We start from the raw sequence: 144,179 nt of genomic DNA, 5'->3' as shown, positions 1-144,179 counted from the left end.
ACAATCAAAACTCATAACCACTCATTAGATCAACTAGCCACAGAGCTCTTTCACCCCGACCAGAACCATAATCACCTTCTAAGCAGATTTTCAATAGCATCCTCCCGAATATACCGTAATCAAGCCTGACAGTACCCATTCTAGGTCCAATAACCTTATATTATTAAACACAACTATCCCACAGACACACCACATCAATATAACTCAAGCCACAATTGCGCAATCCGGGTACCCAAATATGGGAGATATCTCAAGGAAGAGAATCGTATTGCAAGTTAAAAAAGCACCACCACCACCTCAATGTTACAACCAACTCCTCACATTTCTTGAAGAGGATAACCGTAGGTGCATATGCACAATTGTAGAGGAAGGAAATTAATAAATCAGATAAATTATCATGGAAATAGAATTCCCACACACGGCACGGACAACTCATGTGCCAATAATATAAATCGCCTAGCATGGTCACAGGCCTCCAGTCCCAGCATATCATACATGAGAAATTAAACAAGTACACATGTATATGATAATGAAATAAGATTCTAATGCTATTGGACTGGTATAAATAACACGCCATAGCGTAAGCATATGCAAAGTCTTCTATCACACTTCAAATCGATAAGTTAACGCGGAAATAGTAACTACCCCATTTATTCAGGGGAATTAGCCTCTTTGTAACCTCAAATGTAGCCCAGATAGTTCTCAACAAAGGTACGAACACGAGAAACGTTATAACTTTATGCTTAACAGTCAACTCTAGGCATATCATAGCCTAAGTATTCTTTTTGAGTATGAATACTTGCCCTGATGCCCGCACATTGGCTCAAACCTCACATATATGCACACTTATAGCGCGTAGCTATCACAAATAATTAACGCAACTAGTACCTCCACTGAGTTAAAATAAAATACTCACCTCAAACAGGCCACAACCCGAAACAATATACTTCTGAGAACTCCCAGTCTCCAAATTCATCCAACACATGAATCACCGTAACTTATCCCAACTCCAGCACTAGAATGACTAACACATCTTCTATTGACGAGCTTCCCATAAAGAATACTTTCATAATTCTTCTGTGCCGCATAGCAATAATTTGAATATCAACAGTCTACCAACTAGGTGAGTACTGCAATACCAATGAACATCCGTAAGTCAAAACACAACGCACCTTCTGAAATGCGCACCCTTCTCAAGAATTATCGAGCAGTTATAACATTCATCGAAATATCTGAAACTAACCATGTTGTCCAACATTCGCTACCTTCTCTTCAAGACTAAACTGTCACCTTGTACATGTAAATCCTAATCCCCCATAACACACCACATCTATTATGCCATCATGTGACAAGCACAAGAATCCCATTATCAACTCTAAGTCACCAGCAAATTACATACCCGGTTAGTTAGAAACCTTCCTCTTGCTTCCTTCCAGGAGGGAATCACAATACACAACACGCTTCCCATACCAGTAGAAAATATTTGGTTCAAATCATGGTAGAAACTATCATGAACACTTTGAAATCCATTTTCACATAACCAAGCTATCACAACTAAATTCCTCTAACTCCACCAAGCCACACAGGTTTCCAAATCCGAGAGTATTTCCACAAAACACCCGTAAAGCCCCACCTCATCATAAGAACCAAAAGAACCGAGCATACCATTACCATACTAATCCAGCATGTTACCCATTTTTCCTATTTTCTCCGAGTTTCTTCCGAATTACCCTCAAGTTGACATTTTTCCTTGTCAGAACACTTTTATCCTTATCCAAAGCTCACTACAAGACATCCTAACATAGAACCTTATCTCCCTAAGGCCCATAAGCCATTGTATTCTTCTTAAGCACCTCCATAAATACCAAAAATGTAACACTCACTCTTAAAATACCTTATGCGAATTTAAAATTGTTCCTCTTTCCTTTCTTATACTGAAATGTAGAATCCATAGTCATACAAAATTACCGCAAGTCCCGACACCTTCAAATGCAAATCTCAGATTTTTACACAAGTCCGGAAACATTATTAATTGCGATATATACTTCTCAAACCCATTAGAATTTCCTCGAGAGTCACCTACGTTGTCAAATCTAAATTGCACCGTCCAAACGGGTCGAAAGGCACAAGCCCTAATAGCACAACAACCCCCAAAGAAGTAACCTTGCCTTAACACCACCAATCAAATTCATACTTCGTGCGCACTACGATCTTAAAATAACAATTTAATCATATCATGATTTCCATATTTCTATAAAGTTCCATATAACCCGTATTCATGAATTTTCTTGCTCGAGTCATCCTCGATCTCCATCTCTATAAGTCATAACTGATCCACAAGTATGTCTCTGATCAAAACTAAAATTTAACACATAACCATGAAATCAAATTGTCAATGGTAGGCTCCCCCACTTAGCTTTAAGCTGCAATTATATAAAATTAGAACCCGCCAAGATTTCTCCTTCTCAATTATCAAGATCTCGCATCGTTAACCCGCCAGACTTCTCGAAGTCTTTTGTTAAGTTTTTCATGAACATTCTGAATCACCAGCCACAGTCACACACTACACCTCTTACCGGGTAGCAAGTAATATTCCTCGCAGAAGCTTTATCAACACCACGCCACCGCTAACTGCTCACAAGAGATAATCCACCTATGGAATTCCTTACCGACATCTTCCAACGACGTTGCACTGGGTGCAACGACCACGTAATCAGTAAATTCTCCTGAGTTCATGCTTGTCCACCATTTGTATAAGTCTGCACTTTCCCTATTGACATCAACTAAAAGTTCAACAATACCTTCCGAACTCATGTCATATTGCGCCTGAAACGATAATCAGATCTTCACATCCCTCTTCATTTCAAATAAACTCCTTTCTGCCATATTCAATCTTTCTTCGTACAGTAACCATCACTCCAAATAAAGTCCGTAGGCCAATTCACATTCTATCGCGATTCCAAACCGTTTTACACTTTCTCAAGGCGCGCGACTACCCTACCACATAATCCATATGCTAATCTGCCAGTCTTACTTCGGTTAAACCATCTCCTTTAAGCAACTTCTGAACCTCTACTTCTCCTACTTGACCTGCTAGTACTTCAACCACCGCGAAACACTTTCCGTCATGTCTTCCCTCATACTTTACTGCCTGACTGTTGCATCAAACCAAAATGCATCTCTGCCGCACTTGAACCAATAAAATGTTACCGACTCTAAGCCTCTTTGAAGATCATCTTTCTTGAGCCATCAACATTAGAAATGCCCATTCGCAACCACAATTACAACACAATCACTTACTCTTCTTGAGTCCAAACTCATTGACAAGACATGAGAATTTAATTTGCCCCACAATTTAACAATGTGAAAGATCCTTCAATACACTCACAACTCGAGATTGTATGTCATATCAAAACGAAAATAAAGCACCCAATGGCCTTCCTTTACATTTCAAGGAAACACTTCTCGTCACATTCAAATCATCTTAACACATCCCGCAGTTACATCATACTCATCACAAAGCCATTCCACCGCTCATCGAGCCACAAATTCCACCCGTAGGGACATTACCGGACATATGAGTCCAAATGTACATGTTACAACTGAAGCTACCAAGCCTAAGCTACGATCTAAACCTGGCCTCAAGTCTTCCAGACTGGCCCATCACCAGAACACGGAATACACATCTCAAACATCGTTCATGGAATCACAAGCCGGCGATGCACAACTGATACCGAGCGCTCATGTGCGAATACGAATGCATGGAATGAATTCAAATAGTTATGTTTCAAGCTGAATCAATTCTGCACGATAGAATACAAGAAAATAAAATTTTCCTAAGGGTTCGGCAGCCTCTCGAAGATAAGTACAGATGTCTCTGTACCGTTCCTCAAGACTCTACTAAAACTGCTCATGACTCGTGAGACCTATGTCACCTAAAGCTCTGATACCAACTTGTCACGACCCAAAAACTCACATGTCGTGATGGCGCCTATCTCAATACTAGGCAAGACGACAATCTCAATAAACTCCCATATCTTTTATGTTTAAAAACAAAATGATTAAATTCAGTGGAAGAAAATTCACAAATACATATATAAATACTCCCAAACCCCAGTGTCACTGAGTACATAAGCATCTAATATGAATACAAGTCTGGAAAATACAGTCTATAATAATCTAAGACCAAATACAGCAAACAAGAGATAGGGAAGGAGAGACAAGGTCTGCGAAACACGGGAGCTACCACTGAATCTCTGAAAAATCAATTGTGAGAGAGAATCAACACCCGCTATGTCTGGAAATACCTGGATCTGCACACGAAGTGCAGGGTGTAGTATGAGTACAACCAACTCAGCAAGAAACAATAATAACTAAGGAACTGAAGATAATGACGAGCTATATAGTTATAGTTCATTTTCTGTAATTCCAGCAGTTTATGTCAAATCAGTTTTTTATACAGTTCAAGTTCATGTAATCCGGATATAAAATCTTTCAGAGAATTTCACAACAATGACAGATAGCAACTAAGTGCAACAACAAATGAAAAGCAAGTACAGCCTCCCAGGGCAATAGTTACTCAACTCGTCACAACAGCTCAACCACTCGGCTCTCGGCCCTCAACACTCACACTCAATGGGTATTCGTGCTCACTGGGAGTGTACAGACTCTGAAGGGTCTCCTACATCCCAAGCGCTATAATCTGTATGGACAACTCACGTTCTGCACGGACAACTCACGTGCCATAGTATAAATATCTGGATCCGCACGGACAACTCACGTGCTGTACGGACAACTCACGTGCTATAGTATAATATAAGGATCCGCACGGACAACTCACGTGCTATAGTATAATATGTCACAATCAGCCCAAACAACAATGATATGATGCATCAAAAATGAACAATAGAGACTGGGATAAAATAAACAAGTAAACTATGACTGAGTACAAAACAATAATTAAGTAGATAGTTCAACATGTACACGACCTCTATGGGTCCCAACAGTACCAACACATAGCCTAAACATGGTTTCTAACATGACTTATAGTCAAATTTCCACAACACATAGAGAGCACATAGTTATCAACAAGTTATTCAACTTTACAGTTTCCACGGGACGGACCCAGTCACAATCCCCTCGGTGCACCCCCACACGCCCGTCACCTAGCATGTGCGTCACCTCCAAAATAGTCACATGACATAAAATCTGGGGTTTCATATCCGCATGACTAGATTTATAACTGTTACTTATCTCAAGCCGTGAAATTCTTTATTCCGCTAGGTCTTTGCCTCGTGAATTGGCCTCCAAACGCCTCGAATCAAGCCACAAATAATTCGGTTTAGTCAATAAAATTTATTAGAATTAATTCCATAATAAAATACTAATTTCCCATAAAAATCCAAAATTTAGCTCAAAAATCGCCCGTGGGGCCCACATCTCGGAACCCGACAAAAGTTACAAAATCCGGAAGCCCATTCAACCACGAGTCTAACCATACCAATTTTACCAAAATCCGACCTCAAGTCGACCTTTAAATCTTCAAATCGTATTTTCAAATCCCTAAGTTCAAACCCCCGATTTACACCTCAAAAATATGTAATCTAGTCGGATTATTCGATGATAATTTAATATTATGGAGTATAAATGATCACAATAGACTTAACTCAAGTTTTCTCGTGAAAACATTGCTCAAAAATTGCCCAACTTGAGCTTGAAATGCCCAAAAATGGCAAAAGCTCGTAACCCCTTTGTTTTTGTACTACCTAGGGATTTTCACACCTGCGGTGATTTCTTCGCACTTGTGGTCTTCGCACCTGCGGCAAAACTCTTGCGCATGCGATGATTTCTTCGCGCCTGCAGTCTTCGCACCCGCGGCAAAATTTTTGCACCCGCGGTGCCTGGCCAGCCCATGCATTTCCGCTTTTGCGACTAATGCCTCGCATTCGCGAGCTCGTACCTGCGGCCCTTTTTCGCGCAGGTGCGATCACACCAGATGCCCAGCTACTTCAGCTCCTCCTCCAAATCCAAATTTGATCCGTTAAGCATCCGAAACTCACCCGAGGCCCCACGGGATCTCAACCAAATATACCAACAAGTTCTAAAATATTATACGAATTTAGTCGAGCCTTTAAATCACATCCAACAACACTAAAAATACGAATCACACATAGATTCAAGCCTAATGAACTTTAAAACTTCCAATTTCTATAAACGGCGCCGGACCCTATCAAATCACGTCCGATTGACCTCAAATTTTGCACACAAGTTACAATTGACGTAACGGAGGTATTCCAATTTTCATAATCGAATTCCGACCCCGATATCAAAAAGTCAACCCCTCGGTCAATCTTCCCGAAAATTTAACTTTCGCCATTTCAAGCCTAATTTCACTACGGACCTCCAAAAACATTTTCGGACACTCTCCTATGTCAAAAATCACCATACGGAGCTATTGGAATCATCAGAATTTAAATCCGAGGTTGTTTACACATAAGTCCACATCCGGTCAACTTTTCTAACTTAAATTCCAACATGAAATTCATTCTTCCAAACTAACTCTAAAATACCTTAAAACCAAAAATGACAATTCACGCAAGTCATAATACTTTGTAGGAAGTTATTCAAGATTTCAAATAGTTGAAAGGAGCATAAATGCTCAAAATAACCGATCGGGTCATTACACAAATCATCTTCCGTATTAGGGAGTTATTGATGAGGCTGTTCTGCCCTGCAGCTACACGCGGGATTCTTGCGAGCGACTTCTCAGTCGTTCCTACGATCCTCACATTGCTTTTTTGGAGCAGGCGGGTTTGTAGAAAAAACAAGAACCCTAGCTAAATTAGTTGTATTCTGATAGGGGGTGAGGCGTCGGAGCGGAAAAAGAAGAAGAAGGAGAAGAAGGAAGAAGTTCATACTCATCTGTTTCAAAACGTGGGTGTGAAAATTTGTATACATGAGCACATACTTCTTGATTTGAGGTGTTTCTGGTACCCCAACCCCCCAAAAAAGGTAAAATTTTATATCATTGAGCTACAAGGAAACCAATTGAGTAACTTAAAATATCCTCGTGTTGATTTCGTGTTGCTGAACTTCTCTGTGCTAAAACCTGCAAGCTTGGGAACTGCCGAGACAACAGTAAGTAACTCAACTTCTTCTCTGTATTTATAGTTTGTTGCAAAAACTAAGACATGTGCTTATTCCTTTCAGTTGAATAGGTTCATTCAGGAACATGCACATGCACCTGATGTGCCTATTATTTTGGTTGGGAGTGATTATGGTAAGCTCAATTTCTGATTATTTATACATTTTCCAAAGAGTCTTATGCTCCGGGTAATACCCATTTTGTATGTCTTGATTGAATAGTTTTATTTACTATGCAGAAGGAAGGGATTTACCTGATTTAGCTCAACGGAATGCACTTGTTAAAATATCTGACTTTGTTTATACTGGCATGGGAGTGGAGCTAACCCACAGCATTAAAGCCCTTGCATATATTGAAGTAAGCCGTGGGAATATATCAAAGCTCCTTGACAAGATGATTTACTTGTCATCTAGATAGAGATAGAACTTCTTAAGTTCTGGTATTGTGACTTACATATATAGAATTTGACTATCACTAGTAACATTTGCTCCTATTACTCAAGTCAGAATATTTGTAAGGCTATAATTCTTTTGAAACTTGTGGTTATAAACATGGCAGAGTATTTGTATGGTTATAAAAACTTATCAATAAGGGTAGAATTTAAAATTTAAACTTAATTGTTTCCAAATTTAGAAATGGTTAAGTTCACATAAACCGGAACGGATGGATTAATATAAAAAAATAAGTACAAATTTCTGCTTTACCGCCACGTGTCACAGTCTTATGATTTTAACATATCACGCTGACATTGATGATTTTGAGTTAATTATTAATCAAATCCCATTTCGATGTCACAACCATTTTAAGCCATAAGTATTCTTCATTAAATTAATTTCCTCGAACCTTCCTTACTAATTTTATTACCCCATTAAATTATCTTAATTGAATTAATCTCCCTTATCCCTAATCGGACAGTCAAAACCTTCCACCCAACAAAAATAATTTTAAAAAAATATTTTTTTTAAATAAGTCACTTATTATACAACTCAATACCATTGCAATTTCAACGACTCCATATAGTGGTCATTACTCGTTAACCCATTCCACATTTTTCTTCTTTCTTCTTCTTCAATTCAAAGCTCTTTTTTCTAAATTTTCACTAATACTTTTCAACTAATTCTCTTCTACTTTTTTTGGAGCTAGCACTTATTCTCCTCCATAGCCTTTTTCCTTTGAATTTCCCAAAAGAGTAATAGAAAAAAATATGAAACTCGGCTCATGGTGTAGAAACGTTAGGAGAAAAAATGATTGAGAGAATTTTTCTGTGTATCTCCATTGATTGATGGCGGTGTATTTATACAAATATAGTGTAAAAGGATAAGAATAATCCTATGTACAGGTGTCTAAGAAGTATTTGAGCTGTGCTATCAGAAAAATAATTCTATACACCTAATGTACTAATTTTGTACAATAAAAATTAGCCGTTGTGTCTTTATTAGCAGCACAATAGTTGTCTAACATTTTGATCGGACGGACCGTAATACCTCCATCAAATAGTGAACCAAATATACGTGCCCATAATATAAATCGCCTGGCATGGTCACAGGCCTCCAGTCCCAGCATATCATACAGGAGCAATCAATTAAGCACAAATGTATATGATATATGAAATAAGATTCACATGCTCCTGGACTGATATAATTAACAAGCCATAGAGTAGGCATGTGCAAAGTCTGCTATCACAACTCAAATCGGCAAGTTAACGCATAAATAGTAACTACCAAGTTTTTCTCAGGGAATCTGCCTCTTTATAACCTCAAGTACAGTCCAGATAGTTCTCCATAAAGGTACGAATACGAGAATCTTTATAACTTTATGCTTAACAGCCAACTCTAGGCATATCATAGCCTAAGCATTCTTCCGAGTATGAATACTTGCCCTAATGCTCGCACATGGGCCCAAACCTCACATATATACGCACTCGTAGTGCGTAGCTGTCACAAATAATTAACGCAACAAGTGCCTCCACTGAGTTTAAATAAAATACTCACCTCAAAAGAGGCCATAACCCAGAAACAATATGCTTTTGACAACTCCTAGTCTCCAAATTCATAGAACACATGAATCACGGTAACTAGTTCCAACTCCAACACTCGAATGACTAACACATCTTTTATGCACAATCATCTCGCGATAAATTCTTCCAAAACTTTTCTATGCCACATAGAAATAATTAGAATATCAACAGTCTATCAACCAGGTGCGTACCGCAATATCGATGAACATCCGTAAGTCAAAATACTATACGCCTTCTGAAATGCGTACCTTTTTCAGGGATTACCGAGCAGTTACAACATTCATCTAAATATATAATACTGACCATTCTGTCCAAACTTCGTGACCTTCCCTTCAAGACCGAACTGCCACCTTGTACATGTAAATCTTAATCCCGTACAACACACCACATCTAATCATGCCATCATGTAAAAAGCACGAGAATCTCATTATCAACTCATAGTCACCAACAGTTTACATATCCGGTTAGTTAGAAACCTTCATCTTGCTTCCTTCCAAGAGAAAATTATAATACACATGTTCCCCATACCGGTAAAAACAAATATCTCGTTCAAACCATAGTAGAAACTATCAAGAATACTTTGAAATCCATTTGCACATAATCAAGCTATTAGAGCTGAATCTCTCTAACTCTACCAAGCCACGCATGTCACCAAACCCAAAAATATTGCCACCAAAACATTTATAAAGTCTCACCACATCATAACCCCCCCCTCCCCCATAAATACCATAACCGAAACACCCACTCTGAAAATACCTTATTTGAGTCTAAAGTCGTTTCCTTCACCTTCCTGAAACCTAAATATAAAAGTCTCGACACCATCCAACTTAAATCTTTGATTCTAGCCATATACAAATCCGCCAAAAATTCTCAGTTGCTATTAATCATGAATCCATTAAAACATTCTCGAGAGTCATCCACTCTGCTCAAATCTCAATTGCACCGCCCAAACGAGCCGAACTGCCCATGCTCATTTAGTACAACAACACCCAAAGAAGTAACCATGGCTTAACACAAACGAGCAAATTCATACATCGTTACACATTACATCCGTCACGAATAACAACTCAACTAATTCTGTGATTTTCATATGCTCATAAAGTGCAATATAACCCATAACCAGGAATTTCCTTACTCAACTCATCCTCCATCTCAACCTCTGCAAGTGATAACTAACCCACAAGTATGCCTCAGACCAAAACCAATATAACACATAATCGTGCAATCAAATCGGTGATAGCAGACTCTCCTACTTGGCTCAAATCCATAAAACAAAACATTCCATAACTCATAATATCCATACTTTATTACTGCCATAATACCGTAGTTAGTTCAACGAAAAATCTTCTTAAGCTCAATCCACACCAACCATGAAATGCCTCAATCATCCGCTAAGCTCGCATTTATTCTCTTGACAGTCAAGTCAACTTTCTCAACAAGATTCAAATTCGGATCTCAACACATACACCCCGCTGGTAGAAAAGAAACTCTCCGCTCAACTTTATAAGGAGCACACCTCTGTAGATTACTCCGCATGAGATAACCCGCATACTTTGCCTAAAATTGGAATTGGTAACTTGATATACCCTTTCGCAACCACAATCACTACGCGATCACTTAATCTCCCTAAGTCTGAACTCATCAACAAGACATGAAAATCTATTTCGCTCCACCATTAAACAACATGAAAGATCCTTCAACACATTCATACTCAAGACAATACGTCAAATGAAGATAGACTCCAAGCACCTAATGGCCCTCTTTTTTTACATCTCAAGTAAACTATTCTCGTCACAATCAAACCGGTCATCGAGCCACAAATTCCAAACATAGGGACACTACCAGACATATGAGTCCAAATGTACAAGTTCACACAACTAAAGCTACCGAGCCTAAGTTGCGGTCTAAACCTGGCCTCAAGTCCTCCAGACAGACCCATCACCAAAACACAAGATACACATCTCGAACGTCATTCATGGAATCATCAGACGTCGATGCACATCTGATATAGAGCGCTCACATACGCACACGAATGCGTGGAAGGAATTCAACGAGTTATGTTTCAAGATGAATCAATTTTGCACGATAAGGAAAGAAAGATGGAAAATTATTCTAAATTCCCTGTAGCCTCTCGAAGATAAGTATGGACGTCATCATACCAATCTCAAGACTCTACTAGACACTTGCTCAGGACTTGTAGAACCTATGAACCTAGAGCTCTGATACCAACTTGTCACGACCCAAAATCCAACAAGTCGTGATGGCATCGAACCCAACCCGTTAGGTAAGCCAATTTATAAATATATGATTCAAATAATATTTAAGTGACTCTATTAAACTCCGCAAGGACTGATAGTATAAATCATGAGCTTCTAAGATTAGAAATTACAAAGCTGGTATGAAATAAATACATCATCTGTTCGAAATGTACATAAACAGATTTTCTTTATAAATCTAAGGCTACCATGAACAAGAGGCAGCTACACCCGGATCACAGGTACGTCTCCAAATCCATCTCCCATCGATCACAGCAACATCAACATCCAATATCTGCACGCAAGGTGCAGAAGTGTAGTATGAGTACAACCGACCCCATGTACTCAATAAGTAACAAACCTAACATTAGGTTGAAAGTAGTGAAGAGCTGGAACAAAGGTCAGAGTCCAACTCCAATAACCAGCAATAGTTCATAACAATATAATTTAAAGCAGCACAAGTAATAACTCAACAATAGCATGCTCAGCTCTTATACAATTCTGGAAAATAAACATTTTCTTTTCGAGTATAACCGTAAAACTCAAATCTTTTGCCGAAAGTCACCAAAAATATGAGTAAGTCTGAAATTTGTGATTTCTTTTCTCCAAAACTTTAACAACCGATAAGAAATTTCATTATTAGATGGCATGAGGAAAAATACTTCTAATGCTTGCATATCGAGTATGCATATCTAATACAATGTAACATAGTGATGAATTCATGTACTCACACTCTCAGAGTACTCAATCACACATAATTATATATGGCCAATCCAGCCCATGGAAGATCCATCCCCAAATATCAATGATTCAGACAAGATTCATGTCCAGGGAAGATCCATCCCTCAATATAAATAATTCGGGCAAGATCCATGCCCATGGAAAATCTATCACTCAATATAAATATTTCGGGCAAGATCCATCCCTCAATATAAATGCTTCGGGCAAGATCCATGCCTAGGGAAGATCCATCCCTCAATATATATATATATATATATATGGACAGATCCATGCCCGAGGAAGATCCATCCCAGATATATATATCAACTACGCTCATTATGGGGGTGCAGACTCTGGAGGGGCTCCTTCAACCCAAGCGCTATAATAAGCAAGATTCAGGCATAAGTAAATAAAACTTGTTGCGGCGTGCACCCCGATCCCATAATAATAACCTCACAATCAGGCTCTCGGCCTCACTCAGTAATCACTCTTTCCAGTCTCTCGGGTTCACAATGTCATTAAACTAGCCCAAAAATGATGATATGATGTATCAATAAATAATAACAGAGACTGAGATATGATATGAAATGAAGAAATATGACTGAGTATGAAATTTCAATTTAAACAAATAATTCAACATCAATATGACCTCTGTGGGTCTTAATAATAGTGGTATATAGCCTCAGCATGATTTTTAACATGATTCCCAGCTCAATTTCTTTAACACATAAAACTGTATGGATAATGCCAAGATTATTTGACTACACAACTCCACGGAAACAATTATGTCACAATTTCTACGGTGCACGCCCACATGCCCGTCACCTAGCATGTGCGTCACCTCCAAACAATTCACATAACACGTACAATCAGGGTTCATACCCTCAGCTCCAAGATTAGAGATGTTACTTACCTCGAGCAAGCCAAATCCAATACCGAGCAAGTTGTACAATACTCCGAAAATTCCATTCCGCACGTATTAACCTCCATACACCTTCATATCTCCTTAATTCAAGCCAAACGATTCGTATCTATTCAAACAACATGCAAATTAATCACAATTTACTCTAATGCTTATAATTTAACAATTTACAAAATTCTCAACTCCACTCGAAAAATCAAGAGTGGGGCCCACATTTCAGAATCCGTCGAAACTCACAACATATGATAACCCATTCAATTATGAGTCCAACCATACTAAAATTATCGAATTCCGACATCGGATTGACCTTCAAATCTTCATTTTAGATTTTTGGAAGATTTTATAAAAGTCTTATTTTTCTTCCATAAATTCACGGATTCATGATGTGAATTAATATGGAATCATGAAATATAATCAATATAGGATAAGGAACACTTACTCCGAATGTTTTCCCGTAAAATTCGCCTAAATCGAGCTCCCCTAACTCAAAAATGAGTAAAAATGGCAAAACTCCCCGTTTTATGGGGGTTTTACGTCTATGGCGCCACAGGTGGTGTGGGGCGCTTCCTGTGGCGCCCTTTCTAGTATCCAAAAAATTCCCAGTGCCAGGGCTAGCGCCCCACGCTACCCTGGGAGCTAGCAGCGACGGAAAATCGTTCCCGACACGGAAATGGGAATAACTCTCTCATACTATGTCCGAATTCGACGATTCTTTTTGCTATGGCTCCGTAATTTCAATACGGATCTAATGATTCAATCAAAACTGAATTTGGATCTCATTTTTTTAATGTGATACCACATATTCTTGAAGAATTGATGTCGAAACATTCTAGGTTCGATGCCGAAATATAGTAAATCAAGTCCGATTGACCTCAAATGTTGCGCACAAGTCATAAATGACATAACAGACCTATTCCAAATTTCCAGAATAAGATTTTGACCCTGATATCAAAAAGTCAACTCCCCGGTTAAACTTCCAACTTAAATTTTCTATTTTAGCCATTTCAAGCCTAATTTAACTACGAACTTTTAAATAATTTTTCGGACACGCTTCTAAGTCCAAAACTACCATACGGAGCTGTTGGAATCATCAAAACTCTTTTCCGGGGTCGTTTGCACAAAAGTCAAACTCCGGTCAGCCCTATTCATTTAAGCTTCCAACATGAAATTCATTCTTCTGAACTAATCCTGAAACACCTAAAAAATCAAAACCGATGATTCACACACGTCATAATACATCATATGAATCTATTCAAGACTTCAAATAGTATAAAAGAGAGTAATTACTCAAAACGACAAGTCGGGTCGTTACATTCTCCCCCACTTAAACATACGTTTGTCCTCGAACGTGGCAAGAGTTGTTTTCCAAGCCAACAAATCACTATTCCATCTTACCACGCACATACCCGGGGTGATCCCACGCCACCCTATTCCATATAGGCTAGACAACACAACATAATTGAAGATCATTACTTTAATCTTAGTCCGTAAATCTTAGAACTCGATTTCCAACATCCAGAATTTCTTCCAAGACCCGAGTCTCACATCTACATACTATATAAGTTTGAACAAGCTGTATCAAGCAATGATCATAACCCACATATAATCACATAACATACTACACAACTCGCATACTCGCAACACCATTTTCGATCACAATAACTACTCAAAACCAACCTAGTACTAGTATTAAACCTCATATTAAACAAAACCTCATTCCCAAAACCTTCGTACACTGCTGATAATGAAAAAAACATGTGGAACCACTTATCATATCAACTAGTCATGTAGCTCTCTCGCCCCTACCAGAACCATAATCACTTTCTATATCGATTTTTGATATCATCCTCCCAAATATACCATTATCAAATTCGATAGTACACATTCTAGGTCCAATGACCTTATATTATCAAACACAACTATTCCACATACATGCCCCACTAATATATCTCAAGACAAAAATTGTGCAATTTGTGCACCCAAACATGGAAAATATCCCAAAGAAGAAAACTGTTTCGCAAGTTTAGCTAGCACCACCACAACCTAATATTTAGAACCAACTCCTCAAATTTCGTGAAGAGGATAACCATAGGTGCATGTACACAATTCCTCAAATACGCTGCTCATGTAATTTTTATCGTAGAGGAAGGAAAGCAATAAAATCAGATAAATTATCAAAGAAATAAAATTCCCAGACACTGCACGGACAACTCACGTGTCAATGATTTCAATATGTAGATCTGCACGGATAACTCACGTGCCCATAATATAAATCGCCTGGCATGGTCACAGGCCTCTAGTCCCAGCATATCATACAGGAGAAATCAATTAAGTTCACATGTATATGATATATGAAATAAGATTCACATGCTCCTGGACTGATATAATTAACAAGCCATAGAGTAGGCATGTGCAAAGTCTGCTATCACAACTCAAATCGGCAAGTTAACGCATAAATAGTAACTACCAAGTTTTCTCAGGGAATTTGCCTCTTTATAACCTCAAGTACAGCCCAGATAGTTCTCCATAAAGGTACGAATACGAGAATCTTTATAACTTTATGCTTAACAACCAACTCTAGGCATATCATAGCCTAAGCATTCTTCCGAGTATGAATACTTGCCTCGATGCTCGCACATGGGCTCAAACCTCACATATATACGCACTCGTAGCGCATAGCTGTCACAAATAATTAACGCAACAAGTACCTCCACGGAGTTTAAATAAAATACTCACCTCAAAAAAGTCCATAACCCTCAAACAATATGCTTTTGACAACTCCCAGTCTCCAAATTCATAGAACACATAAATCACAGTAACTAGTTCCGACTCCAACACTCGAATGACTAACACATCTTTTATGCACAATCATCTCGCGATAAATTCTTCCAAAACTTTTCTATGCCACATAGAAATAATTAGAATATCAACAGTCTATCAACCAGGTGCGTACCGCAATATCGATGAACATCCGTAAGTCAAAATACTATACGCCTTCTGAAATGCGTACCTTTTTCAGGGATTACCGAGCAGTTACAACATTCATCTAAATATATAATACTGACCATTCTGTCCAAACTTCGTGACCTTCCCTTCAAGACCGAACTGCCACCTTGTACATGTAAATCTTAATCCCGCACACCACACCACATCTATCATGCCATCATGTGAAAAGCACTAGAATCTCATTATCAACTCATAGTCACCAGCAGTTTACATATCCGGTTAGTTAGAAACCTTCCTCTTGCTTCCTTCCATGAGAAAATTACAATACACAACACGTTCTCCATACCGGTAAAAAAGAATCATGTTCAAACCATGGTAGAAACTATCAAGAACACTTTGAAATCTATTTGCACATAACTAAGCTATTAGAGTTGAATCTCCCGAACTCTACCACATGTCACCAAACCCAATAATATTGCCACCAAAACATTTATAAAGTCTCACCACATCATAATTACTACCCCCATAAATACCACAACCGAAACACCCACTCTGAAAATACCTTATTTGAGTCTAAAGTCTTTTCCTTCTCCTTCTTGATACCGAAATATAAAAGTCTCGACACCATCCAACTTAAATCTCAGATTCTAACCATATATAAATCCGCCAAAAATTCTCAGTTGCTATTTACTAATCTTGAATCCATTAGAACTTTCTCGAGAGTCATCCACTCTGCTCAAATCTCAATTGGACCGCCCAAATGGGTCAAAATACCTATGCTCAATTAGTACAACAACACCCCAAAGAAGTAACCATATACCGTGCACATTACATCCGTCATGAATAACAACTCAACTCATTCCGTGATTTTCATATGCTCATGAAGTGCAATAGAACCTGTATCCAAGAATTTCACTCATCCTCCATCTCAACCTCTACAAGTGATAACTAACCCACAAGTATGCCTCAGACCAAAACCAATACAACACATAACCGTGCAATCAAATCGGTGATAGTAGACTCCCCCACTTGGCTCAAAGCCAAAGAACAAAATATTTCATAACTCACAATATCCATACTCTATTACTGCCATAATACCATAGATAGTTCAACGAAAATTCTTCTCAAGCTCAAGCCACACCAACCATGAAATACCTCAATCATCCTCTAAGCTCGCATTTATTCTCTTGACAGTCAAGTCAACTTTCTCAACCAGATTCAAATTTAAATCTTAACACATACACCCTGCTGGTAGAAAAAAAACTCTCCGCTCAACTTTATAAGGAGCACACCTCCGTAGATTACTCCGCATGAGAGAACCCACATGCTTTGCCTAAAATTGGCATCTTGATATACCCTTTCGCAGCCACAATCACTACGTGATCACTTAATCTCCCTAAGTCCGAACTCATCGACAAGACATGAAAATCTACTTTGCTCCACCATTAAACAACATAAAAGATTCTTTAACACATTCATACTCGAGACAATACGTCAAATGAAGACAGACACCAAGCACCCAATGGCCCTATTTTTTTACATATCAAGCAAACTATTCTCGTCACAATCAAACCATCTGAACACATTCTGCAGTCACATCATGCTCATCATATAGCTATTCAACCGCTCATCGAGATCACAAATTTCACACATAGGGACACTACCAGACATATGAGTCTAAATGTACAAGTTCACACAACTGAAGCTACCGAGCCTAAGTTGCGGTCTAAACCTGGTCTCAAATCCTCCAGACTGACCCATCACCAAAACACAAGATACACATCTCGAACCTCATTCATGGAATCACAAGCCGTCGGTGAATATCTGATACAGAGCGCTCACATACGCACACGAATGCGTGGAAGGAATTCAAAGAGTTATGTTTCAAGCTGAATCAATTTCGCACGATAAGGAAAGAAAGATGAAAAATTATCCTAAATGCCTTGTAGCCTCTCGAAGATAAGTATGGACGTCATCATAGCGATCCGCAAGACTCTACTAGACATTTGCTCATGACTTGTAGCACTTATGAACCTAGAGCTCTTATAGTTGTACAGAATAAACTCCCTTTGTTTTACTAATAAGTATTACTTCTGTCCCACTATGTACAACCTAGGATGAAATTTCTATGAATCTAATCTTACTATGAGAAATAATTGAATGAGTTTTTGAATTGAGCATCTTAGTTAAAATGATGATGGGAAGATTTGGAGAAAAAAAGACATAAAGATCTTACAATAGTACTTAGAACAACCATAAATAATATAAAATATAATAATTTTTTGGAGATGGAAATACATTAATTTGAGCGTATGGAATTAATAACTTTTGTTCATTTAAAGACATGCATCATAATTCTAGCAAAAATAAAAAGTACCTCAAATAATACGTGAAAAAAGTAATAATATTTGTTCATTATCACTAAATTAAAGGACAAAGATAGATCGAGAGAAAAATATAAGTAAAATAGAACTCAACTATTGTACCTTTGTTCCCGTCCATAAATAACATAGTGAACTGGATTTGACTGCAAGATGAACAAGCTTTTTGGGTTCAAATTCAGCTGGCAATGACTCCCAAGGATAGCATTTCCACACAAACCAACGCAAGTTGTTGGGCAGATACTCAATAGAACCATCACAAGTACACGATCTCTCTATGTTTAATATCCTAAGCTTTTTCATATTTTTCATGTCCTCTTTGCTAAAGTGCGTGGGAAATAGAAGAAGTTTATTGTTTGATTGGTTGAGGAAGAGAGGCTTGCAAGGAGACGACAGAAAGATCTGTTGAGATTGAGTGAGTAGAGTAGGCGTTTGAAATATTTGGTGAGGTGTCACGCAAGGTAGTAGTTTGACTGGTTACTTGGCCAGTTGTAGGGCCTAGTTGGTAACGTAGTGAGGTAGAGTAATTTTCAACATCCATGTTTGAAATAGTGTGTGGAGCTATAACTTTTGCTATATCTAGAGTATATGTATTTATTATGTGGGCCCCTGGTGCTAAAGTAATGGGCTGGGTATTAATGGGTTGGTACAAGGGAATGTGATATACCCCTTCAATTTACGTGAACCTATTTTCTTTTTAGTTCGTGTAAAAAAGAATGACCTTTTTCTTTATTTGACAATAATTTACCTTTATGCAATGATTTATAGCCACAAAAAATATATGTGTCTTATTTTATACCACAAGTTTAAAAGTTTTCTATCTTTTCTTAAACTCCGTGCCCAGTCAAATGAGTTCATATAAATTGAAACGGAGGGAGTAGTTGATATTTGGGTGCTTGGACTAGGTTGAAAGATGGATACATAGTGGAGTTGGGGGTTGGGCTTATAAGCCCATCCCTATCAGAAACCAAAGAGGCATCATGGTCGCTTAAAGAAGAAAATGGATTGACATTAACTAAGTTGAGGCCAGTAGTATCAGGTTTGTGAGAACTATTTGTAGGGGCCGTAGGGTTACAAGAATTACCTGGTTTTACCTGTGGTGCTGATGTGGCCGCCGCCTTAACTTACAGTGCTACTGGACGGTGCACAGGCGAATGGAAGCATTTGTGTTCTGGCGACTGTCGCCTATTGTGACGACCATTGTATCTTGAAGTAGAATTTTAAGGAAAAGTGACAGTTTTCCATTCCTGTTTAGTGGTAGTCAGAATTTGTTGCGATGCAGATGGATCTGGGGAGGTGATTGGTATAGAAGATAAAGGGGGTGTGGGAGTGTATTAACAATTCCAGGTTGCATGTCCAAATCGACCGCATTTAGTGCAAAGAATATTCAATCCCTCATACAACAAGACTTGTTTACGAGAACCTATGTGTATGTGAGTTTTGAATGGTTATTCCAGTGATACTTCAATACAAATACGGGCGTATCGGCCCCTGGTAGTCGCAGAAGTACACGTATCAACTTTTTGTAGTTGTCCTAGTTTATTTTCCATTTTTTCCTTTACTCTGTTTTAGGAGATCATGTGCGGGTTAGGTGAAATATGTACAAAGGAAACGTAATTACTCCACCCGTTTCAATTTTCAATTTAGATAAGGTAGTTTGATTTGACACAGAGTTTAAGAGAAAAGAGAGAGACTTTTGAAACTTGTGGTCTTAAAAGCTTAAGGGGTAAAAGTTTTGTGGGGCCATGACATTTGTGTGATTATAAAAAGATTCTCATTAAGGGTAAAATGGATGAAATGAAAAAAGCTTAAAGTTAAATTATTTTCAATTATAGAAATGTGTCATTTTTTTTAAACGAACTAATAAAAAAAGTGTGTCATCTAAATTGAAACGGAAGGACTAAATCATATTTCAGTTCTTTAACTCAATAAATGCCAAAGATACATCATATAAAAGACAAACTTACGTAGTAGATAAATCAAACGTAGAGTAGGTACATTTAAATGAGTATAACTTTCTCATGTGATAGTGGAGGAAAGATAAGTTGAACAAACGAAGGGGGAGGATGTGACTTTCTTGTCACGGAGTGTCGATAAGAAAAGAAGAAGAGGCCTTATTGTGTTCCATTAGTCCTCTATAGTTGTTGAGTTACGTAAAGATTAACGGGAAATAAGAAAGAAAAATTAGGAAAACTTTTATTTATTTTTAGTATTACGGAAAACAAAATACTAAAGAATAAAAAATTTGATTAATGCTATGCTTCCATGTTCTAATTTTGTTTATTTTCTTCTTTGATAACGATTTTGCAAAGTTGTCACAAGACAATTGAAAGAATGTAATGTCAAGTTTTTATGATTAAAGTGGGAGATTCCAAGATACTTGACAAAAAAAACGAATTACAAACTTAACTTTGTACAGAAAAGATACTTAACCAAGTGATGTGTGGCTATAATTTCATAATTTCGTACATTATGTGCCTTGTATTTTACATGCTTTAATGATAAATTATACTTTATTTGTGCATAATAGAGTCTATTTTATGTGTAGGTGAATTGGAGATGAAAGTAGAGCAAAATGGATACTTAAACGTTGAAAGTGTGCTCGAGAACAGTGAAAAGGAGAGACCTGGCGAGGCCAGCCAAAGGCCAGGCTGGACCAGGCTTTAGCCTGGCGAGGCCAGCCTAAGGCCAGGCTGGACCAGGCTTTAGTCTGGCGAGGCCAGCCTAAGGCCAGGCTGGACCAGGCTGAACCAGGCTTTAGCCTGGCGAGGCCAATCAAATTCCAGGCGTTAGGCTGGCAACGCCAGGCCTGAGGCCAAGTCCAGTCCGACTTTTGAAGACTTAATTCGTTCCGGGTTTGACTAAGACTCGGTCCACACGTTTAGGGTTTCTTCTACACATATAAATAGACCTAAAAATACCACTTGGAGACGTTTTTCAGCAGCCAGAGGCAAGGAGAGCTGGTGGAATCACCTCTTGGGAGTTAGAATCATCTATTGCTTTATCTTTTCATCTTTACTCTGTATTTTAATTATGTAAAATATTTGGGATATTGTTACTATGAGTATGAGTAGCTAACTTCCTAATCTAGGGTTTTGATGGAACCTATTAAAGGATGATTTTCTTGTTATGTTAATATAGATTTGTCGTAGTATTTTCTCTATTTGTTCAACTATATTATTCTTGTGGTTGATTGAAGGATCCTCAATTAGCTGTGCCTATTTAGTATGTATTACTTGGGAGAGAGTACATATTTAGGTAGTTGTTGAACAACATCACTCCTAAACATATATGAGGGATCAATACGGAGGTTTAAAGGTGGGATTAAGGATAACGAAACCTTGGTGCGATCTGAGTGAGCTGTACTTAATGCCAGTTAGCGTAATTCGGAAGAATATGTCTAGTAAATTGTAGTAATTACTCAGGAGAGAGTTACGACAGTTAGAGTACTCATGATCGGTAGAGAAAACTTAGGCAAATTTATAGAAAACCTAGCGGAAAAGATTCCGACAATTGGGAAAATCATAACTCTAGACCTCCTTAGTCTAGTCTAGAATTTCATCCATGTTAGTTGATAATTTTACTACTTTATAATATTTGCTAGTTAATTAGTAGAAATAAAAATTAAATCTTTATAACTAGAAATTATTTGAACTTCTGTTTCTTTGCAATATTGAACAGTTGTAGCTAAGCCTTAGTTCTCTGTTGGATTCGACTCCGGACTTATAAACCGGATTATATTTGCAACGATCGCTTAGTCCTTTTTATAAGGCATAGTTGGGCGTGATCAAATTTTGGCGCCGTTGCCGGGGAACTAACGGTTTAGTTGTATGTGTTTATATTGCAAAGAAATACATTGCTAGGTTGATAAAGAAACACTTATAACTGTAGGTGTACATATTGCTAGGTTGCAAGTTTGAACTTTTATTTTGTTTTCTTGTATTTGATTTTTTTTATTTTTGTTTTACTTATTAATTTTAGAAATATGGCATCTTGGAATTATGACAGTTTTGATGTTGGTAATTCTACTTTTGATCCTCCTTATGCATATTGTGGAGGAAACCACCCATGGCAAAATTATCAAAATATTCCTGAGAGCGAGTTATGTGCACCAACTCAATCTTATGTGTGAAATGTGTGTGATATGTGTGGTGGTCAAGATGGTCACTTTCATGGTTGTGCTTATATGTCTTATCCTCCCCCAACCTCTTACTTTGACGGTTCTACATTTTCATGTGAAGTGAATAAGAACAAAGAATCTTGGGAAGATGACCTGAAGGAGATCAAAGATATGTTAAAGGGCCTCATGGAACAATATGATGAGAAATTACTGTAGATACAAAGGCAAGAGGCAACAATTTGGAGGCTCAAGCTAATAAACTAAGTGAACCTTGTAAAGTACAACAAGCTTACATTGTGGATAATAGCCAAGAAGAGCATGAATGGGCTGCAGAAATTGCCATTATAATGGAGGAGTTGAGAGTAGAATTTGAACAAACCAACCAACTAGAATTTGATGATGTCGATGTTGAAGAATTGGTATTGGAGTCAACTAAGGACCTTACAGATACAATTTTAATTGATTCTAGGTTTTGCCATGAAAAGGATGTGGATAGGACTGTGCATTTTCAGTTTGAGCGCATTTGTCCTTACTCCAAGCACTTTTCCACATTGTGCGTAGATGATGATATGAAAATAGAGTCATCCGGGCCACTTGAGGAGTCAAGGAATGAGGAACAAGGTGCCTACATTCTGGAATTCTTCTTGCCAGAAAGTCGGAATTACACACCTCATCTAAAGGCCAAGAAGTGCAGAATACTACATTGTTTCCTTGGGCCAGTTAGATTCGTTCCACCACCCCAGGAGCATGATCATAGAGCAGAATCAAAACTTAGGGTCCAATTCATAAGTTCAAAGTGGAGGCAGAAAGTGATTCGTATCGTGCCGCGACGTTAAATCAAGTGCTTGTTGGGAGGAAACCCAGCTTTACTGCTTTATTTTATTTTTTATTTTTTATTTTTATAGTGTCGATTTTTGCTTTTCTAGGAGCATGGAAAGCAAGGCTATTGGAAGGATGCAACAGCAAACCAGATGGTTGGAACTAAGTGTGAGGTACCCGCACGAAGGACCAAGCCTGGGAGAAGTCTGAGTACCCCATGAGTTGCTAGTGCTTCGGCCTTTGGCCTACCAGGGAGTCTCTTTTACCCTCTTATTAGTTATGGTGTGCATTGGGGACAATGCACAATTTTAAGTGTGGGGTGAGGAGATTGTCTAGGTGACTTTCTATGCTATTTTAATTATGTTAGTTTAATTGAATTTTTATTTTTAGAGAACAGAAATAGAAAAGATTGGACTTTTCCTGACGATGGATCTATTAGACAATTTTCTTGAGGGATTTAAGTCAAAAGGAAAAAGACAAAAAGATTTTCTTTTGTTAGGTAGTGTAGCAATTCTCCCTTGGTTTTTCTTTGTACCGCGGTTCTTTTCCAATGGTTTTGTTTGAACCAGGTGTAGTTAGTTTTATTTGTTTTTAGGAATAGGAACCATTGTGCCATGAATTGAATTGATGTAATATCTCTTAGCTTTGTTATGCCTTGAGAATAGTTAGTACTATGGTTGTGACGCTTAGGCTCGGGTTTTGACTCTCGCATAAGTACCTTAAATCGTAGATTCCTAATTTGCTTAACTGCTTTGACTGGAATGTCGCGATGAAATCAATCCTGAGTGAGTTATGTGCCATATATGTGTGAGGTTTTGTATGTATTCTATGTATTGCATTTGATGTCTAGAACTTGCCTCGTGTGTTTGCAAAGCGAAATAGTAGTATTATTCAGTCTAGGAAGTGATATAGGCATTTCTTTGTTAAGCCAGATATATAAATTTTACCCACCTAAGTGTTATGTACCGTAGTTAACCTCGTTGAGCCTATAATCTTGTTTCTTTGGTAACCACATTACAAGTCGTACCCCTTTGTTTTAATCGACCATATATTTGAACCTTTTCACCTCTCATGAGCACTTGAATTGTTATGAACTTTGTAAAAGTTAAAGTGTGGGGTGGTTGGTTCGGCTTTGGTGTGGAACTAATGAAATAAGGAGAAAGGTGCACTGTTTTGAAAAAGTAAGAGTCACTTGAATTGAAAAAGAAAGAAACGAAAAATTAGTTGTATTGCTGTGAAAAATATCCCTTGATAGTGGTGACTTTTGATGTAATTGTCTGAAAGCACCTTTCTGGGTCAATTTCGTCATAGGCGCATCAATAAAGAAACCCTCCACGAAGTGACGATAATAACCAGCCAAGCCGAGAAAACTCCGAATCTCAATAGCTAAAGATGGCCTCGGCCAACTCTGAACTACCTCTATCTTCTTCGGATCCACCTTAATTCCTTCACTGGACAATATGTTTCCCAAGAATGCCACCGAACTGAGCCAGAATTGACACTTAGAAAATTTGGCATAAAGTTTCTCCGTTCTCAGCCTTTGTAATACAATACCCAAGTGTTGTGCATGTTCCTCATGGCTACATGAGTACACCAGGATAACATCAATAAATACCATGACAAATGAGTCAAGATACGGCTGGAATACACTATACATCAAGTGCATAAATGTTGTTGGGGCATTGGTCAACCCAAAAGACATCACGAGAAATTCATAGTGACCATAACGGGTGCTGAATGTCGTCTTTAGAATATCCGAATCCCGAATTTTCAATTGGTGATACCTAGATCTCAAATCAATTTCAGAGAATACCCTTGCTCCCTGAAGCTGGTCAAATAAGTCATCAATACACGGCAAAGGATATTTATTCTTGATTGTAACTTTGTTCAACTGCCTGTAATCGATGCGCATCCACATAGAACCATCTTTCTTTTTCACAAACAGAACCGGTGCACCCCAAGGTGACACACTAGGCCTAATAAACCCCTTATCAAGGAGTTCCTGAAGTTGCTCTTTTAATTCTTTCAGCTCAGCTGGTTTCATACGATACGAAGGAATGAAAATGGGCTGAGTGTCCGGCACCAAGTCAATAACGAAATCAATATCCTTGTCGGGTGGCATACCTGGGAGTTCTGCAGGAAATACATTCAGAAAGTCTCGCACTACCGGTACTTAATCAATATTAGGGGTATCTGCTTCAACATTTTTCACAAATGCCAAATATGACAAACACCCCTTCCCAATCATACGTTGGGCCTTTAAATAAGAAATTACCCTGTGGGGAACATAATCTAGAGAACCTCTCCATTCGATCTTCGGCAACCCCGGCATCGCCAACGTCACGATTTTTGCGTGACAGTCCAGAATAGCATGACATGGAGACAACCAATCCATACCCAAGATTACATCGAAATCAACCATACTAAGTAATAAGAGATCAACTCTTGTCTCCAGTCCCCCAATAGTTACCACACATGACCGATACGCACGGTCTATAATAATAATATCGCCCACCGGCGTAGATACATGAATAGGTGAAACTAAGGACTCATGGGGCATATCCGGATAATGATTAAAGTACGATGATACATACGAATAAGTAGAACCAGGGTCAAATAATATAGAAGCCTCCCTATGGCACACTGAGATAATACTTGTGATCATTGCATTAATACTTGTGATCACTGCATCTGAGGCAACGGTATCTGACCTAGCAGGAAAAGCATAGAATCGGGCCTGACTGCCACCTGATTGGCCTCCCCCTCTTGGGCGACCCCTAACTGACTGACCCCCACCCCGAGCTGGGTGAGCGGGTGGAGAAGTAACTAGTGTTGAAGTCATTGTCTGACTCCTCTACTGCACTGGATTTCCTGGGCGACGAGGACACTGCCTCCACATATGCCCAAACTCCCCACACTCAAAGCAACTCTTCGGTACTGGTGGTGGTGCGGACTGAATCGGGCCCCGAGAACCAGAATAGCTGCCAGAAGCACTCGGTGCAAATGAACCCTGAACTGAAGGGGCACGTGACGAACTCTGGGCTGGAAGGGCACCGGGAGATGGCTGGCCCTGATGAGAACTGTATGAACCATGGCTGGATGATGCACCACGGTGAACTGGACGACCCGTCTGAGCGTGTCTGTAAGAATGACCCCTGCCGCGGAAAACTGACCCCCTGAAGGAACACCGCTGAAACCACCCGGTCCACGAGGCCTCATGACCTCCCTCTCTCCACGCTCTTGGCTACGGACCATCTCTATCTTCCTAGCAATTCCAACCACCTCGTCAAAAGTAGCACCATCTACTCTCTCCCAAGTCATAAGTAACCACAGGTGATATATGAGGCCATCAATGAACCTCCTAATCCTCTCCCTATCAGTGGGAACCAACCAAACTGCGTGACGAGCCAACTCAGAAAATCTCATCTCGTACTGCGTCACAGACATGCCATCCTAAAGACATATTTTCTCGATGAGGAAGTATCATTTATAGGGGAAGACATTGCTGAAGCATATGATGGTTGGAGGATGTTTTTCGATGGAGCCACAAACTTCAAAGGAGTAGGAATCAGAGTTGTCCTGGTATTAGAAATCGGTCAACATTATCTGGTATCCTCCAAGCTCAGATTCTCGTGCACCAAAAATATGGTGGAATACGAGGCTTGCGTCTAAGGGCTCAGATTAGTCATCGACATGAATATTTAGGAGTTGCTTGTAATCAGAGATTCAGATTTGCTAGTACATCCGGTACTCGGAGAATGGGCCACCAAAAATACTAAGATACTGTCGTACCTACACTGCGTTCAAGACTTGATCAAGAGGTTCACAAAGATAGAGTCAAACATGTTCCAAGAATCAAGAACTAGTTCGCGGACGTGCTGGATACCTTGTCTTCCATGATACAACATCCAGACAAGAACGATATTGATCCCATCCCAATAGAAATCTATAAGAAGCCATCTTACTGTGCTCATGGTGAAGAAGAGTTTGATGGGAATCCATGGTTTCACGATATCAAGGAGTACTTAAATAAGGAGAATACCCCGAAAATGCTACGCACACCCAGAAGCGCACGCTCTTGAGATTAGCCAACCACTTCTTTTAAAGTGGAGGAACTCTGTATAGAAGGACTCCCGACTTGGGTCTGCTACGATGCGTCGATGCTAAGGAGGCATCTAGGTTTCTCGAGGAAATACATGCCGGAACCTGCGGACCTCACATGAATGGGTTTGTTCTAGCCAAGAAGATATTAAGGGCAGGGTATTTTTGGACAACTATGGAGACGGACTGCATCAAATATGTACAGAAGTGCCACCAATGTCAGGTACATGTATGGCATTAAACGGGCCGAGCTGGCCCGATTCTGGACCGACCTTACTAGTTTTAGACCGGATCGGACCGGCCCGCTGGAAAGGGGTTGGGACGGGAATCGGCCTGTGCCGGGGAAACTTCGAACACCGGTTAATTAGACTGGTACAACCCGGTAAGGTCTTGTCACTCGTGAACCGGTTAACCGGGCCGATCTGGACCGGTTCAACGGCTAGTTCAAATTATTTTTTAATAATCTTGACCGTTGGCAACGGTCTGCTGCCATTTTGACCATTTCCCAATGGCTAATTTGCAAGAATAGCCCTTTTGGGCATTTTTTTCAAAAATAATACTTTTATTATTTACTAATTTAGCCCTTTGAAAAAATTTAAATAGAACCCCCGCCCCTATACCCCCTCTCTTCTTCATTTCTTCACTCATCTCTCAATTCTCAAATCCAAATTCTCAATTGTCATTCTCTCAATCTTTACCTAAATTGCAATCAATTATTTGGCTCTCATTTATTTTTGGGGAATTTTGTTTAAGGTATTATTTGAAGTTTGAACAATTGAAGTTTCTTCGTGGTAACATCTTGCGAAATTCAACTTCAAGACTTCAAAAATCATCAAGTGTTCAATTTAATGTGGAATTCGGTGCACTCGTTACAACTCTTCTCTTATTTAATATTTTATTTGCATATTTAATTTTTATTAGTAGTTAAAATTTCACAATATGTTTAGTGCTGGAAAACGAGTACGTAATAAGGTTGCTAATCGGGGTAATAGGAAAAATAGAAAAAGAGGTGCTACCTCAACTTTTATTAATAATTTAAAGGATTTTACACGTATTTTTAAAATACCACATGATAATAATATAGATTATAAACAATTACAGGAAGATTATGGTATAGAAGATTATGAATTAGAAATTGAAGATGAGACACCACCTACACCTAGTAGTGTTGGAGTTGGTAGTAGGAGTGGTGGTCGTGGCACTAGTAGTAGACCGCTTGTGGCCCTGACTAGTAGTCATCGGAGAAGAAGAAGTAAAGTTTGGAAATATTTTGAGGAAATAGATAATACTAATAGAGTTAGATGCAAAATTTGTAAAGATGATTTTAAACATAAGACTGGAGGAAGTTTTGGGGGGACTAGGACACTTAGTAGACATATGAGAATTACTCATCCTATAGAATGGGGCTCTGATTTAGATGAAAATCAAGGAACTCTAAACCCTAGTACTGGAGGACTTATGAAATATAATAAAATGAAGGATCGTGAGGAGTTAGTAAAAATGATTTCTTTGGGTTGTCTACCTTTTTCTTTTAGTTCTTCATTATATCTTATTATGTATATTCAAAGAATTTATAATCCTTTATTTAAAGGTATCCCTAGAAGTATTTATAGATCTGATATCTTTAGACTTCATGGACAATATCAGACATATATACATTATTTATTTGACCACCTTCCTTGTAGAGTTTCTCTAACTTCTGATATTGGCCATGCTGTTAATGGAAATGATTATTTGACAATTACATTCCATTGGATAGATGATAATTATTGTATGCAAAAATGTATTATCGCTTTTAAATATGATGAAGATCAGAGTCATACAGCTATTTTTATAAGAACTACTATTTGCGAAGTTGTTGCATTTTACAATCTTAATAAAAAAGTATTGTATATGTCATTTGATGATGCTTCTAACAATAATGTCGTTATTTCAATATTAAGACTGCATTTGCAACCACCTCTTGACAAAAAATTTCATGTAGGTGTGCATGTCATGTTTATAATTTAATTGTTAAAAGTGGCATTTACTCATGTTAAAAGAGCAATTGGTGTTAATCAAAATAATAGACAATCTAGAATTAGGGAATTTAAGACTATGTGTACCAAACATAACCTTAACCCCAGATTCATGCCAGATAGAATTGGTACTAGATGGAATTATACATACTTATTTTTAAGATGTTGCTACAAATATAGATTGCCTATAACTGATGTTCCTAATGAGCATTGTACAGATCCAAACCATATGTTAACAATTAATACTTGGGAGGCCATTAATGATGTTGTTAAATTTTTACATAAATTTTATACAACTACTGTTGAGTTTTCTGGAGCATATTACCCTACTGTTACTATGGTTTTAGTACATATAGCTGAAATTTCTTTTCTACTCTCTGATTTTAAGAAGAAAGAAAATTATAAAGATGTTGAAAAAATGCGAGTAAAATTCAAAAAATATTTCTTTCCAATTCCTCCTATTTACTTAATTGGTGCTATTTTAAATCCTTCTACTAAGATGTCTAATTGTCACCAATTAATCAATGCTTTATATACTTATATGGAGATTGGACCAACTGAAACCCCATATATGTATTGTTGTATGAACAAGCTAAATGATTATTTACAATAATTATATAATTATTATGCAAATATAATTGATGATGATGCCAATAATGCAGGCAATGTTAATCTCACTTTTCATTGTACTACTTCTACTACATTTGCTACTATGGATGAAGATGAAGGCCTTGATGGTTTTAATATTTGGTCTACATTTTCTTCCACTCAAACCAGTAGCAGGAATATTGATGAACTTCAATTCTACTTGCAAAAGCAAACAGAGCCTCGCACAAAGGAACTTTCACCACTGGCATTTGTGGCATGAAAGCAATGCTTTGGAACTTTCACCATTGGCATGGAGACACCCGTCACTCATTAGGAAGCAATGCTTTGGAAGTTTTAGTATGTTTCAGAGATTGGATTAGATCGGAACGAAGAAATCAAGGACGTGAAGATGTTGATAAACCAGAAGACGAGGAACTTGGAGATATATTAACACATGGTAACCCATATGAAGTTAACACTCCAGAAGATGGCAAGAAGTTCATATTGATTATGAAGAACTTACTACGGCAATGCAAAACCTTTGAAGTTTGAAGATTATATTTAATAATTCAAATTTGAATTTACTCTTTTTTCTTTAATTTATTTGTTGTAAAATATAAACTTTAATTTGCAAGTTTGAATTAAAAAAAATAGAATTGCAAATTATAAGTAAAAATTTTTTTAATCTTCATTGTATTATCTTAAATTCTTAATAAAATATTCAAATATAAGGCTTTTAAAACCTTTGAAGTTTCTATTCAAAATTCCAAATATAAGGCTTTTAAAGCCTTTGAAATTTATTCAAAACTCTTTTTATAAGATTGTTATTATGTTTTATATTTTTACTTTATCTTAATATAAAATATAATACTTATACAAAATACACAAAAACAAAATTAAATAAAACCGGCCCGGCCCGGCCCATTAGGCCCGGAACCATTCTGGTTCAAATTTTCACTAGCGAGGCTCGGACCCGGTAAGACCGGTATTTTGAAATCGGTAATCGGACCGGTACCGAGACCGGCCCGACCCGGCCCCTTGAAACCCATAGGTACATGTTGATATGATAGGAGTACCACGCAATGAACTGAATGCAACGAGCTCACCCTGGCCTTCTCTGCCTGGGGCATGAATGTCATCGGATCGATTGAACCTGCTGCTTCCAATGGACACCGATTCATCTTGGTATCCATAGATTACTTCAGAAAATGGGTTGAAGTCGCTTTCTATAAAGCTGTGACTAAAAAGATCCTAATAGATTTTGTCTGTGATCATATCATCTGCCGATTCGGAGTGCCTGAAGCAATCATTACCAACAATACTGCCAATCTCAACAGTGATCTGATGAAATCCATGTGCAAAACATTCAAAATCAACCACCGGACCTCTGCAGTATATATGTATCACGACCCAAAATCCATTAAAGGACGCGATGGCGCCGGACACCGCTGTCAGGCAAGCCTAAAAATAAATACTTAATTTTGTTCTCATTTAATATTTTTGAAATCTTATTTCCTTCAATTAAATGATGAAAGATGGAATTTACAGAGTAAATAATAATTTTTTTCAAATTTTCAATACAGGACAACCAAAATTACCCCAAAACCCGATGTCACAAGTGCATAAGCCTCAACTAGGAATTTAAAATAAAATATAACATCTGTCCTGAATACAAATTCGGATAGGAGAAGTATAAATACTCTGAAGGAGACTCTGCTAGCTGCAGACTCGTAACGTGGAATGCAGCTCACCTAAATCCCCGCAATAATCGCGTCTCTGCGCCCACAAGGCCACTAGACATATACGCACCTGCAAAAAAAATATGCAGCAAGTGTAGTATGAGTACGTAAATCAACACGTACCCAGTAAGTATCCCGCCTAACCTCGAACAAGTAGTGACGAGGGGTCGACTTCGATACTTACTATGGGCTATAAATAAAACACCGATAATATAATTAATCATGGATTTTATAAAATGACTATAACCCAATAACATGGAACAAGTAAACAATTCTTTTGTTAATAGGAGGTTTTCCAAATTTATTTTCATCATTTATCAATTTATCTCAGGCCAATGAGGAAATATCATTTATTATAAATGCCGAAGTAATCAATTCAATCATGCGCAAATCATGCCGAGGTCGTACGGCCCGGTCCAACATAATATTTAAACTGTGCACTGTCAAGGGTCGAACGGCGCGAACCATAGATGCATCTATTTAATCTGCCGAGGCGTTCGGCCCACTCCACAAAAGATAAACACATTCAATAGGAAATCAACAATTCTTTAAGGAGAAATTATCCAAGGAAATGTCAATTCTCTTTTAATGGTTAAGAGAAACGAAGTTTAACCTTTTAAAAATTCATTTACCAAGTTCAATATGATTTAAGCAATTTAAATTAACAATAAGGTTGCAAATATCGCAAGTATAGCATGATTTGGGTCCTAGACTACCCGGACTTAGATAATAGTAGCTACGCACGGACTCTCGTCACCTCGTGCGTACGTAGCCCCCACAAATAGAAGCACATATCGTATCATTTCACCTATGGGTTATTTCCCTTTTACAAGGTTAGAAAGGAGACTTACCTCGCTTCGGAATTCCATAAATGACTCCCAAGGCCTTCCGACAACTCAAACCGACACCCAATGCTTCGAAACTAGTCAAAAATTGAGAAATTCCATAAATATATACTCAAATACTTATTATAATCCTATTTACAACAATTCCCAACTCTGTTCGAAAAGTCGATAAAAATCACCCTCAGCCCTGCGTTCCCGGATTCCAAAAATATTTGAAGATAAACTTTACCCATAACCCCACGAACTCAAATATATAATTTATTTCCAATTCAATGCCCAAATTCGTGATCAAAATCTAAAAATACCAAGTTCTAGATTTTCTACCAAAACCTCACAATGTTTATTAATTCCCATGTCTAAATCCTTATATAATACAAGTATTAAACTTGCAATAGGTGGGAATCACTTACCTTGACATAGATGACGAAAATCTCCCTTCCAAGAGCTCCAAAGATCGCCCAACCAAATGAAAAATGGAGGAAAAATAGCCAAATCCCGACTTTAAAACAATCTTCCCAATCCAAGCCCTTCTTCACGTTCGCGATCAAAGCCTCGCATTCACAAAGGCTGCAAACACCACTGCTCCGCGTTCACGGCTGTAGCTCCGCATTCGCGAAGGCCAAACTACTCCAGGCTCCCACTCTGCTTTCTTCTTCGCGTATGCGACCCCTGTGTCGCATTCGGGTAAGCTTCCTTAGGCAACTCTCCGCGTTCGTGACCTCCGCCTCGTGTTCGCGAAGGCCAACAACCCAGCTGCCTCCAATTCCTCTTCACAAATGCGGGATACTGATCGAGTCCAAACCTACACCACTATAGAGTAGCAAGGATGGTCGATGCAGTTTTACCCAACGAGGTCGAGATCGATTTTCACAGGGAGTTAATTTGGTTTGGAGTTGGGTATCTAACTAATCTAGATGTGCGTGTTGTTCCTAATTGCACTTCCAAACATTGTTGTGATTAATTCTATTCTAATTTTATACTATAGTATGCTGAGTGTAAGCTAAGTACAATATTTTTGGTGAGAGTTTTCAAGTGTTGAAAGGCACTAGGAAAGTGACTTCCGCCTAGGTGAGTATCTAATGGGTATCAAGAATCTAGGGCAAGCTTATTATGATTGGGGTCGTAATATAACCATCACACATAAATGCTCACTTTATACCTCTCGGTAGTTTGAGTGACTTTGCCCGATTTGGCTTTCTCAAGCCCAAATGGGTGTTCATACAATACAAGTGAAATTTGCTCAAGTCGGGTATTACTATCTCTAGATTTAACCCTTTAATTGGGGCTATCAATCTCTTGAGTTCACCCAAATTCCTTGTTAGCCTAATTTTCCTAGACTTAGTCCCTCTTTCTCAAGAAGAGCCTAAGTCATAAAGGCATGAATCAGTGTTTGCAACCACCAATTCTACAATTTTAGCATAAATTAGGCTAAATATCACTAACCCATAAACAATTATGCCCTAAAATTCAAGATCCATTAAATACCCACACTAGGGTTGGGTCACAACCCTAGCTATGTGGTCTAGCTACTCATAATAGCAGCATAAATCAAAGATAAAGATGAAACGTAAGCCATAATATTAAAGTACAAGATGAAAATCTAAAGTTTGATGGTAAATCTACTCTAAAATTGCCCAAAAAGGAAAAAACCAGTTGTTCACGTGCTCTCTTTTACAAAACTTGACCTAAAATTGATAAAATGATCTATTTATACTAGGCTAACATTTTTGGACAAAAATGCCCCTACGGAGGATTCGCGGACGCGTAATTCTGATTGTGTCCGCGCTTGAGCTTTCGCGGCCGCGTAATAATATGCGCGGTCCGCGTTTCTTCAATACTAGGCTTGGATTGGGCTTAATTTTGCGGACCGCGTAATTTCAACCGCGTCCGCGTGTGCTTCCATTGTGGCCGCTTAATTTGGACGCGGACCGTGTTCTTCAGTTAAGCCTGACTTGCAGGGTCTCTGAACCTCAAGATGCGCACTCAACGGAATTCCCTTCGCGGCCGCGCCAAAGATTTCGTGGCCGCATCTTTCCAATGCGGTCAGCGGTAATTTTAGTACTCAAAGCAGCTTCTCTGAATCTACTTTCGCAGACCACGTAATAGTGGCCGCCTCAGCGGTGGTCCTTACGCGGCCGTGCTTTTCTTCCGCTCTCAGCGCTCCAGTCTCAGCCTTGGATTCGTGCAGGTTTGACTCCTTCATGAGTTGAGTATGGCTTCTTTGCCTCATTTTGACCAAACCCTGCAAGCAAACACATTAAGTTAGTTTTCGGGAATACCTTTACACATTTTTGAACCAAAACCTAAGCAAAAGAGAGTAAATAATATGCTAAAACCCCTAGTTATCAACTCCCCCAAACTTAAGTTGTTGCTTGTCCTCAAGCAAACAAGGTAATTCCCACCTCCACAAGAAAAAGAAATGAAAATTTCAGCTGTCCTAAGGTGACCTCATCAAACATCAATTGGGACTAACAATTACCCTCAACACAAATGCATTATTAACAACATCATGATATGACTCCCATAGTTCTAATGTGACACAAAAGCATCAAGAGTTGACTCAATTCATCAAGGAAGCTCGCTCTCTCACGTAGGTCATTGTGGATCCCAAACCCCTCCTCCTCTACCCCCCCCCCCATGAGCAAATCTCACTTTATAGAATGTGACACTCAAAACAAGGATTGTAAATAAGTGCGTTCATCACTCTCAAAAGAATGCCACAAGTCCGGCTCTAAGTACCATAAGCTTGCCCCTTATGTAAATCACCACTAATGCAAGCTCACTCAACTTGAAATCATATAGGGCTTTAGCGGGATGTAATGGAGGCTTTTTGGATCAAGGTAGGACACAATGAACTATAATGGTTTTATCTTTCCTTAAGCACTCCACTTTCTCATTTCGGTTCATACTTTCTTGACTCTTTGAGTCATTTTCTTCTTCCTCAGGGGAACTAGAGAGACACATTGTCACTCTTTCTTGTTCATGACAATTATTTTTCTCCTTTTCTCATCATTCCATGCCTTTCAACATTGTTTTCTTTGAATCCCTTCAACCCTTTTTTTTTTCTTTTTGACATATTTCTTTTTAACTCTTCATCCTTTTCTTTGCCTTTTCTTTTCATCAATTCTTTTTTTGTTCTTTGTACTTTTCATCACTTTAAAATTCCTCGTCTCTCCCCAAACTTATGTTTTTGCTAATTGCTCATCATGAATGCTAAGGAAAGATTGGGTGCCAAGAGATGGTCATTGTAAAACGGATGAAGGCTTGTAATGTGGCTATTGAATGAAAAAGGCTTAGGCTCAAAGGGGTTGACTAGGGATATCATATTAGTGGGCTATGGAAGCTTTCACAATTCAAATGGGATCAAGGAGAGCCTACACTCACTTCTCAAGTCGAGCTACACTTAGAATTTCGCCTAGACAAACATTCAGGGCAAGTTCTAGACTTATTGGCCTGGGACTTAGACTTGCAATTCAATACCTCACCTCTCAAGCTACTAGATCATTACAGAGAATAAAGTCGAGGGCCCACAACAACCTCAGCTAAGATTGAAGATTACAGATGGCTCACAGAAAGCATTTGATGATAGTTTTAGTCAACTCAAGAGTCTAAAGGTCACAACTAGAGCTAATCTCGTCAACAAACTTGTCTCTAACCATGAGATCGAAAGTAAATGTGTTAGTACCAAGTGAAGCCTACTTGAGACACTTTTATTCATTACTACTATATATCAAAACAGAAAGAAAAACAAACTCAATCCCTTAAGAAGGTTGTCGCGCCATCCATCGTTGGGAAGAGCTACCCGGTTCACACAACATCCACCTTTGAAAAGAACCGTGGCATTAAGAAAATCAAAGGCTTATTGATCACGTAGAAATATAAAAAGAGGCTACAAACTCAAAAAGAAGCTACTAAAGGAAATAAGAAGCTAAGCTATTAAGGAAAATTACAAAAGAAGTTATAAAGTAAAATACGGAAAGTAAAATGAATATGTACAATAGGGGAGTGAAACGAATATGCACAAAATGGGGATGAATATATACATGGAATGGTAAAGTTATATACGTACCAAAAGTGAAAAATAACGAAAATGAAAATAACAATAAGTAAAAATAAAGAAAAATAGTATCGTAATTATTACATGCCAGTCATCAAAGTTATCAAATCAAAATAAGACCACCACCACCCCTCCCCCTCCCAAATAAAAGTTAGCGTTGTCCTCAATGCTAAAAGTAAAAATAAGATCAGGGGAGGGATAGAGAGTAAAGAAAACTCCCTATGCGGTATTTGTCTCAGCACCATCAGGATCCTCTAACTGGATCTCCAGGTCCTCGGTCTGGGGTACCACAAATCTTCTCACCGGCTCTCTATCAGCCTCCTACTCTGATGCCTGTGTTGCTTGTGCTGCCGGCGCAGTCTCCTCCATAAGGAGGTCCAGAGGAATAACGCCGGTGGAAGTAAGCTTCTCCACCTCCTTCTTTAACAGCTCTTGATTCTTTTTCACCTTCTTGACCTGTTTTCCCATTTCTTTGATTACCTCCGCATGAGTACACAGAGTCTCCAAAATTTGCTTTTGGTTGTCAAGGATCTTCTTCAATGAATCCTCCACTAACGGAGGCATCTGAAGCTATGCTGGAACTACCTGTGTTGCGACTGTACTAGATAAGGCAGATAGCTTTGATATAGCTACCTGCATCCAGTTGTTGATGCTGGATAAAGTCTGATTAACCCGCAGTGCAGTCTGAGGGTAAGCTGAGGAGGAAGGCACATATAGTGGGGCACATACTGAAGGCCCTAAGGACGAAGGTGGCATACTAGCAGATGAACCTTCGGCTGTGGAAGGCTCGGACCCAGTGGCCACTACCCTTGGCTCTTCAGACTGGCCAGCGGAGGTAATGACTTTGCCTTTGGACTTGAGATTGTCTGCTCCCTGAAGGCTGTACCAAGAGAAGGGCCTTTTCGGCTTCACCTTGGTGTCAAAGTATATCCCCTCAACCCCTTGGTCCTCTAGGTACATAGTGATGAAATTGGGGTAAGGGTAGGACATTTCTTCCTTCCCAGTTGCCTTAGATATGTTCCGGGCCATGAGGTTCCCCACATTTATTGGGTACCCCGCCATGATGGACGCTATGAGGATCGCTCGGGAGAGTGGAATGTCATTGTCATGCAGGCACGGATCAAGGCGGCTGCAGACGAAGGTGCACCACCCATTTGCTTCAAAGCTCAAAGTATTTCTAGCAATATGGACCTCAGGTGTAAGCCAAGCCGGTGATGACCCAGGGATGGCTATCACCTCTGCAAGCCATAGACGGGCTGCCTCATCTAATGCCAACTTCTCCAAGTACAGTCATTCGTTCACATCATCGAACCCAGCATATGTGTTCAGTGTCTTGCCATCAAATCTGATCTTCCGGTTCCGTACCTTAGTCACATAAGTGCCCTTTTTTATGTGGGCGACATTGGTGTAGAATTCTTTGACTAAGTACTCATTGGCCTCCGGTAGCTTGCTAGTGAAGAATTTCCACCCCAATCTTTCATCAAATTACTTCTTCACATTGGGATTGTGGGGTAGAAGATCTCTTTTTATGAAATGCCACTCAAGGGTGAGAGACCTTTGTGGCCACCATTCCCAGAATTTGTGGTAGGCCTTCTCACTCACGAACCTATCTTGCCACATTGTCGGCTTCCTTGATCTAATCAAACATCCAACCCGGGTATCATCACCTCTCCCGTCATCTGGTACATCCTCATCATCATCAATATTAATTGGAGCCGCTGTTGAGGCCGGAGTTGCAGCAGGTAGGGCAGGTGGTGTGGAAGTCGCACTACCTTTTCCTGAGCCATCAGACGACCAAGACAGCGAGGTAGATTCATCGACGAGGCGGTAGGGCTATAATTGAGCCTCTTGTTGGGGTTGTGCAGCTTCCACTTCAGGAATCTCCCGGGAGGGGACATACTCACTAGTCTCAGAAGAGTCGGGAGTGGGTCTTCGGATGGTTTGTTTCTTACCAATGATCTTTTTAGGTGCTAAGGATGCAGTCTGTTTCCATCTGCCCCGGCCTCGGGAGGATTCTCCCCTCCCTTGTGATTTCTCAGGACCGCCACGAGATCGCACCATTATCTGCATATACAATCAGTGAAAGCTTATTAGTATTGTGGTTCAATGAATCAACAAAGGAAAGCAGATGATATGATCACATTGTTTCTCAAAGCAGGGATCCGCTGACAGCGTAAAAAGGAGCGCGTCCGTAAAAAGGTCAGCGCAGTCTGCATAAAAAGGAGCGCGGCCGTGAAAGAGGTTGGACTCAGACTACCAACTCTCGGATCATGGTCTTCCGCAGACCGCGTAATTTGGGACGTGGCCGCGAAAGATAAAGCGCGGACCGCGTAAAAATGAACGCGGCCGCGAATTCAATTTGTCTAACTCTCTGAAACTCATGAGCGCGGACCGCATATTTTAGACGCGGCCGCGCAAGTTCAAACGCGGACCATGGAAGAATCATCGCATCCGCGAACATGCAACCATACTCAGCTCTCGCAGATTAAAGAACGCAGAGCGCATAAAATGGACCGCGGTCCGCGGAATTCAAACAAAAACTGGCCCTTGCATATTTGAAACCTAGGGTTTTCACTAAGTGCAACAATTAATGCAATTAACAAGAATAGTTAATAACCCTATCCCCCATTAGGCAAGTAAAGCAATTACCCATATGAATTTAAGCATCAATTAAGCATGATTTTGAGATTATGGCATGTATTAAACCCTAACTAAAAAGAAAAATTAAAACTAGAAGAAAGGAAAATCAAAAGATGAAATCAATGTAAAGATTTGAGCATACCAGATGTGGATTTGTAGTAGGAAATTGCTTCTTGATTAATGAGATATGAAACTAAAAGTGTAAAAACGGGAAGATGAATAGTGGTCTATTTCGGTGAGAGTGTGGGGTTCAAAAAGTGTAAAAGTCCTAAAGACTTCCTATTTATACCAACCCAAGAGGTCCCACTGACTTACATGAGTGCGGTCCGCGGAATTCCACCGCGGTCCGCACTTTTTACCTTTCGAAGAGCCTTTTCAGAAACAGACCCACTGAGAGCAGATTAATGGGCATGGCAGCGTAAGATCAATACGGACCGCGAAATTACGAACACGGACGCGAATACAACTTCTGATAGTTGATATTCTGGACTTTTCAAGTCCGCGTCCGCTGATAGATTGCGCCCCCGCGAAAAACTCTCGCTGACCGCGAAATTTTGAGCGCGGTCCGCGTAATTCCCCATACTGAGGCAAAATTCTCCAGCAACAACCATGTACTGCACAAACAATTCCTACACAAAGCTCACAACCAGTTAGTTCAAAATAAAGGCTGATCTAAGAAGAAAAACACATGGGTTGCCTCCCAAGAAGCGCCCGATTTAACGTCGCGGCACGACGCATGTTACCAATATCATTGGAAATTGATCAATGCCACCACATGGCTGTCATCAAACTTGCCGAGGTAATGCTTCACTCGGTGCCCATTAACTCTGAAGATTTAACCATTTTTTTTCCAAGTCAAGAGCACCAAACGGAGTCACACACACCACCTCAAAAGGGCCACTGCATTTTGACTTGAGCTTTCCCGGAAACAGTCGTAACCGAGAGTTGAATAGAAGAACCAAGTCACCCTCCTTGAATTCTTTATTCCAGGCATATTTGTCATGTAAGTACTTCATTTTGTCCTTATGCAAGGACGAGCTGGAATAGGCATGAAATCGGAATTCATCAAGTTCATTGAGTTGCTCTACCCGGAGATTGGCTGCTACATCCCATTCAAGGTTTAACTTCTTGAGCGCCCACATGGTCTTGTGCTCTAACTCAACCGGAAGATGGCATGCTTTCCCAAATACCAACCGGTATAGAGACATACCAATTGGAGTCTTGTACGCAGTTCTATAAGCCCACAACGCATCGTCAAGTTTCCTTGACCAATCAGTCCAGTTTGCATTAACAGTTTTTGATAATATGCTCTTTATCTCCCCATTAGAGACCTCAACTTGTCCACTAGCCTGGGGATGATAAGGGGTTGACACCTTATGATTGACACCATACTTGGAAAGTAAAGTGTCGAAGGCCTTGTTGCAGAAATGAGAACCCTCATCACTGATGATAGCCCTAGGAGTGCCAAACCTTGTGAAGATATTTTTCTTTAAGAAAGTCACCACACTTTGTGCCTCATTGTTGGGAAAAGCTACAGCTTCAACCCACTTGGAAACATAATCAACAGCAACTAGAATGTAAGTGTTACCACCCGAACTCACAAAAGGCCCCATGAAGTCTATGCCCCACATGTCAAAAATATCGATCTCTAGAATAGTAGTGAGAAGCATTTCATCCTTTTTGAAAATTCTACCCGCTCTTTGGCATTCATCACACCTCTTAACAAGCTCACTTGCATCTTTATACAGGGTAGGCCAATAAAATCCACAGCTAAGAACCTTAGAAGCAGTTCTCGCCCCACCATGATGACCATCGTAGGGCGAGGAATGGCAAGCATCAAGAATGTTCATTTGCTCCTCTTCTGGGACACATCTTCGGATCACACCATCATTGCAAATCTTGAAAAGATAGGGCTCGTCCCAATAATAATCCAAGCTATCCCGTTTGAGTTTCTTCCATTGGTTTGAAGAGAGCTTACTCAGGACAATGCCGATCACAAGAAAGTTAGCCACATTGGCGAACCAAGGCATACCATTCAAAGACACGGAGAGGAGTTGTTCATTCGGGAACGAATCATTAATTTTGAGGCCATTGTGGGGCCTCCCCTCCTTTTCTAAGTGGGACAAGTGGTCCGCCACTTGATTATCACTTCCTTTTCTATCAGTGATTTCAAGGTCAAACTCTTGAAGCAGAAGAACCCATCTCATCAACCTAGCCTTCGAGTCCTTTTTGGTCATCAAGTAACGGAGTGCCGCGTGATCGGTGTGCACAATCACTTTGGCACCCATGAGATATGGCCTGAACTTTTCCATGGCTAAGACAATGGCTAGTAACTCTTTCTCGGTCACCGTATAATTGACTTGGGCGTCATTCATCATTTTGCTTGCATAATAGACCGGATGAAATATCTTGTTGACCCTTTGCCCCAAAATCCGCTCCTACCGCAACGTCACTAGCATCGCACATGAGCTCAAATGGTAAGCTCCAATTGGGTGCGGTAATGATGGGAGTGGTTGTCAATTTATACTTGAGAAGCTCAAAAGCTTTCATGCAATCTTCATTGAACACAAACTTTGCATCCTTTTCTAGCAGCTTGCACAAGGGGTTCACCACTTTTGAGAAATCCTTGATGAACCTTCGGTAGAACCCTGCGTGCCCAAGAAAGCTCCTAACTCCCTTGACGGAAGTAGGAGGAGGGAGTTTTGAAATAACTTCAATCTTTCGCTTTGTCCACTTCAATACCGTTCTTTGAGATCTTATGGCCGAGGACAATGCCCTCCTCGACCATAAAGTGGCATTTTTCCCAATTAAGCACTAGGTTGGTCTCTTCACATCGGGCCAACACTTTGTCAAGATTATCCAAGCATTCTTCAAATGAGTCCCCCACAACACTAAAATCATCCATGAACACTTCGAGGAAGTCCTCCACCATATCCGTAAATATTGCCATCATACACCGCTGAAAGGTAGCCGGTGCATTACACAAACCAAACGGCATCCGTGAGAATGCAAATGTGCCATACGGACATGTGAAGGTGGTTTTCTCTTGGTCTTCCGGTGCAATGAGAATCTGGTTGTACCCTGAGTACCCATCCAAAAAGCAATAGTAGGCACGCCCGGCAAGTCTGTCCAACATTTGATCAAGAAAGGGCAATGGAAAGTGGTCTTTGCGGGTCACTTTGTTCAGCTTTCTATAGTCCATACATACCCTCCATCCGGTGACAGTACGAGTGGGGATCAACTCATTTTTCTCATTTGTGACCACAGTCATACCCCTCTTCTTCAGCACACATTGTACCGGTGAAGTCCATGAGCTATCCGAAATAGGGTACACAACCCCTGCATCAAGCCACTTGATAATTTCCTTCTTGACGACCTCTTGCATAGCCTCGTTCAACCTCCTTTGATGTTCCACGGAGGGTTTGGCATCATCCTCTAGTATAATTTTGTGCATGCAAAAGGCGGGGCTTATACCCCGAATGTCAGCCAAAGTCCATCCAATTGCCTTTTTCCTTCTTTGAAGCACCGCAAGGGTGGAGTCTACATGCACGTTAGTTAGGCAAGCAGAAAGAATAACAGGTAATATGGAAGTATGGCCTAAGAATTCATACCTGAGGTGTGAAGGCAAAGGCTTCAACTCCAATGTTGGTGGCTCCTCGATTGAGGGCTTTGTTGGTGGAGTCTTCCGGTTTTCCAAGTCCAAGGAAAGTTTACGGGGCCCATATGAGTAGGATCTCATTCCTTGCAATGCATTTGCACATTCAACCAAGCCTTCCTTATCATCATCCTCACAGTTTAACAACATAGCTTCCAAAGGGTCTTCCACATTGATCATGGCACTCGTGTCATCAACTATCACTTCTGTCACAAGATCCACAAAAGAGCAAACTTCATTGCTATTTGGTTGCCTCATTGATTTGCACACGTGGAATACAACTTTTTCATCGCCCACTCGGAAGGTGAGCTCCCCTGCTTCCACATCAACCAATGCCTTCCCTGTTGCTAGGAAAGGTCTCCCCAATATTATAGGCACCTCATAGTCGACTTCGCAGTCGAGAATCACAAAATCAGCAGGCAAAATAAACTTGTCGACCCGGACTAGAACATCATCAATAATACCAAGCGGCCTTTTCATTGTCCGATCCGCCATTTGTAATCTCATGGAAGTAGCTCTTGGTGGCCCAATACCTAGTGTCTTGAATACGGAATGTGGCATCAAATTAATACTTGATCCCAAATAACACAAGGCTTTTGCAAAATCGGCGCTACCAATGGTGCATGGGATTGTAAGGCACCGGGATCTTCAAGATTTGGAGCCATCGAGTGCACAATGGCACTCACTTGATGAGTCATTTTGATGGTCTCATAATTCATAGACCTCTTCTTAGTTACCAAGTCCTTCATGAACTTGGCATATCCCAGCATTTGTTCGAGAGCTTCCACCAAGGGCACATTGATTGACAAACTTTTCATCATCTCAATAAATTTCTTGAATTGGTTTTCATTATTTTGCTTTGCAAGCCTTTGAGGATACGGTGGAGGAGGACTTGGCAAAGGGGCCTTGGCTTTAGGCACTACATTTCCGGTATGTCTATCACGTGTTCCCTAGACGGGTTCACATCATTTTGAGTCTCCTCCATGTTGTCATCAATATCGATCCTCACTTCATTATTCACATTCTCATAATTGGCTTGAATCTCATCATCTTCTTGCAACACAACATCATCACTCACAATCTTCTTTGGATTAGAGGTACTTGCATCTCCACCTCTACCGCTTCTTGTGGTCACCGCCATAGCATGGCCTGTATTGTTCCCACCCTTCGGGTTTATTACTGTATCACTTGGTAGTGCCCTCTTGTGGCGAGTATTCAATGCTTGAGAAATTTGACCCATTTGTACATCCAAGTTGCGAATAGACGTAGTATGGGAGGCTATTTGGGCATCGGAGTCAGCATTCCTTTCCATCATTTGTTTAAACATACTCTCTATCTGCCCCATCTCATTGTTTGAGGAACTTTGCCCTTGAGACGAATATGTAGGCGGATTGTTGGGTTGTTGATACATAGGGGGCCTTTGAAAGCCAGGCCCCCGGTTGCCTTAATTATTATCATTGCCGCCCCAATTGTTATTATTGTTCCCCCAATTTTGATTGGTGTTCCCCCAATTGTTCGAGTTGTTGTTGTTGCCATTGTTCCAATTTCCTTGGCCTTGGTTGCCCCAATTTTGATTGTTCCCTTGTGGTCTCCATTGTTGAGTTGGAGCATTGCTCCGTTGACCTTGGTAGTTATTGGCATATAACACTTCCTCACTTTGATCATCATAAGAATCATCTTGATTGTAACCACTACCACTTTGCTCATATTGATCTTGATTGTTTTGAACTTGTTGACCACGCTGTCTCCTCTTGTTGACCATGATATTTACCCCTTCCATGGCATTTACTTGCTTTGTCCCTTGAACTTGCTGAAGTTAGGCCTTCGCTAACTGATTTATAGTAGTTATCAACTCGGCTATGGCTTGTCCGTGATCATGAAGTTCCTTGTGAAGATAGATGACATTAGGGCTACCCTGAGGAACATTTCCCGACTCTGCCAAGTTGAGGATGTGTCAGCCATCTCATCAAGTATGTCACAGGCATCGGCATAAGGCATTTTCATAAACTTTCCCCCAGCTAGCTGATTTACCACACACTGGTTGGTCGTGTTGATGCCCCTATAGAATGTCTGTTGAATCATTGCTTCAGTCATATCATTGTTTGGGCATTCCTTGACCATTGTCCGGTATCGATCCCAGATTTCATGTAGGGGTTCATTGGGTTCTTGTTTAAAGGCTAAGATCTCATCCCTCAATGCTGCCATATGACCCGGTGAGAAAAACTTGGCTATAAACCTTTCTGCCAACTCATCCCATGTGTGTATGGAGTGGTTAGGTAGCCTCTCGAGCCAGTCCAAAGCTTTCCCTCTAAGGAAAATAGGAAAAGTCTTAATCTTAGAGCGTCCTCCGACACATTCGTCTGCTTGCTCCCCCAGCATGTGTCTACAAAACCCTTTAGATGCTTGTATGCATTCTAATGAAGATCTCCAGTGAAGAAGACCCTTTGCTCCAATAGGGTCAGCATAATATTTGTAATTTGAAAATTGCCCGCCCGAATCCGGGGTGGGACAATTGCACTTGCGCAACCTTCATTGGGTAGCACCCGGTGTGCTTCCCGTGGAGGAGGTGGGGGAGGGTTTGGAATGTTGTCATTAGCCTGGCGGCCTCTTCTTTGGACTTGAGGTTCTAGATTAACCTCATCCTCACCATTGTCATCTACCTTCTCCCCCGTAAGAACATGTGTGAGAGCATCATTATGAACCATTTGGTACCTAAAGTGATTGATACACAAAAGTTAAAAAAACAGAAGAAAAGAAAAACAAGACACACAAATAGTTAGATAGATAGCCAACACCATCTAACTCCTCGGCAACGGCGCCAAAAAGTGATCGAGTCCAAACCTACACCACTATAGAGTAGCGAGGATGGTCGATGCAGTTTTACCCAACGAGGTCAGGATCGATTTCCACCAGGAGTTAATTTGGTTTGGAGTTGGGTATCTAACTAATCTAGATGTGCGTGTTGTTCCTAATTGCACTTCCAAACATTGTTGCGATTAATTCTATTCTAATTTTATAATATAGTATGCTGAGTGTAAGCTAAGTACAATATTTTTTGTGAGAGTTTTCAAGTGTTAAAAGGCACTAGGGAAGTGACTTCCGCCTAGGTGAGTATCTAATGGGTATCAAGAATCTAGGGCAAGCTTTTTATGATTGGGGTCCTGATATAATCATCACACATAAATGCTCACTTTATACCTCTCGATAGTTTAAGTGACTTTGCCCGATTTGGCTTTCTCAAGCCCAAATGGGTGTTCATATAATAAAAGTGAAATTTTCTCAAGTCGGGTATTACTATCTCTAGGTTTAACCCTTTAATTGGGGCTATCAATCTCTTGAGTTCACCCAAATTACTTGTTAGCCTAATTTTCCTAGACTTAGTCCCTCTTTCTCAAGAAGAGCCTAAGTCATAAAGGCATAAATCAGTGTTTGCAACCACTAATTCTACAATTTTAGCATAAATTAGGCTAAATATCACTAACCCATAAATAATTAAGCCCTAAAATTCAAGACCCATTAAATACCCACACTAGGGTTGTCACTAGGGTTGGGTCACAACCCTAGCTATGAGGTCTAGCTACTCATAATAGCAGCATAAATCAAAGATAAAGATGAAATATAAGCCATAATATTAAAGTACAAGATGAAAATCTAAAGTTTGAAGGTATTACTCTAAAATTGCCCAAAAGGGAAAAACCAGTTATTCACGTGCTCTCTTTTACAAAACTTGACCCAAAATTGATAAAAGGATCTATTTATACTAGGCTGACATTTCTGGACAAAAATGCCCCTGCGGAGGATTCGCGGATGCGTAATTCTGACTGTGTCCGCGCTTGAACTTTCGCGGCCGCGTAATAATGTGCGTGGTCCGCGTTTCTTCAATACTGGGCTTGGATTGGGCTTAATTTTGCGGACCGCATAATTTCAACCGCGTCCGCGTGTGCTTCCATCGCGGCCGTATAATTTGGACGCGGACCGCATTCTTCAGTTAAGCCTGACTTGCAAGGTCTCTGAACCTCAAGATGCGCTCTTAACAAAATTCCCTTCGCGGTCGCGCCAAAGATTTCGCGGTCGCGCCAAAGATTTCGCGGCCGCGTCTTTCCAACGCGGTCAGCGGTGATTTTAGTACCTAAAGTAGCTTCTCTGAATCTACTTTCGCGGATAGCGTAATAGTGGCTGCCTCAGCGGTGGTCCTTACGCGGCTGCGCTTTTCTGCCGCTCTCAGCGCTCCAGTCTCAATCTTGGATTCGTGCAGGTTTGACTTCTTCATGAGTTGATTATGGCTTATTTGCCTCATTTTGACCAAACCCTGCAAGAAAACACATTAAGTTAGTTTTCGGGAATACTTTTACACAGTTTTGACCCAAAACCTAAGCAAAAGAGAGTAAATAATAGGCTTAAACCCCTAGTTATCAGATACCCTTCACGTTCGCGATGAAGGAAATCAGATACCAGCAACAGCAGTCCAAAACAGCCTGAAATGATCTGAAATACACCCGAGGCCCCCGGGACCCCGTCCAATCACACAAACCAGTTCCATAACATAACACGGACATGCTCGAGGCCTAAATCACATCAAACAACATCAAAATCATGAATCACACCCCAATTCGAGCTTAATGAACTTTAGAACTTTAAACTTCTGCATTTGATGCTGAAACCTATCAAATCACTCCCGATTGACCTCAAATTTTGCCCACAAGTCACATTTGACATTACGGACCTACTCCAACTTCCAGAATCAGAATCCGACCCCGATATCAAAAAGTCCACTCCCGGTCAAATTCTCCAAAACCTTCAAATTTCTAACTTTCGCCAAATGATCTCAAAATGACCTACGGACCTCCAAATCCACATCCAGACGCGCTCCCAATGCCAGAATCACGATATGAAGTTCTTCCCAGACTCGAAATCCCAAACGGACATCGATAACATTGAAATACACCTCAACCCAATTTTTATGAAATTCTTCCAAAATGCCAACTTCCACAATAGGCGCCGAAACGCTTCCGGGTCATCCAAAACCCGATCCGAACATACGCCCAAGTCCAAAATTATCATGCGAACCTGTTGGAACCTTCAAATCCCGATTCTGAGGTCGTTTACCTAGAAATCATGCTTTAGTCAATTCCTCCAACTTAAAGCTTCCAAAATTAGAATTTTCTTTCCAAATTAACTCTGAACTTCCCGAAATTCAATTCTGACCACACGCACGAGTCATAATACCTGAAGTGAAACTACTCAAGGACTCAAACCACCGAACGATGCACTGGAGCTCAAAACGACCGGTCGGGTCGTTACATTCTCTCCCACTTAAACAAACGTTCGTCCTCGAACGTACTAAGAACTGCTCTGGAGTTATCCGAAATCATTGTTCAATACCTCGTGCACCTACCCGTGCTACCACAACCCAGTTGAGCACATTAGCTCGAGCAAATCTGAATATCCTCCCCTTAATTTAGGCAAATAAGCCTTGGAGCCAAATTCCAACATCTGAAATTCTCCACTAGGCCTGCTTCCAACATACGGCCATTGTTTCAATCACTACACAATGTACCAATACATGATTGTATACTCTCACTGAATTCATACCATGCACCGCATTATTCACATGACCATAATAACATCCTCTGACAACAATAGCCGAAATCCCACAAATCTGATGCTCAAAACACACCTCATGACACATATAAGTCTTGTTCCAATTCTTAAAATGCCACGACAGAGAAGATGTGTAGAACTCATAGCCACCTGCCGAATTACAATTTATGGAGTCTCTCCTCCCGACAAGAACCATTACCTCATTCTGGACTGAATAACAATATTTACTCTTTAATATGCTTCATATAAATCTGATCGCACTGATCCTAGGTCCAAAAATCTCATCTCACCCAGTACAGGCTGTTCCGGCAATACTCCACCACAAACACTACCAAAGGTCTCATATGATGCCACCATGTGCCAACAATCCACAAGCTCGAATGTGGTACATAAGGAAAACAAACTTTAGAAAGAGTTACTCAACCCACGTAGCTAATTAAACAACCGAAAGGATGTTAGGAACCTTCCTCAGGAAATGAGAGGCAAAACACACCATAATAGATATGGGAAACTGTACTCAATATCACACTGTTGCGGCGTGCAACCCGACCCACACATGACACCGTTGCGGTGTGCAACCCGATCCGACCATGATACCCGTTGTGGCGTGCAACCCGATCCTAACAACATATCCGTGGCGGCATGCCACCTGATCCAACCATATACCTGTGGCGGCGTGCCACCCGATCCACACATGGCAATAAATAGGAAGTACCCTTCAAGACAAAACGCTTATACCTACGAAATACCTGAATATCAATCATAAGCACGCCAAGTGCATAATACAAATCATGGAGAGACAGGTAGCATCATACGCTATAAAACTCAAGCACAATTAAGGTGCAATAAATGACATGCATCTCGAGAGCCATCCTGCTCATATAACACCACAAATTATACGGTATCTCAATACGAGGGCGAATAATCAAACCGCCTCACAACCCACATGGCACAATAGAGACTACACGGAAGGGCCGACAACAGAAATAACATCCAAGGCCCGAAGACCCCTCCGAAAACAGCGCTATGCTGAAATGAACACATCCGGCCTGATATAGAGCCCACATTCACATTTAGATCCATCCACATACCTCACGTCGATCCTGATCGTACTGCACTGGTTAATAGCCTTTCAAGGATCCACAATGACCTTTTTCCCATGATACACAAGAGCAGTCATCGAATCCGGAACAAACTTCCACAATTCACAATCGACCGAATAGAGCGCCTTTCAGGCCTAAACTCTCACATCAGCGATAGTACCAAAATCTCCATACTTGGTTTCAATCTTTAATCAATCAAGTGACTACATGTTACACTTATACAATATTCCCATGGGATACGCTCCCACGACCTTCTGCACCAGGTAACAAGTCTGCACATCCATACCACCGGCCACACTAATGTTGTAAATCAAATCAAGAGGCCGCAAATCAGTACACAAAGCCTCTTACACAGGACACCAATCTCAGGTGACGCTAAATACAATACCAGCTTACTCTAAATATCTGAATTCTTCCATGACCATCTGAGTTCGTGACATTCTTGTCAACACCGAACCGCAACCTTGATCCTCAGCTTCCAATTTCTCATGCTACTCACTACACCTAACATGCCAATATGTAAGAATACCAGAATTCCTTAAGAACCCCTGACCCACCAATAGGATAAACACTTCACCATATAGAAACCTTTTACATAACTCATTTCAGGAGAACCATTGCAACACGTGACTGAATTCACATAACTGCAAAAAATACAGCCTCAAGTAGTAGTCTAAACCACCATAACTCTTCTGAGATCCATCTACACATAACAGGCCTTAATACTCTAATGCCTCCTAATAAAATCAATTACGCCGGCGTCAAACCTCGCACGTAACGCCACAAATAACTCAACACGCTGGAGAAACTGGTCACTGCCATAACCGTGCTGATTCAACCATTACCAACCAAGCCACTTCTTCTAATTTACTCCGGATTTGCCTTAGGAATAATAATAGCTCCATTTAAAACATAACGGACCCAAATCTGCACTCATCTGAGTGACCTTATTTCACGAGACCATGCTGCCTCAAAACCCATGAACTAACTCATACCCTCCTGGTGCTCACATTCGCATCTTCACCTGGTACACCCGTTCTGATAATTCCTCTACGAATCTGAAGTTATTTTCTCCCATTCTATAACGATCCAGCCGGTTGTTTTGAGTATTACAACCTTGTTCCCCCATATACTGCTCAAATTGTGATTTACGGTTGTTATTTGGCTTGCCGGGGGTAATTGGTTCGGGTCCGGTGAGGTTTTGGAATGATTTGGAACACTTAGTTCCAAGGTTTAAAATTTAAGTTCAAAAAGTTGACCGGATGTTGACTTATGTGTAACGACCCCGGAGAATTTTTGATAAGGAAATTAAGATTTTGTGGTGCCGAGGTAGATCAATTAGTACAAAGGTTATAGAATAGGTATGCGGACCGTATAATGATCGCATACTGAGGCAGCCTTGCCCAGTTTCGGAGGCCACATTTCGCGGCCATTTCGCGAGCCGCAAAAGTGTTATGCGGTCGCATATGCGACCGTAGAGTGTTTCGGGGCTTAATTTTCTGGTTTTATAAACCCGGCCCCATTCCTATAAAATACTATTGGGGGTCATTTTGGAGGGTTTCATCTGATATTTTAGAGAGAGGTGAGAGCATTTTAGAGAGAGAAAGTGAAGACTTAGTCATTTATCCATCAATTCTTGTTCAAGGTTTGAAGATTTCATAAGGATCTTGCTAGGGCTTCAAAGAGGTAAGAATTTCTTTCCCCAAGTCTTCAATTTCGAGTTTGGGTAAAGATGGGTGATTAAGAGTATGATTATTGGGTGTAAGAGTATTATTTATACATATCAATAAGGTTTATGGAAAGATTGTTGAGTTCAAATGGGTAAAGATTGGATTGAAAATGGTAGAAATATTCAAAGATTTTAATTGAAAACTTGAGGGTCGAGTTGATGTCGGAATTAGGTGAAATTTGTATGGTTGGATCGTGGTTGGATGGGCGTTCATATTTTGTAACTTTTGTCGGGTTCCGAGACGTGGGCTCCACGGGCAATGTTTTAGTTAATTTCGGCCTTTTATTGGAAAATTAGTATTTCCTTGTGGAATTAATTACAATTATTGGTATTGACTGAATCGAATTAATTATGGCTAGATACGAGGCTTTCGGAGACCAATTCTCGTGGAAAGGGCATAGCGGAATAAAGAATTATACGGTTTGAGGTAAGTAACAGCTCTAAATTTGGTCTTGAGGGTATGAAACCCCGGATTATGTGTTATGTGATTGGTTTTGAGGTGACGCACATGCTAAGTGACGGGCGTGTGGGCGTGCACCATGGGAATTGTGACTTGGTCAAATTCCATGGAACTGTGTAGTCGAACTATCTGTTGATATCCATACATTCTCTACGTGTTAGAGAAAATTGAGCAGAAACTCGTATTAAAAATCATGCTTAGACATATGCTGTTATTATTGGTACCCACTGGGGTCATTTCTGTGGTTGAATTATATGTTCAAATTGTAATTTCACACTCAGTCATGTTCATTCATTTCATATCATATCTCAGTCTATGTTGCTATTTATTGATGCATCATATTATCATTTTTGGGCTGATTTTCATGACATCTTGAGCCCGAGAGACTGGAGAGGTTGATGACTGAGTGAGGCCGATGGCCTAATTGTGAGGATATTTATGGGATCGGGCTGCACGTCGCAGCATGTTTCATTGTTATATGCCATGATTGGCTTGATATAGCGCTTGGGCTGAAGGATCCCCTCCGGAGCCTGTACACACCCCTAGTGAGCATAGGTACCTACTGAGTGCGAGTGCCGAGTGATGAGTGACTATGAGGAATGAGTGACTGTGAAGAAAGAGTGACTGTGAGGTTGGAGTTAATAGGAGGACTGAGTGACTGTTGCTCTGAGAGGATGCATTGATTTCATTATTGTTGCAGTTCAGCTGTCATATATCACTGATTTGGAAAAATTTCTAAAAGACATTCTCTTCTGTTTTAGTCGAAGTTGATATGAAATTACTGTGGAGTTTTAAATGTTGAACTTGAAAGCATGCCTACCCTTTTTATGTTGGAAAGTACTGTAATTGGACTTAGCTGAGAAGTTTGTCACTACTTTCAGTTCTTTATTTATTATTGTTACTTACTAAGTTGGTTGTACTCATACTATACCCTACACTTCGTGTGCAGATCCAGGTGATCCCAGATATAGTGGGTGTTGATTATTTCACACAGTCGATTTTTCGGAGATTTAGAGGTAGCTGTCATATTTCGCAGACCTTGTCTCTCCTTCCCTGTCCTCTTGTTTACTGTATTTGGTCTTAGACTATTATAGATCATGTTTTCCAGACTTGTAATGTATAGATGCTCGTGTACTCAGTGACACCGGATTTTGGGAGTAAATTATATTCAGTATTAGCGGGATTTTTCCCCTTAAATTAATTATTATGTTTCCAATATTTAAAAGAAATTATGGGTTATTGATGTTGTCGGTTTGCCTCGTATCGGGATAGGCGCCATCACGACAGGTGTGATTTTTGGGTCGTGACAAGTTGGTATCAGAGCCTAGGTTACATAGGTCTCACGAGTCATGAGCAGGTTTAGTAGAGTCTTGCGGATCGGTACGGAGACGTCTGTACTTATCTTCGAGAGGCTACCGAACCTTTAGAAAAATTTCACTTTCTTGTATTCTATCGTGAGAACTTGTTGATTCCGAAAAACTAAAAATTCTGTTATTCTATTCTCTCACAAATGGTGAGGACACGTACTACCGGATCGGACGGTCAGCCACCAGTTAGGGTCGCGAGAGGCCGGGGCCGTGGTAGAGGCCGGGACCGAGGTAGAGGTCGAGGTGTCGCTCGTACAATAGTTGGAGCAGCACCTTTAGCACCACCAGTTGCTTCAGCTCAAAAGTAGATTCCAAATATAGTTGAGCCGACGAGACCCGCTCAGGCACCAACTGTGCCCATTGAAATTCCAGGCCTATAGGAGGCTTTGGCACATATATTGACAGTTTGCACTGGCCTTGCTCAGGTGGTTTTGGCTCAGGCCGCACCAGCCACTTCTCCAGGGGAGGTACTCATACCTCTGTTGCCCGTGCTTTAGATCAGGTAATGTAGGGACTTCAGATACCGGGGGCACTACCAGCGTAGCTGACTGCAGCTTCTCAAGCCCCGGTAGTTCCTGTTACGGCAGATGATGAGCAGAGGAGACTTAAGAGATTTGGGAGGCTTCGACCTCCATCATTTGGCGGTGCTGAGTCAGAGGATGCTTAGGGTTTTCTGGATAAGTGCCAGCGGATGCTTCGGACAGCAGGTATTCTGGAGACCAGTGGGGTCTCGTTCACCACTTTTCAGTTTTCTAGGGCTGCCTTCAGATGGTGGGAGGCTTATGAGAGGCGTAGGCCAATCGATGCAGCACCACTTACATGGAAGGAATTCTCTATTCTCTTTTTGGAGAAGTTCGTGCCGCAGTCTTGCAGAGAGGAGCTGCGCAGACAGTTTGAGTAGTTACGTCAGGATGGCACGTCTGTGATGCAGTACGAAATGAGATTTTCTGAGTTGGCTCGTCACGCAGTTTGGTTGGTTCCTACTGATAGGGGGAGGATTATGAGGTTCATTAATGGCCTCACATATCAGCTACGGTTACTTATGACTTGGGAGAGGGTATCTGGTGCTACTTTTGATGAGGTAGTTGACATTGCTCGGCAGATAGAGATGGTCCGTAGTCAGGAACGTGGAGAGAGGGAGGCCAAGAGGTCTCAAAGTGATTTCAGCGGTGTTCCTTCAGGGGGTCAGTTTTACCGCGGTAGGGGTCGTCCTTACAGACACGCTCAGATGGGGCATCCAGTTCACCGTGGTGCATCATCCGACCAGGGTTCATATAGTACTTATCAGGGTCAGTCATCTCTCAGTGCCCTGCCAGTCCAGAGTTCGTCCCGTGCCCCTTCAGTTCAGGGTTCATTTGCACCGGGTGCTTCTAGCAGTTATTCTGGTTCTCGGGGCCCGATTCAGTCCGCACCAGCACCAGTACCGGGGAGCTGCTTTGAGTGCGGGGAATTTGGGCATATGTGGAGACAGTGTCCTCGTCACTCTGGAGGTCCAGTGCAGCAGAGGAGTCAGACTACGACTTCAGCACCAGTTGCTTCACCACCCGCCCAGCCAGCACGGGGTGGGGGTCAGTCAGCTAGGGGTCGCCCAAGAGGGGGAGGCCGATTAGGTGGCGGTCAGGCCCGATTCTATGCTTTTCCTGCCAGGTCAGATGTCGTTGCCTCAGATGCAGTGATCATAGGTATTGTCTCACTGTGCCACCGGGAAGCTTCTATATTATTTGACCCTGGTTCTACTTATTCATATGTATCATCGTACTTTACTCATTATATGGATATGCCCCATAAGTCCTTAGTTTCAACTGTTCGTGTATCTACACCGATAGGTGATACTATTATTATAGACCGTGTGTATCGGTCATGTGTGGTAACTATTGGGGGTCTGGAGACTAGAGTTGATCTCTTATTACTTAGTATGGTTAATTTCGATGTAATCCTGGGTATGGATTGGTTGTCCCCATGTCATACTATTCTGGACTGTCACGCAAAAATCGTGACGTTGGCAATGCCGGGGTTGCCAAAGGTCGAATGAAGATGGTCTCTAGATTATGTTCCCAGTAGGGTAATTTCTTATTTGAAGGCACAACATATGGTGGGGAAGGGGTGTTTGTCATATTTGGCTTTTGTGAGAGATATTGATGTAGATACTCCTACTATTGATTCAGTACCGGTAGTGAGAGACTTTCCGGATGTATTTCCTACAAACCTGTCGGGTATGCCGCCCGACAAGGATATTGATTTCGGTATTGACTTGGTACAGAGCACTCAGCTCATTTCTATTCCTATGTATCGTATGGCACCAGTTGAATTGAAAGAATTGAAAGAGCAACTTCAGGAACTCCTTGAAAAGGGGTTTATTAATCCTAGTGTGTCACCTTGGGGTGCACCGGTTTTGTTTGTGAAAAAGAAAGATGGTACTATGTGGATGTGTATTAATTACAGACAACTGAATAAAGTTACAATCAACAATAAATATCCTTTGCCGCGTATCGATGATTTATTTGACCAACTTCAGGGAGCGAGGGTATTCTCCAAAATTGATTTGAGATCGAGGTATCACCAGTTAAAAATTTGGGATTCGGATATTCTAAAGACGATATTCAGGACTCGTTATGGTCACTATGAATTTCTTGTGATGTCATTTGGGCTAACCAATGCCCCAGCAGCATTTATGTACCTAATGAATAGCGTATTCCAGCCGTATCTTGACTCATTTGTCGTGGTATTTATTGATGATATCCTGGTGTAATCACGTAGCCGGGAGGAGCATGCACACCACTTGGGTATTGTATTACGGAGACTGAGAGAGGAGAAACTATATGCCAAATTCTCTAAGTGTGAGTTATGGCTTAGTTCGGTGGCATTCTTGGGACACATAGTCTCCAGTGAAGGGATTAAGGTGGATCCGAAGAAAATAGAGGCAGTTCAGATTTGGCACAGACCATCTTCAGTTACAGAGATTCGGAGTTTTCTCGGCTTGGCTGGGTATTATCATCGCTTTGTGGAGGGTTTCTCGTCTATTGCATCGCCTATGACTAAATTGACCCAGAAAGGTGCTCCGTTCAGGTGGTCGGATGAATGTGAAGAGAGCTTTCAGAAGCTCAAGATAGCTTTGACTACAACTATAGTATTGGTGTTGCCTACAGGTTCAGGGTCTTATACTGTGTATTGTGACGTGTCGCGTATTGGTCTCGGCGGATCTCTTTCAATCGTAACCGCATTCAAAGACGACGTGAATTCTCTTATTTCAAGCCGGGAACCATCCTCGAATATTTCATCTTCATATTCAAAATAACCGCATGAATTATTCTGCCAAAGAACCATTTAAAAGATTCAATTTCAAATCAAAACAGCTAGATATAGTAGAAAGATTAGACAAATCCATATAAAACACTTACCTTAGGCCGTGCACATTTATAAAATTTCCTACCAGGGTTAGCGGGAGTGGTTGATGTGAAATGGTTGGCAATAATACCACATCGACACCTTCTCTGGGAGGAAGTACTACTCTACGACATTGAATCTCAACTGAGAGAATAGAGTAGAGCAAACGAGAGAAAAGGGAATTTGTGCCTGAACCCTAGTTTTTCATCGACTGAATAAGGTCTTATTTGATCGATGAAGGATACTAATTAACGGGTTATAAGGGTGGGGCGGGTTTCGAAAATAATGGGTCAAGAATTGCCTAGTTGGCAAATTATTTTGGGGTCCCGGTGCCACATAGGAAATTTGTTAGGGTTAGGGACAAACTTATATACTATACTAACAGTAGGTATGATTTTGGACGGAAAGTAGAAACGAGTATAAACGTGACTAATTTTCAATAGTAGAGGGACAATTTTGGCCTTTTTCCCTTTTAAAAAATCCATAACCCATTTAACCCCTTTATTTACCCTATAAGTTTTTCAGTCGATCTAAACCTATAATCTTCCATATAAAAGTAAAAGTGACCATGAAATTAATGTGATAACAAATAAAGATAGCCGATATAAGTCACTGTGCAAAGTGAACTAAACTGAAGTGATATGAGGACTTTAGGCATCCCAAACTAATGATAGGTAAATAGTCACAAGACTAGTAGTGAGTCACTGTGCAAAGTGAACTAAACTGAAGTGATATAAGGACTTTAGGCTTCCAAAACTAATGATAGGTAAATAGTCACAAGACTCGGACACTACCGACTAATCATATGACAGTTGTAAAAGCATGCATTTGCGGTAAAATCACAGAAATTGAAAGCTCTAAGGATGGTTTTAAATTCTGCTCTGAAGTGCCCAACTCTGCATTGAGAACATTAATCTAGTTATATTCAATAACACTGGAGGAGAAATAGTTAAGAATGAAGGTGGAAAGATTGAAATCCCGGGAACACCGACTGAAGCTGCTCTTTTGGAATTTGGCCTTTTGCTTAGAGGAAATTTCCAGGAAGAGCGTAAAGACTTGTAAAGGTTGAGCCATTCAATTCAACAAAGAAGAGAATGGGTGTTGTTATAGAACTTCCTGGAAAAGGTCTCCGTGCACACTGTAAAAGAGCATCTGAAATAATTTTGGCTGCATGTGACAGTGTCCTAAGCTCTAGTGGTGAGATTGTTCCTCTAGATGAAGCTTTAATTAACAATCTGAAAGATAAAATTGAACTATTTACTAATGAAGCTCTTCAAACTTTGCGCCTTGCCTGCAACTACAGCTACAAGGACATCAGTGATGAGAAACCCTGCTGAAAATCATATCCCCTTTGAGGGGTATACCTGCATAGGAATTGTAGGCATTAAAGATCTAGTTAGTCTTGGTGTCAAGGAGTCTATGGCAATTTATAGGTCAGCTGGAATTACTGTGAGAATGGTTACTTGAGACAACATAATACTGCTAAGGCAATTGCTAGAGAATGTGAAATTCTGACTGATGATGGTACTGCAATCGAAGGTCTAGGGATGGCAATGGGACGGTGTGGGTGCGGGGCGGTGTAGGTTTAGACACATGCGGGGCAGGGCGGGTTTAAACATATGTAAGTGCGGTGCAGATCAAAAAAAAAATTAAATCTATGCGGGTGCGGGTTTAGAATTTTCATCAAAGAAGAAAACTCAATTTTCTGACTTTCTAAAGATGAAATTGATTCCGCGTAATATATTGAAGCAAAATAAAGTTTCATATTATTTGAACTTTGAACCCAATGCTTGCACGTCAAGTTCTTATTCTTTTATGTCAAGTTCTTATAATGTAATATCTAACACATAATTATTAATTAATTATAAATCTATTTTATTGATCAAAGTAATATATCTAACACATGATTGTTTAAACGATAAGTATTTCGAGCAGCTGTAAATTATATTTAAACAAGTTAATATATCCGTTGTACTTGTCGTTTTACATTATTTTTCACTAAATTTTCTATGATAAATCGAAACACGAGATTTTGATATGCTAAGATCATGATTGGATCTTACTTACTCTTAGTAAATACAGTATACACGAAATTTAACTGAGTTGTAGAGCTACTCTAACCGTACAATGTGTTTAATTGGTCAATTATTGCATATGGCCCCATAGATGGCAGATCTTGATTTTTGCACTTTGGCCTCAAAGAAAATATAATATAAAGTATTGTAAAAAGCAAAAATAAAAAGAGAACACTTATTTTAGTCACATAACAGTTGTAATAAGGTATTATGATATCAAAGATTTTTGTTAAGTAACTTTATTGTATATGTGCAAAATTTAATTCTCATAAGTATCTTATCTTCTTCTTTCCATAACTGAAGTTTTCTGTAATCTTTAGAATTAATAAAAGCACGAGTATATATCGTAAAAGTGTAAAAAAAAAAAAATCTAGGCAAAAGATTAAAAAAAAATTTAAAACTAACAAAATGAAGAAAAAAATAGTTATGCGGGGCGGGGCGGGTGGGCGCGGGTGTGGATGCAGGGCGGGTGAACGCGAGTGCAACTGCTATGCGGGGCGAGTTAAAATTTTGCAAATTAAGAGAAAACCCGCCCCGCACCCGCACCGCCCCACACCGCTTGCCATCCCTACGAAGGTCCAGTATTTAGGATGAATAGTGAGGCTGAGCTGCAAGAAATTATTCGAAAGTTACAGGTGCTTTATGTATAACAGGGTGGTGATCCTCTTATCGTCATCCTCCACGTCCCATGGTTGTCCATATACGTCGACCTTTGCACGACCTAAAAGCTTAACCTAATTAATACTTATTTAACATTTTCTTTACCACTAATCAACTTTTAATCTATTCATACTTTTTAGCGAGTTTTCAGTCCCTGTTCTTGGACGAACCTCGTTTCTTTTTTTGTGTATCTGATGTTAGAGATTGGTTTACTAAGAATAGTATATGTGTTGTTTGTCTTCTTCTCCCACACACTAAGCACACGTGACTATTAAACGCAAGAGGAGCACAATCTTTTAATATGTGCCCCAAAAAAATGAATAATTACGACAATCTTAGTTTGGACAATCAGCCCATTGAATTATGACTAATTGGAACTTTGGACTACTATAATTGTAAACTCACCCAATGGGGGTGGGGTCCTTATCAGGCCATAGAAGGGGTTGCTTTTTTAAGCAGTATCAATTTTGCAATTATTTTCTTGGTTAGAAATTTAAGTTTAATAATAGAACAAATATATCACCTTCAAATTAACAATGTAAAAAATTGCATATGAAAAATCATGAGCGGAGTAATAGACGACATTCTTCAATTTTCTTTTTTCGGGTGTTTCAAAAGGAACGCCATCAGATTAATTAGTTACCAAAAAAAGAAAAACTACTAATACTACTACTACTTTGCTTCCCCTCTTGTTAAAGCTAGAGTCTAAAATAATAACTTTTACTCTCTTACCATAAATCCACTACACTTTTGATATTATAGGTTCAAAATTATATTCTTTTTGAAATTTTGGTGCTTGCACCGAATAATTAATAATTGCACCACATGAGTCTTTGAGCATGTGAGCACGCACATATATTTAAGTAATTTTAAAAAAATATAACATTATTAAATATGATTTAGGGAGAGGATCATGGGTTCACATGAACCCATATAGATATACACATGCTATTTATTGAGAGAGAAAATTAAAGGTTTCTACCTCATTTGCCTTTAATTTCAACAAGTATATCAGTACTTAACAATCTTTAGTAACTTTTAGGGAGTAATTAAACTGCAGGCAGTGTACGTACGTAATCGAAAAGAATGATCACAGATTAATATTAAACCTTGTTTTTCATAAAACGACAATAAATTAATTCCATGTGTAATAAGATGGCGTATCTTCTAGAATGTGAAAATCTTCACAAGATCATGATTGCCTGTTCTACTAATTAAAGAAAAGATGGTCAGCTGTCCGTCAAATACCAACAGTTTCCCCAAATATTTGCTAGAAATCTTAGATCAGATTATCTTACTGTTGATTAAGGAAATGGTGTTATCATTTCTTAAAGTTGATCTCATTTTAAAATAACACTTGTCCAAACAAAGCAACAAAAGTCAATCAAGCTGTTGCTTTTTAATCTTCTACTTTGATTTTTAATATTTACAAACTTTCACTAATAGGAGCTAGTACTATTAATTTTACATATCTCAGAGAAAACTTGTAGAGCCAGTTTGGGCCCTAGCTGTTATTTGGGCCGTCCTCTGATCTGTGTATGGATCAAGTTACAACGGATCATACAAGACCAATAAGTACCAAGATACGTGACGAGAGTCCATCTATAAAAATGGTTACCTAATTAATAAAGGTAGAGTTCTTGCAATTATACAAAGAAAGCTGGTCGAGCAACAAGCATATATGGTAGATGGTTGGATATTATATGTGACTTCATCTCAAAATTTTGAACAGCCTTTACTGTTGTCTGCACCCCTTTGTTCAAAGCATACGGTTAATTTCTTGCACATGAGAAAACATGTTATGATATTAAAAGACAGCTTGATACTTTGAAGCAGTACAGGTTTTGAAATAAGCCCGTTATATAGATAGAGATTTTGTTTAACCAAGGCAAATAGCCATCTCGTATAATTTCAAACCCTCAAGACTGCAAAGTTAAATACTTATACAAATTCAGGGGACTATAACTAATAGAAATGACTTCTTTGGTTATAGTGTCCGCTGACCCTATATCTGCTTCAGTGACGATTTTTATTCGAAATGCTACCAAAGGGCCTTATGCTTTTGAAACTTAAAACATATAATTCGCAAACTAACCTGCTCTGAAATGAATCGGCTCATTCCACTCTCTATTCCCATATCTGTAACCATTTCTTCCTTTTCAATTTCAGCATCAGTAAAAGTGAGGGCCTGTTGCAGCTTCCTCGGGCTAAATACCTCAACCTCTACCATATATGTGGCAGAGATAGGTCGATGATCTGAAAACCTAAGTTCAGATCTCCCGTAACTCAGTAGCCTTATCCCCTTCCCGAATGATAGAAGTCGGTCACCTGAAAAACAAGAAATATTAAAATATTGCAACTATATAGTATTGGTTGTAAAAGAATTGGGAAGTTGAAATTTTCAGTGTGCATGATGTTAAATAGAGAAAAATTAAAATACCCCGATGTAGCTTGCTTATTCTTGAGTTACTGATCCACGACAAATGAATTGCCAATCTGATGAGAGAACCTGATGATTGAAGGATGGGCATCACTTTCAGAAAGATAACAGAAGACGGACAAGGGATTGCAGTTGGTGTTATGCAAACTTCAATTTAGCATGGTCAAACTTCAGTTAAATACAAAGGTGCTGGCATTTGACTATTTTCCTCGCACACTCATTGACCAATTCCCGCCCTCTCCAAAAAGTTGGGACTCTTCAAACACCACTAAATGTTAACACTAATCAAAGTGAACAGCCAATAAAGCTCTTGAACTAACAATATTAGTAGATGCATACCATGCTGGATTACGTCTCCCGGCCTTTGGATCCTCTCCGCAATACTTCTCTGAGTTTACTTCATATTTATAAGTCGGCGGAAAGTTTAAAGTACCTTCAGACCACCCATCAAATGCACGGCCTTTCTTGAACTCTTTGCTGAGCTGCAAAAATGGGAAGACGTATGTTATCATCACAATATAAAATTGCTTATAGTCTCAGTTTCAAATCAATTCAGACATGTATAAAGGTCCGCTCATATTTAATTTTCTCATGGACATCAGTACATTGCCATTTCAGCTATGCTCTAAAAAGGATTGTTAACAGTGATAAAAAATTAAACTAGCCACTTGTAATAATGCATGCCTTCTTCTTTCACTCTATTTTATCATCATTAAGAACAGTTAATCAAATGCAGAGCATAAGTCACTAGCTGCGGAGATTAAAGTAGATGTCTGCTGCCCACCACCTCTCATTGGAGATACACAAGCACAACACGAGAGAAGTTACTCTTTGGGGTGGAATATGGGACTGGAAGATCATATGCAGTGTTTATGGAAGGTAAAGATCAAGAATAAAATATTTTCTGCAGAAATCACGCAGTCATCCAACACAAAAAACATCAACAGGTTGCGACCTCTCAAACAAACACTAAACGGAGTATAAGAGGGTGACTGCAAGTGTGTGAGTAGCCTATCAGTCAACCAGGAACATTGACTGATCAGAAATCCAATTGAGAATCAGTGAAAAAGCAAGTGTTTGTGGTTAAGAGTATCCACACTTACCTGATCACTCTCAATTAACTGACACCAGTCCTTTTTTGATATCAGCTCCCTTGTTCTCTCATACGACAAATTAATACGATAATTTAGATCTCCCAGCCAGATTATTCACCTGCAATTGTATAAACTTGTCATTGATCTGAATCTTTCAGGAATGAGCTGAGACTAAAGTCTAGAACATCAGAAGGACAGTACACGAAAAGCAGTAACGATCTGATAATTAGCAAAGTTCAGTACATGGAAACTTGAACTTAGTTTTAGATGAATAAAAGTCAATAAAACCTCAAGCGCTATCAACAGATTCCAGTCACAAGCTGCAAGAAGTGTGAAGGCATAGGCTACACAATGTAATCAGCACCAGAGAGTTTATACTATTGCACAAGAATTGGAAAGGACTATCAGGCTATTCAGATCTGATCCTGAATAAAATACACAAGGATTGAGTAAAAAGTTTCTCAAACACATGATGTTCCAAAAGGTATGGTGAAAGCTTTTCGTAATGTTTGCTGGTGTAGAAGCTGTAAGGCAGCATCCAAATGTAAAAGAAGCATAATTGTACAAGGGTTTACCAAATTGAACAATGAGTTAGATCTATGAGGATAAGACTAGGTGCACCATATAGCATTAGAGCACCACTGAACCAGGGGCAGCCAGTGGATGAGATGGAAACATAAATTATTCCAGGATTTAAAAATCTTTTCCTTCCCCATGCCTCCAAATTCCAATAAACAATATCCTTTCCAAATAGCCAGGATCAGTGAGACCTCTTTTCACTATTACGAGTTAAATTCTCCAGTACGTGGCTTTCTCTATCTTTTCAATAAGTTGTTCAATACGTGGCTTGAGTGGGATTACTGTAACACAGGGGTGTCGGGCATACTTCTATTCTGTTTAATTATGTTCCAGCCACCGACTTTCCAATTCAATTTATAAAGAGAAGGAGAATTGCAACATCGACTAACATATTGTTTTCCTTGAGAACTCCCTAGAACTGTCCCCGATGAAAGTCACAAACAGAGAAAAACAAATGCAAATACACTTGCTAAATCAAACTTGATGGAGGGGGAAAAATCCATGGTTGATAAAAGAGAAAGAAATTTTGTAGATATAACAGAAATGTTTGCTTAATAGGCAAATACACTCACTCATGATCATGGATGCTCTTGGGAAGTCCGATCCTAGAGAATGCATTGAAATGTGTCCGTCGATGAATTTCATAGACTGAATCACTGTTTCTTTTGACTGCATCTGCCTCCTTTTCACCGGATGTTAGGTGAGTACAGGCAAAGCAAAAGAAAGTCTGATATATAGACATGCTCACAGATACTGATCCCTGAAGAGAAGAGTAAAAGATGAGTAATATACAATTTCCTGCTGGTCATTTCTTTGAAAAATTATTACTCCCTCTGTTTCAATTTAGATGAGGCAGTTTGACTCGGCACAGAGTTTAAGAAAAAAGAAGAAGACTTTTGAAACTTGTGGTCTTAAAAGTTTAAGAGGTAAAAGTTTTGTGAGGCCATGACATTTGTGTGGTTATAAAAGCTTCACATTAAGGGTAAAATGTGTAAAATGAAGGGTTTAAAGTTGAATAATTTCCAAATTTAGAAATGTGTCATTTCTTTTGGAACAGACTAAAAAGGAAAGTACCTCATCTAATTTAAAACAGAGTGAGTACTTATCGGGAAAAAAGGGAAAAAAAAGGATAAAAGAGTTAGCAATGAAATGCAATAAAATACATGTATTTTTCCATTTAAGAAAATGAAATTCTGATGAGTTTTCAATAGCATCTACCATATTAGGATTAGTGTGTCATCAAAAAGCGTAAAAGCAAATTTGTAAAGCACATGAAATTATCCAAATTTTATTATAAAGACGAGCATGCAGGGAAAACCTGCTAAGTACTGCAATTTCATCACAAAATTGAAAGTAACCAACTTTTACGTAAGGTCTGGATTATTTCTGTCCGGTGTAGTTTGTCACAAGTTGAATAAAGAGTTAATGTTCCTCTTTCCCTCCTTTAAGTTAGACCACATTTTTCTATTTCGTCCACCGAAAAGTTTGACCTATATCCTTAAAAGGTAAACTGAGTTATGCATGGAAAAACAAAGTTGTATTTGCAAAATTTATCCTATTTGAATGGTAAATACTGTATATATTGCTCACAAGGTTATAGGAAGTCCATCGCAATTCCAAAATATAGAATCACCGCTCAGCACACAGATAAATTATTAACAGCTGTTAAATTAGGGGTCAAGTGGCCTTTATCTATCTGTTTGATAACTGCATGAAATGTAACGACTCGGTCCAACTATAGGATTTCATTTAAATTATATTTCCTATCTAAGATCATTTTGGTGCAAAGGAAACAAATAATGGAAGAAACTAGACATAGATTGTGCATAGGGCAGCATTATAATTTCAAAAATCTGCAGCAATTGCTGTTTATGCAATATAATATAATGCTAATGTCCTTCAAGGATTAATAGATACGTTTGACAGGAAACGACCATCAATAACATCCATGACATTATGATTATCCTAAGCAGCTGTTGAAATTCTAATCCCTTGATCATTTAGATGTGCTTTTCCGTCTACTGACAACTTTGAAATGCAGTGCAACATATAGCAATAAGAACTGATAGGGATGTTTCTTGCACTTCCAACTATTAAAATTGCAGTCTGAATTATGTAATTTATTTCAAATAGCTTTCAAAAGCAATCCACCAAAAGCTGAAAGTTTTGAAGAACAAACCTTGTAACCTATGAAGCCCATTACACCAACACCAACTGTATCCACATTCAAATTCTGTATATGCTTTCGTAGGCTCCTACGAACCCATACGGTAAGATAAACTCCAACCATTTGCTTGCTCACAATCCTCACATAAGATGGTTTTCTTTTCCGATTTATCAAAGCTTCAAGGTCTAGTTCCGCGAGTAGAGTTGCATCTGATTGTGTTCTATTTGGACCATTAGCATTCAACTTAAAAGAACTGTAAGTTTTAAAAGATTTAGAAGCTTTGAATGATTTCATAGATTTAAAGGAACCAGGTCTTTCTGAAACATGCTGGCCCAAAAGATCCAATGGTCGCTCTGGCCAGCAAAGACCAATTCTCTCTGTCCCACCAAGTGTTTTTGTCAATTGTTTTGCAAACTGAACATTTGATTCTCCTGCTCCTTCTTCATCCTCATCTGGTCTAAAGAAATATAGCCTGTCTAGCCTCTTTGGAGAAGAAAATTGCCGTTCAAACTCCTCATTGATTTGGTTCAAACTCCAAGTTCTGTTCAAAACAGCTACATCATTTTTTCACAATGGTATCATCCCTGGATACTCGTCCATCCTTGATTTCAACAAAGTCACTGGACTCTTCATTTATTGGTAAAATTTCCTCGCTACCACTGTCAGATTCAAAGGCGATTCTTCTTCTATATCAGGGGCGTCTTCAGAGGGCTTAAACCTTGATGGTGAAGGAGGATCACTAAAGGATTTAAACTTATTCACTGGTGGGACTTTATTCATACTTTCGCGAATGTTGTCCTCCCAAACTGAAATTGGGCGGCTATCTTCAGCACCAAAGATATTGCCAGCATTTAATGGTATAACTTCCTGAAATCTGTTTATGCAAATAAGGGTCGTTAATATAACTGAGAAGCCTTTTATTGTAACACCAAATTAACAAATTAACTTCTGATGTCTATATGATGCATGGGTGTACATGAGATTGGATTTTTACCACCTAAAGGGACATGCATCCTCAATGAAGTCGTGAACCTGACAGTAGGTAAAAGTTCAAATTTGGAGGAGAGGAAATTAGTTGCAGAACTGGACAGCAGATTTAACTTTTAATATCATTGCTAAAATATATGAACCGTGTGACCCGGTTTAGATCAAAAATTTAATAGCATCTCTTTAACTTTCGACATTAACAGAGGGTTGTTACTACCTCCCCCCACCACCCCCAAGAAAGAAAAACAAGAAAGCAGTGGCTGGTGACATGCTAGTGCAAAAATCTTTCTGCTCGATTTTGCACTACATATGTTGTGTGAAGAGCAATGTACACCACTATTCATGCGTAAATTGAACTTCTGGACGTCACATACAAAGAGAGATGCTTACCCAATCACATAGATGTCAGCAGGCTCATTAACATCCAACCAGCTATCAAGTTCAAGATCTTCTGAAGGAAAATTTCCAGCAACATTCCACGTGCCAACGGAAACAGTATTTTTGGATCACAAACTCAAAGCAAAGGATGCATACTTAATTTTTTTGTGTTAATATACTGTGCCCTGAATGTTTCTGACTTTCGTCTTCTTATCCTTGGAAGAGCATCTGAGATACAAAAGATCAGAAACAATATAAAAGTATAGAAATGAAAGTAGGATAGAAGTAATTAGATAAGAAAATAATGGTAACATTCAAGATGACATACCAAAGAACCCAGATTCATGAATAAAAAGCAATTCAAACAAGTTTAAACCCTGGGTATTTCCATGTATATGAGAATTCAAAAAACCATTACTTACGGTACTCTTCTATTTTCCATTTCCCTTAAACATCAAATTCAGAACAATTGTGGATAAGATCCTTTACAGGCTCTTAATTAGCACTCCCTTTGTCCCATATGTGAAATATTTACCATCTGCGGATCAAACAAAACTTTTTTCCCGGGAGTCTTAGTAGTCCAGTTGGTTGGATACATGAACTTTCACCTTGTTGGTACAAATTCGATTCCCCATCTTGTAATTCCCTCCCCCATTTCCCCTTCTCCTTCCCTTGTATAAATATTTTTTAGAAAAACTCTTTTTTACTAAAATTATTTCATATGCTTTTTACAAAATAGTACCTATCAAAAAGTGAGACTTGTACATGTACATTTTACATTGAGAAGATTAAGAAATCCATGTCCCAGTCTACGCTGAAAATCAATAAGGACTCAACCCCTTCCAACTAGAAAATCACCAAAACAAAAAGTGCTTATCGTACGAGCTGCACAAAAGCCTACCAAAGCATAAAATGAGCATTTGGATAAAACTAAAACTAAATTGAGCAACAAACAAATCTAATACCGTTGATATCAACTTGGATGCCTTTGGCATCGTTCAACCGCGACTGCCTCGGCCACTCACAGTGTTCTACAACACAAAACCACACAGCATAATTAGCAAATCTAAGAATTCTGACTTCTTACAAAAAGAAGAGATCAAATTGAACATAGTACAGCACAACAATAATACACATAAAAATTGCTTAAGAAGAAAAAGACGAAACTAACCTTGTTCGGTATCGGTACCGGAGCCGGAATCAGAGTCAGGGTCAGCACTATAATCGGAATCCTTAGCACTAATATTGAGCCATTTGCGCATCACCACTCGCGGCCAAAAAAGTTGTAGGCACGTGCAACCGAAACACAATATTTCAGCCCAACTTCTCTGCAATTCCTCATCAGTGAATTAAGGAAACAAAAAAAAGGGAAAAAATTAGGAAGAAATTCGTAATTACCTGAGTTTGATGTTGTTGCCTTGTGTTGAAGATAAAAATTCAATGATCAATTTTGATTCTCAACTCACAGTCTCTCGCAGCAAACTAAGTAAGGAAGAAGAAGTTAGAAGGAATAAGAGGAAGGTTCTGGTCCATAGATCGTGTATCAAGTCAAAATATCAAAGGGAGACATGGAGCAATCTCAGCTTTTGGTTCACTATTTGATGGATCTATTACGGTCCGTCCGATCAAAATTTTAGACAGTTACTGTAGAGCTAATAAAGACACAACGGCTAATTTTCATTGTACAAAATTAGTACATTAGGTATATAGAATTATTTGTCTGATAGCCTAGCTCAAATACTTCTTAGACACCTGTACATAGAATTATTCTTATCCTTTTACACTACACTTGTATAAATACACAGTCATCAATCAATGAAAATACACAGAAAAATTCTCTCAATCATTTTTACTCCTAACTTTTCTACATGGTATCAGAGCAGCACCTCTGAGAAGATCCTAATCGTTTTCTTTATCAGTTTCTCTTTGCTTTCATTCTCCAATGGTGTCCACATCTGAGGTCACTGATGTCACTTCTGGAAACACGGTCACCTCTGGAAATAATGGGAATGGTATGAAAGACCCAAGTCATCCCTACTTCCTTCACCCTTCCGATTCACCTGGAATGAACTTGGTGAACTCATCTTTTGATGGAAGAGGTTATGGAGGATGGCGCGGGTCCATTCTCATAGCTTTTTCTGCAAAAAATAAGATTGGCTTTATTGATGGAGCCTGTCTTGCTCCTAGGCCAGAAACACTTGACTTCAAGTTGTAAAGCAGGTGTAATGATATGGTGATTTCTTGGCTACTTAACTCTCTGTCAAGAGAAATTGCTCATAGTGTGATTTACTCCAAGACGGCCAAGGACCTGTGGGATGATTTAGAGGATAGATTTGGTCAGTCAAATGGTGCAAAAATGTATCATTTACAGAAAGAATTGAGTGACCTGATTTAGGGTACTAGTGATATAGCAGGATATTTTACTAAGATAAAAGGGTTATGGGATGAACTAGATACCTTGAACACTCATGTCAACTGTTCTTGTGTCTGTAACTATGGAGGAAAAGCCAAAATGGCTAAGTCATTTCAAGATGAGAGGCTTATCAGATTCCTCATGGGTTGAATGATACTTATGCCTCTGTGAGGAGCAGCATCTTGATGTTATCCCCTTTGCCAATTATAGGACATGCTTACTCCATGTTGATGCAGGATGAGAAGCAGAGAGAAGTTTATGTCAACTCCCAATTCCCCGGTGATTCTTCATTCTTCCTAGCTACAAATCAGAACCCCCCAAGTCAGAAAATTGGAAATTCTGATTTCAAGGGAAAAAGGAACAATCTCAATTGCTCTTATTGCAAACAAACCTGGGCTACAGGATCGGTGGTTTTCCAGCAGACTTCAAATTCACCAAGTCAAAGAGGTTTCAGGGATCTGCCAAAAGCAATGCATCTTATTCAGTGAGTAAAGCAGGGGAACAAAATGCAACAGCGGTTGAAGGAAACACTATGAACCATCAGCTCTCACAAGAACAGTTCACTCAACTTATTTAGCTTCTTCAACGAGTGAAAGTTGGACAACCAGGGACTTCAGGTTCAGAAATCAATGTTAATGCTGTCAATTGTGCTGGTAAAATACTCAAAAAATCAGTATCTCGTTTCACATACATTAAAGGTAGCTCCTGGATCTTAGATTCAGGAGCATTTGAACACATGTCTTTTGATTCTACCATTTTTTTGAACCTGAAACCTTTGCCTTATCGTGTTAATGTCAGTCTTACTAATTCATATAAAGTAAAGGTATATCTTGGTGGAGATATATCCATTCATCCTAAAATCATTCTAAGAAAAGTTCTTTGTGTGCCTTGTTTCAAATTCAATTTGATATCTGTTCAGAGATTGTGTCAGCAGAATAATTGTCTCTTAATCTTTTCTGCAATTGGATGTCTGTTGCAGGGCTCTTCAGTGAAGAGGCCTCTGGCACTTGGTGAAGCTAGAGATGGTCTATATCTGCTCCATTCCACAAATCTTCAGCCTAAGAAGCTATCTAAAGATGTTTATGTTTCATTACCTAAGAAGAGTCTAACCAGTTTTGTTGAGTCTTTTAAATCAGTTTCTATTCCTGTAAAAAGCTAATTCCAATGTAAAGTTGTGGCACTTTAGATTGGGGCATTTGCCATTTCATGCAATGAAAAATATCAAATTTATTTCTATTTCATATGTTGTATCCAATTCTGATTATCCATGTGATGTTTGTCCATTAGCAAGGCAAACCAGATTGCCTTTTCATTCAAGCAAGATAAGTACCAACAAGGTTTTTGATCTAATTCATATTGACACCTCGAGGGCCTACAAAACACCCACATACAATGGATATAGGTATTTTCTCGCTATAGTAGATGACTTTAGTAGGGCAACCTGGACCTATCTTTTAAGCACCAAAAGTAATGCTTTTTCAGTTCTCAAAAATTTCTTAGCTATGGTAGAACGGCAATTCAACACCAAAGTCAAGGTAATAAGATCAGACAATGCACTAGAACTGGGAGGGGTTCTTTCTCATGGAATCGTTCATCAAACTTCATGTGTTGCAACCCCTCAACAGAATGATATTGTTGAGAGGAAGCATAGACATCTTCTGGAGACATCAAGGGCTCTATTGCGCCATTCTAAGGCCCATATGTCATTTTGGGGAGAATGTTTATTAACTGCTACTTTCTTGATCAATAGATTTCCATCTAGAGTTCTTGAACAAAACACACCTTATGAAATTATTTTTGGAAAATGTCCCAATTATGATTTTCTCAAATGTTTTGGTTGTTTATGTTATGCTACCACGCCTTCACATGATGGAGGAAGCTACAGCCTAGAGCCATTCCTTGTGTGTTCTTAGGATATCCCTATGGAAAGAAGGGGTACAAATTGATGAGTCTAAATACTAGGAAGATTTTTGTTTCCAGAGATGTACAATTCTATGAATCAATTTATCCTTTTTGTTCTATCCCAAGCTCGCCAATCAAATCTACAGAGTCTAATGCTTTCACTGATTCTTTTAGTTCTGATTCTAACATCACAAATGACTTTAACATCACAACTGATCCTTATACTTCTCCCTTTACACCTTTTGATTCTATTCTTGAGTTTGTTCCTAGTTCAAACTTATCTTCAGATTTAACTTATTTCACTTCAGATATCAATTTTATTTCTCACAATCCCAGTCATGTCCCTCATATTTCTAGTCCTACTTCTCAGAATTCACCCCCAATCCCTTTAAGGAGATCAGAAAGAGAACACAATAAGCCTGCTTATTTGAATGACTATGTTTGCAATGTTGTATTTCTAACTGATGTTACCAATTCTTGTTTTAATCAACATGTTGTTCCTCTAACATATCTTTTCACTGCCCTATCCACCTCTAATCAACATCTACTTAATTCTCTTTCTAATATTGTTGAGCCAACCAGTTATTCTCAAGCTGCCATGCACCCAGGTTGGCAGCAAGCAATGGACATTGAGTTTAAAGCCCTAGAAGCCAATCAAACTTGGGAAGTTGTTGAGCTTCCGGAGTGTAAGAAAGCCTTGCCTTGTAAATGGGTATATAAGGTAAAACATAATTCAGATGGCAGTGTTGAGAGGTTGAAGGCTAGATTGGTGATTAGAGGTGATATTCAAAGAAAGGGAATCGATTTCAATGAAACTTTTTCACTCGTAGTCAAAATGACTACAATTCGTTGTCTCTTAGGTACAAGAGTTAAAAAAAAGTGGCAGATTTCACAATTGGATGTGAATAATGCTTTTTTACATGGAGACTTACAAGAAGAAGTCCACATGAAATTCCCACCAGGCATATCAGCACCAAGTCCTAATCAGGTTTGCAAGCTAAGGAAATCTTTATATGGTTTGAGGCAAGCCTCTCGTCAATGGTACTCAAAACTTCAAGCAACTTTAAACTTTGAGGGGTTCAGTTCATCTTTAAATGATTATTCCCTATTCTTTAAGAAATCTGGAAACTCGATATCTATCGTTGCAGTCTATGTTGACGATATTTTGTTCACAGGAAATGATCATGAGGAACTGTCTTATTTAAAGTCCTTTTTTGATTCAGAATTCAAGATAAAGGACCTTGGAGATCTACACTATTTCCTTGGTTTGGAAATTCTTAGAGAAAAACATGGAATGATAGTGAGTCAGAGAAAATTCACCTTGGAGTTATTAGAAGAGTTCAACTGCGAGCATCTACCACTAGTCACTTCTCCTCTAGATCCCTCATGCAAGCTCAGCACTACTTCTGGTGAATTGTTGTCCGATGCAACCATATATTGGAGACTCCTAGGCAAATTGAACTATTTAACTTATACTAGGCCGGATCTTTCATTCGCGGTCCAACATCTTAGTCAATTTATGCAGGAGCCTCACTTGCCTTGCTTTAATGCGGTGCTTCGGGTAATTAGATATCTGCGCTCAAATCCTGGACAAGGATTCTTCATGGCAGCTGAACCTTCTCTCACCTTACTCGCATTTTGCAATGCCGATTGGGGAGCTTGTCTTGACTCCCGCCGTTTAATCAGTGGCTATTTTGTCAGTTTAGGAGGCTCTCCTATCTCATGGAAATCAAAAAAGCAGGTCTTAGTGTCACTCTCTTTCGCTGAAGCAGAATATCGATCCATGAGAGAAGAGTCGTTGCTGAAATCACCTGGTTGACTTGATTACTCACAGATCTAGGATCATCTCCCTCTCTTCCGGTACCGATTCACTCTGATAGCCAGGCCGCTATCCACATAGCTCGGAACCCAGTTTTCCATGAGAGGACCAAACATGTGGAACTTGACTGCCACTTTGTTCGGCAACAATTCCTCTCTGGTTTGATATCTCTTTTCTTTGTGCCATCTTCGTCTCAACTTGCTGATTAATTCACAAAACCCTTGTGTGGGCCATCACATCTCTTAATTCTCGGCAAGTTGGGGGTTGCTTCTCTCCCCTCCAACTTGAGGGGGAATGTTGAAAATAAAAATTCAATGATCAATTTTGATACTCAGCTCACAGTCTCTCCCAGCAAACTAAGTAAGAAGAAGTTAGAAGGAATAAGACGAAGGTTCTGGTCGATAAGAACAAAGATACAATTGGTAAAGTACCAAGAACTAAAGACTTAGATCATGTATCAAGTCAAAATATGAAAGGGACACGTGGAGCAATCTCAGCTTTTGGTTCACTATTTGATGGATCTATTACGGCCCGTCCGATCAAAATGTTATTGTACAAAATTAGTACATTAGGTGTATAGAATTATTTGTCTGATAGCATAGCTCAAATACCTCTTAGACACCTGTACATAGGATTATTCTTATCCTTTTACACTACACGTGTATAAATACACAGTCACTAATCAATGGAGATACACAGAAAAATTCTCTCAATCATTTTTTCTCCTAACTTTTCTACACCATGAGCCGAGTTTCATATTTGTTTCTATTACTCTTTTGGGAGATTCAAAGGAAAAAGGCTATGGAGGAAAATAAGTGCTAGCGCCAAAAAAAGTAGAAGAGAATTAATTGAAAAGTTTTAGTGAAAAGTTAGAAAAAAGAGCTTTGAATTGAAGAAGAAGAAGAAGAAAGAAGAAAAATGAGGAATGGGTTAACGAGTAACGACCACTATCTGGAGTCGTGGAAATTGCAACGGTATTGCGCTGTATAATAAGTGACTTATTTAAAAAAAAACATTTTGTTTTTTTTGTTTTTGTTGGGTGGAGGGTTTTGAATGTGCGATTAGGGATAAGGGAGATTAATTCAATTAAGATAATTTAATTGGGTAATAAAATAAGTAAGGAAGGTTCGAGGAGATTAATTTAATGAAGAATACTTATGGCTTAAAATGGTTATGACATCGAAATGGGATTTGATTAATAATTAACTCAAAATCATCAATGTCAGCGTGATATGTTAAAATCATAAGACTGTGACACGTGGCGGTAAAGTAGAAATTTATACTTATTTTGTTATATTAATCCATCAATTCCGGTTTATGTGAACTTAACCATTTCTAAATTTGGAAACAATTTAGCTTAAATTTCCAATTCTACCCTTATCGATAAGTTTTTATAACCAAGTTTCAAAAGAATTATAGCCATACAAGTATTCTGACTTGTTTAGGACAAAAAATTTTAAAAGTTTTTATTTTTTCTTAAACTTCGTACCCATTCAAACAGGTTCACAAAAATTAGGACGGAGGGAGTATCTAGTAGTGGTTCATTCTAATTTGAGCTATCACTAGTTAAGTTATCAAGTTAATATATTGAGCTATCACTAGTTAAGTTATCAAATAAAAATATTGATGATATCCCATGTTTCTTTACTAGTTTTGCTTTAGGCTTATCTCAACACTTTTTAAATTTTGGACTTGTTCAATCACATATATTTTTCATTTGTGCTCTATAATACATCATACTGAAAATCATATTCCTCTATGAAGTTAAGAATGGTAAAGGATCTCCAGAAGACCAAAATCATATTGAAGCAATAAACAACCACTAGATTTGTCAGTATGGACATTTAATACTGTGGGTAATTCAGAATATTCCAGTGACTGACCTTTGATTTATTCCTTTTATGCAATTCTACTGGTGATGACTAAATTTTACTACTTTATCTTCTTCATGAAGTTGTTGGTTGATATGCTGTATTTTTTTTTATTGTTACAGTGCTAGGATTTCAAACGCAATTGCAGCAGAAAGAAAACACAATGTTTTCTGTTTCATCAGCTCTCCCACCCTCCCCTCCAAATTGGTTATGGCCTCTTGTTATTGGTGCTGTAGTATTTGTAATTGGTCTGTATCTCTATGTAAGACTAACAGGGAAAGGAAAGAAAGATGCATGTATTGAAGGCATGTTTTTCTTGAATGTCATTTCCGAGTTATTTGTCACATACTATGCTCAATTCCATAACAATCCCAGAAGGAAGACTCTCGCTTCAATAGCTCTTCTTGGTGCAATTGCTTCATTCTTTTTGAAACATATACCATTGAAACAAAGAAGATGATTATGCAGGGCATGAACTCAGGAGGTTTTTTCAGCATGGATGTACACTACATTTTCGCTCCTTCCCGGGAGCGAAAAAGTTTAGAATCTTTATTTCAGTGCTACAAATCATCTTCCGTATTGGGGAGTTATTGATGAGGTTGTTCTGCCCTGCAGCTACACGCGGGGTTTTTGCGAGCGACTTCTCACCGCGGGGATAAATCAGGGCTCCTTGACAAGATGATTTACTTGTCATCTAGATAGAGATAGAACTTCTTAAGATCTGGTTTTGTGACTTAGTTTTTGCAACAAACTATAAATACAGAAAAAAGGAGTTGAGTTACTTACCATTGTCTCGGCAGTTCCCAAGCTTGCAGGTTTTAGCAAAGAGAAGTTCAGCAACACGAAATCAACACGAGAATATTTGAAGTTACCCGATTGGTTGCCTTGTAGCTCAATGATACAAAATTCTACCTTTTTTGGGGTACCAGAAACACCTCAAATCAAGAAGTATGTGCTCATGTACACGAATTTTCACGCCCACGTTTTGAAACAGATGAGTATGAATTTCTTCCATCTTCTCCTTCTTCTTCTCCTTTTTTTCCGCTTCGACGCCTCACCCCTTATCAGAAAACAGCTAATCCGGCTAGGGTTCTACAAACCCGCCTGCTCAAAGAAAGAAATGCGAGGATCGTAGGAACGACTGAGAAGGCGCTCGCAAGAACCCCGCGTGTAGCTGCAGGGCAAAACAACCTTATCAATAACTCCCCGATACGGAAGATGATTTGTAGCACTGAAACAAAGATTCTAAACTTTTCGCTCCCAGAAGGAGCGAAAATGTAGTACATCCATGCTGAAAAAACCTCATGAGTTCATGCCCTCCATAATCATCTTCTTTGTTTCAATGGTATATGTTTCAAAACGAATGAAGCAATTGCACCAAGAAGAGCTATTGAAGCGAGAGTCTTCCTTCTGGGATTGTTATGGAATTAAGCATAGTATGTGACAAACAACTCGGAAATGACATTTAAGAAAAACATGCCTTCAATACATGCATCTTTCTTTCCTTTTCCGGGTAGTCTTACATAGAGATACAGACCAATTACAAACACTACAGCACCAATAACAAGAGGCCATAACCAATTTGGAGGGGAGGGTGGGAGAGCTGATGAAACAGAAAACATTGTGTTTTCTCTCTGCTGCAATTGCGTTTGACATCCTAGCACTGCAACAATAAAAAACAAATACAACACATCAACCAACAACTTCATGAAGAACTAAAGTAGTACCAAGAATAAAATCCAATAAAACTTAGTCATAAGAGGCCATAACCAATTTGGAGGGGAGGGTGGGAGAGCTGATGAAACAGAAAACATTGTTCTCTCTGTTGCAATTGCGTTTGACATCCTAGCACTGCAACAATAAAAAAAATACAGCACATCAACCAACAACTTAAAGAAGAAGATAAAGTAGTACCAAGAATAAAATCCAATAAAACTTAGTCATCACAAGTAGAATTGCATAAAAGGAACAAATCATAGGTCAGTCACTGGAATATTCTGACAAATCTAGTGGTTGTTTATTGCTTCAATATGATTTTGGTCTTCTGAAGATCCTTTACCATTCTTAACTAGATATTTCGTCATAGAGGAAAATGATTTTCAGTATGATGTATTAAAGAGCACAAATGAAAAATATATGTGATTGAACAAGTCCAAAATTTAAAAAGTGCTGAGATAAGCCCAAAGCAAAACTAGTAAAGAAACAGGGGATACCACTATGTCACAGAGAGAGGCCTACAAGAGTATGATACGACCTACATGACCCGGGGAAAAAAAACCTAAGACCTCATTCACTATCCATATTTACTTGCCGAAATGTCTGAAATGATATTTCATAACTAAATAACCCACAAGTCATAGTTCTCTCTGTTTCTTTCTTTATTCAGTTATTCATGTGAGCTTGCTACTTATTCATGCTTATTGCCCAGTGAAAAGGAATTCTACTCTAAGTTCTATTTACAAATCGATTCAGCAATTTTTTAGCAAAGCTCTTACCGCTCTTTGTCCAGAATCAGGAATTTTTATGAGACATGTTGGCTGGTACCATATGATATATCTGTAAAGCAGTAATTGAGTAACAGAAACACACAACATAATTACTTGATCCCTAACGGTCCTGACATGGTTCCATTTAAGACACATAATAGTGTGCGAAAACTAAAGTTTGACGCCATTAATGAAATATAAAAACTTCTGGAATCAGCCCTTCGTATTGAATAGCTAGTTTACATGAATGCCGTGAATAATTGCAACAAATAATAACCAGGAAATGGAACTCAAACCCTCTCCACTATACCTAACAAACGAAAGTACAAAAACTCTTAATCTCAGAATCAATAATAGAATAGCAAAAACAACAATACTTAAAACCTCACAACAACATAAAACTATTCCATCAATCACAGCTCTGAAGATCGCCTCAAATAAACCACAACATAACAACACAATTTCAACAACTACTCGAAACAAAAAGATCACAAAATCAATCAGAAGCTAAAGAAAAAGCAACAAAACTAACCGCCGCATCAACTATGCATCATACATATAATACATACATACATGTGCACATATATATGTACATCGAATCGGAGCTCATAATTTAACTGGAAAATATACCAAAGATGTCGCAGGAGTGAGAGAAAGAGTTCGCCGGAGAAGTGATCAGAGAGTCTAGAACCGACGAGGGCACGCGATGGAAGTGAGAGGAAGAGAATCGTGATACAGGAACACACGATCTACATTTATATCCACGCTCCAAAACTCATTTTGTAAAAGTGGAATGAAAATGAGAAGATTTAGGGTTCGAGAGAGGGTTGTAGAGAGGGTTACACAATCAAATGACAAAATGTTCTCACCGTTTTATCACTGAACCTAACTCATTTTGTATTTAGGAAATTGTGATATTGTCGCGCTTTTGCACGGTCCAAAAAAAATGGGAAAAGGTTAAAAAATACTTCAAAACTGCGGATATGTCCATTTCGTTCCGGCTACCGAAGTCGGGATATTCAACGTTTAATGATAAATAGTAAAGCTATGAATTCAAGCTAGCAAAAAACAAGACTAAGGTCGATAGAGGATGAACAGGGATGCCAAACGGGCGGGTCTGGTCAGATATGGACGGGTTAAAAACGGGTAATTCAAAATAATAGATTTGTTTGTTTGGAGGCTAGGAGAATGTTAAGTGCATAATTGAAAAAATATTTTAATAATATACCCTAAAACTGTAATATTATCAATGTAGTTTAACCTGCGATAACATGTTAATTATCTTTTTTAATCAATTAATGGTTATCATACAGATTTACTAATAAACTATCTATATTATATTAAAAGCACGAAACTTTTTAGCGAAACGTAGTTCGTTTTTTTTACTCTTTAAAATTTAATTTAACATTGGACAAAATCTTAATTAAATTATTTCTCTAATATATTAGGAGTTTGAATCTTTCCTTTTATAAAGGTACTTTTAATACGAATATCAATTTGAAGTCAACAGAGATTTTGTCTCGAAGAGAGTTTTTATTTCTTTTAACAGCTCAAATTGATTCCATGAGGATTCATGTTGCTCTAATTAACGTTGGAACAAACTTGAATCTAATAGGACCCAAATTCTTCCACACAAATTTAAATCCTTCTGGCGACCAACTCTATAAATAGAATCCAGTTAGACTATTGTTGTTTAAACATCTTGATTTCTCTGACAAGGTAATTATAAACATATTCTTTTTTATTTCTTTAGAGTAGCTTCTATTAATGTATTGCTTTGATTTCTCATTCAATTTTGTGATAAAGACTTTTTTTAATTTCATTATGAATCAGATTAATTGAATTTGATAGTCATTTCACTACTTTTGCACTGTTGCTTATTCCCTATTTAGAAAACTTTTAACGTGTGATATATATTACTCTTTCTTGATCATCTGGAGGTATGTTTTGCAGATATATGATTCTTTGTGCTTTAAGTAATTTACTTTGAAGTTTGATTCTAAGTTACATTAGACATATTTAATTTGGCATTCAATTTATTCACAACAAAGTACTTTCCGACCACGGGATTTCATTGTCAATATATTACTTTATAAGTTTTGATAGATATAAGAATTCGGCATCGATTTGGTGGGAATGAGACAAACTAGCATCATTGAGCCACACACATCGGCAGCAACATATCTGCAGAGGATGAATTTCACCAATAGTCATATAATTATGATATTGTTTCACTAAAGTCATATAACTTTATTTTCTCACACAAGAGTCATAAAACTTTCATTATTTCACTCAAAAAGATATAGTTACCGACAAAAACAATTCTCCGATAATTTTTTTGTATTTTACCATTTTTTTTATTTTTTAAATTCAGTATAATAAATTATTATTTTGACAAGAGTGGGTTGTTCTAGTGGTGAGCACCCTCCACTTCCAACCAAGAGATTGTGAGTTCGAGTCATCCCAAGAGCAACATGGGAAGTTCTTGGAGGAGGGAGCCAAGGGTCTATCGAAAACAGCCTCTCTACCCCAGGGTAAGGGTAATGTCGTTATTTTGTTAGTCTAATAAATTATGACTCAGTTAAAATATGCATGCCCCGACCCGATATGATATCCATATCCACAAATTAAAACATCCCCCAAATTCGATACTTCTCAGTTCTTTCTCAAGCGTCTTTTAGGGTTCTCAAGCAAGGATCAGCAAAATACACTCTTAGGGCATAAGGATGCCAGAAGTTGATGGAACACTACTTGATCCTTTCTTAGGTCTTCCCATCCCTTTCTTACTAGCCCACACTCACTGTCACAATATACAAAAATTCTAAAATAAAGCAAAACCCTACCCCATAATCAGGGTCGCTAACTAAATTTCAAACTAACACAGGCAACACAAACCAAAAATAATAATTTTTACGTCTTTTGGAGACATTCCTAATGCAGCAAAAGCATTTGTGTGGTCACTAAGTGCAGCTAAAGTATTATGGTTGTCCATTAAAGTACTCCTCTGAGATGGAGAGGAAGCCATCTTTTTGGCTTGAGAGCCCTGAAAGACCGCTTCTTGAGAGCCTCGAAACACCGTTGCTTGAGAAGAGAATTGAGAGAGTAGTATGTATTTTGTTGATCCTTGCTTGAGAGCCCTAAAAGACGCAACTGAGAAGTATCGAATTTGGAGTATGTTTTAATTTGTGGATATGGATATCGGGTAATGCATATTTGAATTGAGTAATAATTTGTTAGACTGAATTTTAAAAAAAAAAAAAAAAGGTAGAATACGAAAAAATTACAGGAGAATTGTCTGCCAGTAACTATGACTTTGTAAGCAAAGTAGTAAAAGTTTTATGACTTTTGTGTGAGAAAATAAAGTTATATGATTTTAGTGAAAAATAGCATAGGATCATTTGCGAAATTTACCTTATTTACATAAGGTCCTAAGATATCCCTAGACAGGTCAGAGGAATGATGCAACTAGACAAGTAGGAACTAGCATCTGTTCGGATCAGACAATTGAAGACAGCTGAAATTTGCTATGATCCACCATGAGCAGATAGAGATGCAGTCGAACTGCTTTTTTCTTTTAGTCTCACAATGAATGATAATTAGACACAAATACACAATAGATTGAGGATTAGAGTACTAACCTCATAAATTCAACTGGAGAGTAAGGTATTAATTTCCCCCTCCCCCCTCCACATTTCTATTTCACCAAGCAATAAAACAATGCTTCGTTCTGATTTTTTTTTAAAAAGTCATTAGGCATAAATTTTGAAAAGTATCACGAAGATCATAATCATATAATGCCATAAAGTTGTATCGAACGAGTCTTATTTCACAAAGATCTAATGACATCTTTAGGATGTACAATTGGTTAAAGATTTTATTTAATTATTTTTATAATATTATTAATTCTGACATTAATTAAAAATTTAGCTATTAAATGTATCTCCATTTGAACTATGCAGAAACTCTTATATACAATTTTAAAATTTTATATATAAGAGTTATTAATATATAAAGTTAAGTGCAACACGCCTAATTATTACTTTTAATAGTTTTCTTCATAAACTCTTATATATAAATTTATATATATAATTTGAGAACCACTTATATAAATCCTGCGGGATGCGAGTAAAGGCAGATTAAGTGCAACACACCTAATTATTACTTTTAACAGTTTTCTCCATAAATAATTTTGTAGAATTTAAAGATGCATTATTGACGGTGAAGAGTAAACGGATTTGGTATCTAAACAAGGAAGCATGATAATTTATGAAATTAAAGAGATGCAGTTATTAAACTAGCTTTTTTAAAGTTAAATATACAGCAAATGACTGCGAAATTCTATTTTTTAGCTTATTCCTTTTTATTTTAGCTATATAGGATCAATACTTATCATTTTCAGGAATTTATACTTTTATTTTACAACTTAACCATAACTTTTAATATAATATTTATGAGACGTTTTTTTTCTAAAATATACTCAGAGATTAAGGGGACACGCGCATACCCTAAGATTAGTTATCTTATAAGTAGTTTGATTGTATGAATATATATCACATTGTCACTGCATAAAACTTAAACTCATTGGAAAAATAATAGACTTGTTTGTACACAAGTGGACTGAAAAACAAATGGCATAATCAATTAAACCACATATCTCCAAGAGCTACGCATTTCACTTTGTCAATTCCCATATATATTTCTCTGTTACTTACGTTAAAGAGCTATTTATTATGAAGTAGTGTTAGGAGCTAATCTATGGGGATATCCATTCTTTTCGATGGCAAACCTGACCCTACTTTGACGCCAAATTGAATATTTGAATATTAATTACGTTATTATTGTCCTCAAGGCCTTGGTCTACGGGTAAAAGCTCAATTCCTTAAGTAGTGTTAGGAACAAATATGAGGATAACCATTCTTTTAGATAGCAAACTTGACCCTACTTTGACTCCAAATTGAAGATGAAAATATTACGTATTATTACTCTCAGAGCCTTGGTCTACTAGTGAAAGCGTTATGCCTGCTTTGTGAGTTAGACACATGTTATAGGTTCGGATTCTGTTGCAGACAAAAGTATGGTATTTAAGTGGAGGGGATAGATAGATGGGCGTATTGCAACTTAGTTTTGAACTGTGCGGTGCTGGCCGTCCGGAGTTTCTCCATTATAAAAAAATATATTATGTTATTATCCTCATTGACTCAATAAATTTAACATAGGCATGTTACTAGTTATAAGAAAATAAATCAGCAATGCTAATAAGTATAGGATAAAACATATGAACTTGCCTAAAATTTTAATCAATTGTGACTGTCTTAATTGCAAATCTTTCCATTTTAAAAATATTTAAGAAGGAATTTGTGAAATATTTAATTATTAAAGCTCTTGATGCAAATAGGGAGCTATATTCTCTGAACAGAAAAATTACAAACTCAAAAGCTCTGAAACTATTATTGGAGTTTACATTTACTAAGTAAGATGCAAAATTCCTGTATGTCTCAAAAATGCAAAAAGAAAACAAGTTAAGGTAAAGGGCTGCTTCAAACTGACATGGCAACTTTATACCATTTTCTAGATACTTTTAACTAAAAACTGGAGTTGCAATGTGCAAAATTTTCATTACTAATATTGATTTTATGTGATTTCCAATTGCACGATAAAATTGTTATAGCTAATAGCTCAGGAAACAAATTTACCACTTTTGAATTTTTGTGATATAAGAAACATATCTAAAGAATATATTCAAAGAAGAATAGAAATAGAGAACATTTTATCCACAACCACAAGTAGATAACATTTTCAAGTAGAAAAATTCAACTTGATATTTTATTTCAAATACTAGTGTATTTCTCAAGAATCAAAGTTCTAACATATTTTTCCTATTCATGTGCACGCAAGTCAAAATAATTACCGAGGATCTAACAATGTGATTGTGACTTCATTGTTTGTACTGGCTGTCTGCGATCCTGATTTTGCTTTATCAAATAAGTTTCTTTCTTTGAAAAATCCTAGTTCTTTAGCTTTTGGCAGTAAACTCTCATTAGCCAACATCAGAATGACAGAAGACATGCTTGGTCTATCATCTGGACGTTGTTGGACGCATAATAAACCTACTAGGATTGACCTTAAAGCTTGAGATATATACATGGCAAGAATTAACCAGCTGCTCATCAATTAGTTCCAAGGACCTACCGCGTCCATGCCTGTTTGAGTTTAGATCACGTTGAACACTCAGAATCCGAACGAAGGAAAACTGGGACCAAACTGGAAAGGTCCATATCAGATTATCGAGATCACCGGAAAAGGGTCATACAAACTCGGGACAATGAGCGGTGAACAACTACCGAACAACTGGAACATAACTCACTTGAAGCGATATTACTGCTAAGGTACGACCCCGATAATTGTACAAGGGTTTGCCAAATTGAACAATGAGTTAGATCTACGAGGATAAGATTAGGTGCACCATATAGCAATCTATGAGGATAAGACAAGGTGCACCATATAGCATTAGAGCACCACTGAACCAGGGGCAGCCAGTGGATGAGATGGAAACATAAATTATTCCAGGATTTAAAATCTTTTCCTTCCCCATGCCTCCAAAAAACAATATCCTTTCCAAATAACCAGGATCAGTGAGACCTCTTTTCACTATTACGAGTTAAATTCTCCAGTACGTGGCTTTCTCTATCTTTTCAATAAGTTGTTCAATACGTTGCCTGAGTGGGATTACTGTAACACTGGGGTGTCGGGAATACTTCTATTCTGTTTAATTGTGTTCCAGCCACCGACTTTCCTATTCAATTTATAAAGAGAAGGAGAATTGCAACATCGACTAACATATTGTTTTCCTTGAGAACTCTCCCTAGAACTGTCCCCGATGAAAGTCACAAACAGAGAAAAACAAATGCAAATACACTTACTAAATCAAACTTGATGGAGGGGGAAAATCCATGGTTGATAAAAGAGAAAGAAATTTTGTAGATATAACAGAAATGTTTGCTTAATAGGCAAATACACTCACTCATGATCATGGATGCTCTTGGGAAGTCCGATCCTAGAGAATGCATTGAAATGTGTCCGTCGATGAATTTCATAGACTGAATCACTGTTTCTTTTGACTGCATCTGCCTCCTTCTCACCCGATGTTAGGTGAGTACCGGCAAAGCAAAAGAAAGTCTGATATATAGACATGCTCACAGATACTGATCCCTAAAGAGAAGAATAAAAGAAGAGTAATATACAATTTCCTGCTGGTCATTTCTTTGAAAAATTATTACTCCCTCCGTTTTAAGATCACAAGTTTCAAAAGTCTTATTTTGTAAAAGTTTTGTGAGGCCATGACATTTGTATGGTTATAAAAACTTCTCATTAAGGTAAAATGTATAAAATGAAGAGTTTAAAGTTGAATAATTTCCAAATTTAGAAATGTGTCATTTCTTTTGGAACAGACTAAAAAGGAAAGTACCTCATCTAATTTAAAACAGAGTGAACACTTATCAGGAAAAAAGGGAAAAAAAGGATAAAAGAGTTAGCAATGAAATGCAATAAAATACATGTATTTTTCCATTTAAGAAAATGAAATTCTGATGAGTTTTCAATAGCACTTACCATATTAGGATTAATGTATATAGTGTCATCAAAAAGCGTAAAAGCAAATTTGTAAAGCACATGAAATTATCCAAATTTTATTTTAAAGACGAGCATGCAGGGAAAACCTGCTAAGTACTGCAATTTTATCACAAAATTGAAAGTAAGGTCTGGATTATTTCTGTCCAGTGTAGTTTGTCACAAGTTGAATAAAGAGTTGATGTTCCTCTTTCCCTCCTTTAAGTTAGACCACATTTTTCTATTTCGTCCACCGAAAAGTTTGACCTATATCCTTAAAAGGTAAACTGAGTTATGCATGGAAAAACAAAGTTGTATTTGCAAAATTTATCCTATTTGAATGGTAAATACTGTATATATTGCTCACAAGGTTATAGGAAGTCCATCGCAATTCCAAAATATAGAATCACCGCTCAGCACACAGATAAATTATTAACAGCTGTTAAATTAGGGGTCAAGTGACCTTTATCTATCTGTTTGATAACTGCATGAAATGTAACGACTCGGTCCAACTATAGGATTTCATTTAAATTATATTTCCTATCTAAGATCATTTTGGTGCAAAGGAAACAAATAATGGAAGAAACTAGACATAGATTGTGCATAGGGCAGCATTATAATTTCAAAAATCTGCAGCAATTGCTGTTTATGCAATATAATATAATGCTAATGTCCTTCAAGGATTAATAAACGACCATCAATAACATCCATGACATTATGATTATCCTAAGCAGCTGTTGAAATTCTAATCCCTTGATCATTTAGATGTGCTTTTCCGTCTACTGACAACTTTGAAATGCAGTGCAACATATAGCAATAAGAACTGATAGGGATGTTTCTTGCACTTCCAACTATTAAAATTGCAGTCTGAATTATGTAATTTATTTCAAATAGCTTTCAAAAGCAATCCACCAAAAGCTGAAAGTTTTGAAGAACAAACCTTGTTACCTATGAAGCCCATTACACCAACACCAACTGTATCCACATTCAAATTCTGTATATGCTTTCGTAGGCTCCTACGAACCCATACGGTAAGATAAACTCCAACCATTTGCTTGCTCACAATCCTCACATAAGATGGTTTTCTTTTCCGATTTATCAAAGCTTCAAGGTCTAGTTCCGCGAGTAGAGTTGCATCTGATTGTGTTCTATTTGGACCATTAGCATTCAACTTAAAAGAACTGTAAGTTTTAAAAGATTTAGAAGCTTTGAATGATTTCATAGATTTAAAGGAACCAGGTCTTTCTGAAACATGCTGGCCCAAAAGATCCAATGGTCGCTCTGGCCAGCAAAGACCAATTCTCTCTGTCCCACCAAGTGTTTTTGTCAATTGTTTTGCAAACTGAACATTTGATTCTCCTGCTCCTTCTTCTTCATCCTCATCTAGTCTAAAGAAATATAGCCTGTCTAGCCTCTTTGGAGAAGAAAATTGCCATTCAAACTCCTCATTGATTTGGTTCAAACTCCAAGTTCTGTTCAAAACAGCTACATCATTTTTTCACAATGGTATCATCCCTGGATACTCGTCCATCCTTGATTTCAACAAAGTCACTGGACTCTTCATTTATTGGTAAAATTTACTCGCTACCACTGTCAGATTCAAAGGCGATTCTTCTTCTATATCAGGGGCGTCTTCAGATGGCTTAAACCTTGATGGTGAAGGAGGATCACTAAAGGATTTAAACTTATTCACTGGTGGGACTTTATTCATATTTTCGCGAATGATGTCCTCCCAAACTGAAATTGGGCAGCTATCTTCAGCACCAAAGATATTGCCAGCATTTAATGGTATAACTTCCTGAAATCTGTTTATGCAAACAAGGGTCTTTAATTTAATATAACATCAAATTAACAAATTAACTTCTGATGTCTGGATGATGCATGTGTGTACATGAGATTGGATTTTTACCATCTAAAGGGACATGCATCCTCAATGAAGTCGTGAACCTGACAGTAGGTAAAAGTTCAAATTTGGAGGAGAGGAAATTAGTTGCAGAACTGGACAGCAGATTTAACTTTTAATATCATTGCTAAAATATATGAACCGTGTGACCCGGTTTAGATCAAAAATTTAATAGCATCTCTTTAACATTCGACATTAACAGAGGGTTGTTACTACCTCCCCCCACCACCCCCAAGAAAGAAAAACAAGAAAGCAGTTGCTGGTGACATGCTAGTGCAAAAATCTTTCTGCTCGATTTTGCACTACATATGTTGTGTGAAGAGCAATGTACACCACTATTCATGCGTAAATTGAACTTCTGGACGTCACATACAAAGGAGATGCTTTCCCAATCACATAGATGTCAGCAAGCTCATTAACATCCAACCAGCTATCAAGTTCAAGATCTTCTGAAGGAAAATTTCCAGCAACATTCCACGTGCCAACGCATACCCCTGAAGCACCAAACTCAGTAATGTTACTGGCTAAACAAATATAATGGTGTACAGGACATACGGAAACAGTATTTTTGGATCAAAAATTCAAAGCAAATGATGCATACTTAATTTTTTTGTGTTAATATACTGTGCCCTGAATGTTTCTGACTTTCGTCTTCTTATCCTTGGAAGAGCATCTGAGATACAAAAGATCAGAAACAATATAAAAGTATAGAAATGAAAGTAGGATAGAAGTACTTAGATAAGAAAATAATGGTAACGTTCAAGATGACGTACCAAAGAACCCAGATTCATGAATAAAAAGCAATTCAAACAAGTTTAAACCCTGAGTATTTCCATGTATATGAGAATTCAAAAAACCATTACTTACGGTACTCTTCTATTTTCCATTTCCCTTAAACATCAAATTCAGAACAACTGTGGCTATAAGATCCTTTACAGGCTCTTAATTAGCACTCCCTCTGTCCCATATGTGAAATATTTACCATCTGCGGATCAAACAAAACTTTTTTCCCGGGAGTCTTAGTAGTCCAGTTGGTTGGATACCTTAACTTTCACCTTGTTGGTACGGATTCGATTCCCCATCTTGTAATTCCCTCCCCCATTTCCCCTTCTCCTCCCCTTGTATAAATATTTTTTTAGAAAAACTCTTTTTTACTAAAATTATTTCATATGCTTTTTACAAAATAGTGCCTATCAAAAAGTGAGACTTGCACATGTACATTTTACATTGAGAAGATTAAGAAATCCATGTCCCATTCTACGCTAAAAATCAATAAGGACTAAACCCCTTCCAACTAGAAAATCACCAAAACAAAAGGTGCTTATCGTACGAGCTGCACAAAAATCTACCAAAGCATAAAATGAGCATTTGGATAAAACTGAAACTAAATTGAGCTACAAACAAATCTAATACCGTTGATATCAACTTGGATGCCTTTGGCATCGTTCAACCGCGACTGCCTCGGCCACTCACAGAGTTCTACAACATAAAACCACACAGCATAATTAGCAAATCTAAGAATTCGACTTCTTACAAAAAGAAGAGATCAAATTGAACATAGTACAGCACAACAATAATACATATAAAAATTGCTTAAGAAGAAAAAGACGAAACTAACCTTGTTCGGTATCGGAACCGGAGCCGGAATCAGAGTCAGGGTCAGCACTATAATCGGAATCCTTAGCACTAATATTGAGCCATTTGCGCATCACCACTCGCGGCCAAAAAAGCTGTAGGCACGTGCAACCGAAGCACAATATTTCAGCCCAACTTCTCTGCAATTCCTCATCAGTGAATTAAGGAAACAAAAAAAAAGGGAAAAAATTAGGAAGCAATTCGTAATTACGTGAGTTTGATGTCGTTGCCTTGTGTTGAAGATAAAAATTCAATGATCAATTTTGATTCTTAGCTCACAGTCTCTCGCAGCAAACTAAGTAAGGAAGAAGAAGTTAGAAGGAATAAGAGGAAGGTTCTTGTCCATAGATCGTGTATCAAGTCAAAATATCAAAGGGAGACATGGAGCAATCTCAGCTTTTGGTTCACTATTTGATGGATCTATTACTATCCGTCCGATCAAAAGGTTAGACAGTTAGTGTAGAGCTAATAAAGACACAACCAACCACTAATTTTCATTGTACAAAATTAGCTGAGAGCATAGCTCAAATACTTTTTAGACACCTATACATAAAATTATTCTTATCCTTTTATACTACACTTGTATAAATACACAGTCATCAATCAATGAAAATACACAGAAAAATTCTCTCAATCATTTTTTCTCCTAACTTTTCTACATGGTATCAGAGCAGCACCTCTGAGAAGATCCTAATCGTTTTCTTTTTCAATTTCTCTTTGCTTTCATTCTCCAATGGTGTCCACATCTGAGGTCACTGATGTCACTTCTGGAAACACGGTCACCTCTGGAAATAATGGGAATGGTATGAAAGACTCAAGTCATCCCTACTTCCTCCACCCTTCTGATTCACCTGGAATGAACTTGGTGAACTCATCTTTTGATGGAAGAGGTTATGGAGGATGGCGCGGGTCCATTCTCATAGCTTTTTTTGCAAAAAATAAGATTGGCTTTATTGATGGAGCTTGTATTTCTCCTAGGCCAGAAACACCTGACTTCAAGTTGTGGAGCAGGTGTGATATGGTGATTTCTTGGCTACTTAACTCTCTGTCAAGAGAAATTGCTCATAGTGTGATTTACTCCAAGACCGCCAAGGACCTGTGGGATGATTTAGAGGACAGATTTGGTCAGTCAAATGGTGCAAAAATGTATCATTTACAGAAAGAATTGAGTGACCTGATTTAGGGTACTAGTGATATAGCAGGGTATTTTACTAAGATAAAAGGGTTATGGGATGAACTAGATACCTTGAACACTCATGTCAACTGTTCTTGTGCCTGTAACTACGGAGGAAAAGCCAAAATGGCTAAGTCATTTCAAGATGATAGGCTTATCAAATTCCTCATTGGTTGAATGATACTTATGCCTCTGTGAGAAGCAGCATCTTGATGTTATCCCCTTTGCCAATTATAGGACATGCTTACTCCATGTTGATGCAGGATGAGAAGCAGAGAGAAGTTTATGTCAACTCCCAATTCCTCGGTGATTCTTCATCCTTCCTAGCTACAAATCAGAACCCCCCAAGTCAGAAAATTGGAAATTCCGATTTCAAGGGAAAAAGGAACAATCTCAATTGCTCTTATTGCAAATAAACCTGGGCATTCAGTGGATAAATGCTACAGGACCAGTGGTTTTCCAGCAGACTTCAAATTCACCAAGTCAAAAAGGTTTCATGGACCTTCCAAAAGTAATGCATCTTATTCCGTGAGTGAAGCAGGGGAACAAAACGCAATAGCGGTTGAAGGAAACACTATGAACCATCAGCTCTCACAAGAACAGTTCACTCAACTTATTCAGCTTCTTCAACAAGTGAAAGTTGGACAACCATGGACTTCAGGTTAAGAAATCAATGTTAATGCTGTCAACTGTGATGGTAAAATACTCAAAAAACCAGTATCTCGTTTCACATACATTAAAGGTAGCTCCTGGATCTTATATTAAGGAGCATTTGAACACATGTCTTTTGATTCAACCATTTTTTTTGAACCTGACCTTATCCTGTTAATGCGATTCTTCCTAATTCATATAAAGTAAAGGTATATATTAGTGGAGATATATCCATTTATCCTAAAATCATTCTAAGAAATGTTCTTTGTGTGCCTTGTTTCAAATTCATTTTGATATCTGTTCAGAGATTGTGTCAGCAGAATAATTTTCTCCTAATCTTTTCTGCGATTGGATGTGTGTTGCAAGGCCCTTTAGTGAAGTGGCTCTCCTATCTTATGGAAATCAAAAAGGCAGGTCTTAGTTTCACTCTCTTCCGCTGAAGCAGAATATCGATCCATGAGAAGAGTCGTTGCTGAAATCACCTAGTTGACTCGATTACTCAAATATCTAGGATCATCTCCCTCTCTTCCGGTACCGATTCACTCTGATATCCAGGCCGCTATCCACATAGATCGGAACCCAGTTTTCCATGAGAGGACCAAACATGTGGAACTTGACTGCCACTTTATTCGGCAACAATTCCTCTCTGGTTTGATATCTCTTTCCTTTGTGCCATCTTCGTCTCAACTTGGTGATTTATTCACAAAACCCTTGTGTAGGCCATCACATCTCTCAATTCTCGGCAAGTTGGGGGTTGCTTCTCTCCCCTCCAACTTGAGGGGGAATGTTGAAGATAAAAATTTAATAATCAATTTTGATACTCAGCTCACAGTCTCTCGCAACAAACTAAGGAAGGAAGAAGAAGTTAGAAGGAATAAGACGAAGGTTCTGGTCGATTTGAACAAAGATACAATTGGTAAAGTACCAAGAACTAAAGACTTAGATCCTGTATCAAGTCAAAATATGTAAGGGACACGTGGAGCTATCTCAGCTTTTGGTTCACTATTTGATGGATCTATTACGGCCCGTCCGATCAAAATTTTATTGTACAAAATTAGTACATTAGGTGTATAGAATTATTTGTCTGATAGCATAGCTCAAATACCTCTTAGACACCTGTACATAGGATTATTCTTATCCTTTTATACTACACTTGTATAAATACACCGTCATCAATCAATGGAAATACACATAAAAATTCTCTCAATCATTTTTTCTCCTAACTTTTCTACACCATGAGCCGAGTTTCATATTTTTTTCTATTACTCTTTTAGGAGATTCAAAGGAAAAAGGCTATGGAGGAGAATAAGTGCTAGCGCCAAAAAAAGTAGAAGAGAATTAGTTGAAAAGTTTTAGTGAAAAGTTAGAAAAAAGAGCTTTGAATTGAAGAAGAAGAAAGAAGATAATTTAATGGGGCAATAAAATTAGTAAGGAAGGTTCGAGGAGATTAATTTGATGAAGAATACTTATGGCTCAAAATGGTTGTGACATAGAAATGGGATTTGATTAATAATTAACTCAAAATCATCAATGTCAGCGTAATATGTTAAAATCATAAGACTGTGACACGTGGCGGTAAAGCAGAAGTTTGTACTTATTTTGTTATATTAATCCATCAATTTCGGTTTATGTGAACTTAACCATTTCTAAATTTGAAAATTATTTATCTTTAACATCCAATTCTACCCTTATTGGTAAATTTTTATAACAACACAAATACTCTAGCATGTTTATAACCATAAGTTTCAAAAGAATTATAGCCATACAAATATTCTGACTTGTTTAGGACCAAAAATTCTAAAAGTTTTAATTTTTTTCTTAAACTCTGTACCTAGTCAAACAATTTCAAAAATATTGGGACGGAGGGAGTATAGTGGTCCATTCTAATTTGAGCTATCATTAGTTAAGTTATCAAGTTAATAAATTGAGCTATCACTAGTTAAGTTATCAAATAAAAATATTGATGATATCCCCTGTTTCTTTAGTAGTTTTGCTTTAGGCTTATCTTAGCACTTTTTAAATTTTGGACTTGTTTAATCACATATATTTTTTATTTGTGCTCTATAATACATCATACTGAAAATCATATTCCTCTATGACTAAATATCTAGTTAAGAATGGTAAAGGATTTTCAGAAGACCAAAATCTTATTGAAGCAATAAACAACCGCTAGATTTGTCAGTATGGACATTTATAACTGTGGGTAATTCAGAATATTCCAGTGAGTGACCTTTGATTTGTTCCTTTTATGCAATCCTCGGAATAGAGTTTTTATGATTCCAACAGCTCCATATGGTGATTTTTGACTTAGGAGCGTGTCCGGAAAATTATTTGAAAGCTCGTAGTTAAATTAGGCTTGAAATGGCTAAAATAAAAAATTTAAATTGGAAGTTTGATCGGGGAGTTGACCTTTTAATATCGGGGTCGGAATCTGATTTTGGAAATTTGGAATAGGTCTGTTATGTCATTTATGACTTGTGTGCAAAATTTGAGGTCAATCGGACATGATTTCTTATGTTTCGGCATCAAACCAAAAATATTTCTTCATCGATTCTTCAAGAACACGTGATATCAAATTAAGTAAATGAGCTTCAAATTCAATTTTTACTGAAGAATTATATTCGTATTGAAATTACGGAGCCATAGCAAAAAGAATCGTCGAATTCGGACATCGTATGAGAGAGTTATGCCCATTTCCGTGTCAGAAACGATATTCCGTCGCTACCAGCGCCCAAGGTAGCGTGGGGCGCTAGCCCTGGCGCTGGGAATTTTTGGGATACTGGAAAGGGTGTCACAAGCAGTGCCCCACGCCACCTGTGGCGCCACAGACGTAAAACCCCCATAAACGGGGAAGTTTGCCATTTTTTCTCTCTTTTTAGTTTGGGGAGCTCGATTTAGGCGATTTTTGGGCGATATTTACGGAAAAATATTGGGGCAAGTGTTATTTATCCTATATTGATTATATTTCATGATTCCATATTCATTTACATCATGAATCCGTGAATTTATGCAAGAAAAATCAAATTTTTATAAAATCTTCCAAAAATGTAAAATGAAGATTTGAAGGTCAATCTGATGTCGGAATTCGATAATTTTAGTATGGTTGGACTCGTAATTGTATGGGTTGTCGTATTTTATGAGTTCAGTCAGATTCCAAGATGTGGACCCCACTATCGAATTTTCGAGCGAAGTTGAATCTTTTTGTAAATTGTTAAATTATAAGCATTAGAGTAAATTGTGATTAATTTGCATGTCGTTTGAATAGATACGAATCGTTTGGCTTGAATTGAGGAGATATGAAGACGTATGGAGGTTGATACGCGTGGAATGGAATTTCTGGAGTATTGAACTGCTTGCTCGGTATTGGATTTGGCTTGTTCGAGGTAAGTAACATCTCTAATCTTGGAGCTGAGGGTATGAACCCTGATTATACGTGTTATGTGAATTGTTTGAAGGTGACGCGAATGCTAGGTGACGGGCGTGTGGGCGTGCACCGTAGAAATTGTGACGTAATTGGTTCCGTAGAATTGTGTTGTCAAATAATCTTGGCATTATCCATGTAGTTTTATGTGTTAAAGAAATTGAGCTGAGAATCATGTTAAAAATCATGCTAAGGCTATATGCCAGTATTATTGAAACCCATAGAAGTCATATTGATGTTGAATTATTTGTTAAAACTGAAATTTCATACTCAGTCATATTCCTTCATTTCATATCATATCTCAGTCTCTGTTATTATTTATTGATACACCATATTATCATTTTTGGGATAGTTTCATAACATTGTGAGTCCGAGAGACTGGAGAGAGTGATGACTGAGTGAGGCCGAGGGCCTGATTGTGAGGTTATTATTATGGGATCGGGCTGCACGCTGCAACATATTTTATTTACTTATGTCTGGATCTGGCTTATTATAGCGATTGGGCTGAAGGAGCCCCTTCAGAGTCTGCACCCCCACAATGAGCGTATATATATATATATATATATATATATATATATATATATATATATATATATATATATCTGGGATGGATCATCCCTGGGCATGGATCTTACCATAGATATATATATTGAGGGATGGATGTCACGGGCCCATTTTCTTACATTGGGTAGCGGCACCTGCTCGCCCGTGCGGCGCCCGCAGTTCCCCTCGTTGCGGGCCAGCCTTCCTATCCGTCCCAAGATTTCCCAAGCACGATCCTGTGCCTGTCGGTTGGGGGCTCGCCCCAACTTGTGCCGCCCGTAAGATGCCTAGGCCCTTGGCCATAGGCATGTCGTGGCGCTCGATCTTAGGATCACAATCCATGCGTGCCCTGGGGACTGGCTTAGGACATGCCTTGTCCTTAGCCCAAGACTGAGTATCGCTCCCGCGTGCACAGCCCAATCCTCAAGCTTACACTCGTCTAGTGCATCCGCGACTAGCTCGTGGCTCGCCCGAGTAAGGCAACCTTTAGTCCTTGGCCATTGTCATACGCCTATTTCGTGCCATGCCCATACATAGCCCTCTTGCAGCATGCTTTCATTCCGAAGTAGTGCAGTGTCGCCCACACCTGCACCTTTAGGCCAACGGACCCTTGCTTGCATGACTGAACCAAAGCCATGCTCACAAGTCGACACATGATGCTCCTATGACAGGTGCGTCAAGTATCCAATCGGCGTGGAGGTCTCTTTCCAACACTCGGCAGCCCGCGGGGCTGGCTGTTCCACGATAGCAGCCTCCACTGCCCTCTTTATGCCCAACGCAGGCCCTAAGGCGTTGCGCAGCCCATACGAGTTTCCAAACTCGCATGGATACCTTTGACACTCCCTTGAGTAATCTAGGCAGGCCCTTGGGGTTCGCCCCCAAGGCAGCTCGTTCTATGCGGCTCGGTGGCAGCACGCATGGGGGAGGCAGGTCGGAGCTTTCATCACCTATACCCCCCTTTATATGCTTAAAATTAAAAAGCCCAAGTTGCCCGAGTAGACTGCTCTACGTCAGACCATCAGAAGGCTCCTTTCTCACCAGTTCTTGGCCGAAATTACAACCCCAAGTTCTGGGTTGTAACAATGGATCTTCCCTGGGCATGGATCTTGCCCGAAGCATTTATATTGAGGGATGGATCTTCCCTGGGTATGGATCTTACTCGAATCATTTATATTGAGGGATGGATCTTCCCTGAGCATGGATCTTGCCCGAAGCATTTATATTGAGGGATGAATTTTTCCTAGGCATAGATCTTGCCTGAATCATTTATATTAAGGGATGGATCTTATCCGAATCATTGATATTTGGGGATGGATCTCCCCATCGGTTGGATTGGCCTTGTATAGTATTGAGTGACTAAATGTCAGTTATTATGTATATATATTGGGATGGATCTTCCCTGGGCTGGATTGCCCATATACAGTTATGAGTGATTGAGTACTCTAAGAGTGTGAGTACATGAGTTCATCACTGTGCTACATTGCATTAGATATGCATACTCGATATGCAAGCATAGAGAAGTATTTTTCCTCATGCCATCTGATAATGAAATTTCTTATCGGTTGTTAACGTTTTTGAGGAAAAAAAATCACAGATTTCATACTTACTCATATTTTTGGTGACTTTTGGCAAAAGATTTGAGTTTTACGGTTATACTTAAAAAGAAAATGTTTATTTTTCAGAATTGTATAAGAGCTGGGCATGTTATTCTTGAGTTATTACTTGTGCTGCTTTAAATTATATTGTTATGAACTGTTGTTGTTTATTGAAGTTGGACTCTGACCTTTGTTCCAGCTCGTCACTACTTTCAACCTAAATTTAGGTTTGTTACTTATTGAGTACATGGGGTCGGTTGTACTCATACTACACTTCTGCACCTTGCGTGCAAATATTGGATGTAGCACCTCTTTGACTTTTCAAAAGTTGATATATATAGGGTTTTAAATCGCCTTTCTCTTAATTTTTCATAGAACATGACCAGAGAATACCCAAAAACTTACCCTTAAGTTCTCTACAAGGGTTCCTAAGAAGATTAACATCTCGGGTATGAAATATAGAAGCGATAACATTAGAACGATCCCTACGACTTAAGTATCGCTATATTGCCTCTCTTTTTCTTTGTAATTTCAGTTTTGGAAGGTAATTCATAGTTAAGAAAATGCCTACTTTATGTATTTAAGCTTTTAAATGTCAATTAAGGTTGATAAATTCGTTTCCTAATAGTTAGAACTCACGGGACGGTGATCGAAAGCCGTGAGTTCGATTTATTTCACTTTTAGTGGACTATTTTGTAGTCCACTCATGTTGGCCTCTTGTGCTGATGTCTTATGAAGTTTTAGAGGATAAAAGGTGTGGAGAAACACCACATAATGTTGGAATGGTGGGCTGGTCGTTTGTGGTTATATCTTTTAGGTGTTTTGGCACTACTTTGGTTGTCGTTTTATGTATGAAGTGATTAGAGTGTGTGGGCTATTTTGTGGTATATTGTGATGGAGATAAGGTTGGAAAATGATGCATACATGTTGTTATTGTTGTGTTCTTGTTGTTGTTGGTATATAGTATTGGAGGAGGGCTTTGTTACAGGGGAGATGCTGCCCAAATTTACGTAAACGAGCTACTAGTTTAAGTTGCGGACTTAGCCTTTACTTAGCACTGATTTTGAATCTCATTATGCTGTGTTAGATTGAGTTGAGTTGTTTGAAGAATTGATTGGAAGGTATTAAGGACTCAACGAAGTTAAGGTATGTGGGATGACTACACGCCTTGAGAAAGTTTAGAGTGATTTGGGATTCATGGTGGACAGTGACTCGGTCTATGGGCTTAATTTGGAATATTGGTTGCTATACGGAGGAAGGTTGGATATAACATAAAGGAGTTACGTGATATGAAGAAGGATACAACAGGACTTTAGATTGGGATGTATTGTCGCACCTTTAATTGATGTCCATGAGGAGTGAACAGACTTGTACAAATGGTGAATACGCACAGGCTCAGGATGGGTTACTGATTTCGTAGTAATTGCACCCAGTGCAGTGGCATTGGATTATGTCGGCATGGAGTTTCCACGGGTGGGTTATCTCCTGTGAGCAAGTTAGCGATTGTGTGGTGTTGACGAAGCTCCTACGAAGAATTTCTACTGACTATTCAGGAAGAGGTCGAATAAGTGCATGTGGCTAGTGATTCAGAGTGGCCATGAAATGTTTAACAGAAAGGTTTCGAGAAATTTGGTGGGTTGATTGTGCAAGATTATGTTAATGGGGGATAAGGAATCTCGGTGGGTTCTAGAGTTATGCAATGGTTCTCTTGAAATGAGTTAAGTGAAAGGTTTCTATATAATGAAGTGGGTACCCTATTAGTGGTTCAAGAGTTATGATGAAATTTTTGTACTCTTGCGTAGTGGCACGTTAGGTGCAGTGAGCGGCATGGGAATTGGAAGTTGAGGATCAAAGTTGCGGTTCAGGGTTGGCAAGAATGTCACAAGCTCGAATGAGCAGGGAAAAATTCAGATGTTTAGAATAAGATGGTATTGTCCTTAGCGTTACCTGAGATCGGTGTCCTGTGTAAGAGGCTTTGTGTACTGATTTGCAGCTTCTTGATTTGCTTTACAGCATTAGTGTGACCGGTGGTATGGATGTGCAGACTTGTTACCTGGTGTGGAAGGTCGTGGAAGTGTATCCCACGGGAAGATTGTATAAGTGTGACATGTAGTCACTTGATTGATTAAAGATTTAAAATCAAGTATGGAGATTGTGGTACTATCGCTAATGTGAGAATTTATGCCTGAAGGGCGCTCGGTCCATTTGGTTGTGGAATGTGAAAGTTTGTTCCGGATTTGACAGTTGTTCTTATGTATCATGAATAGGTCATTGTGGGTCCTTGAGGGGATATTTAGCCAAGCATGGTATGATCAGAATCGATTTGAGGTCCACAGATGGATCTAAATGTGAATGTGGGCTCTATATCAGGCCGGATTTGCTCATCTCAGTATAGCGTTGTTTTTGGAGGGGTCTTCGGGCCTTGGATGTTATTTCTGTTGTCTGCCCTTCCGTGCAGTCTCTATTGTGCTATGTGGGTTATGAGACAGTTTGATTATTTACACTCGTATTGAGATCCCGTATAATTTGTGGTGTTATGTGAGCAGGCTGGCTCTCGAGATGCAGATCATATATCGTACCTTAATTGTGCTTGAGTTTTATAGCACATGACGCTACCCGTCTCCCCAGGATTTGTATTATGCACTTGGCGTGCTTATGATTGATATTCGGGCACTTCGTGAGTATAAGCGTTACGGCTCGATATGTGTTTTCTTTAGATTATTATGTGTAGATCGGGTGGCACGCCGCCACGGGTATATGGTTGGATAAGGTGGTACGCCGCCACGGGTATATGGTTGGATCGGGTGGCATGCCGCCACAGATATTTTGTGTGGATCAGGTGGCACGCCGCCACGGGTATATGGTTGGATCGGGTGGCACGCTGCCACGGATATATTATTTGGATCGGGTGGAACGACGCCATGGGTATCATGATTGGATCGGGTTGCACGCCGCAACGGTATGATGTGTGGATCGGGTTGCACGCCGCAACAGTGTGTTATTGAGTATTGTTTCCCACATCTATTATTGTGTGTTTTGCTTCCCATTTCCCGGGGAAGGTTCATAACATCTTTTCGGTTGTTTAAATTAGTTGCGTGGGTTGAGTAGATCTTTCCAGAGTTCGTTTCCTTATGTATCACATTCGAGTTTGTAGCTTGTTGGCATATTGTGGCATCCTATGAGGCTTTTGGCAGTGTCTGAAGTGGCTTATTGCCTGGGCAGCTTGTACTGGGTGAGACGAGATTATTGGACCTGGGATCAGTGCGATCAGATTTATATGAAGCATATTAAAGAGTAAAAATTATTATTCAGTCCATAATGAGGTAATGGTTCTTGTCGGGAGGAGAGACTCCATACATTGTGATTCGGCAGGTGGCTATGAGTTCTACACGTCTTCTCTGTCGTGGCAGTATTGCGAGAGTTAAAGCAAGGCTTAATTGGTCGTGAGGTACACTACGGGCTTCGGGTCAGTGGATATTTTAGCTGTTGTGCCTTGGAAAGATTGCCTTAGGCAAATGAGTTACGCGGTGCATGGTAAGAATTCAGTAAGGGTATACAATCATGTGTTGGTACATCATGTATTGATGGATACGGTGTTCGTATGTTAGAAACAGGCCTGTTAGAGAATTTCAGATGTTGGAATTTGGCTCTAAGGCTTATTTGACTAGATAAAAGGGAGGATTTTCAGGTTTGCTCGAGCAAATGTGCTCAACTGGGTTGTGGTAGCACGGGTAGGTGCACGAGGTGTTAAACGATAATTTCGAACAAACTACACAGCAGTTCTTAGTACGTTCGAGGACGAACGTATGTTTAAGTGGGAGAGAATGTAACGACTCGACCAGTCGTTTTGAGCTCTAACGCGTCGTTCGGCGATTTGAGGCCATGAGCAGCTTCACTTCGGGTATTATAACTTGTACACGTGGTCGAAATTGAATTTCGGGAAGTTCAGAGTTGATTTGGAAAGAGAATTCTAATTTCGGAAGCCTTAAGTTGGAGGAATTGACTAAAGTGTGATTTTTGAATAAACGACCTCAGAACTGGAATTTGAAGGTTCCAGCAGGTTCGTATGATGATATTGGACTTGGGCGTATGTCCGGATCGGGTTTTGGATGATCCGGGAGCGTTTCGGCGCTTATTGTAGAAGTTGACATTTTGGAAGAATTTCATATATTTGGGTTGAAGCGTATTTCAATGTTATCGATGTCCGTTTGTGATTTCGAGTCTGAGAATAGCTATGTATGGTGATTCTGGTATTGGCAACGCGTCCGGAAGTGGATTTAGAGGTCCGTAGGTCTTTTGGGGTCATTTGGCGGAAGTTAGAAATCTGAAGGTTTTTCAGAAGTTTGACTGGGAGTGGACTTTTTGATATCGGGGTTGGAATCCGATTGCAGGAGTTGGAGTAGGTCCGTAATGTCGAATGTGATTTGTGTGCAAAATTTGAGGTCAATCGGACGTGATTTGATGGGTTTCGGCATCGAATGTAGAAGTTTCAAGTTCTAAAGTTCATTAAGTTTGAATTGGGGTGCGATTCATGCTTTTGATGTTGTTTGATGTGATTTGAGACCTCGAGCAGGTCCGTGTTATGTTATGGGACTGGTTTGTGCGATTTGGACAGGTCTCGGGGGTCTCGGGTGTGTTTCGGGATGGTTTCGGATCATTTCAGGCTGATTTGGACGGGTCTCGGGAGCACGTTCCGACTTTTTTCCTCATAAATGAATGGTTGATTTTTGGTTCCGAGAAAACGATCTCTTCCATACCTCAGATTATATTTGCTCCTTGTCCATTTCCTCTATATAAAATGTGATTCCATCAATGGATGGGAGAGAAAAAGTGTTCTTGTATCCTGATCAAAAGAGTGGAAATGGATCAGAAAGGGAAAAAAGAATAATCAGCAAGAAAGTATCAAGACAGCAAAGTTCCTGTTTAACGAATTAATTGGTTACAAAACTTTGATTTACCCTTATAGAAGTACCAATGCAAGTCACTAAACTACTTTTTCTGCACTCATCTCGACTTTATCTCTCCTCACTGATTGACTAACTCATGATTTCAATTGTTGATAAAGGCTTCATCTTATGGAGTTTTTCTTCCTTGTGTGAAGATCAGCTTTGATTCTTTAGCCTAACATAATGAACTTGTATTGTATGTGGTTAATATAATGTATCTGAGGTTGTCTGATAAATAAATTTCAGATAATAGCGAGAATGAACAGCCACAAAAGCAGTCAGAGGTGCAAAGCCAGTCTTCATCCCCTGCAAATGGATTGTCCCTCCCTGGCACTGTGCCACCAAACATGCACTACTTGATGCCTTCTCAATTCGGAGATGCAAATGCTGGTATTATTATTTTGAACTCATTTCAACTTTTGTTTGTGATAACCTATTGATGAAAGTCCTTTTTATTCTGCTCCTAGTCATTATTCTTGCCAGTAGATGCAATCCCCATCCCCCCCCCGCCAAAAAAAATAATACATACACGTGATTCTTTAAGTTCTATGACTGCTATCTTTGTTCAGTAATAGGGTTCTTGTTAAATCTGGTAAAGAACTAAAAAGATGAACATGTGAATGTATTGATGTTGGTTTAGGGAGTATTGTCTTCATGCAGATAGTTGTTATCTGCCTTTTTCATCTTCTTTTGTTTAGTTGATACAGTACACGCACATATATGTTGCATATATTATTTAAATTCACATGATCCTCTGAACACTTCAAAATCGGCTTAAATAATTGGAAGCAAATTTCCATATCCTTGTTCATCTTGATATGCAGATTGAAATAAGTTTTGCTGGGAAGCATACAATACCAATAGTGTAGGGACGTAAAGTCTAGAGATCAAATTTGTATTTTTTTCGTACTACATCAAATTAATAAGCACCCTCCCCCCGCCTGTGACAATTTTTTTTAATAAAAATTCTTGAAATATTTAGGGCATTAGTTTCAAGATTTTCAAACAGTTCAAATGTAAGCAAATGATATGATGTTTGCCTTTTACTTTAAATGCCATACTCAGACGTCATCCATTAGTTAGAATGTTCATCTACCATTACTATTTTTACACTAACCCCTCAATCAGCATGGGTTAAGTTTTTTCATGTAAAATGGAACTAAGAATGATCTACTGTCGTCTTACTACAGGAGCATCTTTGCACCCTATGACGTGCAGCCTTACCCTGCACAACCTTATCCAGCACTGTCAACGGTATAGATTTTCTTACTAATTACATTTTCATTTGGAATCTAGTGTAGAAGTCTTCACAAAGTTTATCTGACCCATGGTTTGGCAGGTTCAGCAAGTTGGTGTTCCTCTGCCATCAGATACCATACAAGAACCTGTTTTTGTTAATGCAAAACAGTATCATGGCATCTTGAGGCGTCGACAATCTCGTGCAAAAGCTGAATCAGAAAATAAACTTCTAAAAGTTAGGAAGATATTTTGTACAAAATGCACTTTGTATCATTTTACCTGCAGGGTCAGTTGCTTCAGTAGGCCTGCCATTTGGCAGCTTATTGGTTCAACGGCTGATTTATATTTCCCAGTTCATTAGCCTACCAGCTTTACCAACCTGTAGAACTTCTATTTGGCCCCTTATATTTTGAGGTCAGACATAATGGTAACACGTAAAACCCCAACATTTTATTTCTAATGTACTATATCGTGAAAATAAATAGCAGATAGTGAAAAAGTTAGTAGGGAAATTGGCAGAAAGCAGTTTTACTCCATTTGCTTAAGGTCTAGTGCAAGTTCACCTCAGATGCTCTCTTGGTGCACATGAAAATCCGTAGGATTTTGTAACATGACATATTGTACCAATGTCTTTGCTGCGCCAAATGGTATTAAACATTAAAAATGTTATATCGACGAAATCATGATCAAACTCCAATCTAAGAAACTACAGGTACTCATGATTTTTGGGCCAATATCAGTTTGATGTCTTCAAAATTAGGATGGTTTTTGTCCTCAAGAGGAATTATTTAGCATGAGATAGATATTACTCTATCTTTATATGGAGATTCTTTTTTTGTTGATAAGGAGCATTAAAAGAAGTTGCTGGTCTAATGTGCTATGACCTATATTGTGGCCATGAATTCATACTAAACTTGATTCAAACACGAGTAAAAGTGCTATTTCGTTAATTGCTCCATCAACATCTTATGGTCTGTTGTCTATCATCCCAACATGACAACAATAACAATTATTATGCCTCAATCCCGAATAAGTTGGGGTCGGCGATATGTATCCTTATTTCTTTTTTTAAGCTCAACTCGTATCATCATCATTACCAAAATAAAATAAAACAAAAATAAAAGTAAAAAGTAAGATAAATAAAAAAATATACATATGTATATACACATAAATATATAAATAATAGTAATAATAATAACAAGGCAAAATACATAGTTTACCCATCCATTTTGCACTCAAATCTCTGTTACACACCTGTTGACCACGAGTTTAACTTTACACACCAAATCTTTCAAATGTATGTCAATTACACACTACTTTAGCTATGTGTCACCAGCGTGTTACACACATAAAACAAGCGCGTGAATAATAAAACTTTCATGTCACAAGTTTTATAAAGAATTCACGTGTCTAATTTTAAAGTTTTTTCCTTTTTACACCAATTAACAAATAAATAAAAGGGAAAAATAACCCCTCCCTCTCTTGTCTTCTTTCCCTGCCCAACCCCGTTCCCCAATCTATGTCGTCCCCCTCCCCCCCAACTCCACACAAAAAACCCTTCCCCCACTGCTTTATATTGTCCAAATGCCCCTTTCCCTCTCGTCTTCTTCCCCAACCCTCTTCCCCTACACGGTTTCATCTCCCCTCCCCCTATTTCGTCTTCTTCCCCGATAACCTTCTCCCATTTTGCTTTTTCTTTTGGTTACTCAAGATTTGAAATTTCTCCGAAACAATTCAACCATTTTGTTTGAATTTAAGTTTTCAATTTCTTATTTCGGAATTTTGTTGACAAAGTGGTCTTTGTGGTTCTTTTAATTTTGCCAACAAAAGATCTAAAATTTTCCTTTTCCGTTATTCTTTTGGCTCATCATTATCGAGCTTTGAAAGGAAAAAATAATGACAGAAAAAAAGGGAGGGTCGGAGATGGAGTTTCAGGCGAAATTCCGACCGATGAAGTTTATTGGGTATGTTGTTTGTGTGCATCTATTTGGGTGTTGCAGCTAGTAGTTTTGTGGTAACTGTGGTGGAATTTTCTTTGAAGGGGTTACAATGGTGGAGAAGGCGATGCAGTGGTTGGGAAGTTGGTGCACTAATTGTTGGATGTTTTTTATTTGAGCGGGTCGGTTATCTGTAAAGGTGGCAATTAATTAAAAGGGTACTTTTTAATTCAGAGATGCGCGTGTATACACAACATTGAATATTAACTAGGCTGGTCAAAAGTAGTGTGTAATTGACACACATTTGAAAGGTTTGGTGTGTAAAGTTAAACCCGCGGTCAACAGGTGTGTAACTGGGATTTGGGTGCAAGGTAGATGGGTAAACTATGTATTTTGCCTAATAACAATATTAGAAGTTCTCTAGCAAGTCTAAGACATATTCCCAATTAGTAGGAAATAACTATATAGATATTTCTCTTCCATTATGTCCTAATCTTTAGCTAAGTCTATATTGATTCCAAAACTTTGTAGGTCTTTCGAGACTACTTCCTTCCATGTAATTTTAGGTCGATCACGTCCCCTTTTTAATACTTTCCCTCACTATAGTTTCGCACGTACGGACCAATGCATCTGTAGGTCGACGTAGTATATGACCAAACCATCTCAAGCGGCCTTCTCTCATTTTCTTATCAATGCATACAACTTGTACCTTCCGACGAATGTGATTATTTTTAATCTTATCTAATCTTGTGTGACTGCACATTCATCTTAAGATCTGCATTTTTGCAACACTCATCATGTGAATATGGTGGACTTTAGCCGCCCAACATTCACTACCATATAACATAGCCGGTCTTATAGTTGTTTTATAGAACTTACCTTTCACTTTGGTAGGTATCCTTCTATCACAAAACTCCTGGTAGCATACTAGTATTTCTCCATTTCAACCATTTGGTTTTAATCTTATGAGTAACATCTTTATCTATCATTCCATTTTCTTGAAACGAGCCTAAATATCTAAATTGTTTGCATTTTGTCACCGTAATCTCATCTAGTCTCACCTCAACTTTGCTCTTCTCATGCTGACTAAACTTGCAGTGCATGTACTCCGTCATACTTCTACTTATCCTGAAACCCTTACTTTCTAAGGTGCTTCTCCAATGCTCAAGCTTTTAGTTGACACCCTCACTAGTTTCGTCTATTAGCACAATTCATCAGTAAATAGCATACACTATCGGACCTCATCTTGTATTGGTTAGCTCATCCATACCTAGGATAAATATGTCGGGGTTCAATTTAGAACCCTAGCGTAAACCCACTGTTATGAAAAACTCCTCAGTATCTCCTACTATTGTTTGCACGCTAGTGACAACTCCTTCATACATGATCTTTATAACATTTATATATTTAATATAAATTACTTTCTTCTCCGTCGCCCCCCAAAGGACCTTTCATGGTACTCTATCATATGCTTTCTCTAGGTCAATGAACATCATGTGTAGATCGTTCTTCCTTTCGTGATAATTTCCAACTTGACACATGAGAAAAATTGAACAGAATTAAAAGTGATAAAAAAGAGTAGGCATCATATGAAATAAAAGTGACACCGATCAAAAAATACAATAAAATAAAAGTGATTCTCAAAGATGTATTGCAATTTATTGGGGGAAACTTGATTTTTATTGGCTTTGCTCCTAGTTGTAATCAAGTTTGAGTTTGCTTTAGGTCAACCCAATCAGGAGTTAGCTCTTTCTCTGGATCACAATTGATTTTGAGAAATACTGGATCATCTACTTTCCAAACTAGATCTGAAAACAGGATATAAAAAATGGATGGTACTGACTGACTCTCAGTAGATTTGGATGTGAAGAATTATAGAACACTACAAAAGGGGTTATTTATATGTTGCTTAGATATTGGAGGGACTAATCGTGTCCTTGAGCTTGGGAACAAGTGCAATTTTACCTAGTGTATACTTCCTAAACACTTCTGACTTTTTCTATTTGTGCTTCTCTTTTTCAGCCACAGAATTGTAGTCAGAAGTGTTCCTACTGCCTCTATTCTTTTGATGGTCCAAGTATTAATTTTTTAGTTGTACAAGTGTCCAAATAGTTGAGAAATGCAACTGAATAAATAGAATTGTATGAGGCTTAATATTTGTCTGAGTTGGATGCATTATTTATCAGGAATATCTTGCGCTTGATAAACGATGTCATTAATTTCCTAGTAAATAGCTCAAAGTCAAAGTTTTGATTGTGTCTAGTAGCATTGTCTGTTATTAAGGTAGCCTGCCCCATTAAGAGTTGTAATCTCTGTTTGAGGCTGTGCGTTTCCAGCACCAAGACCTTGGGGGTCTTACTTTACGAAATAATCTTGCAGCCCTACTTGCATGAATCTCGGCATTTACATGCACTAAAAAGAGCTAGAGGATGTGGTAGTCGTTTTTAGTCAAAGAAGAACGATGAGTCCGGTGATAAGTCACAGGCAACTGTTAATATCGGCTCCAACAAAATCGAGGTTACTTCTTCAGAAAATGCCTCTTGAATCGAGAAGTTCGTGGGACCAGACACTGGAAGAACTGTTTAAATTCATTGACAGCTTAAAACTATGGTAGTTGGGTAAGTTCAGGCAGGGTCTGGTGTTCTGTAGCATTATCTCAGTATGAAATTTTCAGGAGTAGGCTGCTTCTCAAGGAGTTGCAAAAATGGCAGCTCTGCATGTATTTTCGAGATGCTGTCTAAATCTTCTTTCTGACCTCTCTTTTGGATGTTCTTTTTTTCTTTTTTCTTCTGTAATTACTTTTAGCCGTTCCTTGCGCTGGAACTTTGGTAGATTTTCTTAAAACATCGAGTCAGAACTCAGAAGGTAAAGGTCCTTAGTAGGGGGCATACAAATGAAACCGACAAATCGCACAAATTCGATAATCTGAGTCAAACCGAGAAAAATAACCCGACTATGATTTGGCGTTGGAAAAAAAAACCCAACCATATTTGGTTTGGTTTGATTTGGTTTTAACTAAAAAAAGTCAAACCGAAACCAAATCAACCCGAAATTATATGTATAGAAGTTTTAAATATATTTAATATTAATATATAGATATATTTATGGTAGTGTAATTTATAAATATTTCTTAAGTTTTTTCATAATTTTATTTTTTAACGTATTATTTCAAGCTTGGACTTATAATTTTTGGATGCTCCAATAAGTTTTATAGTCCATAAATTTTATTAACTCAAATATATCCTAAACCAAAATCAAATCAATATTAATGCTAATAAAAGACATTTAATTCAATTGTACTATGGATGAAAATAGTGTTGGATATCTATTTTTTAGTTTTTCTATGGTTTAGATAAAATGTATAACTTATTTTTCTTTTAGTGGTTAGTCATGTAAATAATAGTACTTATTAGTCATAATTTTAAATTATGTTTGTTTTCATTATGGTTTACTAATAATATTTATTTTATGCGATTTTATTATCTTTATTGTTGAATATTTTAGTACAATGTCATTACTCATCTCATATTTATGTTATTTTATTGAAAAATACCTTATATAGTTCTGTCTTACTAGGATTAAAGAAATATTTGAAACATAAATTTTACGTTTTGTGCTATAAAGACTTTATGAAAAAAAACAGAAAAAACTCGAAAACCCAAAAAATTGAGATTAAAAAACTCGACTTTTATTGATTTGATTTGGTAATTAAAAAATCTGAATCAACCCGACCCATGTATACCCCTCGTCTTTAGCTGTAACATGTAAGAATGCGTTCTTTTAGTTTAGGAAGATAAGCTAGCGCAGTGCAAGTCCTTACATTACATTCTCATTGTCAAAGGTCATTACATTCTCTTTATCAGTATCTTGGTCATAAAGGAATGTTTCCTGTGCTACTTGTGCTTAAAACTTGATCACTTGTGAAAGTGAGTATTCGTAGAGTAATTGTCAATGATTATGGACTCGAACCCGGTGATTCATCCATGAGTCTAGGGGTGAGCATCGATCGGTTCGGTTCGATTTTGTAAAATTTCGGTTCGGTTAATTCGATTTTCGGTTTGTGATTTTAATAACTAAAATCGAACTATAATAACTTCGGTTCAGTTTTCGGTTCAAATTCATATAATTCCCTTTATGATAATTTTTGACTGAGCTAAGACAAAACAGAAGTAGCAGCAGTGGCAGTAGCAGCACTATAGGAGAAGCATTGGGTGTTCATTTGCTCCAGAACCAACTCATTATCTCTTAATCTTTCAATAAGAGAATCATTCTGTTTACCCGATAAATGGATAGAGTTAAATTTATACGTAGTTCCAAGGATATGTGGCGCAACTTAATACAAATTGTAAGGATAAAGAGAAATATAAATATGGATTGCAAAGAATGTGAAATAGATAAGGTTGTAAAGAAAGAAAAATAGATGCGTTGAATTTGTACATAGTTCTAAGGGTATGTGGTATAACTTGACACAAATCGTAAGAGTAAGTAGAAATATCGAATATTGACTATGAAGAAAAGATACAAACCGAGTGGAAAGGAAGATGATTTATGAAGAAGAAAAATGAAATTATCTGTGAAGCTAGAAAGGATAATCTCCTAATATGAGAATGTATCAACAGTATTTGAGTTGCAATGTATTAATGACTTGATCCTCCTTTACAGGAATAATAGCTATCCCTCTTATAGTGGAGGGATCCTGCTTTGGATATAATAAAAAATACATAGTCGGAAACTCATGATAAATCAGCTTTTCCCTAATTTTCGCCGAGATTCCCTTTCTTAGTGCGGCTGTAACGGCTCTTGTCTCTTGGCTCGATCTTGATCGGACTTGATATCGGTCGGTTTAAAGGTTTAGAGCTCGATATTAACTCGGGGTCCTGTATTGACTCGGGCTCGGTATTGGTTGGCCTCTGGCTCTTAAGCTCGATTCCATCGCTTCTCATCATAGTTCGATTTGGATTCGAGCTCGACAATGACTTCGAGCTCGGTATTTGATATGTCCCTGAAGCTTGAAGCTCGTTTGTGCTTTCTTCGAATCTCATCTCGATATTATGAAGACTCTCTTCGGTCCATTATGTTCTCATCTCAACCAGTCGTACGAAAGCCGAAATCGTTTTCAACCGTATACAATAATCTATTTTTCTTTGAGAAAAGAAAAAAATAACTCTAACCAGGTCCATTTAATTAAATATAATTTAAAAGGTTGAGTGGGTTTAAATGAAGGAAGCTGGGCAGAGGCATGATCTTTCAGGAGGTAAAATCAGAGCGTAATTCAAATGTTAAAGCAGAATCAAGCTAAAAATGCATTTGATAATTGATAGTTCTCAGGTTTTTCCCACAGATATAAACTGACTGCTACAAACATTTCCACTCTAATTTTTTTTGAGAAAAACACAAAATTTCAAGAGTATGTTATAAGTTTGCTAACATAAGTGTTGATAAAATTTATTCCCATAACCTACTTCCTATATATTTTGATAAATACTTGACTGACAAAAAAAATATAAAAAGAAATAGAAAGAAAGAGTAGAAAAAAGAAGAGAATAGGAAATGCAAATCAAAGAACAATAGCAAGACCTTCCTTCTTAGGAGGTACTATTGCCGTCTTATTTCCTGGGAAAGCGCTGCGGGAGATATCCACCAGTGCGTTGAAGCTGTATGGTTCGAGCATCGACAATTCGGACAAGACTTTCCTGTTCAGCTGGACATTCTCCTTCATCAGCCCATGCATGAAGTTTCCATAATTTACCTATAAAAGAAATGACACAAGCAAACAGCATGATTTGCATCAAAAAATCTTTTAACATATCATATGGGTCGATGTTTTGTCTTTTTGTAGTGAGAGTGAAAGTACCATTTAACAATACAAATATACAACACAAGATTTGAGTTAAATGAAGTAGTGGACTGATGAAAAAGGGAAAAGGGTATCGTTTAGTGGTCAATGAAGTGAGTGGAGAACCATTAGGTCTTATGTTCAAATTCCAACAAAAAAATCCTCTAAGTGAGCTTTTCCCATCTCCCAAGCCTTGGTAAACAGAGTTATGAGATAGCAAATACCCGGTGGACACCACCTTTATAAAAATAAAAAACATAAAAAGGCAAAATACAATCTTAATGTGTGGCCAAAGAACAATGTACTCCAAATTATAGCAAATCTTTGGACAACAACGTTATTCTACTCTGTAACTTTGAGAACAATTGTGGTTATCTCCATAATGACAACAGGAGAAGCAATCCAATGTGGTTTTTCCAAAAAACATGAGCACTAGCATATTTCACTAAGAAAATCTTAACTAGCATCAAGTAGCAAATGTCCCTAAATTCACAAGAACAAAAGAGGTAAAGTTGTGCTGCTTTTAACAATCATCACTTTTTAGAAACTTATCATGCTAACTACGGACACTTTGTCTGCGCTTACTGCTCTTCAACTTTCTCTTAAGTCATTTCCTCATTTCAAGGAAACATCCTAATAATATCTTTCCAAATATGAGCTATATTGGATTATTGGTGATACATAGTTTAGAATTAATTCTCACTAGCTTTCCACCATGCTAAATAATGATACAAGGATATTAATGCTACTGAAGACCTCATGGGACGATGCCTGCCAATATGTGCTCTGAAATAATGATATATATGAGTCCTTTTGTTAGATTTATAAACTCAATGGTATAGAGCTTAATTTTGCTACGCAACACAGTAGTTATCCTACTCCCAATACCTATGATGTGCAGGGAATAAACCCCTAATCCCGATGGCTATACAATGGCTTTTTATTCCCCAAAAGATGCTAGCCAATCTCGTAAGAAAACCCTTTTTATTTGGGGATAAGAATCTTGAAAGAAGACTTGATGAACACTTTCCAGTACTTTAAGGTTGATTGCTACTTTTATATCCTAGATATCTAAGAAGACGAATGCAATATTACTAAGAGACTTTAGACCAATTAGTCTCTTAGAAACTTTCAACTAGATAATGGCAAGTGTCAATTGAAAGATTAAAGACATGCATAGGGAGTCTTATGTTGGCTCACAAAATGTATCCATGCAAGCAAGAAAGATCATGGATGTTGTTTTAGTTGCTAATGAATGCTCAGATTCTAGGAGAATATCAAATCAAGAAGAATAATTTGTAAGCTAGACCTAGAAAATTAGGCCAATCGCCTTGTTAACTAATCCTTCTTGTTGAATACTATACATAAGATGGGTTTTTAGAAGAGATGAATTAAATAGATAAAAAACTGCAATTTTACAGTCAAAGTTCTCTTCATTATAAAGGGTGTACCAGCTTTCCATCACAAAGGGGACTAAGGCCAGGTAATCTCCTATCACCTTTCTGTTTGTGATTAAGATGGAAGTACCGAGTAGATTATTTAGTAAAAAAGGGCAAAGGATGACTGAAAGGTACCGAGTAGATTGTTGAGTATACATGGACAAAAGATGACTGAAAGGCTTTCAGATAGTAGGAGAGAATGGACAAAGTTAAAGTTTCATATTTCATATGCAGAAGAAACTAGAGTCTTGTGTAAGGAAGAGGAAGAGAAAAAAGAAGCATCTAAGAGTGGTGCTTTTGATCTTTGAGACACGATCTGAGTTGCATATTGTCTTGGAAAAACGTAGCATGTTCCTTTTAATAGATGGAAATCATGTACAGCTCTTACCATCAATTTTTGGATGCAGAGCTGAAGCTTACCTACCACTTGGGATGCCATACACTCCAAGTTAAGAGATGCAACAGTGTGCCAAGGTGACATCCATGGAGGGCAAGTGGGCAACTCGCTGTAAGTGATAAGAGTGTTGGATAGAATGGCCATAAACCTAGTGCCTTATATCATGTGCCAGCAAAAGTGAAGTATTCCCTCTGTTCCATTTTATATGACACTTTTTTTGTTAGCATATCAAAAAAGAATGATACTTTTCTACGTTTGAAAACTCTATAATTTTAAATTTTCTAGTTTACCCTTAATTAATTGCTCTTATAATCACAAAAATGTCATGTCTTTTGGTATGTTTCAGAAGTCTTTCTTTCTTTCTTAAATCGTACAGTCAAAAACCGTCACGTAAAATTAAACGGAGGTAGTAATAATTAGATAAATGCAAGTCCCAAAAGAGGGGGGGGGGGGGTGGAAGAACCTATGGAGGATTTGGGATAAGAGAACTTGAAGTTGCACAACAAAAGCTAACTTTATCAAATGGCTTGTGAGATTTAATATTGAACAAGAATCTTCAAATAAGGAAAAGTATGGCATGGAAGGGCACCGGGTGATTGAAATAGTGTCCACCTCTTATGGCGGCATTGTGGATGCATGCATATTACTTAACAACTAATAACAGAATTCCAAAACTTGGTAAGATTGGAAGTTGGGAATGGATGTAAATTAGGACCATTATGACAGGACTCGTAAATCGTGCAAGCTGGATTTGTTGTGCAGAAGAACATCAGAAAATTTCGTAAAGAAAGATTTTGGGATTTAAATTATATTTATAGAGTTGCTGGCATTGTTTCTGAAAAGGTTTGCAACCTTTCAGAAACAGCCATGGTCGTTGGAACAGGTTGTTTGAAATATTACGGAAAAATGGATTTACAATAATCCGAAAAAGAAAACGAGCCTGACCGGACCGGGTCGCGGGTAATGGGTTATTCTGGATTGAATTTTTATTTAATTAATTAATTAAATAATTGAAAGGAATTTTGTCCAAAAAGATTAATCAATCAATCGATCTTTGACCGAATCCGAATCCGAATCCGAAGCCGAAGCCGAGCGAGCGAGCGACGACGACGACGCGAGGCTTGCCTTCTTCTTAACTCTTTAAGAGCTAGAAGAAGAGCAATTATATATATAACCATCAAAAGCTTTTTCTTCCTCCAATATGAGACAATGTCCCTTTGCCAAGGAGGGAAACTCAAGTATTTCATTTTTCCTCCATTTCTCATTCACCCTCTTTAAGCTACACAAGCCTAAAATCCCAACAATCCCCCACATGAATGGGGAATAGCTATAAAATAAAGGAATGCACGGATGCGTGTATGTTTTACATGCAAGAATTAATTGCATCTGGATAAGTAGGTTTTCCTTTTGAACTTTCCGTAGTGAACTTATATCGGATATACTCGGTCAATCGGTAGATTTGATATCTTTGAACCGTCGAGCTTTGTTGTATACCTAGACAACATAAGTCACACAATCAATCCTTAACCATCTATGGTTCTCACGGTTGTGTTCGTTTCAGCCATGAACACCGCCTGGTTTCATGAGTGCTTAGAGAATGGGCCTTTACTTTCATTCCCCTTGAAGCGGCTTACACTTCACACTCACATAGGTGATTTCTAAACGTGTAATCCTATAGACATACTATCTGGTCATATCCTGCCAGACTTAGCAAATCATTAAAAAACTTTTAAGCTTTGTTGACTCATCAAAAAGCCTTAATGCTTTACCTCGATTTCTGAACATTGTCTTCATCACGAGAATGGGTTGAGTTATTTGACAATGTTAAACCATCATTCATAACTTTGTTTGATCTCTTTGAACCTAGCTCGTGGGATCTCTAGTCTGCTAGGTGGAGTTACCGCCATGATGACTTGTCCTAGACCTTAACCCCATTCCCCTTTGATGATATTTCAACTACCTCTCTAGATATGCCTTTTGTAAGTGGATCCGACACGTTATCTCTTGACTTTACGTAGTCAATTGTGATAACACCACTAGAGAGTAGTTGTCTAACGGTATTGTGTCTCCGTCGTATATGACGAGATTTTCCATTATACATAACGCTCTCTGTCCTGCCTATTGCCGCTTGACTATCACAATGTATACAAATAGGTGCCAAAGGTTTGGGCCAAAATGGAATATCTTCTAAGAAATTCCGGAGCCATTCAGCTTCTTCACCGGTCTTATCTAAAGCTATGAATTTAGATTCCATTGTAGAACGAGCGATGCATGTTTCTTTGGATGATTTCCAAGACACTGCTCCACCCCCAATTGTGAAAACATATCCACTCGTGGATTTAACTTCAGATAATCCAGTGATCCAATTTGCATCACTATATCCCTCGATCACGGAGGGATATTTGTTATAATGCAAAGCGTAATTTTGGGTATGTTTGAGATACCCCAAAACTCGTTTCATTGCCATCCAATGTATGTGATTGGGATTACTTGTAAACCGACTCAGTTTACTAATAGCACATGCTATATCTGGTCACGTACAATTCATGATATACATCAAACTTCCCAATACTCTTGCATAGTCCAATTGTGAGTCACTTTCATCTTCGTTCTTTTGAAGTGCATAACTCATGTCAATTGGAGTCTTGGCAATTTTGAAATCAAAATACTTGAACTTGTCAAGTACCTTTTCAATGTAGTGAGACTGTGATAATACTAGACCTTGTGAAGTCTTGTGAATTCTGATTCCTAAGATCACATCAGCAACTCCTAAGTCTTTCATATCGAATTTGCTAGTCAACATGCGCTTAGTAACATTTATATCTGCCATGTTTTTGCTCATTATCAACATGTCATCAATATATAAACAAACAATGACTTCATGACCTGGAGTGTTTTCAATGTAAACACATTTGTGGCACTCGTTGATTTTAAACCTACTTGCCAACATTGTCTGGTCAAATTTGGCATGCCATTATTTGGGTGCTTGTTTTAAGTCCATAAAGCGACTTAACAAGTTTGCACACTTTCGTTTCTTTATCAGGAACCGCAAAACCCTCAGGTTGTTCCATGTAAATCTCTTCCTCTAATTCTCCATTTAAGAAAGCCGTTTTAACATCTATTTGATGGATTTCAAGACCATACACGGCCACTAGTGCCACTAACACCTTAATAGATGTTATCCTCGTTACTGGCGAGTAAGTGTCAAAGTAATCAAGGCCTTTCTTTTGTCTATAACTTTTGACAAGAAGTCTTGCCTTATATTTGTCAATAGTGCCATCAGCTTTCACTTTCCGTTTAAAGATCCATTTCGAACCTAAAGGCTTATTTCCCGGAGGAAGATCTACCAATTTCCATGTATGGTTATCCAAAATTAATTGAATCTCATTATTTACTGCCTCTTTCCAAAACGCTGAATCAAAAGATGACATAACTGCTTTAAAAGTTTGAGGCTCATTTTCAAGCAAGAATGTCACAAAATCTGGTCCAAAGGAAGTAGATGTTCTTTGACGTTTGCTACGCCTTGGATCTTCTATACTTGGAGTATTTTCCTTTGGTTCTTCCCGAGGTCGTTTAGGTCTTTCACTTAACGACTCACATTCAGTTTTATACGGATAGATGCTTTCAAAGAATTCAGCATTCTCTGATTCCATTACCGTATTAACGTGAATTTCGGGATTATCGGATTTATGAACCAAAAACCGACATGCTTTACTGTTTGTAGCATATCCAATGAAAATGCAATCAACAGTTTTTGTTCCGATTTTAACCCTTTTAGGTAAAGGAACTTGTACCTCTGCTAGACATCCCCACACTTTGAAATATTTCAAGTTGGGTTTTCTTCCTTTCCATTTTTCATATGGAATAGATTGCGTTTTGCTGTGGGGTACTCTGTTGAGTATTCGGTTAACTGTAAGGATAGCTTCGCCCCACAAACTCTGCGGTAATACTAAACTTATTAATAAAAAATTCATCATTTCCTTTAATGTCCGATTTTTTCTTTCCGCAATTCCATTGGATTGAGGTGTGTAAGGTGCAGTAGTTTGATGGATAATTCCATATTCCGAACATATTTTTGCAAACGAAAATTCATATTCTCCACCCCTGTCACTTCTAATCATTTTGATCTTTTTATTCAATTGATCCTCCACTTCATTCTTGTATTGCTTAAATACTTCAATTGCTTCATCCTTACTATTAAGCAAATAAACATAATAATATCGAGTGCAATCGTCAATAAAAGTAATAAAATACTTTTTCCCACCTCGAGATGGTGTCGACTTCATATCACAAATGTTAGTATGAATTAAGTCTAAAGGATTTGAATTCCTTTTAATAGACTTATAAGGATGTTTTACAAACTTAGACTCAATACATATTTGACATTTTGATTTATTACACTCGAATTTAGGCAATACTTCTAAACTAATTAACTTTCGCAAGGTTTTGTAATTGACATGTCCTAAACGAATATGCCATAAATCATTTGACTCCAATAAATAAGAAGAGGCTGAAATTTTATTCATATTGTCAACAACCATTACATTTAGTTTGAAGAGGCCCTCTGTGAGGTAGCCCTTTCCAACATACATTTCATTCTTGCTTACAACAACTTTATCAGAAACAAATACACATTTGAATTCATTCTTAACAAGCAAAGAAGTAGAAACTAAATTCTTCCTAATAATAGGAACATGAAGAACGTTGTTGAGCGTTAACACCTTGCCAGAAATCATCTTCTGGAATATCTTCCCATAACCTTCAATCTTGGCTGTTGCAGTATTTCCCATGGAAAGCTCTTCTTCGAGATCAGCAGTAGAGTAAGTCGCAAATGCTTCCTTGACAGCACAAACATGTCGAGTGGCTCCAGAGTCAATCCACCACTCCTTCGGATTTCCAACTAGGTTGCATTCCGAAAGCATTGCACACAGATCATCAATGTCATCATTCTTCTCCACTATGTTGGCATGTCCCTTCTTCTTATACTTTTTCGGGAGATAACAATCAGGGGTTTTGTTATCGATTTTTCCACAATTATAGCAGCTGCCCTTGAATTTCTTTTTGTTCTGCTCCTTAGTTTGTCCAGAAGACCTCTTTCTCTTCTTACTTTTTGGAGCAGTCTCCTCAACGATATTAGCTCCCATGATCGTTGAATTTCCACGAGACTTCTTCTCGACTGTTTTGTTGTCTTCCTCAATCTTGAGACGAATCACAAGATCTTCCAACTTTATTTCTTTGCGCTTGTGCTTAAGATAGTTCTTGCAATCTCTCCACGAAGGAGACAATTTTTCAATCATTGCAGCCACTTGAAATGCTTCATTCATGACCATACCTTCAGCAATAAGGTCATGAAAAATAAGTTGAAGCTCCTGAACTTGGGTTCCAACAGTTTTGCTGTCTATCATTTTATAGTCTAGAAACTTGGCAACCACGAATTTCTTCAAGCATGCATCTTCAGTGTTGTACTTCTTCTCAAGTGCGTCCCATAATTCTTTCGAAGTATTCATCGCACTGTACACATTGTACAAGTCATCCTCTAAAGCGCTTAAGATATAGCCTTTACAAAGAAAATCTGCCTGCTGTCACGCCTCAATAATCATGAATTTTTCGTTGCTCGGCATGTCCGCAACAGGCACTGGAGGTTCTTCACTAGTGAATTTCTGCATACCAAGTGTGGTAAGCCAGAAGAACACCCTTTGCTGCCATCCTTTGAAGTTGGCTCCAGAAAATTTTCTCGATTTCTCTGCCGGTGGAACATCAGGCCGGCTTGACGAGGCTATCGTCGTTGCCGCAACAGTCACAGAAGAATTTTCGTTATCAATTGCCATTTCTCACTGTAAACAAGAGAAGAGTTCAATTAATGGCAAAATCATAACAGTAAACAATATTGTTATTAACAACAACCAGTATGTATAATAAATAAAACCGAAGTTTTTACATACTGTTTCACAAAAAACGATGAAGTTTTTATGTTCTTCAAATCGTTTTCTGAATTTCAATACTCTGATGAAGTTTTGTATATCTTCAAATCAGAATAGTAAAATTCAGAAGGAGTAGAAAACCATACAGGTTTTAATCTCCACAAATAAAATACAGAATATAATAAAATAATTTCTTTAAGATTGTTATAAATCTATATTGCTGTAATAAATAATTAAATCATTAAACTTTCTGAAATATATAAATAAAACAGAAAGTTAGTAATACTTGTTTAACGAAATAAATTCTGGAAAAACAGTATAGGAATAAATCTAGCCCACTGAATACACAGTGTGTCCTTAAAAAAATTATTCCCCTCAAGTATCCGAGGTGTTGGAATATATCCTCCCATGATAGAACAATTTAACTCACCGGAGTGTTGGTACCAAAAAATGTTGGTGAACAGCGAGCCACTCGAAGGCTGTAAAACACACTGGATTTTTTGTGAAGAAGAAGAAGAAGAAGATTAGAAAATTTTATAAAGAAAGATTCTGGGATTCAAAGTATATTTATAGAGTTGTTGGCATTGTTTCTGAAAAGGTTTGCAACCTTTTAGAAACAGCCATGGCTGTTGGAACAGGTTGTTTGAAATATTGCGGGAAAACGGATTTAAAATAATCCGAATCAGAAGCCGAAGTCGAGCGAGCGACGACGACGACGGCGTGAAGCTTGCCTTCTTCTTAACTCTTTAAGAGCTAGAAGAAGAGCAATTATATATATACCCATCAAAAGCCTTTTCTTCCTCCAATATGCGACAATGTCTCTTTGCCAAGCAGAAAAACTCAAATATTTTATTTTCCCTCCATTTCTCATTCACCCTCTTTAAGCCACACAAGCCTAAAATCCCAACAAACTGTACTCCTGTTTCTATGGACAACATGGCTGGAGAGCAACAACTGTCAATAACAACAGTTTGGTGTAACCCAAACTCGGTATATGACTTGCATATACCGCACTTGACATTATAGATTCCCCATTTCCTTAATATGCTGAAAGGGTCTAAGTCACATACACATTTTTTAAGCACCCAATTGGTGCTATGATTAATGAAAATTTACCTTCTTATTAAAAAAAATACCTAAGAGTCTAAGACCAGTGTTGTCAAAGGCGATAAGCTTTAAAAAAGTGTTTTAAGGTCTATTGGGGCTTTAAGCGCAAAACGCAATTAAGGTGTGGTCTTTAGTAAAAAAAAGGCGCAATGAAGAAAAATAAAGATATATATGTAATGCAGAAAAAAAGGTAACAAATTCATTCATAATGTTTCCTTTAACAATCATTATATCTCTTTGCTAATTATACTTTATTGCTTGGTACCGCTCGATAAGACATAGAACGCATGGCCTATAAGACGTACGCCTTAGCGCAGCTTAAGCGAGGTGAAGGGCCCTCCTTGAGCTTTATTGAGCTACAGGGCTTACACTCGTTTTAAATGAGCCTTTTGACAACACTGCCTAAGACAAACGATAGGGAGTTAAAAAGTCTAAACGACTAATCCGGAACAAAATGACAACAAATATAATTACACAATGAGTCAAGCAAAAAACATAACAGGATCATGAAGGATAAGAATATTAGATTTTTTCTTTTGACAAATGGCATCCGACCTAATTGGCGTGCAACTAGACTATTCTATCAGGTACCTGCTCCTCCCATCAGCACAGGGACCGAGTAAAAAATATTGGATAATTTATTGTTCTCGTTCTTTGGATAATTTATAGGAATCTTTGTCACCCATTTCAAGTGCAATTGATTTGGCGCTCCTATTGCTACAAACTAATAAAAGATATAAATAAGGAAATAGTTAAAAGTAAACAAACACCATGTTGGCGAGTATCGGTGTTGATGCGCTTAATCCAAAGGGAATGCATATCCCTCTTCTTGTTTCGACGGTCTCTATAGGAGTACTGAAGTTCTTTCTCCACTTGCTATTTTAATACAGTTCTTGGCTCTCCCTCTGAAACCTTTTTCTAGCTTCAATACCTCCTTCTTGTTCATCTTTTAACTTCTTGGCAAGACACGGGTTTGTGTTGAAATGTGCAAAGGTATGCACACAAAATGGTACATACAGCAAAACAAGTGTGTGTAGATTATGCCTGCTATTAAGAATGCATCTGTATATACATAGGTCCATTTGCTCACGGTTTTGGCACTTTGCACCCTTGTGTATTTTTTTTTTTAATCAAAAATCCATCATTATGATGGAGAGATTAGGCATGACCTCAACCTGTATATATCAAAGTTAACAACAACCCGGAGGAGGACATAAACCTTTGCCTCACTTACACAGCGTAAATTGGTGTACACCAATCTAATGAAATGTTGTATACATATGACTATTTGAAGAGTGGAGGACTCCTTCTTACACTTTGATAATTTCATCAGCACAATCAAATCCATAACAAAATCAAATTATGACATCATTGATTGTGAACTGATTCTTCTTTTGTCTAAATCTGAGTTCGGCATGTTGTCTTGATCTAACTTCAAGGAAGCTCTAATTTTTATAGGAAGAGAAATAGCTTGGTTGAAGATATGAAACGTCTTGGAACTTTCTCCCAACTTGGCTAGATGGTCTGCAATTGCGTTCCCTTCTCTAAAAATATGTACAAAGAGAAAGTTTCCAGTTTCTGTGACCTTTCTAATCTGCTCAATAATCTGAGTGAGTTGCCAAGGTGGTTTCATCCTTTGGTTAACCAAATTCACAATTAGCATGGAGTCTGATTCTACTATAACCTTAGAAAAGCCACAATTACAACATAGTTTGACAACATATAACATAGCCTTAGCTTCAGCTATGTTGTTATTCCCTTGGCCATAGAATTGTGCAAATGCCTTGATCATCTTACCATCATGGTTTCTGATCATTCCTCCACCACCTGTTGTGCCAGAGTTTCCTTTACAACACCCATCCACATTAAGTTTTACACACCCCATCTCAGGTTTCCTCCAGATGACTGCCTGAGATTGTATACAATGCTTCAAATTCTCTATAACCTTACATTTATCAATCCAAAGTTGAGGAAGTTGAAGAGTAGGGAATTGACAATTAATTATCAAAGTCATAAGATTAGAAACTTGTTGAATAATGTGCCATGCTGACATTTTCTTATTCTCAAACATAGCTGCACATCTACTCTTCCAAATCTCCCAACAAACGACTGATGGTACACATTATAATAGAGTTGAATGAACTTCATTATTAGCCTTAGCTATCCACCAATTCATCAAGACCTGTCTAACATGTCCCTGACTGAATTTGACGGCACATACATTGCAAAAATAGTTTCACACATGTCTTGCAATATCGCTGTAGGTAAAAAGATGATTGATGGATTCCTCTTCGTACTTAGTACAACAACTGCATCTGGAAGTGACCATGAAGCCAAACTTCTTAACTACATCATATGTAGAAATTCTAGCCTGCAACAACCTCAACATGAAAAATAAAATCTTGAATGGGATTTGTTTGTGCCAAATCCTGCTGCTAGTAAAGGTGCCACATCCTTTCCTCCTTAGATTTTGCCAAGCAGATTTGCATATGAATTCCCCAATATTTTTCAATAGCCAAATAGGATAGTCTCTCTTATCAACATTAATTTTTATTTTCTGGATTGTATTGACTATCGATTCAGATACTTTTCCCATCAATTTGTCCCTCATCCAAGCACCTTCATGTATGAATTCATGCACTTTGGTATTCTTTGATGTCCTTCCTCCTGGAACAATATTTGCTAAGGCTCCCAGTCCTGTCCAATTATTCCACCAGAAAGAAACATCTCCTCGTCCAATCTTACAGAAGATAAACATTTCAGCATTTTTCTTACTATCCATCAATCTTTTCCAAATGTGGGAGTTGACCATTTGCCCAATTTTTGGAAACAGGATGAGGCCTTTTGCAGTACTTAGCCTCTAAAAATTCCTTTAATATAGTGTTTTGAGTCCTGAAATTCCACCACATTTTAGTCGAGAAAGAATTACAAATATCTTAAAGTGACCTGAACCCAACTCCTCCTTCCTGACCTGGTTGGCACAGATCACCCCATGTTTTCCAATGTCTTTTATATCTGTTGTCATCCTTTCCCCAGAAAAAATTTGCCATAATTTTCTCCATCTGTTTAAAAACTGCCTTGGGAGGTTGAACTACTGATAACAGTTGTAGAGGTAGAGACTGTAGGACTGATTTTATTAACACCGCTTTGCCACCATATGATAGGTATTTCGTTTGCCAACCTTGAACTTTGTTAACAACTTTAGCCACCATATTATTGTAATACACAACCTTCTTTCTGCCACAATAAACTGGACAACCAAGGTACTGCATGGGAAATTGACAACTTTGGAACTTGGTGATCTTGTTGATATCATCCTGTTTGGAAATAGGATGAGACCTTTTTTAATATTAGCCTTAGGGTACGCGCTTTGTGCGTGTACCTTATATCGATAATATAACACTTTTAAAAATTATATAAATATTATTAAATTTTGTTTATCTTATGTGCAATTATTCTATCTCATCCGATAGTTTTTAAAATTTGATGTTGAGTTAAAAGGTATAATAATTATGAAAATTGGGATAAATTATACCTAATAATAGTATTTAGTAGGATTTGTATTTGTACTTGTATTTGTATATAACTAAAGAATGAAATATTTTTTTTGACAAAAAGTTTTTCTCTATATTTTTCTTTTTTATTGTTACTAAGTTAATTAAATTATATAAAATTAATTAGTTTTAATTTTATGATCAGTTATAAATCTATAATTGAGAATAAACAAATCATAGGAATGCCAACTGATATTATACAAGATATTAATATTGAAACTTATATAATTCAAAAAATGATTTAATGTATAAAATTTAGTTGATTTAAAACTTTTAGTCTCTCAGTATAAATTTTTTTAAAATTACATAATAAATACATTAAGATATGTTTAAGTTACAGTAAAAGTATCAAACATGTAAGTCTTTTAAATTGATAAATATTTAGCAAGCTTAGCTTGTTAAATAAAACAGATAAATACGATATAAGAGCCAAAAAATTTAAAGTAAAATAAAGTAAAAATAAGAGAGATGTTCAAAACCATATGAGAAAATATTCGTTAAAATATTAGAAGGAGTAATAGATAATACATTAATAATAAGTATCAGACGAAACATACTTTTATTTTTAATACATGCAATATCAGTTCCTATTATTTATTACATACTTAATCCACAGAAAGTCTTTTACATAAAATATTTGATCAACTTATTCTTTGTCATGGATTCATGGTAATGATAGTCCAAAAAATAAAAGAAGAAAAATTACAAAGGACCTATAATGAACAAGACTAATGTCAAATTTGATTTGATTCTTTCAATTCCTCATTTACCGTTTGATTCAACACCATAAAGAAAGTATAAGTTATCAGAAGTTTCTATGTTAGATTTTATATATTACTTAATTACTATGTTTATCTTATAGGTCTATAAGGTAAATCTTTAATTAATATTTGATTTTTAAATACTAGAATTTCTTACCTAGTAGTTCAAATAAGGTAATTATTTAATATGCAAGATCTTTAGTTGATTTTAAAGTCTTAATAAATATTAGAATAATTAAATGACTATTTTACCTAATATAAAATTAAATTTTAAAGGGCAAAAAAGGCGAACGACATTTCCCTAGGGCTTTCGTGTTTTTAATATAATATAGATAATTGGTATAATATACATTTTGTCTTTTTTCTTATTTTTTTTAATTCAATTTTTAGAACAACTTATACATTATACTTGTTTTCTCTTCTCTTTTTGCTTTCATTTTCTTTTCTTTTTTCCTTTTCTATTTTCATTTATTATTATTTCAGATCATGTTTTTATTTTTTGTTTTTTCATATTCTAATTCTGCACACATTTTTGGCTCCTTTATTTTTGTTTTATTTATTTATTTGTAGTTTTTAATATATGAATCATTTGAAAATAACTTTCTCTAGCATATGTATATCAAAATATATTAGTAGCAGTTGAAATATATTATTGCAGTATACTATGATACCCACATGGTATATATCATATACGAACATGATATATGATATCGAGAACTCTATTAGAAAATTAAAAAATGACACATTGACTTTTTTTTTGAAAAATTAAAAAATTACCAAATTTAACTATATTGTTACATTATACAATGTAATAGTATACTGCTGCAATAAATTATCACGACCCAAAATCCATGGGTGATCGTGATGGCGCCTAATACCGCTGTCAGGCAAGACAACAATAATTAGTCAATTTAATTACTCATTCTAGTACTGTCACGACCCAAAATATCACCTGTTGTGATGACGCCTACTCAATACTAGGTAAGCCGACAAACCTCAATAAAACACAATATCTTTTAAGTTTGAAAACATAATACTTGAATTCAATAGAAAGCCTCACAATTATAGACACTGTAATGTCCCGTTAAAAGTTTTTAATGATTTAAGATTTTAAAGTGCAATAACGGTATTCGGCAATAACTTATTCGAGTATCAAAGGAGACTTATGGGGTGGAACCGCATTATTTTGACATGAAAAGTGTTTCAACGACGTCGTTTTTTCAAGCATAAGTGGTATTACATTAAGCAAACGAGCTCCAAATTCCATTTTGATTGAAGCATTAGATTCGTATTAAAATTATGGAGCCATAGCAAAAAGAATCATCGAATTCGGATATCGTATGAGAGAGTTATGCCTATTTTCGGGCGAAATAGAAATGATTTCCCATCGCCAGCGCCCAGGGTAGCGTGGGGCGCTAGCCCTGGCGCTGAAAATTTTGATGTTCTGAAAACTAGGCCACAGGTAGCGCCCCGCGCTACCTGTGATGCTCAAAACAACATATAATCATTTTGGTGTTCATTTTTTCCCATTTCTCTTGGCCGAACTTTGGGGTTTTTTTCTACTCTCTCAAGACCTCCAACTCCCCCCATCTTCAAGGTGAGTAATCCCTACTAATTTGGTGTTCATTCCATCAATTCTACCCTAAAACTAACTCAATCTTCCATAAAATATATAGATCTTCAAGAAATTTCTTCAAGAACTCAAAGGAGGGTTTTGCAAGATTTCTTCCAAAAGATAATCCTACACCTTTAGACTTACATGTATGGATATATTATAGGAATATGAGTATGAATTAAGTATTGAAACTTATGGTATGGTGATTGGAAGCCATAAGTTCCCAGTTTAAATACATAACCATTGTAGAGATTGAAAGGTGATTATTTGATGGAAGTTATGAATTGTTTAGGAATGATGGTGGGATAAATTGTTCGTAAATGGTAGTAGTTGGATGATCTAATTCTATGGTTAAGTGGTGTAGAGATTAATGCCTATTAGGTATTTGATAAAATACCTAAATGACCTAAATTATGGAATTTGTTACTAATATTGGTCCCATTGGATGTTGTTATTGTAGATTGAAGTTACTTAGTGTAGTTGATCGTTGTAGTATCATTGAGGGACGAATTTGAGGTATGTTGGCTAAACTACTCTCTTAGAATTGAATTCTATGATGTTCTCGTAAGTTTCAAGTTTGGTTGGCTCAAGTTCCTTATTCTATGTTCCGGGTTGTTCCCAATAAATTCGATTGTCCCGAATGAGCAAAGTGTCGAGAATTATGTATTCAAAACGTGTTTCGAATGTTCCTATCACATTATGTTATCTTTTGGGAATGTGTTCAAGAATGATATGTGCATTAAAATGCTTTGTCTTTGAGTTGTGTTTCAAATGAAGGTTATGATGCCAAATTATGTGAGAAAATCTCAATATGCTTAAGTCTCTTAATTGCTCACATGTGTACCTAAAGTCTTAATTGGAAATATCTTATCGTTGATAATCTATAAAGATGGTTGGAAGTGAAATAAGTGAATTGGGGATATAAAGTGTGGCCAACATGCCAAGAGTGAAAGTTATACTTATGGCCAATGGTGCCAATGAAATGAGATGATGTGAGAAAGATTATGAAATGAGCTTTGATTTAACTGTTCCAAAATTGACTTCGAAAATAGAATTGTCTAAAAGCTTATGTACCCAAGTCATGACCAAATGTGGTTGTTCTAGCTAATGCTATGCTTGGTAGGTATTTCCAACATGTTTTGAGCTCTTACATAATCATGAGTTGAAATGGTGTGTTACACGTTTATGATTTTAACTTGTGCTTTGATTGCCAATTATTTTACTCCATTTCTTGAAAAGAAATCCATTGTGTTTAAAGTCTTCATTACTAATGAACCTAAAGTTGTGATTTTTGGAATATTCTATTTGTTGATATTTATGATGATGATCCATGAGAAGGAAAGAAATGAATGTGTGGAATATGAAATATGGCCATTGTGCCATGGATGAAGAATCATATGTATGGCCAAGAGAGCCAATGAAATAATGATGTTGGAAGTTATTGAAAGTGCCAATGAGGCTATATACGGTATGAAAGGTTATGAGGTAAAATTCTTGTTTCCTTTGTAAGCAAATCAAAAATATTTTTGGGAGTATCGATAGTCACCAAGGAAGGGTGGGTTGAAATAACCTAATCCCGAAACTACACGTGTCGGTGTAGGAGTGGATTGTAATTATTCCTTTTATTTGGGATGAGATTGATATGATAAAATTATTCCCCTTAATTGGGATGAGATGATTGATAGAAAAGGATGATTTCGATCCAAACGGCTTTGTGGTGAGATGGCCTAGCCGATCGGGTCGTGATCGGATACCATACCGTACACATGGTGGTGATTGTGCTAGAAATTATAATTAAAATTATGATTGTGGTTGATGTCTCTAATGAGATGGCCTAGCCGATCGGGTCGTGATCGGACTCCATGTTAAAAGTACGGTGGTATTAGTATTGAGAGTGATTGCGGTTGATATCTCTAATGAGATGGCCTATCCGATCGGGTAGTGACCGGACTCCGTGCTAAAAGTATGGTGGTATTGATATTGTGAATAGTGGTATTATGAACAGTGGTATATCGGTGCTAAAGATCTCCCAAACAAAAATAATATTATCTTCGTATTATGGAAATTATTATGTTTAACTTGGCATTTGGATATCATTGATTGTGACCTGTTGTTTCTATGCTTTTCCCTTTCTTACATTGGCATTCTATTTTAAAAGAGGACAGTTAGCTTTGCATACTAGTACTATTCTATATGTACTAACGTCCCTTTTTCCGGGGGCGCTGCATCTTCAATGGATGCAGGTGGTTCATCAGCGAGCAACTTTGGTCCTCGTTAGCAGTTACTCCCTATTCAGCAGGTTTTGGCGAGTCCTACTCTATTCCGGGCCTGATGTCATTTCATGTTGCACTTTGTATTTTGAGGTATAGCCGGGGCCTTGTTGCCGGTACTTCCATATTACTCTTCTATTGTACTTAGAGGCTTCATAGACAGGTTGTGGGTGGTGTTTGATGTGAGGAATTGAACTAGAAATGTTGGTATTTAGCAAACATATTTTTCATTATATCTATAAACTTGTAATATTTTAGAAATTATGAAGGAAGCTGCTAATGGAAATTAAATGGGAGTTATTAATGAAATATTTTCAATGTTTGATTAATGGAGTGCATCTCCTCTTTATTCATGGATGAGTTTGGGTAGAAGAAAATCTAACACGCTTGCTCGGCCGGGTTCACTCAGTTGAGCATCGGTCGCGCTCCCCGAGTTCGGGGCGTGACAGATACAAAACACTCCCAAAATTCGGTGTCACTGAGTACATGAGCATCTAAATGAATACAAAGTCTGACAGATAAAAATACTGTCTGAAAGTATAGAACCGTACAATAACTGAAAGAAAGAGAGTCAAGGTCAGCAGACGCCTGACAACTACCTTGGTAGTCTCCAATTGATAGCACTCTGAAATCTAGCAGTCGCCGTGTCCGAAAGTACCTGGATCTGCACACGAGGTGCAAAGTGTAGTATGAGTACAAACAACTCAATAAGTAACAAGACTAACCTCTGGGCTGAAAGTAGTGACGAGCTCCGCAGGTACAATCCAGTATATAAATAACGGTACAACAATGTAGACATGCTTTCAAGTTCAACAGTTAAACTCAGTATAAGTAAGATAGATCAATACAGCATGATATGAGGAATATGACATCTTAGTGGAAAACCTCGTGTACTCCTGATCACTAATCGCTTGGTCACTCAGTACTGTTTATGGCCAATCCAGCCGAGGGATATTCCATCTCGTATATATATATATATATACACACACACATACACACACACACACACATATCGACTGATAGTCAATCACTCAGTACCGTATAAGGCCAATCCAGCCCTGGGGTAATTTATCCCCAAATGTAAATGATTCAGACAAATATAAATAAGTAAGGCAAGTCCATGCCCTGGAAAGTCCATCCCGTATATAAATCATCTACGCTCATTGTATGCGCTCACTGTGGGAGGTGCAGACTCCGGAGGGGCTCCTTCAGCCCAAGCGTGATATAAAGCCGATATGGCCTGCTGCAGGCGGGCAACCCAGATCCATATAATGATAAAGCCTATAAGACCTGCTGCAGGCAGGCAATGCCCCGTTCCACATAATAGTAATATATAAAGCCAATATGGCCTACTGCAGGCGGGCAACCCCGATCCCATAAATATCCTCACAATGGATGAACATGACTGAGTATGAAATGTACATTTTTAAACAATTAAATTCAACAGCAACACGACCCTGTGGGTCTCAAAAATATCGGCACGTAGCCTAATCATGATGTTCAATACGGGTCTCAGCTCAATTTCCTAACACATGGAGAATATTTGGATAATAACATGATTCTTTAATTTTACAACTCCACAGAATTTATTAAGTCACAATTTCTATGGTGCACGCCCACACGCTCGTCACTTAGCATGTGCGTCACCTTCAAACAATTAATATAACACCAAATTCGGGGATTCATACCCTCAGAACCAAGTTTAGAGGTGTTACTTATCTCAAACCGTGTAATTCCTCACTCCGTTATGCCTTTGCCTCGCGAATTGGTCTTCGAAAGCCTTGTATCTAGTCACATTTAATTCGATTCAGTCAATACAAATTATTGGAATCAATTCCATATGAAAATACTAATTCTCCAACAAAATCCGAAATTTAACTCAAAAATCGTCCGTGGGGCCCACGTCTCAGAACCCGACAAAAGTTATAAAATATGAACGCCCTTTCAACCACGAGTCCAACCATACCAAAATTACTAAATTCCGACATCAACTCAACCCTCAAATCTTCAATTTAAACCAAGAGGGTTTTCTAAATCTTCCGAATTAAATCACCAATTAAATAATAAAAGGAACCATGGATTCAGGTAATTTGACAAAAATTGAGTTAAGAACACTTACCACAATGTTTTTCTTGAAAGATCTCTTGAAAATTGCCTCACCCGAGTTCTTAAAATCCAAAAATGGGTAAAAATGGCCAACCCCCGAATTTATATGTTCTTTCTAGGGCTTTTCGCACCTGCGACTAACTTAGCCATTTATGCGGTCGAGCAGTCGCTTCTGCGACCTCGGCCTCAACCCATGTCTGGTCGCTTCTGCGACCTCGGCCTCAAACCGTGCCTGGTCGCTTCTTCGGACCATCTGCTCACTTCTACGACCTCGACCTCAACCCACGCCTGGTCGCTTCTTCGGACCATCTGCTTGATTCTGCGACCTCGGCCTCAACCCATGCATGGTTGCTTCTCCGGACCATCTGCTCGCTTTTGCGACCTCGGCCTCGACCTATGCCTGGTCGCTTCTTCGGACCATCTGCTCGCTTCTGTGACCTCGGCCTCAACCCATGCCTGGTCGCTTCTTCAGACCATTTGCTCGCTTCTGCGACCTCAGCCTCAACCCATGCCTGGTCGCTTCTTCGGACCATCTGCTCGCTTCTGCGACCTCGGCCTCAACCCATGCCTGATCGCTTCTTCGGACCATCTGCTTGCTTCTGTAACCTCGACCTCAACCCATGCCTGGTCGCTTCTTCGAACCATCTACTCGCTTCTGCGACCTCGGCCTCAACCCATGCCTGTTCGCGACCTCGGCCTCAACCCAAACATGCAAGCTAAATTCTGCAGGTGCGATTGCACCAGAAGGCTAAAATTTTCAGCAGTTGTTTAAGTCCAAATTTCGATCCGTTAGCCATCTGAAACTACCCGAGGCCCCTGGGACCTCAACCAAATACATCAAGTCCTAAAACAATATACGAACTTAGTCGAAACCTCAAATCACATCAAGCAACGCTAAAACCAAGAATCATACCCCAATTCAAGCTTAATGAAAACTAAGATTTTTCAACTTCTACATTCGATGTCGAAACCTATCAAATCAAGTTCGATTGACCTCAAATTTTGCACACAAGTCATAAATGACATAACAGACCTATTCCAATTTCCAGAATCTGATTTCGACCCCGATATCAAAAAGTCAACTCCCCGATCAAACTTCCAAACTTAAATTTTTATTTTAGCCATTTCAAGCCTAATTTAATTACGGACTTTCAAATAATTTTTTGGACACACTTTTAAGTCCAAAATCACCATACGGAGCTATTAAAATCATCAAAACTCTATTCCGAAGTCATTTACACATAAGTCAACTTCCGGTCAACTATTTCAACTTAAGCTTCCATCTTGGAGACTAAGTGTCTCAATTTATTTTAAAACCTCACCGGGCCCGAACCAATTACCCCAGAAAGTCATATAACAATTGTAAAGTATAAATTGAGCAGTAAATGGGGGAACTAGGTTGTAATACTCAAAACAACTAGTCGGGTCGTTACAAGTACCTTAAAATCATAATATTTATTAATGAAATAGTGTGAAATAGAATTTACACGAACTATAATAGTGAATAATCCGTAGGAACCCCCAAAACCCGGTGTCACAAGTGAATGAGCATCAACTAGGAAATATAATAAAATATAACATATGTCTGAAATATAAGTTAGAAAGGAAAATATAAATAACTTTGATGGAGACTCTGCAGGCTGCGGATCATAACATGAAATGCAGCTCACGCTAAAGTTCCCGAAATGGTCGCACCTCTGCGCCCAAAGACCATTGCACATGTGCGTACCTGCACAAAAAGTGCAGCAAGTGTAGTATGAGTACCTAAATCGATGCGTACCTAGTAAGTATCTAGCCTAACACCAGAGAAGTAGTTTCGAGGGACTGACATCGACACTTACTAGTGATCCAATAAGACAGATACAGTAGAAGTAAACAAATGTGAATCAGAGGAAATAAGTGAAGTAACAAACATAACACATGGTACAATCCTCCTCTAAGTAATAACTCAAACTCTCAGCTAGTAGCTACCTCCTCAATCAGAGTATACATAATAGACCTTACCAGATAGTTCGTCGCAGTTCAATCAGGAAAATCTCACAGATATGCTGGCTTCTTGCCAATTACTACGCACAATTTCATAAGAGTATTTTTATAGAAATGCCTAGACGTACAGCCCGATCTATCATAACATTGCCAAACCATAGATACATCTATTTTATTGTTGAGGCGAACGACCCCGCTCCCATGAGAGTGTGGTACATAAATCCTGCCGAGGCGTACGGTCCGATCCATCATAGTGTGCGCACTGCCGAGGGTCGAACGACACGAACCATAGATGTATCTATCCTGCCGAGGCGAACGGCCTGATCCCATTAGAATAAGAAGCTTTGACGGGTCCCTGACCCCAGTCACGAATAGTCGTGTGAGTTATAGATTTTAAGGGAACCTTTCGATGAGAACACATAACTCGGGAGAATTTTGTAAGGAGAGTACAATTAATCTATGGCTTATCATGAAGCCCGTCGAATCTCTACTGTAACGACCCGACCGGTTGTTTCAAGAGTTATAGCCCCGTTTCCTCCATTTTTGCTTCTTTTATACTTTACAATTATATTATGTCTTACCGGGTTGGTTGGTTCGGGTCTAGAGTGGTTTGGAGTGAATTGAGACACTTAGTCTCTTAATTGAGAGCTTAAGTTGGAAAAGTCGACCGGATGTCAATTTATGGGAAAATGACCTCGGATTTAAATTTTTATTGTTCTGTTAGCTTCGTTAGGTGATTTTGGACTTATGAGCGCGTCCAGAATATGATTTAGAGGTCCGTAGTAGAATTAGGCTTGAATTGGCGAAAGTTGGAACTTTAGCGATTTTGGCCGGCAGTGGAAATTTTGATGTCAGGGTCGGATTGGATTCCCAAAAGTTGGAATAGGTTCGTGGTGGCATTTTTGACTTGTGTGTAAAATTTGAAGTCAATCGGACGTGGTTTGGTAGGTTTCAGCGTCGTTTGTGGAATTTGAAAGTTTAGAGGTTCTTTAGGCATGAATCCGGGTGTAATTGGGGTTTTTGATGTTGTCTTGAGTGATTCGAAGGTTCGACTAAGTTTGCATGGGGTTATATGACTAGTTGGTATGATTGGTTGAGGCCTCGGAGTCCTCGGGGTGATTTTGGGCTGTTAACTTCTTGATGGGAGTTGAAGAATTGCAATTGAAGCTGCTGCTACTGGTGTAACCGCACCTGCGGAATGGGAAACGCAGGTGCAAGCCTGCAGAAGCAAAGGAGGAGCCGCAGATGCATCTAAGGAGGACCTGGGCAGAGGACGCAGGTGCGATGGCATTCCCACACCTGCGATGGTCGCAGAAGCAGATTTAGGGGTGCATGTGCGAGTTTGGACTGCAGATGCAATGTAGTTCCCGCACCCGCGAAGACCGCAGATGTGGTCACTTGATCGCAGTAGCGGAGGATGCAGAAATGGAGCCGTAGGTGCTAGAAGTATGGGCAGAACCTATAAATAGAACACTTCGAGATTTTTCACCATTTTCATCATTTTTGAGCTCGGAATTTGGGGATTTTTGAGAGAGATTTCGGAGTTATCAATGAGGTAAGTTCCTTGTGCCTATTTATCTTCAATAATGGTGTTTCCCCACTGATTTTACACCTAGTTGGTGAGTGTTTGAGGTGAGATTTGGGAGATTAGGACTTGGGAATTGAAGAGTGAATTTTGGGGTTTTGGAGGGGCAATTGAGGTCGGATTTTGGTAAATTTGGTATGATTAGACTCATGAGTGAATGGACTTTCGGGTTTTGTGACTTTCGTCGAGTTTCGAGACGTGGGCCCGGGGGACCAGGTTGAGCTGATTTCGGATTTTGGACTATATTTTAGTAGTTTTCTTGTGGAATTGATCCTTTTAGCCAATATTGATTATCTCTTACTGTTTGTGGCTAGATTTGGGGCATTTGGAGGTGATTCGAGAGGCAAAAGCGTTGCAGAGTAGGATTTCTGCGTGGTTGAGGTAAGTAACAGTCTTAAATCGGGTTTGAGGGTATGAAATCTCGAGAATTGGTATAATGTGAATATTTGAAGCTGACACACATATTAGGTGACAGGCGTGCGAGTGTGTACCGTGAGGAATTGTGACTTGGTCCGTCCCCGTGAGACTGTAAAGTTGAATAGCCATTGTTATTACTTGTTTTTCCTTGTCTTTGAGCAATTGACTGCCTTTCATGTTAGAAACCATGCTTAGGCCATATGATATCATTGTTGGGACCCGCATCAGTCGTATACTTGTTGAATTGACTGCTAATTGCTGTCTTGTACTCAGTCACAATCTTACTTATGTGTTATATCTCTGTTCTCTCTCATTTCTTGTTGATACTTGTTGTATTCTCTATTTGGGTTAATTATTATGATATTTTGTGAGCCCGAGGGGCTGGAGAGGTTAGTGACTGAGATAGGGCCTGAGTGCCGTGCTGCGAGCCGTGAGATATATTGGATCGGGTTGCTCGTCGCAATAAGCCTTCGGGCTATATATATATTTGGATCGGGTTACACGCCGCAACAATATTGTATCGGGTTGCACACCGCAATAATATTGGATCGGGTTGCACGCCGCAATGATATTGGATCGGGCTGCATGCCGTAGTAATATAGCGCTTGGGCTGAAGGAGCCCCTTCGGAGTTTGTACACCCCCAGTGAGCGCAGGTACCTATTGAGAGTGTGTATTGAGGGCTGAGAGCTGAGAGTATGAGCTGTTGAGATGAGTTGAGTGAATGTTGCCTTGAGAGGCTGTACTTGCTTTATTTATTGTTGCACTTAGTTGTTATCTATTATTGTTGTGAAATTTTTGGAAGATTCATATTTGTTTTACTTTAGCTCGAACTGATATGACTTATACCACCGGATTTGAAAGCATGTTCACTCTTTTCTAAAAACTTTTGAAATGATTTGTATTATTATAGTTCGTCACTGCTTCTCAGTTCCTTATTTAATTTTGTTACTTGCTGAGTTGGTTGTACTCATGCTACACCCTACATTTCATGTGCAGATCCAGGTGCGTACAGTTCTGGCGGTCGCCGAGTTCGTGCGCGGGCTGATTATCGGAGACTTACGAGGTAGCTATCGGCGTCCGCAATCCTTATTTCTCCTTTATTATTATCTTTTCTCTCTTGTATTGGCATTTGGCACAGACTGTAGTAGACTCTGTTTTCTAGATTTTTAGATGCTCAAGACTCAGTGACACCCCGATGTCGGGCCATTTTTCCGTACTTATGTTTTATTTGGGTTTTACCCTCGTTTTTATGAAAAACTCCGGTTATTTTAAATCTCTTAATTCATCTATATTAATATTGAAAGTGTTTTGGAAAGGTCAGCTTTCCTAGTATCACGATAGGCGCCATCATGACGGGTTAGGTTTTGGGTCGTGACAAGTTGGTATCAGATCCTAGGTTACATATGTCTCACGAGTCATGAGCAAGTTTAGTAGAGTCTTGCGGATCGGTACGGAGACATCTGTACTTATCTTCGAGAGGCTATAGAACCCTTAAGAAACTACACATTCTTGAATTCTTGTCGTGCAAATCTATTGATTGTAGTAACTAAACATATGTTGTTTCATTCTCTCACAGATGGTGAGGACTACCAGCCAGGGCTGCAAGAGGCCGAGGTTGAGGTAGAGGCCGCGGTAGGGGTAGAGGTGCAACCCGCACAGCAGCTGGGGTAGTACCCGCAGATCCACCAGTTGCCCCAGATCATGACCAGATTTCAGTTGTTGATGCACCAGCTCAGGCACTACCTGTGCCTATTGTGATTCCAGGCCTTCAGGAGGCCTTAGCTCAGCTTCTGACCGCGTGTACCAGTCTTGCTCGGGCGGTCTCTATTCTAGCTACAGCAGCCACTTCTCAGGCCGGGAGAGGTGCTCAGACTCCCGCTACCCGCACACCAGAGCAGGTGGTACAGGGATTCCATACACCGGGGGCACCACCAGCCTAGCCGGCCACAACTGCTCAAGACTATGTGGTTCCCGCTATGCCTGAGGATGAGAAGCGTAGATTAGAGAGGTTTGGTAGACTCCAGCCTCCATCTTTCAGTGGTGCAGAGGGAGAGGATGCACAGGATTTCTTGGACAGGTGTCATAGGATATTCTGTACAGCAGGTATTCTAGAGACCAGTGGGGTATTGTTCACTACCTTTATGTTCTCTGAGGCTGCATTCAGTTGGTAGGAGGCTTACGAGAGGCGTAGGCCGGTCGGCGCAGCGCCCCTTACCTGGCAACAGTTCTCCGTTATCTTTTTAGAGAAGTTCGTGCCTCAGTCCCGTAAAGAGGAGTTGCGCAGACAGGTTGAGCAGCTTCGTCAGGGTGATATGTCTATGACGCAGTATGAGATGAGATTCTCGGAGTTGGCCCGTCATGCTATATGGTTGGTTCCCACAGACAGGAAGAGGATCAAGAGGTTTATATATGGCCTCACTTATCAGCTGCGATTGCTTATGATAAGAGAGAGAGTGTCTGGTGCTACTTTTGATGAGGTTGTCGACATTGCTCGTCAGATTGAGATGGTTCGCAGTCAGGAGAGGGTTTAGAGGAAGGCCGAGAGGCCTCGTGGATAGGGAGGATTTAGCGGTGCTCCTTCTGGGGGTCAGTTCCAGCACGGTAGAGGCCATCCTTTCAGACATGCTCAGATGGCTCGTCTAGGTCACCATGGTGTATCATCTGGCCATGGTTCTCACAGTTATCAGCAGGGCCGTTCATCTCTCGGTGCCCTCCTAGCGTAGAGTTTGTCTCGTGCTCCATCAGGTCAGGGTTCGTCTATGCCAGGTCCTTCTGCAAGTTATCGTGGTGCTCGGAGCTCCCTTCAGTCCCCTGCACCAGCACCAGGGAGTTGTTATGAGTGTGGGGAGTTTGGTCATATGAGGAGAAAGTATCCCCGTATAGTGGGAGGTCCATCTTCGCAGAGGAGCCAGTCTATGTCATCAGCACCATCCCCTCTACCACCCGCTCAGCCAGCCCGGGGTGGAGCCCAGTCAGCTAGGGGTCGCTCGAGAGGGGGAGGCAGATCAGGGGGTGGCCAAGCTTATTTTTATTCCTTCTGTGCCAGACCAGATGCTATTTTTTCAGATGCTGTGATTACAGGTATTGTCTTAGTCTGCCACAGAGATGCCTCTGTATTATTTGACCCTGGTTCCACTTATTCATATGTTTCCTCGTATTTCGTTCATTTTCTAGATATGTCCCGTGAGTCTTCAGTTTCATCTATTTATGTATCTACTCCTGTGGGTGATACTATTATTGTGGACCGCGTATATCGGTCATGTGTGGTGACTATTGGGGGTCTGGAGACCAGAGTGAATCTTTTGCTGCTCAGTATGGTCGATTTTGATGTGATATTGGGTATGGATTGGTTGTCTCCATGTCATATTGTTCTAGATTGTCACGCTAAGACTGTGACATTGGTGATGCCGGGGTTGCCAAGGGTTGAGTGGAGCGGTTCTATAGACTATGTTTCCAGTAGAGTGATTTCATACTTGAAGGCTCAGCGGATGGTTGAGAAGGGTTGTCTATCTTATTTGGATTTTGTGAGGGATGTTAATGCAGAGACTCCTGCCATTGATTCTGTTCCAATGGTGCATGATTTTTCGGATGTGTTTCCTGTAGATCTGCCGGGCATGTCGCCTGATAGGGATATTGACTTCGGTATTGATTTGGTGCCGGGCACTCAGCCCATTTCTATTCCACCATATCGTATGGAACCGGAGGAGTTGAAGGAACAACTTCAGGAACTCCTTGATAAGGGGTTTATTCAGCCTAGCGTGTCACCTTGGGGTGCACCGGTTCTATTTGTAAAGAAGATAGATGGTTCAATGAGGATGTGCATTGACTACAAGCAGTTGAATAAGGTCACAGTCAAGAACAAGTATCCTTTGCCACGTATTGATGATCTATTTGACTAACTTCAGGGGGCGAGGGTGTTCTCCAAGATTGATTTGAGGTTGGGGTATCACCAACTGAAGATTCGGATATTCTTAAGGCAGCTTTCAGGTTTTGATATTGCCATTATGACTTCTTGTAATGTCTTTTGGGCTGACTAACGCCCCAGCAGCGTTCATGCATTTGATGAACAGTGTGTTTCAGCCTTATTTGGACTCGTTCATTATTATATTCATTGATGATATCCTGGTGTACTCTCGTAGCCAGGAGGAGCATGCCCAACACCTGAGGATTGTGTTACAGAGATTGAGGGAGGACAAGCTTTATGCAAAGTTCTCCAAGTGTGAGTTTTGGCTCGATTCAGTGGCGTTCTTGGGGCACGCGTTATCCAGCGAGGCTATTCAAGTGGATCCGAAGAAGATATAGGCGGTGTAGAGTTGGCCCAGGCCATCCTCAACCACGAAGATTAGGAGCTTTCTTGGTTTGTCGGGATATTGCCATCGTTTTGTGGAGGGTTTTTCATCTATTGCATTGCCCTTGACCAAATTGACCCAAAAGGGGTGCTCCATTCAGCTGGTCGGATGAGTGCGAGGAGAGATTTCAGAAGCTGAAGACTGCTTTAACCACGGCTACCATTCTAGTTCTACCATCAGCTTCTAGTTCTTACACAGTGTATTGTGATGCCTCGCGGATAGATATTGGATGTGTTCTGATACAGGAGGGTAGAGTGATTGCTTATGCTTCGCGCCAGTTGAAGACCCATGAGAAGAACTATCCTGTCCATGATCTTGAGTTAGCAGCTATTGTTCACGCCTTGAAGATTTGGTGGCACTATCTGTACGGGGTTCATTGTGAGATTTACATTAATCATTGGAGTTTGCAGCATCTGTTCAAACAGAAGGATCTTAACTTGCGTCAGCGAAGGTGGTTGGAGCTTCTTAAGGACTATGATATCACCATTTTGTACCATCCCTGGAAGGCCAATGTGGTGGCCGATGCCTTGAGTCATCAGGCGAAGAGTTTGGGGAGTTTAGCGTATCTTCCAACAGTAGAGAGACCCTTGGCATTGGATGTTCAGGCCTTAGCTAGCCAGCTTGTCAGATTGGATATTTCGGAGCCGGGTCAGGTATTGTCTTGTGTGGTCTCTAGGTCTTCTCTTTATGATCGTATCAGGGAGCGTCAGTATGATGACCCCCATCTGCTCATCCTCCAGGGCAGGGTTCGGCGAGGTGATGCTAGAGATGTGACTATTGGTGATGATGGCGTGTTGAGGATGCATGGCTGGATATGTGTTCCCAATGTGGATGGGCTTCGGGAGTTGATTCTTGAGGAGGCCCACAACTCGCGGTATTCCATTCATCTGGGTTCCACGAAGATGTACAGGATTTGAGACAGCACTATTGGTGGAGGAGGATTAAGAAGGATATAGTTGGGTTTGTGGCTCGGTGTCTCAACTGTCAGCAGGTTAAGTTTGAGCATTAGAGACCGGGTGGCTTGCTTCAGAGATTAGAGATCCCAGAGTGGAAGTGGGAGCGGATCACCAAGGATTTCGTAGTTGGGCTCCCACAGACTTCGAGGAAGTTCGATGCTATTTGGGTAATTATGGATCGGCTGACCAAGTTCGCGCACTTCATTCCAGTTGGTACTACTTATTCTTCAAAGCGGTTGGCTGAGATTTACATCTGAGAGATTGTTCGCCTTCATGGTGTCCCAGTTTTCATCATTTCAGATAGAGGCACACAATTTACATCGCAGTTTTGGAGGGCCGTACAGCGAGAGTTGGGTACTCAGGTTGAGTTGAGTACAACCCTTCACCCTCAAATAGACGGACAGTCCGAGCACACTATCCAAATATTGGAGGACGTGTTACGCGCTTGTGTCATTGATTTTAGGAGTTCATGGGACTTATTTCTGCCGCTCGCAGAGTTTGCATATAACAACAGTTATCAATCTAGCATTCAGATGGCTCTGTACGAGTCCTTATATGAGAGGCGGTGTAGATCTACGATGGGATGGTTTGAGCCGGGTGAGGCTAGGCTCTTAGGTACAAACTTGGTCCAGGATGTATTAGACAAGGTGAAATTGACTCCGGAGCGGCGGCTCCGCATGGCGCAGTCTAGGAAGAAGAGTTATACTGACAGGAAGGTCCGTGATGTGTCTTTCATGGTCGGGGAGAAGGTTCTGCTGAAGGTATCACCCATGAATGGTGTTATGAGGTTTGGGAAGAGGGGCAAGTTGAGCCCTCTGTTCATTGGGCCTTTTGAGGTACTTCAGAGGATCGGAGAGGTGGCTTACAAGCTTGCCTTGCCACCTATTTTGTCGAGTGTGCATCCAGTAGTTCATGTTTCTATGCTCCGGAAGTATATCGGCTATCCATCCCATGTGTTGGATTTCAGCACGATTCAGTTGGATGGTGATATGACTTTTGATGTGGAGCCGGTGGCCATTTTGGAGTGGCAGGTTCAGAAGTTGAGGTCAAAGGATATAGCTTCAGTGAAGGTGCAGTAGATAGGTCAGCCTGTAGAGGTGGCCACTTGGGAGATCGAGCGGGAGATACGGAGCAGATATACACACCTATTTGAGACTCCAGGTATGTTTCTAGACCTGTTTGAGGACGAACATTTGTTTAAGAAGGGGAGGATGTAACGACCCGATCGGTCATTTCGAGAGTTATAGCCCAGTTTCCCCCATTTCTGCTTCTTTTGTGCTTTACAATTGTATTATGTCTTACCGGGTTGGTTGGTTCGGGTCCGAAGTAATTTAGAGTGAATTGAGACACTTGGTCTCTTAATTGGAAGCTTAAGTTGGAAAAATAGATCGGATATCGATTTATTAGAAAATGACCTCGGATTTACATTTTTATGGTTCTGTTAGCTCCGTTAGGTAATTTTTCATTTAGGAGAGCGTCCAGAATGTGATTTGGAGGTCCGTAGTAGAATTAGTCTTGAATTGGCAAAAGTTGGAACTTTGGCAATTTTGGTCGGCAATGGAAATTTTGATGTCGGGGTCGGATTGGATTTCTGAAATATGGAATAGGTTCGTGGTATCATTTTTGACTTGTGTGTAAAATTTGAGGTCAATCGGACGTGGTTTGGTAGGTTTCGGTGTCGTTTGTGGAATTTGAAAGTTTAGAGGTTCTTTAGGCTTAAATCCGGGTGTAATTGGTGTTTTGATGTTGTCTTGAGTGATTTGAAGGTTCTACTAAGTTCGCATGGAGTTATATGACTAGTTGGTATGATTGGTTGAGGCCTCAGAGTCCTCAGGGTGATTTTGGGTGGTTAATGGCTTGATGGGAGTTAAAGAATTATAGCTGAAGCTGCTGCTACTGGTGTAACCGCAGGTGCGAGCCCGCAGAAGTGAATGAGGAGCCGCAGATGCGGCTAAGGAGGACCTATGCAGAGGATGCATCTGGATGGCATTCCCGCACCTGTGATGGTCGCAAAAGCGGATTTAGGGGCGCGGGTGTGAGTTTTGACCGTATGTGCGATGTAGTTCCCATACCCGCGAAGACCGCCGATGCGGTCACTTGATCGCAAGAGCGGAGGCAGTGTGTAGGAAGTTTTCCGCAGATGCAGAAATGGAGCCGTAGGTGCGAGAAGTCTGGGCAGAACCTATAAATAGAACACTTCAAGCTTTTTCACCATTTTCATCATTTTTGAGCTCGGAGTTTGGGGATGTTTGAGAGAGATTTTGGAGTTATCACTGAGGTAAGTTCCTTGTGCCTATTTATCTTCAATAATGGTGTTTCCCCACTGATTTTACACCTAGTTGGTGAGTGTTTGAGGTGAGATTTGGGAGATTAGGGCTTGGGAATTGGAGAGTGATTTTTGGGGTTTTGGAGGGGCAATTGAGGTTGATTTTGATAAATTTAGTATAGTTAGACTCGTGAGTGAATGGGCATTCGAGTTTTTTGACTTTCGGCTGGTTTCGAGACTTGGGGCCGGGGGGGGGGGAGGGGGAGGTTGAGCCAATTTCGTATTTTGGGGCATTTGTAGGCCGATTCGAGAGGCAAAGGCATTGCGGAGTAGGATTTCAGCGCGGTTGAGGTAAGTAACAGTCTTAAATCTTGTTTTGAGGGTATGAAACCCATAGAATTGGTATAATATGAATATTTGGAGGTGACGCACATGCTAGGTGACGGGCGTGCGAGCGTGCACCTTGAGGGATTGTGACTTGGTCCGTCCCGTGAGACTGTAAAGTTGAATAGCCATTGTTATTACTTGTTTTTCCTTGTCTTTGAGCAATTGACTGCCCTTCATGTTAGAATCCATGCTTAGGCCATATGATATCAATGTTGGGACCCGCGGCGGTCGTATGATATCAATGTCTTGTACTCAGTCACAGTCTTACTTGTGTATTATATCTATGTTCCCTCTCATTTCTTATTGATACTTGTTGTATTCTTTGTTTGGGTTAATTATTATGATATTCTGTGAGCCCGAGGGGCTGGAGAGGTTAGTGACTGAGATAGGGCCTAAGTGCCGAGCTGCGAGCTGTGAAGTATATTGGATTGGGTTGCATGCCGCAACAAGCCTTCGGGCTATATATATATATATATATATATATATATATATATATATATATATATATATATATATCGGGTTACACGCCGCAATAATATTGGATCAGCTTGGGCTGAAGGAGCCCCTTCGGAGTCTACACACCCCCAGTGAGCGCAGGTACCTATTGAGAGTGTGCATTGAGGGCTGAGAGCCGAGAGTATGAGCTGTTGAGATGAGTTGAGTGGCTGTTGCCTTGAGAGGTTGTACTTGCTTTTATTTATTGTTGCACTTAGTTGTTATCTGTTGTTGTTGTGAAGTTTCTGGAAGATTCATATCTGTTTTACTTGAGCTCGAACTGATTTGACTTATACCACCAGATTTGAAAGCATGTTCACTCTTTACTGAAAACTTTTGAAATGATCTATATTAATATAGTTCGTCACTGCTTCTCAGTTCCTTATTTAATTCTGTTACTTGCTGAGTTGGTTGTACTCATGCTATACCCTGCACTTCATGTGCAGATCCAGGTGTGTACGGTTCTGGCGGTCGCTGAGTTTGTGCTCGGGCTGATTATCGGAGACCTACGAGGTAGCTGTCGGCGTCCGCAGTCCTTGTTTCTCCTTACTTATTATCTTTTCTCTCTTGTATTGGCATTTGGCACAGACTGTTGTAGACTCTATTTTCTAGATTGGTTGTTAGATGCTCATGACTCAATGACACCCCGATGTCGGGCTATTTTTCCATACATATGTTTTATTTTTTCCGCACTTATGTTTTATTTGGGTTTTACTCCCGTTTTTATGAAAAACTCCGGTTATTTTAAATGTATTAATTCATCTATGTTAAATATTGAAAGTGTTTTGGAAAGGTCGGCTTGCCTAGTATCACGATAGGCGTCATCACGATAGGTTAGGTTTTGGGTCTTGACATCTACGATAGCAAGTCACTCACTCTACACAAGTCTAGTCTCAAGTCGCAACGTAATATGAAGGAATTTAATAGGCAAGAGACAACTCAAATAGTACAGTTATAGCATGGCGAAAACCTAAGTCTACCCAGACATAACATGAATCTAGCTACGCATGGACTCTCGTCACTTGTACGTACTTAGCCCCCACAACAAGTAACAAATAACAAATACATCACCTAGGGGTATTCCCCCTCCCCCTCACAGAGTTAGACAGGAGACTTACCTCCCTCCGAAGGTCCATAACCAGATCCAACGCCCCTCAATCGCCTCAAACCAAAGCCCGTCGATCGAAAACTATTCAGACAAATGTGAAAACCAATCAAACTATACTCTAATACCCATAATTGATCAATTTATATTAATTCTCAACTCCACTCGAAAAGTCTATAAAATCAACCCTCGGTCCCACGTGCCCAGATTCCGAAACTTTTCGAAGAAAAACTTTACCCATAACACCACGAACTCAAATATATAACTTATCCCAAATCCCATATCCAATTTCGTGGTTAAAATCCCAAAATACTAATTCTAGGTTTTCTACCAAAATCCCACAATTTCTACTAATTTCCATGCTCAAATCCACATACGGACCTACTCCAACTTCCGGAATCGGAAACCGACCCCGATATCAAAAAGTCCACTCCTGGTCAAACTTCCCAAAAATCATCCATTTTCCAGCTTTTGCCGATTGACGCCGAAATAACCTACGGACCTCCAAATCAATATTTGGACACGTTCCTAAGACCAAAATCATCATACGAACCCGTTGGAACCTTCAAATCCTGATTCCGAGGTCGTTTACTCACAGGTCAAACCTTAGTAAATTCTTCCAACTTAAAACTTTCGAAAATGGAATTTTCTTTCCAAACCAATCCCGAACTTTTCGAAATTCAATTCCGACCACACGTACAAGTCATAATACCTGAAGTAAAGCTACTCAAGGCCTCAAACAGCCGACCGATGCGCTAGAGCTCAAAACGACTGGTCGAGTCGTTATATAAATTATACACTAGTGAATTGAATATTATATACCAAAATAGTATATAGTATGCTATTTTTGTATATTCTACAAATTAGTCTTATTTGCTAGTTTAACTCAATTTTAACTTAAATTTCAAAATTTACTCAAGAATTTCCACCAAATTGACGAACCTTAGCCACAACCTCCGATCAAATATTTCAAACTAAATATATTAGCTTAAGAAAAAAATTGAAAAAATATGAGAACTCCGTTGAAATGTTAAGAAAGAACTCAATAAAAATTTCAAAAAATTCTAAAAGGACCAAATTGTAATAGTATGCTGTTACATTATATAGTATGTTGTAACAGTATAGCCTAGGAATGAACTGTATATTAAAATGGTATATAGTATATCATTTTAGTAGACAATATAAATTCTTCTTCGCCAATTCAACACAATAAATTATACAGTATTGAATTAAAGATTATATACCAAAATGGTATAGAGTAGATTATTTTTGTATATAGTACAAATTAGTCTTCTTTGCTAGTTCAACTTAATTTTAACCTAAATTTTAAAAATGTACTCAAGAATTTTTACCAAATTGACTCAAACTCTTGCCACAACCTCCAATCAAATATTTCAAACTAAATATTTTGATTTAATAAAAAAATTAAAAAAATATGAGAACTCCATTGAAAAATTGAAAAAGAACTCAGTGAAAATTTCAAAAAAATCTAAAA

The 144,179-nt window shown here is 38.7% G+C and overlaps 4 protein-coding genes, 2 long non-coding RNA genes and 3 pseudogenes across 6 annotated transcripts; 3 read left to right on the top strand and 6 right to left on the bottom strand.

Annotated features, from left to right (window-relative positions):
* Positions 1 to 11,478: 11,478 nt before the first annotated feature.
* LOC117277507 (uncharacterized) lies at positions 11,479 to 19,860 on the bottom strand. The gene is made up of 3 exons (XR_011414357.1): positions 18,491 to 19,860; positions 13,050 to 13,167; positions 11,479 to 11,711 (listed from the first exon to the last, which is right to left on the bottom strand). It is a non-coding gene; the product is annotated as an uncharacterized lncRNA (long non-coding RNA).
* A 34,595-nt stretch (positions 19,861 to 54,455) lies between these two features.
* Positions 54,456 to 58,194, top strand: LOC138905911 (calcium-transporting ATPase 10, plasma membrane-type-like; annotated as a pseudogene).
* A 2,456-nt stretch (positions 58,195 to 60,650) lies between these two features.
* LOC104111930 (type IV inositol polyphosphate 5-phosphatase 3-like) lies at positions 60,651 to 68,340 on the bottom strand (annotated as a pseudogene).
* Positions 68,341 to 68,649: 309 nt separating this feature from the next.
* LOC138906742 (uncharacterized) lies at positions 68,650 to 78,593 on the bottom strand. Its single transcript, XR_011414356.1, has 6 exons — positions 78,113 to 78,593; positions 75,009 to 76,847; positions 72,627 to 73,481; positions 69,796 to 69,862; positions 69,449 to 69,704; positions 68,650 to 69,299 (listed from the first exon to the last, which is right to left on the bottom strand). It is a non-coding gene; the product is annotated as an uncharacterized lncRNA (long non-coding RNA).
* Positions 78,594 to 83,357: 4,764 nt separating this feature from the next.
* LOC104111931 (type IV inositol polyphosphate 5-phosphatase 3-like) lies at positions 83,358 to 88,857 on the bottom strand (annotated as a pseudogene).
* Positions 88,858 to 89,358: 501 nt separating this feature from the next.
* Positions 89,359 to 89,808, top strand: LOC138905910 (uncharacterized). The gene has a single exon (XM_070194424.1). It carries the CDS (start codon positions 89,359 to 89,361, stop codon positions 89,806 to 89,808), a length of 450 nt encoding a protein of 149 aa, XP_070050525.1.
* An 11,013-nt stretch (positions 89,809 to 100,821) lies between these two features.
* Positions 100,822 to 102,717, top strand: LOC138905909 (uncharacterized). Its single transcript, XM_070194423.1, has 4 exons — positions 100,822 to 100,908; positions 101,218 to 101,345; positions 102,146 to 102,209; positions 102,295 to 102,717. The coding sequence occupies exons 1-4, from the start codon at positions 100,822 to 100,824 to the stop codon at positions 102,553 to 102,555; spliced, it is 540 nt and encodes a 179-aa protein (XP_070050524.1). The 3' UTR covers positions 102,556 to 102,717.
* A 6,720-nt stretch (positions 102,718 to 109,437) lies between these two features.
* On the bottom strand, positions 109,438 to 119,777 carry LOC117280482 (uncharacterized). Its single transcript, XM_070194111.1, is given in 3 exon segments — positions 109,438 to 109,880; positions 119,600 to 119,705; positions 119,707 to 119,777. Coding segments are annotated over 3 exon segments (369 nt in total). The 3' UTR covers positions 109,438 to 109,688.
* Positions 119,778 to 121,067: 1,290 nt separating this feature from the next.
* On the bottom strand, positions 121,068 to 121,643 carry LOC138905908 (uncharacterized). Its single transcript, XM_070194422.1, has one exon. It carries the CDS (start codon positions 121,641 to 121,643, stop codon positions 121,068 to 121,070), a length of 576 nt encoding a protein of 191 aa, XP_070050523.1.
* Between the last annotated feature and the right edge of the window lie 22,536 nt (positions 121,644 to 144,179).

Source organism: Nicotiana tomentosiformis, chromosome 2, assembly GCF_000390325.3.
Source record: "Nicotiana tomentosiformis chromosome 2, ASM39032v3, whole genome shotgun sequence".
Lineage (NCBI taxonomy): Eukaryota > Viridiplantae > Streptophyta > Magnoliopsida > Solanales > Solanaceae > Nicotiana > Nicotiana tomentosiformis.
The sequence above is the reverse complement of the archived record's forward strand: the minus strand, read 5'-3'. Positions and strand labels throughout refer to the sequence as shown.

Excerpts from the sequence above, each read along its gene's own strand:
- LOC138905910 (XM_070194424.1), top strand. The coding sequence starts at position 89,359 with ATGGTGTCCACATCTGAGGTCACTGATGTCACTTCTGGAAACACGGTC.
- LOC138905909 (XM_070194423.1), top strand. The coding sequence starts at position 100,822 with ATGGATGGGAGAGAAAAAGTGTTCTTGTATCCTGATCAAAAGAGTGGA. Across the intron at positions 100,909-101,217 it reads AAAGAATAATCAGCAAGAAA|ACAGCCACAAAAGCAGTCAG; the intron begins GTATCAAGACAG and ends TAGCGAGAATGA. Across the intron at positions 101,346-102,145 it reads ATTCGGAGATGCAAATGCTG|GAGCATCTTTGCACCCTATG; the intron begins GTATTATTATTT and ends GTCTTACTACAG.
- LOC138905908 (XM_070194422.1), bottom strand. The coding sequence starts at position 121,643 with ATGGTCAACTCCCACATTTGGAAAAGATTGATGGATAGTAAGAAAAAT.